At 42.7% G+C, this 141,719-nt stretch overlaps 22 non-coding genes and 48 pseudogenes across 22 annotated transcripts; 1 reads left to right on the top strand and 69 right to left on the bottom strand.

Moving 5' to 3' along the window:
- Positions 1–59,939: 59,939 nt before the first annotated feature.
- LOC136746017 (uncharacterized) lies at positions 59,940–60,058 on the bottom strand (annotated as a pseudogene).
- Positions 60,059–60,271: 213 nt separating this feature from the next.
- On the bottom strand, positions 60,272–60,390 carry LOC136746029 (uncharacterized; annotated as a pseudogene).
- Positions 60,391–60,606: 216 nt separating this feature from the next.
- Positions 60,607–60,724, bottom strand: LOC136746000 (uncharacterized; annotated as a pseudogene).
- A 216-nt stretch (positions 60,725–60,940) lies between these two features.
- On the bottom strand, positions 60,941–61,059 carry LOC136746067 (5S ribosomal RNA). Its single transcript, XR_010816293.1, has one exon. It is a non-coding gene; the product is annotated as a 5S ribosomal RNA (ribosomal RNA).
- A 211-nt stretch (positions 61,060–61,270) lies between these two features.
- Positions 61,271–61,389, bottom strand: LOC136746065 (5S ribosomal RNA). The gene has a single exon (XR_010816291.1). It is a non-coding gene; the product is annotated as a 5S ribosomal RNA (ribosomal RNA).
- Positions 61,390–61,613: 224 nt separating this feature from the next.
- Positions 61,614–61,732, bottom strand: LOC136745994 (uncharacterized; annotated as a pseudogene).
- A 209-nt stretch (positions 61,733–61,941) lies between these two features.
- LOC136746003 (uncharacterized) lies at positions 61,942–62,059 on the bottom strand (annotated as a pseudogene).
- A 220-nt stretch (positions 62,060–62,279) lies between these two features.
- On the bottom strand, positions 62,280–62,398 carry LOC136745989 (uncharacterized; annotated as a pseudogene).
- A 220-nt stretch (positions 62,399–62,618) lies between these two features.
- Positions 62,619–62,737, bottom strand: LOC136746078 (uncharacterized; annotated as a pseudogene).
- A 215-nt stretch (positions 62,738–62,952) lies between these two features.
- Positions 62,953–63,071, bottom strand: LOC136746024 (uncharacterized; annotated as a pseudogene).
- A 217-nt stretch (positions 63,072–63,288) lies between these two features.
- On the bottom strand, positions 63,289–63,407 carry LOC136746009 (uncharacterized; annotated as a pseudogene).
- Positions 63,408–63,625: 218 nt separating this feature from the next.
- On the bottom strand, positions 63,626–63,744 carry LOC136746093 (uncharacterized; annotated as a pseudogene).
- Positions 63,745–63,959: 215 nt separating this feature from the next.
- On the bottom strand, positions 63,960–64,078 carry LOC136746023 (uncharacterized; annotated as a pseudogene).
- Positions 64,079–64,295: 217 nt separating this feature from the next.
- Positions 64,296–64,414, bottom strand: LOC136746008 (uncharacterized; annotated as a pseudogene).
- A 218-nt stretch (positions 64,415–64,632) lies between these two features.
- On the bottom strand, positions 64,633–64,751 carry LOC136746092 (uncharacterized; annotated as a pseudogene).
- Positions 64,752–64,968: 217 nt separating this feature from the next.
- Positions 64,969–65,087, bottom strand: LOC136746048 (5S ribosomal RNA). The gene has a single exon (XR_010816275.1). It is a non-coding gene; the product is annotated as a 5S ribosomal RNA (ribosomal RNA).
- A 213-nt stretch (positions 65,088–65,300) lies between these two features.
- On the bottom strand, positions 65,301–65,419 carry LOC136746071 (uncharacterized; annotated as a pseudogene).
- Positions 65,420–65,643: 224 nt separating this feature from the next.
- Positions 65,644–65,762, bottom strand: LOC136746012 (uncharacterized; annotated as a pseudogene).
- Positions 65,763–65,979: 217 nt separating this feature from the next.
- Positions 65,980–66,098, bottom strand: LOC136746037 (5S ribosomal RNA). Its single transcript, XR_010816274.1, has one exon. It is a non-coding gene; the product is annotated as a 5S ribosomal RNA (ribosomal RNA).
- A 554-nt stretch (positions 66,099–66,652) lies between these two features.
- Positions 66,653–66,770, bottom strand: LOC136746061 (5S ribosomal RNA). The gene has a single exon (XR_010816287.1). It is a non-coding gene; the product is annotated as a 5S ribosomal RNA (ribosomal RNA).
- A 220-nt stretch (positions 66,771–66,990) lies between these two features.
- On the bottom strand, positions 66,991–67,109 carry LOC136746079 (5S ribosomal RNA). Its single transcript, XR_010816295.1, has one exon. It is a non-coding gene; the product is annotated as a 5S ribosomal RNA (ribosomal RNA).
- A 554-nt stretch (positions 67,110–67,663) lies between these two features.
- LOC136746060 (5S ribosomal RNA) lies at positions 67,664–67,781 on the bottom strand. The gene has a single exon (XR_010816286.1). It is a non-coding gene; the product is annotated as a 5S ribosomal RNA (ribosomal RNA).
- Positions 67,782–68,001: 220 nt separating this feature from the next.
- On the bottom strand, positions 68,002–68,120 carry LOC136746068 (5S ribosomal RNA). The gene has a single exon (XR_010816294.1). It is a non-coding gene; the product is annotated as a 5S ribosomal RNA (ribosomal RNA).
- A 221-nt stretch (positions 68,121–68,341) lies between these two features.
- LOC136746047 (uncharacterized) lies at positions 68,342–68,460 on the bottom strand (annotated as a pseudogene).
- Positions 68,461–68,675: 215 nt separating this feature from the next.
- On the bottom strand, positions 68,676–68,794 carry LOC136746014 (uncharacterized; annotated as a pseudogene).
- Positions 68,795–69,008: 214 nt separating this feature from the next.
- LOC136745999 (uncharacterized) lies at positions 69,009–69,127 on the bottom strand (annotated as a pseudogene).
- Positions 69,128–69,679: 552 nt separating this feature from the next.
- On the bottom strand, positions 69,680–69,798 carry LOC136746002 (uncharacterized; annotated as a pseudogene).
- Positions 69,799–70,016: 218 nt separating this feature from the next.
- On the bottom strand, positions 70,017–70,135 carry LOC136746077 (uncharacterized; annotated as a pseudogene).
- A 220-nt stretch (positions 70,136–70,355) lies between these two features.
- Positions 70,356–70,474, bottom strand: LOC136746043 (uncharacterized; annotated as a pseudogene).
- A 216-nt stretch (positions 70,475–70,690) lies between these two features.
- LOC136746025 (5S ribosomal RNA) lies at positions 70,691–70,809 on the bottom strand. Its single transcript, XR_010816273.1, has one exon. It is a non-coding gene; the product is annotated as a 5S ribosomal RNA (ribosomal RNA).
- A 224-nt stretch (positions 70,810–71,033) lies between these two features.
- LOC136746033 (uncharacterized) lies at positions 71,034–71,152 on the bottom strand (annotated as a pseudogene).
- A 209-nt stretch (positions 71,153–71,361) lies between these two features.
- On the bottom strand, positions 71,362–71,480 carry LOC136746081 (uncharacterized; annotated as a pseudogene).
- A 216-nt stretch (positions 71,481–71,696) lies between these two features.
- Positions 71,697–71,815, bottom strand: LOC136746038 (uncharacterized; annotated as a pseudogene).
- Positions 71,816–72,025: 210 nt separating this feature from the next.
- Positions 72,026–72,143, bottom strand: LOC136746055 (5S ribosomal RNA). Its single transcript, XR_010816281.1, has one exon. It is a non-coding gene; the product is annotated as a 5S ribosomal RNA (ribosomal RNA).
- A 219-nt stretch (positions 72,144–72,362) lies between these two features.
- LOC136746032 (uncharacterized) lies at positions 72,363–72,481 on the bottom strand (annotated as a pseudogene).
- A 221-nt stretch (positions 72,482–72,702) lies between these two features.
- On the bottom strand, positions 72,703–72,821 carry LOC136746044 (uncharacterized; annotated as a pseudogene).
- A 224-nt stretch (positions 72,822–73,045) lies between these two features.
- LOC136746013 (5S ribosomal RNA) lies at positions 73,046–73,164 on the bottom strand. The gene has a single exon (XR_010816272.1). It is a non-coding gene; the product is annotated as a 5S ribosomal RNA (ribosomal RNA).
- Positions 73,165–73,374: 210 nt separating this feature from the next.
- LOC136746062 (5S ribosomal RNA) lies at positions 73,375–73,493 on the bottom strand. Its single transcript, XR_010816288.1, has one exon. It is a non-coding gene; the product is annotated as a 5S ribosomal RNA (ribosomal RNA).
- A 221-nt stretch (positions 73,494–73,714) lies between these two features.
- On the bottom strand, positions 73,715–73,833 carry LOC136746005 (uncharacterized; annotated as a pseudogene).
- Positions 73,834–74,039: 206 nt separating this feature from the next.
- On the bottom strand, positions 74,040–74,158 carry LOC136746016 (uncharacterized; annotated as a pseudogene).
- A 219-nt stretch (positions 74,159–74,377) lies between these two features.
- Positions 74,378–74,496, bottom strand: LOC136746070 (uncharacterized; annotated as a pseudogene).
- A 224-nt stretch (positions 74,497–74,720) lies between these two features.
- On the bottom strand, positions 74,721–74,839 carry LOC136746015 (uncharacterized; annotated as a pseudogene).
- Positions 74,840–75,056: 217 nt separating this feature from the next.
- Positions 75,057–75,175, bottom strand: LOC136746066 (5S ribosomal RNA). The gene has a single exon (XR_010816292.1). It is a non-coding gene; the product is annotated as a 5S ribosomal RNA (ribosomal RNA).
- Positions 75,176–75,729: 554 nt separating this feature from the next.
- Positions 75,730–75,847, bottom strand: LOC136746059 (5S ribosomal RNA). Its single transcript, XR_010816285.1, has one exon. It is a non-coding gene; the product is annotated as a 5S ribosomal RNA (ribosomal RNA).
- Positions 75,848–76,067: 220 nt separating this feature from the next.
- Positions 76,068–76,186, bottom strand: LOC136746057 (5S ribosomal RNA). The gene has a single exon (XR_010816283.1). It is a non-coding gene; the product is annotated as a 5S ribosomal RNA (ribosomal RNA).
- A 221-nt stretch (positions 76,187–76,407) lies between these two features.
- On the bottom strand, positions 76,408–76,526 carry LOC136746034 (uncharacterized; annotated as a pseudogene).
- Positions 76,527–76,741: 215 nt separating this feature from the next.
- On the bottom strand, positions 76,742–76,860 carry LOC136746028 (uncharacterized; annotated as a pseudogene).
- A 220-nt stretch (positions 76,861–77,080) lies between these two features.
- On the bottom strand, positions 77,081–77,199 carry LOC136746001 (5S ribosomal RNA). The gene has a single exon (XR_010816271.1). It is a non-coding gene; the product is annotated as a 5S ribosomal RNA (ribosomal RNA).
- Positions 77,200–77,422: 223 nt separating this feature from the next.
- On the bottom strand, positions 77,423–77,541 carry LOC136746084 (uncharacterized; annotated as a pseudogene).
- Positions 77,542–77,766: 225 nt separating this feature from the next.
- Positions 77,767–77,885, bottom strand: LOC136746046 (uncharacterized; annotated as a pseudogene).
- A 215-nt stretch (positions 77,886–78,100) lies between these two features.
- LOC136746075 (uncharacterized) lies at positions 78,101–78,219 on the bottom strand (annotated as a pseudogene).
- A 215-nt stretch (positions 78,220–78,434) lies between these two features.
- LOC136746027 (uncharacterized) lies at positions 78,435–78,553 on the bottom strand (annotated as a pseudogene).
- A 220-nt stretch (positions 78,554–78,773) lies between these two features.
- LOC136746056 (5S ribosomal RNA) lies at positions 78,774–78,892 on the bottom strand. The gene has a single exon (XR_010816282.1). It is a non-coding gene; the product is annotated as a 5S ribosomal RNA (ribosomal RNA).
- Positions 78,893–79,116: 224 nt separating this feature from the next.
- On the bottom strand, positions 79,117–79,235 carry LOC136746083 (uncharacterized; annotated as a pseudogene).
- Positions 79,236–79,459: 224 nt separating this feature from the next.
- On the bottom strand, positions 79,460–79,578 carry LOC136745990 (5S ribosomal RNA). The gene has a single exon (XR_010816270.1). It is a non-coding gene; the product is annotated as a 5S ribosomal RNA (ribosomal RNA).
- Positions 79,579–79,801: 223 nt separating this feature from the next.
- Positions 79,802–79,920, bottom strand: LOC136745993 (uncharacterized; annotated as a pseudogene).
- Positions 79,921–80,478: 558 nt separating this feature from the next.
- Positions 80,479–80,596, bottom strand: LOC136746073 (uncharacterized; annotated as a pseudogene).
- Positions 80,597–80,816: 220 nt separating this feature from the next.
- Positions 80,817–80,935, bottom strand: LOC136745984 (5S ribosomal RNA). The gene has a single exon (XR_010816269.1). It is a non-coding gene; the product is annotated as a 5S ribosomal RNA (ribosomal RNA).
- Positions 80,936–81,156: 221 nt separating this feature from the next.
- Positions 81,157–81,275, bottom strand: LOC136746045 (uncharacterized; annotated as a pseudogene).
- A 215-nt stretch (positions 81,276–81,490) lies between these two features.
- LOC136746069 (uncharacterized) lies at positions 81,491–81,609 on the bottom strand (annotated as a pseudogene).
- A 216-nt stretch (positions 81,610–81,825) lies between these two features.
- On the bottom strand, positions 81,826–81,944 carry LOC136746063 (5S ribosomal RNA). Its single transcript, XR_010816289.1, has one exon. It is a non-coding gene; the product is annotated as a 5S ribosomal RNA (ribosomal RNA).
- A 224-nt stretch (positions 81,945–82,168) lies between these two features.
- LOC136746089 (uncharacterized) lies at positions 82,169–82,287 on the bottom strand (annotated as a pseudogene).
- A 224-nt stretch (positions 82,288–82,511) lies between these two features.
- LOC136746011 (uncharacterized) lies at positions 82,512–82,630 on the bottom strand (annotated as a pseudogene).
- Positions 82,631–82,840: 210 nt separating this feature from the next.
- LOC136746058 (5S ribosomal RNA) lies at positions 82,841–82,959 on the bottom strand. The gene has a single exon (XR_010816284.1). It is a non-coding gene; the product is annotated as a 5S ribosomal RNA (ribosomal RNA).
- A 215-nt stretch (positions 82,960–83,174) lies between these two features.
- Positions 83,175–83,293, bottom strand: LOC136745992 (uncharacterized; annotated as a pseudogene).
- Positions 83,294–83,512: 219 nt separating this feature from the next.
- Positions 83,513–83,631, bottom strand: LOC136746039 (uncharacterized; annotated as a pseudogene).
- Positions 83,632–83,843: 212 nt separating this feature from the next.
- Positions 83,844–83,962, bottom strand: LOC136746094 (uncharacterized; annotated as a pseudogene).
- A 217-nt stretch (positions 83,963–84,179) lies between these two features.
- LOC136745987 (uncharacterized) lies at positions 84,180–84,298 on the bottom strand (annotated as a pseudogene).
- Positions 84,299–84,513: 215 nt separating this feature from the next.
- LOC136746040 (uncharacterized) lies at positions 84,514–84,632 on the bottom strand (annotated as a pseudogene).
- A 43,911-nt stretch (positions 84,633–128,543) lies between these two features.
- On the top strand, positions 128,544–128,658 carry LOC136746050 (U5 spliceosomal RNA). The gene has a single exon (XR_010816277.1). It is a non-coding gene; the product is annotated as a U5 spliceosomal RNA (small nuclear RNA).
- Positions 128,659–141,719: the final 13,061 nt, after the last annotated feature.

Genomic DNA, 141,719 nt, shown 5'->3' with positions numbered 1-141,719 from the left:
CATAGAGCCAAACATTTTAACCTTTTGACTTGTCCATTATAACCTCAATTAAATCATTAATATCATATATAACTCTTTTAATAATCATTATTGTAATCATCGCTTCACTGCACCGGCTCTTTTCATGCTGTATTACAGCAGTGCTCTGTTCACACAATCTCTCTCTCTCTCTCTCAATTCAATTCAATTCAATTCAAGGGTGCTTTATTAGCATGACAAACAGTTTCGTAGTGTTGCCAAAGCAGTTAATATTATATACATAAATTGAAAAATAATAAAAGGTAAGAAAAATAATGTATAAATAAAATCTTAATAGACATGTACATTTACTTTATTTATACTTAACAAGTTTACAGCTGGTGCTCCTGTATGTTTTCACAGTGAGCCCCTCAGGCTGTGGCAGGCGGCTACATATTGGGCGGCCAGGGGGGCAGTGTGTCCCTCCCCCAGGAGGATAGCTATTTGTTTTTCATGTATCAATTCAGAAAATGATTTTACAATATTTATGAATTTATTAAAGAATGTGTCCCTTATTTTGGCATATTTATTGCAGTGGAGGAGGAAGTGCATCTCTGTCTGGACCTCTCCTGTCTCGCAGTGACCACAGCGCCGCTCCTCTCTGGGCAGCCAGCTCTGCCTGTGTCGGCCTGTCTCTATGGCCAGGCTGTGGTCACTGAGCCTGTACTTGGTCAGGATGCGTCTCTGCTTCGTATCTCTGACAGTGAAGAGATACTCTGTCAGGGTGTTTTCTCTGTTTAGGGCCCGATAGCAATCCAGTTTACTTTGGGAATTTGGTTTCATTGTTCCAATGTTCCAGATAGGAGGTTTTGATTATCTTTATGATTTGGTTGACTCTAATTGGGGGCAGGTAAGCAGTGCCGACCTGAAGCTGGTCTCTGTTCGCAGTATTAGCGGGGGTCAGTGCCGTGAGCTTCAGGGCCAGCTGACTCAGGGGACTCTTTTCAGGGCTGAACTCTTGGGTTTGGAGGACCTTGTACTGCAGTGAGTCTGACTCACTTTTCTTCAGGTGCACCAGAATTGCAGTGCTCTTTTCTTTATATTAATGAGAGTTGGGTAGCGGCCTTATTCTGCCCTGCATGCGTGGTTTGGTGTGTTCTTCTTCTGATTGTGTAGAAAGCTCTTCTTGTTTTGTCTTTGAGTGCCTTCACTGCCAGGTTAAAGTCAGGGGTGCTGAGGACCATGTTGAACAATTTAAGCTCAGCCTCCTGCAGTTGTGCGCTGCTGTGTTTGAGCATCTCAGTGCTGATGCTGTGCGGGATGCAGGCTTTTCTGGGTGGAAGTGCCTGGAGCTTTTTAGATATTTCCTGTAGGGTGATTGGAGCATCAGTTGGGTTTTGATTATTTTTAATTGATTGTTCGAGTAATTTCAGTTTTTCCCTGGGTTCAATTTGTTTGTGTGTCAGATCATTTTGTTGGATATCTTTATAAAGCTTTTCAAAGTATTTTTTCCAAATGGTTCCATTTTGTATTGCCAATTCTTGTTGTTTTGTTGAATTTAAATTGTTCCACATTTCCCAGAACTGGATGTTTTTGATTGGATAGGTGCCTTAAATTTGTTCGTATTGATTTACACTCATCATCAAACCATGTCTGTGTGTGTGTGTGATTCTGGTTTATCTTTTTCTTTGTCTTTTTAAGATTTGCCATTGTGGCTGCAATTTGAAATATTTGATTGATATCATTTATGGCCAGATTTAGTCCTGAGATGTCAGGCTGATACTGTGAGCTGAGGAAAGAGTTGATGATGTTGGTTATTTCTGTAGAACTGATTGCTTTGTTAAATTCCTCTGTGCTGTTTGGAGCCCATCTGTATGTTTAATTAAGGTTGTACAGTTTACCGGGCTGTGTCTGTGTGTTGCTGGCCTGACTTCTGCTTTTCAGAATCGATTTGCAATGGTCATTTTGACCAATTAAGCCCAAGAATTGAGTCAATTAAGTTGTCAAGGACTACCCAGTGAAGACGTGAACTCACGACTAGGTCATACTGTGAGCTCACCAGAGCAGACATTACACTGAGCTCACTGTGAGCTCACTTAGCGCTTTTCCAGCGACATGGTGCCGGTGCTGGAGCCGGAGCTGCTGCTCGGCCTGGGATCCAGCTGATCTTTTTTGAACCGGCCCGCTTTTCCACCGGTTTTGACGTCACTGGATGTGGGCGTTCCCAAGCATGGAGTAGAAGTGGAGAAACACAGCAATTGTAATCAGCACTGAGGCGACTGCGTCTTTAAACCCCATTTAACATCACAATCAAACTCATTCCGCGTCTATGGCAAATCGTAACCCTAATGTTACAAATGTTCCCTAAATATGTGTTTTGCAGAATACACAAGCAAACGTTATGGAATATCAGCATTTTATCGACACACATAATAGAACTTATTGTTCTTTAACATTGATGAGAATAATTAACATGAATAAACTTACTGCTGAAGATGTAACCCTTACCCAGTGGCTAACCCTAACTATGTTACAAATGTTCCCTAAACACTTATTTTGCAGGATCAATAAAAAATTGTTAGGATTTTTTAAACTTTTACTGACACACATAGTTAATAGCAATGTGTTATAACTTTACCGAAAATAATAATCTGTATATCTTTAATTGTTTAGACGTTATTAAGATATAATGCATCTTTCACATAGGGAACATTTGTAACATGTTAGGAAAAACAAACAAATGATTTGAAAATATTCATAATCATACAATTTGTCAGGCTTCATAAGAATGGTATTTATAACATACTCTGTAAAAATCAAGCAAATAGCATTTGTGGTTCACGAGAAAATATATATATATAATCAAAGCTATCAGACTATAGCAGCCGGTGTATGAAGACACATACGATTATACAGCATTATTTGGCAGCTTCGCAAGACCTAATTTGAAACGTTGTTGGTAAGTTAGATAATTAGTGGGGACCCTCTATTTGCAGTTCTTCCCCTCCATAATTGCTAAAATAAAGTTTTACTGACATTTTATTGACCCTACCACTGCATAGGGCACATCTGTAACATTAACGCTACTGAATGGCACATACATTGAAAACTACGGAGAACTGAGACAAATCCACTTTACACTTCGTAAATAATCTTAAAACGTTTCCAACCAAGGCAACACCCACTTGAAATACGTTCACTCTCATTTTTGGTAAACAAAAAGAGAGACTGTTACATATGTTCCCTATGATGCATCTACAGAGAGAGAGAGAGAGAGAGAGAGAGAGAGAGGTGCTAAGGCACATTTGTAACATAAATTAGGGAACATTTGAAACATGCTTAGGGAACATTCATAAGAACATAAGAACATAAGAACATAAGAAAGTTTACAAACGAGAGGAGGCCATTCGACCCATCATGCTCGTTTGGTGTCCATTAATATCTAAGTGATCCATGGATCCTATCCAGTCTATTTTGAAATGTTCCCAAACTTTCAGCTTCTACCACTTTCCATCTTGAATGCCTTGAAGCCCAATTTCCATTTGTGTCCCCTGGTTTGTGTGTCCCTGCTGATCTGGAAAAGCTCCTCTGGTTTGAGGAACCTTTCATGATTTTGAAGACTTGGATCAAGTCCCCACGTAATCTCCTCTGTTCCAGGGTGAAAAGGTTCAGTTCCCTCAGTCTCTCCGAGTAGGACTTTCCCTTCAGACCTGGAATAAGTCTGGTTGCTCTCCTCTGAACTGCCTCTAAAGCAGCAATATCCTTCTTGAAGTGTGGTGCCCAGAACTGTACACAGTATTCCAGATGAGGTCTAGCGCATTGTACAGTCTTAACATTACTTCCCTTGTTTTAAATTCTACACTTTTGACGATATACCCTAGCATTCTGTATGCCTTTTGTATTGCTTCCCCACATTGTTTGGATGGAGAAAGTGAATCCACATAGATTCCTAGGTCTTTCTCATGCATTACTTCATCTAGATCTGTACCTCCCATAGTGTAATTATAGTGGACATTTTTGTTTCCTGCATGTATTACCTTGCACTTGTCCACATTGAATTTCATTTGCCAGGTGTCAGCCCACAACTGAATTTATCTAAGTTCCTCTGAATAGCATGTGCTGCCAAGATTGTATCTGCTAAGCCACCTATTTTAGTATCATCTGCAAATTTGACAAGGTTGCTAAGTATCCCAGAGTCCAGATCATTAATATAGATTAGAAAAAGCAAAGGCCCTAGTACTGATCCCTGTGGAACTCCACTAACAACCTCACTCCAGTTAGAAGTGACTCCTCTAATCTGTTTCCTATACATCAACCAGTTCATAATCCATCTACTTACATGACCCTGAATGCCTACAGCTTCCAATTTGAGGATCAGTCTTTGGTGTGGAACCTTATCAAAAGCTTTTTGGAAATCTAAGTATATCATATCATATGCTTTCACGTGATCTACAGCTGCAGTTGCATGTTCAAAAAAATGTATTAAGTTAGTAAGACATGATCTGCCTCGTCTAAACCCATGTTGACTATCTCCAAGAATATGGTTTTCATTGAGATGCTCCTCTATTTTCTCCACTTTCTTGTGGATTGGTATGAAATTTGCTGTCTTCCAGTCAGTGGGAACATCCCCTGTTCTAAGTGTCATTTGGAATAATCGAGTTAGCGGCCTATACATAATTTCCCTCATTTCTTTAAGTACTGTTGGAAATATCCCATCTGGCCCAGGTGATTTGTTTGATTTTAATTCTGCTAGTCCCTTTAGTACCTCCTCCTTATTTATCCTCATCTCTCTTAGGGTTTGACTGGACTGATTGTCAACCTGTGGCATGTCATCTGTTTTTTCTTATGTAAAAACCTCTGTGAAATACTCATTTAGAATATTTGCCACATCTTGTTCGTTTTCCAAGATACCTCCATTTTTGCCCTTTATCTGTTTCACCTCCTCCTTAATTGACCGCTTGCTGTTGTAATTTTGAAAAAAGCTCATTGCATTGGTTGTAGCTCCAAGAGCTATGTTTCTTTCTATTTCCCTCTTTGCTTTCCTGATCCCTTTCTTAAGATCTCTTTGCAGCTCAACATATTCTATGTATTTTGTTTCATCACCATCCCTTTTGTATGTGCTATACAACATTTTCTTCCTCTTTATATTTTTTTGCATGCCTCTGGTTTGTATGTATGTATGTATGTATGTATGTATGTATGTGTGGAAGGAAAGTTAGAAATTCTTTTCTCACAACTGTTTTTCTTTCTTGTATACTTAAGAAAGATAAGGTCAAGCTAGAAGGTCAGGACAATGTCAAACAGAATGACCTATGTGCCTGTTCCCTAATACCATGTGTAGACCTATGAACTCTGTTCTATAATGATATATGTTCTGCTTAGTTAGCCTTTAAGATAACATAGTAATGACTTTCTAGCATGTATGTATGTATGTATATATATATATATATATATATATGTATGAATGTATGTATGTCCAATTGCTTTGACAATACAAATGAATTGAGAGGGAGAGAGAGAGAGAGAGAGACAGACAGACAGACTGACAAACAGAAAAACAGACACACACACAAACACACACACACACAGAGCCAGCCAGCCCGCCAGCCTGCCAGCCAGCCAGCTCAGCCATGACATCACGAGCCTCTCTCAGCTGACTGCTATGACATCACAGAGCACGTACATTCCGTTGCTTGCCGTCTGTCAACCACTCAGTCACTGCCAGCCAGACTGGCTGGCTGTCTGGATGGGGGGGCTGCTTGCTGCTGCTGCGTACCTTAGCTAGCTTATTTGCTTGACCGGCCTTCCTACTCCTCTGCCCACATGCCCACCTATGCCCGATCTGCTGTTCACCTGGATCACAGCTCCGCCCCAACAAGGCAGATCCTCCCAAAAATGGTACAAACTGATCCACGTTCCCCTCCACGGAAAACTTTAGCCCAAAATAAGGGACACATTCTGTAACAACATAATGGATGCCCACCCAACCTGTGACAAAACTGAGAAAAAAGAAAAACACTCAGTCCTCCTGGGGGAGGGACACACAGCCACCCTGGCTGCCCAATATGTCAGCGCCTACCACAGCCTGAGGGACACAGTGACACACGAGCACCGGCTGTAAATATAATGTAAATACTCGTTTGTAATGCATGTCGTTGTATTTCAAAAAAGGAATCTGGAAATAGTAAACCTATTTTCTTTATGTGTATGTATTAAAGATATTAAAGATTAAAGATTAAAGATCACATTTTATTACATTTTCTTTTTCTGTACTTGATTACATGATTCATAATTCTATTATTCATTTTCCGTGTATATGTATATATGTATGTATATGTGTGTATATATATGTATATGTATGTATGTCCAATTGCTTTGACAATACAAATGAATTGAATTGAGAGGGAGAGAGAGAAATAGAGAGAGAGAGAGAGGAATATGAGCTCCTAAAAACATTTGTTTTTATACATAAGCAGATTTAATTTGTCATTTACAAATGAATATATAGCACTATAAACATACACAGAAGACATGGAATAGAAATTCAGAAGAAAAAGTATTCAAAAAATAATAATTTTAAGAAAAACACAAAAAGAAGAAAGCAGAGAGACAGTTCTGGAAGAAAAGTGAGAAAAGAAAAGCTGAAGACAAGAATTGGAGGTAAGACCTTTCACCTATAGAGACAAATTATTAAACAAAACAATATATATTAATAAAATAAATAAGCATTCTCAGTAGTTGACTCAGCCAATGAAAATGCAGAGCTCCGATATAGAGTGACAGTAGGAGAGAGCCCAACTGCCACTGAGACTGATACAAATCTATCGAACAGCAGTCTGACTGCAGAGCTGCCTTTTGAAATCCGATACCCTGAAGACATTCGCTCTGCACAGGCTAAGAAGGACTACAAACAAGCTGTGATGAGAGCATCTCCTGAGACCCTCATCCTAGACTACACCGGTAATGGAGAAAACAGGGTCAAGAACAATCTACTGTTCTACACCGCCTTTCACAAAACCCTGTGCCAGACATACCCCAATAACAACAAGAGGGGCATTAGCAGAGGCAGGCAGATCTCAGTGCTGGTAGAGAAAGACACAGACAGTGTGATGCTCACTTTTAATGTATACCACAACGGGACCATCATGGTGCAGGGCAGCGAGAGTAGCCTGGACCAATTATCTCTCGGCTTCCACACCTCAAAGCAGCAGACTGAGGTAGAGAAACGTGCCAGAGCCAGCCACCCTGCAGTCTGCCCCCAGCCACACGGAGCCAGACAGTGCCCCATCTCCCACAGACTGCCCCCCTGTCTACCCAAACTCTCCAGCAACATTAAAACACTAAAGGAATGCCTATCAGTGCTGGAGCTGGAGTTTGCGGAGTTCAGGGAGCAGACCTTGAGCACCCTGGCCCAGACCTCCTTGTGCGATCAGCTCCGGGATGAGATGCACAGACTAAAGATGCAGCACAAGGCTGAGATCCATGAGCTGAGAGCAGCAGTGAGAGACCTGGAGGAGCAGAGCCAAACCCTGAGGACGGAGCTGCGCAGAGCGAGGGAGGAGCTGACCAGGACACCCCAGCACAGCCAGCTAAGGAGCCTGCAGAGCCAGCTGGAGGAGCTAAGAGAGAAGCTACACATCACTGGAGCACAGAGACTGCACTGCACTGACCCCACAACACCTCCAACCCCTGACACCTCCAACACTGATGCACCCACTGATCCACCCACACTCCCCACCACTCCTGACACCCCCACTATCACCAGACCTGCCACTAATACACAAACCCCTGAAACGCCACTCCCCCAAAACACACCCGCTGCCCCCACCACTCCCGACGCAAACCCGGAGTGGCAGGTCAACACAGAGGTGGTCATTCTGAGCGACTCCAATGGGAAGTTCCTGGATGAGAGGTGCCTCTTCCCTGGGTGAAAAGTGAAAAAGCTTTGGTGCCCGACAGCACAGAGAGCCCTGGAGCTGCTCTCCAAGAGGAGGCTGTGCCAGGTCAAACACATCCTCATCCACACCGGCACTAACGACCTGAGTGCCCGCAGGGGCGATGCGGCCTCAGCCCTGAGACAGGTGGCAACGAAAGCCACAGAGGAATTCCCAACTGCCAAAATCACCATCTCCACACTGCTGCCCCGCACAGACGTGCCCCTGCACATCATCCAGGCCATCAACGCAGAAGTGTCCCGAAGATGTGCCCTCCTCCCCAACGTCCACCTGGCACACCACTGAGACATCCAGCCACATCACCTGTATGACCACGTCCACCTCAACAAGACGGGTGTGAGGATCTTCGCAAAGGTCCTCAAGGACACAACCCTGGGCCGAAACCCCACACACCCCCACCCCATATCTTGTTCATTTTCCAAAATACTTCAATTTTTGCCCTCTATCTGTTTCACTTCATCCTTTATTGACCTCTTGCTGTTGTAGTATTGAAAAAAGCTCTTTGCATTCGTTATAGAGCTATGTTTCTTTCTATTTCCCTCTTTGCTTTCCTGATCCCTTTCTTAAGATCTATTTGCAGTTCACCATATTCTTTGTATTTTGTTTAGTCTCTATCCCTTTTGTATGCGCTATACCACATTTTCTCTCTCTTCAAATTTTTTTGCATACTTCCATTAAACCATTTTGGCCAATGTTTTTTGGTCCTCAATTTGCTAAGTTTTGGTATAAATTTCTCCTGAGCCTCAAGTAGTATATTCTTAAATATACCCATCCATTTTCAACTGAATCTGATCCAGTATGCTCCAGTCTACCTCTTCCAAGTGTCGCCTCATACCTTCAAGGTTTGCTTTTATAAAATTGTAGACCATTGCTTTAGACTTGGGCCTTGTTTCTAGAAAGAATGCCTCAAAGATGACCATATTGTGATCACAGTTTGCTATTGATTCTATAACTAATGTCCCTCTGACTCTATCTAACATCTCGGTTATTTGAAGGGAAATCTGTCAAGGTCACTGTTAAGGTACAACGCTTCAGTTGAAGCAGCCCTTCGGATCCCAGTGAATCGGGCAGTCAGGCCAGTCAGCGTTTCAGCTACAGGGGAGACTTTTCAGCAGGAGACGAGCGCTCGGGAAGAAAAATGCACAGACACAGAAGTAGTCCGTTCGTTTATCTTCAGTTTATTTAAAGTTTCACACAGCCTTTATACAGTCTAACAAACATCTTCAGTGATAGTTACGGGGCAGTCCCGATATGTAGTTACACACCATAATAGTACTGATTTTGCAGTGTTCCCACAAGCAGGTACACATGTCATGCCTCGTGGGAATGTTATTGTCCGAGGATGTGTGTAACCCATAATATATTTGTGTTTCGGGAAGGGGAAAATGTAGCACATACTGTACGAACAACATGTTTTGTGTCTGCCACAGCTGCTTGGATTACAAGCAGTTCTGCAAGCTATTTCAGCAGTGTGCATAAGACATAGATAATAAGTAAAGTTATGAATAACTCACAGTTCCTAACTAGTAACTTACTGGAAAGTTTCCTATATTTTCTAACAGTTATACAGTGGGTATATACAATACATAGGAGGCAATTTTACCCCAACAGTCACCGTTGACAATTGGAAACAGCTCCTCAGTGGAATATGCCAGTAATGAGGACATAAGTGTACAAACATAAAGAAAGTCCTGCTATTACAAACTGCCAGCAAATGCATGTAATGCATTACTCATCTATTCAAAATACCTAGTTTACTGCATTACTATGATTATTATTATCCAATATAGAAATATATTAACACATTAGTCTCAGTAACGTGCATTTTTCACCTTTAATTGTGTGTAATTTCCAGGAAAATAGTGTTGATACATTTTGAATAGTCAGTGAAACATATCAATTTTCAAAGACTTCATGTCCCTCTTAACAGCCCTAGCAAACAATGCATTTACAGCATATTAATAAATAAAGAATACTTTAAGGGGGATGGTGTAAAACATCCATAGGAACAGCAGAGAAACTGTAAGTTAAACATGAACCTGAGATATTTCCACAATGTTTCTGGGTTAAAAAATAGGATCACCAAATAAATAAGCAAGTAAATCTTAAAGTACAGCTATAGATAATTCATTTTTGTAAGGATATTATACATTATTGACAATGTTTTCTGTATCAGTTGTTAAAACCCCTAAAAAGAGCACATTATAAATGGTCAATGTGATATATTTCCAGCACACAATCCCCAAAGAAATGACAGGAATTTAGGACTGTGTTGTGGAAATACCATTTTAACTTGTATAAAAGGAAAGCTTTAAAGTTAATCTCTACTTTCTTTGGGTCTCAAATATTTAATTCTTAATTCCCTTAACTGGTCTTGGTTTGTATCGTTGAAATGCAATTTGATCACAGAATTTATCTATTTAACATGTCAAACAGTAGGTGGCAGAGTTTACATTACATTATTTGTCATTTAGCAGACGCTCTTATCCAGGGCGACTTACATTTATTATTATTATTATTATTATTATTATTATTATTATTATTATTATTATTATTATTATTATTAATATTTTTATTTCTTGGCAGACGCCCTTATCCAGGGTGACTTACAACATAACTGCAAAAATACAGTGAAGTACAATCAATCAATCAATCCATTTTTATTTGTATAGCGCCCTTCGCAGGGTAGCCACAGAGTGCTTTACAGACTGGTAAACATAAAACAAACGTACAGCAAAATAAAAAACATAAATACAATAAAATCAAATATAGACCTGTAAACATTTTACATGATCTAGAATAAAGTGAGTGAACATTTAAGTAAATAAAGCATTTAGGAACGGAGGAGAGAAAAACAAGAAAACCCCTAAGGATGGCATGTAGGAGAAAATGAATCTCTGGGGGTCCACGGCCTAGGGCCTAGGCCTAATGGTTGCCTCCCCTCCAGGCAGTATACTTATTACAGCAGCAAGGAGATGAGAAAGTTCTTTATCGGTGCTGCTGGCTGTGGTCTTCCCTGTGGAGGAGGCCTCTCGCTGGCCATCGGGGGTGGAGGGTTTGGACCATCAATAGGCTTTGGGTTGCGATGGCTCATCAAACCTTGGGTGTGGATGCCCCGTTGACCCTCCATTGTGAGGTGCTTCTGGGATGGGTTGTGCCTCATCAGACGGGTAGGGAGGTGCCAGTCCCTTTAGTGCTTTAAATGTTAATAAGAGCACTTTAAAGTCTATCCTGTAGTGCACGGGCAGCCAGTGAAGAGAAGCCAATACTGGAGTGATGTGTTCATGTTTTTATGTTTTTGTTAGGATTCTTGCAGCAGCATTTTGGACTGAAGTGCACAAATAGCTCTGTTTGTGCTGCCTGACAGAATGGCATTACAGTAGTCCAATCTAGATGTAACAAATGCGTGTATCAATTTCTCAGTGTCCTGTAACGAGAGGAATTGTCTTAGTCTAGCAATGTTTCTAAGCTGGAGGAAAGAAGATCTCGACACATTCTGAATGTGTGATTCAAAAGATAGATTATGATCACAGATGACACCCAGGTTTCATGCCATCCCCTTAGGGGAGAAATTAAAGTTATCATTACTCAGTTTTGTTAGTGAATGATGAACAGTTCGATTTTTGTCTCCTAAAATTATGACTTCTGTTTTGTCAGAATTAAGCATAAGAATTTTTTTTCTCATCCATGTTTTAATCTCAGACAGACAGCAGATTCGTTTTTCTAGGTCTATGGTGTTGTTAGGATTTACTGACAGATATAATTGTGTGTCGTCTGCATAACTGTGAAAGTTAATATTATGTCGTCGAATGATATCACCTAAAGGGAGCATGTACAATGAAAAAAGTATAGGTCCGAGGACTGAGCCCTGTGGGACTCCGTACTTAACCTCAGTTAAATTTGAGTGGTTCTCGTTAATCTGTGCATATTGGAGTCTGTTTGACAGATATGATTTAAACCATGAAAGCACATTGCGAGATAGGCCAATACGGTTTTCTAAGCGGTGTATCAAGATTTTGTGGTCGATTGTGTCAAAAGCCGCACTTAAGTCTAATAAAATAATAACACTGGTGTGCCCTACATTGGAGGACTGAAACACGTCATTCAATACTTTTAACAGGGCCGTTTCTGTACTAAGGCCGGAACGGAAGCCTGATTGAAATTCTTCATAAAGATGATTATCGGTTAAAAAAGCTTGCAGTTTTCTCTAGAACCTTAGAAAGGAAGGGAAGGTTTGAGATAGGTCGATAGTGTTTAAGTTGGTTAGGGTCGACACTGGGTTTCTTAAGAAGTGGTTTAATTACAGCTATTTTAAATGATTCAGGAACAGATCCTGAGAATAAAGAGACATTGATAATATTGTGTATTCTGTGAATAATTCATGGCAGAGATTGTTTTAGCAGTTTAGTGCGTATAGGGTCTAGTGCGCAGGTTGTTGTTTTCATTTTAGTAATTAAGGAGACCAATTCCTGGTGATTTACTACGTTAAACGAGTCCAAGGTAGGCAGGGGCTGTGAAGGACTGCATGTGTCAGCTATAGTATCTGTGTATGTTTCCTGTTCTATCTGTTTTCTAATGCTGTTAACTTTGCTATTGAAGTGATCCATGAAGTCACTACAGGTGAAATTGGGGGGGATGACCTCTGAAGGCTTTACCTTCTGGTTAGTAAGTGTCGCTATTGTATTAGAAAGAAAATGCGGGTTATTCTTATGCGTCTCTATTAAATTGGAGTAGTAGGCAGACCTAGCAGAGGACAGGGCCTGCTTGTATCTTATTATACTGTCATTCCATGCCATGTGAAGACCTCTAGTTTTGATTCTCTCCATTTACGCTCACATCTACGGCATTCTGTTTTAAGTGAGCGAGTGTGTTCGTCAAACCACGGTGAGTGTTTTGTTGGTTTTTATTTGTCGTGTCCTTAATGGGGCTACTAAAGCAGTGCTTAGTGTATTGTTGAAATTATTTAATAATTCATCTGCAGATCCTTCTTTTGATAAAGCTAGCATTTGGCAACAGGGTAGTGAATTTATGAATAGCAGTGGGATTTAGGCAGCGAGTTTCTATGTTCCTTTCCGTGTGTCTAATTCTACTCCTCCTACAAGGCAATCAATCATTACAAATTAAATTTAGCTAAAACAGCAATTCAAAATAATACATTTTACAATTTTCAATTTACAATTTACACAAGTACAGTTAGTGACATCCTACATCCTTGACAGTGAAAGCTAAGTGCTGTCAAGATGTAGGGTCACAGTCAAGGGCTACGGGAAAGGGAGCAAGGAGGAAAATAATCAAGAACGCGAGAAGCATAATACAACTGTGAAGTGCTATCTAGCAGGGATAGAGGACTAATATTACAAGTGCTGTCGGAAGAGATGCGTCTTGAGTAAGTGCCGGAATGAGGTCAAGGACTCTGCTGTTTTGACTTCGGTGGGCAGGTCGTTCCACCATTTAGGTGCCAGGGATGAGAAGGAGCGGTTCTGGAGGAGGCAGAGTTGGTCTATACAACTGGGTATTTTACTGGAGCAATCTAAGTGAAGTACCTTGCTCAAGGGTACAACAGCACTGCCCCACCTAAGATTTGAACCCAAAACCCACAATATGAGTCCAGAGCCCTAAGCACTACTCCACAGTGTTGCATTAATCACAGACTGTACCAAGGCTCCATGTGAGTCTTTATTGCACTTATACTGTTATTATTGTTTATTTGATTTAATTTTAATTATTCACTGATTGAGTCGTGTTCTCAAATTGTTTGTTTTCATTGATTGTATTCACTGATTGATTGACTTTAATTGATATTCACTATTATTGAACAGGCAGAAGCTTTGATCCCCGATGCGGCGCACCTGTATCACTGAGCAGCGGCCGCCTTCCCTCATGGCCACTACACCTGTGGACACTCAGCTGGAGATAAAGGCTGCCCTGCCAGAACAAAGGGGCACGGCGGAGCACCAGCAGGGACAGTGACTGCGGGACGGGTTACAGAGGAGAGGATATCGGCTGTGAGGGTGCCAGCCGGTAGGCACTAACTCCTCGCAGGGTCGGAGCGGGTCCCTGCAGATCGGGAGCTGCCTGGAGAAACATTAGCCGCTGGACGCAGTGACTCGACAGTGACAAGAGGATCTAAGGGACTATTACTGGCCAGAGACATTGACTTGGCTTCTACAAGACTGTATTCCTGGACTTGCCTTCTTGGCTCTGCGGTTTCCAGCTTCTCGGCGATAGACGGCACTTTGGGGCTCCGGACCAGCAGCCAGAGGGAGAAGCACATAGCGGACGGGTGAGAGGGACGCGCTCAATATCCCTGTGAGCTTGTGATCGCAGCACTTGCCAGTGAGCGAGCGTGTCCTCCTCCTGAGACTGCTCTTTGTCCTGGATTGGGGCTGCTTGTGCGGACGAGCTGCTCGTTTGTGAGGATCTCTAGCCTGGGACGGAACCGGAGGCCGAGCCGGGTTGGGACTGTGTAATTGAGACCATTCTCTCGCCATTCTCCATCGTTTCATACATACGTTTTTTGATTGTGAATATAGGGGGTATTGTCTGGGCTTAGTTTTATTTGGGAATTTAGTATAGTTTATTATATTTTCAGCTTTTGTATAGGTTTCTGTATTTTTATTTTTGCCCAGGTGATTAAAGGCAATTTTAATTGTAAAAAAACATTGAGAGAACGGTCAGATTTCGTGCCCTGCTAGTTGCCCCTGTTGTATTGTACATGGTGAATTTTATTTAATGGACTAGAATAAGACCTTTCTTATTTACTGGTGACGTCTGTCCTGGGACCTTACCTGCAGGGGGAAATAAGTGAGTGGGAGCGAGTCCCCACCTCGCGTAACTCAGTTGGGATGGCGTAGCGAGACTTCATGCGACCTAGTCAGAGGTGATTCTAGGGTATGTGGGGGCCCCAGGCAAAATAAATCCTGATGGTGAAGCCAGGGAGAGCATGGTGGGGTTTCCCATTTGCGACACCCCTGGACCCACTGTTCACTGCCACTCGTGACAATTTTCAGGTTTTTCTGAATGCTTAAACACTAACAGTGATTCTTGAAGTACTATCTCTGAAATAATTAACACTTTTAGGCAATGTATTTAACAAGTGAGCAATGGGTTCAATCAAATATGAGCTGTTATACTGTTGCAGGTATAATTGGGATATTTTGAGATGGAAACCGGTAAGTGCTGTAGTCTTACTGGTACAGTAATATGTACTGTACTTTCATAATGAGAAGGATCTCTCACTACAGTTTCTCAGTCGTTTATACACTGTGACCGAAAGCATGCACAGAGTGATCCGAGGTTCAAGCTAACATCCCAGAACCACTTCTGCAGGACTATGCACACCTTCACCTTGCTTCAACTCAATTGGTGAGTCCAGTTCACTCATGTTGCAAAACATTACTCGCAACTCTCAATGTGTTGGCACAATTGTCATTGAGAAAACACCTGTACCTTTTGTGCAATACATGAGTCATCAGACAAAACTCAAAGTGCTAATGTACTACAACACACTTCACGTCTGCAAACCCATCCATCCATTTTCAAAACACACAATTCCTGTGAGGGTCGCGGGGCAGCCAGAGCCGATCCCGGCAGTGATAGGGCACAAGGCAGGAATACAACCAGGACAGGATGCCAGGCCATCGCTGGGCAACATATACACAGCAATTTAACATAACCTAAACTGCATGTCTTTGGACAGTGGGAGGAAACTGCAGAGCCTGGAGAAAACCCACACGGCACATGGCAAATAATGCGATTAGACTCAGAGAAATCCAAACGTGTATAATAGAGGATAATGGGATGTTTCAGAACATAGACCATGTTTCAATATCCACTATTGATCGTTTGCTGAGAAGGCACAGGATGAGCATGAAGCAAATATATCGTGTACCATTTGAGAGGAACTCTGATCGTGTGAAAGAGATGTGCTACTTTTACATGCAAGTGAGTATGAAACTGTTTCCAGTACTATTGTGCACTTAGAAGAGACAGAGGTCCAGGAAGTGCAGTAATGCACCATGTTCTAATCACTGTTCCTACATGGTCAGAGAATACTCAAGCTTGATGCCAGCGATGACCACATTGAGTTCATCTATGTGGACGAGGTAGGATTCAAGAGGCGGTGCTGGGGAAGGAACATCATTGGCCAGCGAGCAGGTCCCTGGCCAAAGGGGTGGAAACATAACCATGTGGGCTGCTATCAGTCATTGCATTTTGTTGCTTGTTATATATAAATACATTGATAATTTTTGGGTAGGCAGGATCATCCATGCATCCATCCATTTTCAAAACCACTTAGGGTCGCAGGGAAGCTGGAGCTGATCCTAGCACGCATAGGGTGCAAGGCAGGAACACACCCAGGGCAGGATGCCAGGCCAGCACTGGGCAACACACACACACACATACAGGGCAATTTAGTATGGCCAATTAAGCTAACCCACATGTCGTTGGACGGTGGGAGGAAACCCACATGTACCCGGGGAAAACATGCAAACTCCATACAGACAGGCAACCCAAGCTGGGTCTTGAACCTGGGACCCCTAGAGCTGTAAGGCAACACACCACTGTGCCACGACTGGCCAGGATCAAACATTGTATAATATAAAGTTCTTTACTGTCTGTGTTGATGGATTCTTTTTGTTTTCCTACATGAATCTTCCATTTTGAGGAGAGAGTTTTATTTTTCTAAACACAGTGTATTCTTAATGCTCAGTGTGAGAAACAGATATGATGTATGTGTGTGTGATTCTGACCCAATTCTTTGATTTTGAGGGCTGTGTATATAGTTTTTAGGCCAGAATTTTCCCCTGTGTGTGTTTAGCAGATGTGACTTTTTATTATGGGCATTGTGTTAACAGTTTAGGAGTATTGTGGTATAATAGTGTGTATGCAATTGGGAAAAACTATAAAACCATTCAAATGTTTTTAGAGAACTGCAAGAAAACCAGTATCTGGTCGACTGTTCACCCCAGAGCAGGAAACGCACATTGTAAATATAAAATAACTGCATCACACTCAGAGAACTGCAGGACCACATAATGGCAGATAACACACATTCCACAACATCAACAGAGTGAGTCTCTCGGCACTCTCTCGTCTACTGAAACTTAATAGAATTGGGATGAAGCAGCTATACAGAGTTCCTTTCGAACAAAACTCAGACCGTGTAAAACAACTGAGATATGAATATCTGCACGTAAGCTATACTATCCTATCATTGGTACTGGATCTGGAAGTGCACGGTGCTACATCATATTGACTGATCCCTGTCTTTTCATACTGTGCTACATTGTTTTGTCATGGAGCTAGAAGCAGATTCAGTGCATCGTGAGCTAATATATGTGGACGAGGCAGGTTTCAATCTTGCAAAAACAAGCGGCCACGGCAGAAATATCATCGGACACCGTGCAATCATCAACATCCCAGGACAACGTGGTGGCAACGTAACAATGTGTGCGGTCCTTCACCATCATGCAATCCTTGGCCCATACAACACTGCACACATCATCATGAAATGCGTTTTTCTGGATTTTTGTGTTGTTATTCTGTCTCTCACTGTTAAAATACACCTACCATTAAAATTATAGACTGATCATTTTTTTGTCAGTGGGCAAACGTACAAAATCAGCAGGGGATCAAATACTTTTTTCCCCTCACTGTATGTTCGGGAATACACATTATTAGTATTATTTTTATTTCTTGGCAGACGCTCTTATCCAGGGCGACTTACAAAATAGAAGCGCAATACAAAGTGCAAGAATACAATTCAGTACAAGGCATCAAACATTACAAATTCAAATTTACATTATACAAGGCAATTCAAAACATAATACATTTTACAACTTCCAATTTACACAAGTAAATACAATAAGTAAAGTCATACATCCTGGAAAGTGAAAACTAAGTGCTGTCAAGATGTTAGGTCCCAGTCAAGGGCTACGGGAAAGGGAGCAAGGGGGAAATCAATAATACAAGTATTAGTAATACAAGGCAAGAAGCATGGTAAAATGTTGTGAAGTGCTACCTTACAGGAGAGTAAAGGGACTAATATTACAACTAATATATCCTTCCGGCGCTAACTCAAGACATCTTTTCAGACAGTACTTGTAATATTAGTCCCTTTAATCCCCGTTAGATAGCACTTCATAGCATTTTGTCATGCTTCTTGGATTATTGATTGATTTTCCTCCTTGCTCCCTTTCCTGTAACCCTTGACTGTACCTTACATCTTGACAGCACTTAGCTTTACTTTCCAGGATGTATGTCAGCACTTACTGCACTTAACTGTATAAATTGGAAGTTGTAAAATGTATTATATCTTGAATTGCTTTGTTTAATGTAAATTTGAATCTGTAATGTTTGATGCCTTGTATTTAACTGTATTCTTGCACTTTGTATTGCACTTATTTTATAAGTCGCCCTGGATAAGGGCGTCTGCCAAGAAATAAAAAAAATAATAATAATATTGTGTCGGTATCGGGAGCCAGTGGCGGGAGCGGAGCAGTGGAGTAGTGTGTGCGAGGGAAAGAGATTACCAGGCGAGCCGCAGAGTTCTGGATGAGCTGGAGCGGCGGGTAGTAATTGCAGGCAGGCCGGCCAGGAGGGAGTTGCAGTAGTCCAGGCGGGAGAGGACCAGTGACTGGACGAGCAGCTGAGTCAAGAAGTTGGTGCGGAAGGGACGGATTCGGCGTATGTTGCTCAGGAAGAATCTGCAGGTGCCTGTCAGTGTGGTGATGTGCTGGGTGTAGGAGAGCGCAGGATCAAGAATGACTCCTAGATTTTTAGCAGAAGAAGCAGGAGAAAGTGTGGTGGATTCCAAGGGGATTGAGATGGGGAGATCAGCAGAAGGTGAGGAAGAGTGGGGGAAAAAGAGGAGATCCGATTTAGAGAGGTTGAGCTTGAGGTGGTGTGACTGCATCCAGGCGGAGATAGCAGACAAACAGGAAGAGATGCGAGAAGGGATGAGAGGGTCAGAAGAGGGAAAAGACAGGAAGATCTGGGCATCATCTGCATAGAAGTGGTAGGAGAAACCATGGGATGCGATGAGGGGGCCCAGGGAGCGAGTGTAGAGAGAGAACAGGAGCGGGCCCAGGATGGAGCCTTGGGGTACGTCTATGAGGAGAGGTTGGGGGGTGGATGAGGAACCTTGCCATGTCACTTGGTAGGTCCAGTCGTTGAGGTAGGAGGAGATCCAGGTGAGAGCAGTTCCAGAGATACCGAGGTCAGCGAGGTAGGAGAGGAGGATGGAGTGATCGACAGTGTCAAATGCTGCAGAGAGATCAAGGAGGATGAGGACTGAGGAGAGGGAGGCCGCCCGAGCACACCGGGGGGAGTCAGTGACTGCCAGGAGAGCCGTCTCGGTGGTGATTCTGAGTCTGAGATGTCCAGGGGTGTCACGAAGAGTTGCGAAGGGGAACAGCCTCTAGACAAGATGAGGTCTAACTGGCAGCCTGCACTGTGAGTGGGTGGAGACGGAGAGAGAGAAGTTAAAGGAGTAAAAGAGAGGAAGAAATCCGGCAGAGTGGGAGGGTTTGGAGAGGATGGTAGGTGAGGACAGCGAGGGGAGGGAGGAGAGAAGAAAGTCGAGTTCATCCAGGAAGGTGGTGAGTGGACCAGGAGGACAGTAGAGAACTAGAAGAAAGAGGTGAGAGGGAATTCAAAGCTGTTGGAGGCGATAGAGGAGAGAGAGGGGGGTGGCACAGAGAATAGCAGAGAAGGGGAGAGCAGGAGCCCTATTCCCCCCCCACCCAGTAAGACAGGGGGAGTGGGACAGGACAAACACAGAGGATAAGGCAGCAGGGGTGGATGAGTTCTCCGGGGAGATCCATGTCTCAGTGAGAGCGAGGAAATCCAGAGAGTGGTGGGAGGCGAAGGCGGAGATGAAGTCGGCCTTGTTGGAAGCATACTTTACACATTTGGATGCCTGTGTGTATGTGTGTTTACTACATGTATGAATAAACTTTATTGCAAACTGCTATGCCCTGTACATGAAAAAGCAAAAGCCACAAGTGTTTTTCATTTATACTATCATTCATGCTTAGTTGGCGCTTTGTGTGCCTATTCAAATAATGGTTTGTGTGTACTGTATTGCATACGCAACCTATCGTTATCTTTCAAGTCGGAAGCACTGCCCAAGGGGGAGGGGTTGCTGTATAACAAAGCCGTCGCAGGGGCGGAGGCAGCGAGCTGATAAGGGAGCCTGCCACGAGGTGCACCGCAAGGGTGCCTAGGCAACACAACTCCAGACAGTTACCTCAGGGATCCCGTAGGGCCGCACCTGAGCCGTCCAGGAGCGAGGACCATAGTCACGCTCTACCGGGAGCTGTCTGCTATCAGCATATACAAAGCGGGGCTACAGAGGTTAACTCTTATGCCCTCCACTTACAAGAACAAGGCCGGCTGCTCTACTAGTGCAGCTAGGAGCGAGGCCGTAATCTACTTGCACAATGTCTGGTGTAGGCAATCAAGCACTTGTGCGGCCTCCGCGCAATATCATGGCAGTGGACCCCTGATCCAATAGGAGCGGGTCACAGACCCAATGAGAAAAATACAATATAATACATAGCTGGCTAATCAGAAAGAGTAGCCGAGCTGAACAATATACAATATAAACATATCGCATGACAGGAAGACAGGACAGGAAAACTTCGGAGGTTTCAGGAGAAGCATGCAATCTGCCTTAATGTTTCAAAATAGCCCTATTGTAAATATAAACCAAAGATATTAAATGTTGTAATTTCCAAAACAGGGCAGTTGCCATAATATCAGGTACTGTCAAATGTTCTCTAGCCGAAAACTGTTTTTTTCAGTTTGTTACGCCATGGCGTCCAACTCGTAACACCTTTTTTCACTATGTCACCATAGAGACATTTCAAGCCAGGCAGTTTATTAGGTTTACAAATAATAATAAATAATCTAACTGCTGTTTGACGTCTCCCATGTCAGCTTCTCCTTGTACTGCTTCGAGACAGGACAGAAGATTGCTTTAGTTTCTATGTCGCCACAGTTTCAATGAAGGCACTGTTCCTCGGAAGATGTCACAGAAAATATACAGTATCCTCTTGGACTGGGGCTGGTATTGCGAGACCATGACCGTGCAGGCCCCACACCCCCATCTCCACAGCCATACTTCGTCCCAGTCAGCCTCACTGCGGAGACAAAGGAGTCAAGGAAAAACATCCTTGGCAAGAATTCATGAGCTCGGCAGGATGACGCAAAAAAGGAAATACTACAGAGTAACGAAACAATCACCAATCTAGATGTACACGTAATGTCACTTAAGGAAATATTGAAAGTTTAAAGTTCTTAAATACTGATTATCCCCCAGTCCATTATACTGTGGGTGCAAATATTATATTTCCTCATAGTTTACATTTGCTTACTATAGTATGTTTTTCCAAGGTTTTGCATGTAAACAATACATTAGCTGGTCTTCTCTTATAATATTATTATTGTTATACTGTTTAAAGTTATTGGATCCTATAGGGTATAAAGTTAAAAGTCACACATAAAAGAAAACAACAACATGCCAAAAAATGCAACGAAGTATCCCATAACCACAATATGTAATCTTTACATGCAAAAGTTAATAGAAACAAGAATATCGAAGTTGCCATGGTAAGAATACATAATGTCTCCGTATAGAATAGTATTCAAAGTTATACAGTATATCTAACCTTTAATTAGTTATTTTAAATCAAACTTATGTGTAATGATTGTAGGCTATTCATATTGCAGATATTAAACAACTAAAAACATGATCCTAAGTCAAACTCACTAACAAGCCATTCAGCGGTGGTTCTAGCCCCTTTCATCTCGGGGGGCATGGCTGGGGCCAGTTGTAATCGTAGCGGGGCCATCATCGGGGGGGTGTATTGTCCATGATGTTAGTGGTGGGGAGGGGTGCTGACAGTGTTTTGTCCACGGTGCCAGTTAGGGGGGCCACAGGGGGTATGTGCCAAATTTGAGGTATGTGCCTATCCTGCGATTTCTTTTCTTTCTTATTTCTTTTTTTTTTACATACCAAAGTAAAGCTGTGACCTTATTTGGCAAAGTAGGGTTCAGGATTTAAATTCACAGTGGCTACCTGAACTAACAGTAATGGGGCACACAACAAGTAAACAGAGAAAATATCTACACTATTCCTACCCTCCCAAATCTTACAGGACAGGTGAGATGCCCCTACTCCAAGATACTTATACAATAGAAAAACTATGGTAATAATAATATAGCCCAAGACAAAAAATATTAATCTTTCTAGACTGTATTAAAGTTCAGCACTTCGGAAAAATAGAATTATTTTGTATTTCAATAAAACAAAAATAATTACTGGTATCCACACACCCAACCAATGTAAATGTCACGGACGGTGTTAATTAGCTCCTTAATCACCATTACTTATTATATTTATATTTCACTTCACTTTATGCAATATGGCTTGTGTATTTTGTTTGGTTCTATATTGCCATTATTTTGTGTGTTGATTATCTTTCACTTTATTGTTTAATTTGTTATTCACTTAGTATTATTTTGATTGTTTGCACGCGTGCCTTATTATTTGTGTTTCTTTGAGCCAATCACCACCGCACAACTCACCTGGGTCCACCTGCACTCTTCACACGCGTCCCCACTTAATCACCCTGCCCTGGGAGAGGAGAGGAGGGAGCGTCTGATACGAGCCGCAGAGACCTCCCACATTGGAAAGTGGACTTCAGCAGACAGGAGGGGAGGTGGCAGACCTGGGAGCAGGACCCAGATCAACACGGCGCACAGGGACAGAATAGTGATGTCGTTCGCGAATGTGCCGGGTCCCGTCTGAGAAAGGATGTCTGTTCTTATGTTTTTATTTCTTATAAATGAATACAAGACAGAATAAAAGTATGAATGTTGTGTTGATGTGCTGCGTATGATGACATTGTCCCGGTGCTCCCGTTTGGTGCAGCACACACACCTCAACACAACATTCAGTCAGTGCGAGTGGTGCGGCCGAGCAGTGTGGCGAAAAGTTCATCTTTAATTACGGGTCAGAAAACAAGATGAGTGACAGGCACAAACGAAGTAGCATTTGGATGCATTTTGATAATATAAACAACAAAGGCAAAATGTAAAAATTGTAAAGTATCATATCAAGCAGGGTCTACTAACAACCTTCACAGACACATTAGAATTATAAATCCATCAATGCAGTTGGAAGAAAACAGGCAAGCTAGCATGCCTGCTACTGAAAATGAAAATACCTGTGCGATTACTGGAACCATTGCTGCTGCAGTGCTCACAGCCACCCCTCAGGCATCAGGTACTGCGACCTATTGCAACCCATAGTTCTATAAGCCAATTTATGCCGAAGGCCATGACCCCAGCAAGACCAAACACAATTGATGAGGTATTGGCTAAAATTATTGCAAGGGAATTCCAACCATTCTCAGTCGTGGAGGACAAGGGATTTAGAAGCTACACCCATGCTCTCAATCCAATGTATGTTCTTCCAAGCAGGAAAACACTCTCCCAAACAACTATTCCAAGACTGTATGACAGACAATGTGCTTCACTGCAAGAAAGGGTTAAAAAGGCTACAGCAGTTTGCCTGACAACTGACTGCTGGACATCCAGAGCCACCACTTCCTTCATGTCTGCTACATGTCACTTCATTGAAAATTATAAAAAATGGTGTCCAATCTTCTGGACTGTTTTGAGTTTAGTGGCAGACACACTTCAGATAACTTGGCAGAGGGACTGCTAAGAGTGCAAAAAAAGGGTGGCAAGTAGAAAACAAAGTGGATTGCTGTGTTACTGACAACGCAGCTAACATCACCAAAGCTTTTTAACATCTTGAAATGGACCCACCACCCATGTCTCGTGCACACAATCAACCTGGTTGTAAGAGATGCCCTGAAGGTGATGAAGCCCACTGTGAACAAAGTGAAGGCGATGCGGGAATTCTTCCATAAGAGCACACGAGCCACAGAGAAGCTGAAGTCTTCTCAACGCCAGATGGGTATGCCTGAGCTGAGGTCCAAACAAGAAGGTGGAATTCAACATTTCATATGCTGAAACGGGTTCTGGAGTCCAAGGATGCAATCATCTCTACCTTGGCCATTATCAATGCACCTGTTGATGCTCTGAGCCAAGAAGAGTGGGAGGAAGTGCGAGAGACATGCACTGTTCAGGAACCCTTTGAGCAGTCACTGTGGAGATCAGTGCAGACAGGTACAATGGACAACTGTTTTTACATTAGTATTACATAATTGCATATTTGAGGTGCATATTAGAGGGGAATGGCAGTAATAATAGACAAGAATAAACTGAACAAAGTCCATATACCACATAATAAAACAAAGCATAATTCTGAGTTTTCTCTTTTTTTTTCAGCTACGTGACAGCCTCCAAAATGCTACTCCTGTGCAAGGGTCTGCAGAGAATAACAGCCCACCACCAGACAGGAGGAACAGTAACCAAAGGGAAAGAGAGAGAGTTGGTGACTGCTCTCTGTGCATCTATGGAAAGAAAGTTCCACAGAATGGAATACAATACTGTTCTCTCAGAAACCACCATAATGGACCCAAGGTTCAAACAGCTGTCCTTCAATGACAACAGAGCTGTTGATGAGGCACCTCAAAGAGTAACAGCAGCAGCAAGATGCAGCCCCAGCAGCCAGCAGGCTACACCACTAGGAGGCCAAGAGGGAGAAGAGGGAGCAGGGGCACTAGAAGTGGAGCCACAAACGTCTGCTGTTTGGAGGTTCTTTGATGAAAGAGCAACAGGAGACACTGCAAGAAGGAATCCCACAGCAGATGCTATACTGGAAGTAAGATCCTATCTTGAAGAGCCCCTTATCCAAAGAGCCACAGACCCGCTGAGCTGGTGGGAGACCGAGGCTTCAGTCTACCCACGACTGGTCAAGGTGATGGCAGGGAGACTCTGCATCGTAGCAACATCAGTCCCTTCAGAAAGAATCTTCTCCAAAACAGGGCAGATAATAACAGAAACCGGATCAGCCCCTGTAAGCTGAGGCACTTAGACTTTCTTAATGCCAGTCTGCACTAAAGACAAGGTCACTGGTAATATATACATCTAGAACTGTTGGATGCTGCCGTTATGCGCATTGTAATTCATTTTTTATTTGTTATATGGTTCCATTTTGAGTGTGGTTTGCTTGGAATGGTTTGTGTTTTGGATAGTTCAATATAAATAAAACGTTCAATACACGTGTAATAGTGTTTGATGTTTTCACATGATTTACGTTTTTTTTTTAATACAAAACATGTAAATTATGGTATTCTGGAAATTATAAGATTAAGTATAATTACATTGAATAAGTGATGTATGTGCACACATACCAATCATAGGTCCAAACATTGCTAAATTTGCCTGAATTATAAAAGCCAGAAGTGGTACTAAATGAAGAGCCATTTGGGAGCCGAAAGAGCCGGCTCTTATTGCTGAATTGAGCCAAATGGTCTGGCTCACTGAAACCAGCCGGAATTCCCATCACTAGGACAGAAGCAGAGAGAGATGGATTCCTCTGGAGGCTACAGTGAGTGCACCTTTGGTTTCGCTGATTTCCATGGAGTGTGGAAACGTAGAGAAGTTTAAGACGCCAAGCTGCGAGTGATTTCCTGCTGTGCCCACCCCTCTCCCCTCCTTGGATTATAAGCGATCGAGGAAAGACATTGAACATTACAGTGTCTGTTTACATACTGGACCTACTAACCTGGGCGCTGTGTTGCTTGGGTATTCCTCCATGCAGTGGGCAGGGCAGCTGGAAACCAGCAAACAGGGAAACCGGCAAACAGAGAAAGTGAGAAGAGGGTTAACATTAACGTTAACGAGGCTGACCCGGCAGTCCACTGTCCAGATTCCGCCCTGCAGTGAGATGGTGCTGTGGGCACAGGTGCCAGAGTTCCCCCACATAGCGGAATACTGTGTCCTGATCGAGGCTTGGGATGAGGAGCGAGAGCGGCAGGTGGCACGGACCATCACGTGGGTATGCCAGGGTAGGGTCCCGTTGCCAGTGTTAAATCTTTTCCCCTACCCTGTAGATGTGCCCCAGCGCTGCCCACTGGCTAGACTCTCCCGTATAGACCAGCAGGACATTATCACTGAGGATGAGGCGACATTCCAGTTCCGATATCCAGACATGGTAGAAGTGGGGGTCCGTCCGGTCCAGACACAGGGGGTGACAGGGACCGTGGACTGGACAGGGGGAGCCACCGACTTGTCCAGGGAGCAGTGAGGATGGTTAGGCCCTGTTGCAAAAGTGGTGTTGCGTCTAGTAATGTAACCATTCCTTATATCCCAGGACATTAGTTTATAGACACTGTTGCACCGTTTGTAGTAGAACACTTGCATTTACTCATAAGGCAGTTCCCTAATCTCAATCCCTTACACTGGTTTATTTATGGACTTCCTTCCTAATTGATAGGGTATTACTGTTTGTGAAAGAACTATTTCCATACAGTCAAAGTTTCATGACATTAGACTTTAAACTAACTCATATCTCATTCAATTATTTATTCATTTATTCTACATCAAGTTATATCTTCAGTAACGTCCGTATTTTCCCACGTTTCATTCAATCACCATCAGAAGCTCTCTGTGCTAAAAGTGGCAGCACATTTGTCTCACACACATCAAACTCGCCTTTTCCTGCTTCCCAAGCCTTATCAACTTACTCAGACCCTCGTCAACTTACTCAAACCCTCTTCAACTTTGGTCAACATTGCTCTGCATTCTAACAGCTATTCTTTCTCCTATTCTTAATTTCTTACAAGAAATGTATTCAGGTTTTTTTATCAATATGTTTTATTTATATTTATACAGATGTCACTCCATTATTCGTTTATTGAAGTCATATATGTACCTAACAAAATATTAGCCAATAGGCCATTGATCTCAATAATGATTCCCATAATCCTAGGACACCTTCTCTTTTACTCTTCCTTTCCATTCTTACTTTTCTCCTGTAAAGCATTTTATATTACTTGAGCTTACTTATTCTATAGTTGTAATCTTATACTTCTGCGGTATCTTACCCTTTTCCTACATCACTCATCTTAAAACCATGGTCTACTTTGACTTTCATTTCAGGTATTATATGCTAGGCACCAATAACCAAACATTTTCTGAAAGACTGTAACATGTCACCAGACTGTTTACATTCTCCTGCTTTCACAGGCTGTCAGGGCTGCACCAGGCTCTCTTCTAGCCTTTCGTTTCCTTGAATTTGACTTTTGACAGAGCTTGTCCATAACATGATGTTTAACAAACAAATTCTGGTTCTTCTTGTGGAGACACCATGACTATTTATGTATTACTATTATTATCCATCTGTTTATTCAATGTATATTTTGGATTACTTTTCTTATAATAGTCTTTCTTTCTGATTTCTGATGCTTGAGGCACTCTGTATAGAGCCAAAGATCCTCATGAATATGATAAATCTGTTGTTACATTTTTAAATATAATTCTAAAATGATTGCCAAAACATAGACATTTACCTTATATCACCTTCAAACTATACATATTCATAAACACACAAAGCACATACACATTGATATCTAAAGATAATTCAGATATCCGATCTGTGGCATGTTTTATTGACCCTGCAGTGTCTCAAACAGCCCTTATAACTTATTATTTAAGCTTATGATTATTTAGAATAAAATGTCAAATAATCCCACTCGATTATTTCATTATTTCACTATCTCAGTTTTCTTGATCCATTGTGAAAAAGTTCTGTTATTTCCTCCTCATCTGTAGAGGCTACATTAGCCCACTCCCCGGTCTGATATTCTCGTAGTAACTGTATCCAAATGTTGGGCGGACATTTAGCCTTCACGATGATGTGTACATCGTGCGGGTGAAGGAGGTGAATAACCATCTTTTCATCTAGAATATCCCAAAAAGTTGTGTTACCCTGGTTTGGTTTTAATTTTAGGAGGGACGCCCATATCATTTCTTTTTCTCCTGGGGAGAAGGGGACATGGGTTTTAGTCGTATAGACTATTGATTGACCTTCCTCTTTACTCTGTCTAGTTTTGACTTGCATGGGTGCAGCTGGGACCGTTTTCAGAGCGGTCAGATCTGGATACAATGTATTATTATAACCAAAATCAGTGATTGATTTATATTCCGGATTATATGGGGGAGGAGCGCTAGCAAAACCTCCTTTTTCATATTCCCATGCTTTGCGATCTAAATCATCCCAATCGGGCCTGTCGTCCTCGGAGTGATCTGTGTCGCGACGCGCTCCTAACACGGCAGCACATCGCGCACCTACACCTTCACCTTTTCTGACCACTTTTCTTGCCCTTCTAATTTGCCTTGTAGTTCTATTAATTCTATCGTATTTTTCACAACTTCTGCTCTCAATTCACATTACTGTTTATGATGATCTTCCATTTCTGTTATTTTCTTTTCTTGATTCTCACCAACCTGACACAATATCACAATTCCTTTCTCTGTCTTATCTGGTTGTTGTTGCTTCCACCAGTCCCGGTGCTCCTTCGAAGACCAGTCTTTCTCCCAACTTCCTTCCAACATTTTCTTCTCTACATTCTGTTTTTTTATTTCTCAAAAAACCAATAATGCTGGTGTCACTCATTGTGACGATTTATCTGAAATATTACATTATTATATATTATATATATATATATATTATAATAAAAACAAACACTCTAGTAAGGTACGGACACCCGTACATGACACTGGCTAAGGTAAGGGAACCCATAAACAACCATAAGCACCCCCGGACCTAGGACAGCCTGTAACTTGCTAACTTGCTGTTTTGTTTGCTTCTCATCGTTTGCTGCTAGTTGCATGCCAAACGAGTTCGTTCTGTCCAAAATATAAGCTTTTTTTCTTCTAATAAACTCAATACAAATACAGTGCACTAGCAACTATTTCCCTTTCAAAAGTTGTAGTCCCGTTTCAGTTAAAACAAAATGTGTGCTTCAAAGAAAGAAAATACTATTGCTGCTGACTTGTGTTTCTTTTCCCTCTTAACCTGCTCTTATCACAAAGCTTCTCAACACAATCTCAGGTGCAGGTGCACTCTGCGCTATCCTTTGCCCGAGCTTTGTCCAGGAAAACTCACTGTAGCCATCTTAGTTCAACACGGGCTCTCCTTACCTGCGAGTCACACGGGTCCAGTTCACTTTGCAAGTGAACAGTCTCTTCTCAGAAACAATAAGGAAACTTGGAAAGAAACACAATCCCAGGTCGGTGTTAAAAAAAAGTTCTTTGTTTTCATATTAAAAGAAAACATTTGTATTTTCTCTGCACACTTCACAGCTCCAATTAGCACACTCAACTAATCCCTGCCCCCCTCAGAACCGTCACTAAAGAAAGGTACTCACAGTCATTTTAAATATGACATCCTGTAGTGTTTCATTTCAAAATATGATCTTATTATCACTTGAACCAAATAAATCCTTTGACCCACTAATACCAAATTACAGTTAGGGGGGCCACAGGTGTGATTTGAAAATACGATCTTCCATGTCTTTCTGTTGTGTTTTGACCTGGGGATCTGTAATTGTCCAAGTGGCTACTGCACATGTACTTATTTAATATTAAATGTGTTATTTAATTAGGCTTGGTTCTGGTGAGCATGTACAAGACGTCAGCTTTTTAAATAACTGTGTGTATTGGATCATACACATTTTAGAAATACTAGGTAGAAAGGTAGAAAACAGCAATAGCATTGAAAAAGTGTGATTGTAGTTCTGCTCTTCTGCAATATATTTCTACAAGATCTTTAACATCTTCTTTAACATTGTTTTAAAGGCTGGGACCAATATGGTGGAATATCTCCAACACACGGACATTGAGAGACTCGACCCCTTTGTGCTGCTGCTCAGAGACCAACTCTCAGTTGTCTCTGAGTAGGCTATGGATCAACTTCCTTTCCTAATATGAAGGAGACAATGGATACAAAACCTATGAAAAACAGGCGATTATTGTTATTCTTCTCATTATAAACAAAATGTGTGCTTCAAAGAAAGAAAATACTATTGCTGCTGACTTGTGTTTCTTTTCCCTCTTTACCTGCTCTTATCACAAAGCTTCTCAACACAATCTCAGGTGCAGGTGCACTCTGCGCTATCCTTTGCCCGAGCTTTGTCCAGGAAAACTCACTGTAGCCATCTTAGTTCAACACGGGCTCTCCTTACCTGCGAGTCACACGGGTCCAGTTCACTTTGCAAGTGAACAGTCTCTTCTCAGAAACAATAAGGAAACTTGGAAAGAAACACAATCCCAGGTCGGTGTTAAAAAAAAGTTCTTTGTTTTCATATTAAAAGAAAACATTTGTATTTTCTCTGCACACTTCACAGCTCCAATTAGCACACTCAACTAATCCCTGCCCCCCTCAGAACCGTCACTAAAGAAAGGTACTCACAGTCATTTTAAATATGACATCCTGTAGTGTTTCATTTCAAAATATGATCTTATTATCACTTGAACCAAATAAATCCTTTGACCCACTAATACCAAATTACAGTTAGGGGGGCCACAGGTGTGATTTGAAAATACGATCTTCCATGTCTTTCTGTTGTGTTTTGACCTGGGGATCTGTAATTGTCCAAGTGGCTACTGCACATGTACTTATTTAATATTAAATGTGTTATTTAATTAGGCTTGGTTCTGGTGAGCATGTACAAGACGTCAGCTTTTTAAATAACTGTGTGTATTGGATCATACACATTTTAGAAATACTAGGTAGAAAGGTAGAAAACAGCAATAGCATTGAAAAAGTGTGATTGTAGTTCTGCTCTTCTGCAATATATTTCTACAAGATCTTTAACATCTTCTTTAACATTGTTTTAAAGGCTGGGACCAATATGGTGGAATATCTCCAACACACGGACATTGAGAGACTCGACCCCTTTGTGCTGCTGCTCAGAGACCAACTCTCAGTTGTCTCTGAGTAGGCTATGGATCAACTTCCTTTCCTAATATGAAGGAGACAATGGATACAAAACCTATGAAAAACAGGCGATTATTGTTATTCTTCTCATTATAAACAAAATGTGTGCTTCAAAGAAAGAAAATACTATTGCTGCTGACTTGTGTTTCTTTTCCCTCTTTACCTGCTCTTATCACAAAGCTTCTCAACACAATCTCAGGTGCAGGTGCACTCTGCGCTATCCTTTGCCCGAGCTTTGTCCAGGAAAACTCACTGTAGCCATCTTAGTTCAACACGGGCTCTCCTTACCTGCGAGTCACACGGGTCCAGTTCACTTTGCAAGTGAACAGTCTCTTCTCAGAAACAATAAGGAAACTTGGAAAGAAACACAATCCCAGGTCGGTGTTAAAAAAAAGTTCTTTGTTTTCATATTAAAAGAAAACATTTGTATTTTCTCTGCACACTTCACAGCTCCAATTAGCACACTCAACTAATCCCTGCCCCCCTCAGAACCGTCACTAAAGAAAGGTACTCACAGTCATTTTAAATATGACATCCTGTAGTGTTTCATTTCAAAATATGATCTTATTATCACTTGAACCAAATAAATCCTTTGACCCACTAATACCAAATTACAGTTAGGGGGGCCACAGGTGTGATTTGAAAATACGATCTTCCATGTCTTTCTGTTGTGTTTTGACCTGGGGATCTGTAATTGTCCAAGTGGCTACTGCACATGTACTTATTTAATATTAAATGTGTTATTTAATTAGGCTTGGTTCTGGTGAGCATGTACAAGACGTCAGCTTTTTAAATAACTGTGTGTATTGGATCATACACATTTTAGAAATACTAGGTAGAAAGGTAGAAAACAGCAATAGCATTGAAAAAGTGTGATTGTAGTTCTGCTCTTCTGCAATATATTTCTACAAGATCTTTAACATCTTCTTTAACATTGTTTTAAAGGCTGGGACCAATATGGTGGAATATCTCCAACACACGGACATTGAGAGACTCGACCCCTTTGTGCTGCTGCTCAGAGACCAACTCTCAGTTGTCTCTGAGTAGGCTATGGATCAACTTCCTTTCCTAATATGAAGGAGACAATGGATACAAAACCTATGAAAAACAGGCGATTATTGTTATTCTTCTCATTATAAACTACTTAATACATCTCTCGCATAAAGTACAACAGGATAGTGGTGACGTCATTCAGGATTGGATTGCCATTGGTCAAAAGCCCTCTGAGAGAAATTGTGTGGCGACACTCCACACTCTTAGAAGAAATTGTTCTGCACAGAACCATAAAGGGTTCCTCGAGTAATCGCTCTGGTGGATCCCTTTATGGTTCTATGTAGAACCCCTTCAAAGGGGTTACATGAAGAACCCCCAAACATAGCGTTCTACACAGAACCATTCGTTTTAAAATGTTATATATAGAACCCATTCAAAAGGGGGACACGTGCTATACCTGAATTTGTTTTCCAAATACAATCTTTAAAAAATGTATGAGTTCATATATACAAACACACATACACAACGTAGAAATCACACTACTAGTGAAGTAACTTCATTTACATTATATGCCACAACTCCTCAATTTGGAAAGCAAAAACAAGACATCTGATGTAAAAGTGTAAACTAATTACGAACAGCACTTTTGATTTTTATCTTCAATTCAGGGGCTACTTATTCGCACAGTAAACTGTATTCTCTCTTCAGAGTGACTGGAATGTTTTTGCCTACATTCAACTTAAATATGAAAGTTTCCAAAAACGACATAGTTTTCTTTAAGGCTATTCAATGCCAAACACAAAATTCTCTCTGCTTTCAGTGCTTGTCCTTCAGCACAATTACACAGGTTCATGATGTTCTCATTTCAATACATTGTTTTCTTATTTAAACTATTTGACTTTGAGCTTACATTGAGAATAAAATCACTTTTGCAAGTAAAACCTGGCCAAGAAAGGAAGCAGCACTACAATAAAACAATACACAGAATACAAAGCAGTTCCTTCAAAAGTGAAAGTGATAAAGAGTGATGTCTGTCAGTAAATTACGTTGAGATACATATTGGTTATTTTGAATTAGGAGTCCAACTTCAATAACTTCTATTAACAAGCCAAAATACAGATCAGAATTACGGGTAATTGAAAAGAATATGTAGCGCCTAGGTAAGCTTGGATGTGTTCAGAGAAACACTAAAAACGGATTGGCTTTATTTGTGGAATGCAATCCTGAAGAGTATTTGATATTTTGGGTAATAAGCTGACCGAAAATATTAGGAGAGCCATATGCACAAAATAGTATAGTCTCCTAGTGCACGTCACCGCCCTCTATTGCATAATCTACAACACCTTATACATCAAACCCAATTTACTAATATTATTGTTATGCATTCATTTGTCACATCTGCCTTTGCTGGTAAGGATAACAGTACAGGATCATCAATATGTACTGAAACGAAACCTGTCCTAGTAAGGTCGTGTCCTAACTGGATTTGACAGAGGAGCGTGTAGCTGCCACCACCTTTGGTTTACCGGACGGTCCGGTCGAATAACCCTGGAAGCTAAAATTAGTGATGTTAAAGGGAGAGTGAAAAGCCAAGAGGAAGTATATAACCAAGTCTTTTTAATAACCAATTTAATACGCTGGGTACACAATGTGCAATTTAGGCAAATAGAATAACAATCACAGTATCACTAAACAATCCATAAAAAGTAAATATCCATTAAACAGTTAAGTTAATTTCTCCCTCAAATACATACGACCAATTAATATAATAAAAACGCAATTGACCTTCATTAAAGAAATACTAAAATAAACCATACAATAAACACCAATGTAAGTGAAAAGAAACCACAATATAAACATCAGATAAACCATACAATAAACACACCAATATAAGTTACCACAATTACAACAGCAATTTCAACTATAAAAGCAAAATACAAACTCTTCAATGTAAAGCCAAAAAAAAACAAAAAACGGGTTAATTGTTGTTTTAGATCAATTGATTGGAATATAGCTAATAGGATCAGCACAATCCAATCAATCAATCACTCACTTGGCCCTGTTACACAGACTGATTAATAGCAGTATGTTTAAGTCTAACCATAAATTCATAAATTAGAGCAAAGAAACTGTTACTATGTTTAAACTTGGTTTTATACAAGTCCTTGCCCAATGAAAACATGTAATCAAATACACATAATCCCACAAACAAACACATATAGATTTAAAATAGAGTCAGAGAGCTCCCGTCAACTGAACAGCTCCCCAGCATTTGGCGCACACTGCACACTGCACACTGCACACTGCACACTGCACACTGCACACTGCACACTGCACACTGCACACTGCACACTGCACACTGCACACTGCACATGTAAAAACAAGCAGCCCCCTATTATCTGCACACAAACCAACACAAGCAATGCTAGCCGTAGAAAGAGTCTCTCTTGTGTCTTCTGAGCACTGCTTATATCCCCATCTGCTCCCGGTATGACATCCCGTGATTGGTCGCAATGCTCAGTCCAATTAGGGTTAATAAGAGCCAATTCAATCAGTGACAGAGCCGACTGGCTCATCACAGTACTACTATATTTACAGCATGACATAACAGCGCGGCGCTGGAGCGGGAAAGTGCGCTTCTTTTTGCACATCGTCTACATGCGCGAAAAGCCTGGACACTTGGGCTAAAAAAAAGACAAACATAGAAAGTGTGAAATATGAACGTTAACATTGTAGCGCAAACATTGGGCTTCGAGCCACGTGTAACAGACAGTGCGATTCAGAACAAAGTCAAAAATAGCTTCTGCACAACAATACAACTCTTAGCTAGTAAATTCATGTGGAAAATGGACGCCCCGTCTACAGGGCTGCGGCAAGTCGTGGCCTATTTGTTGGGGAAGGATGTTGAGCTCGGTTTTCCAAACGAGCCGCTGCATATTGACCTATGTCTATTGTCTAAATGTCTATTTATTTATTGATGTATTCATTTATTTATTTCAACATGTATTGATTCATTGATGATTTTCTCTGTGTATTCATTTTTAATTCTGGCATGGATTATCCTGCATACAAAAGCAAAGGCCCGGGACAGTGCGAGCATGACTTATACAGCGCAGTGCAATCATGGTCGCTGCTTGACATCGTCCTGCAAATAAAAAAACATTGGCTGGATGTCAAGTCACACATTGCCGGGCCAGACCTCGAACCCGGATCCTCCGGATCGTCACCCTGCTGCTCTCCAGCTGAGCTACTCCGGCAACGGAGCATCGGCGCGGAAGGGCGCTATTAAGTGTGCGCTGTTTCTGCCGTCACTCATCTCCTGCAATGCCGTGTTTATGTGAGAGCTGTGACGCGCTGTAGCAGCAACTACATGTTTACTACATCTCATCTCCTCTGGGGTTTCAGTGTTTGTGAGACGGTGACACTAAACGCTGAAGTATAATGTCGGCCAATAAGCGCACTGGACACCGCCCACTGGCTGTGATTGACACAGCGGGCTTGTATGACGTCATTCACTGCTACAATGATCGAGCGCAGAAATACACCGTGGTCGTGCAAAAATGCTTTTTCTACTCTTGCGGTTTTTATTTTACACTACAGGAATAAATAACTAAACCAATATTAAATACATAGATACATGTCCCTGCCGATTCATTGAACATGTAGCACTATTTGCACATGCATGTATTTATTGTCTCACATTAGAGATGAGATGTAGAAAACATGTAGTTGCTGCTACAGCGCGTCACAGCTCTCACATAAACACGGCATTGCACATGCCTGTAGCCAAAGTCCGTTTTTTTGTCTTCATTAAAATGATCCTTTACAGGAGTATTACATGCGAAGCCAAGGCCGGCCCTATCGGAATAGGCAAATGCTAGGGGCGCCCGAAAGAGTGAACATTTGTACGGAGGTTTGTTGCACTCAGTGCTTGTTATTGTGTGGAACCAAGTCACAGCAATTCCTGGTTATTAGCCAATAGGATGTGAGTGTTAATATGGGATGTCCTGTATAGAGCTGCTGTTAGGGAGTCAGTCAGTGAGTTGACTGCGCGCAGATTCCCTGCTCTCTCTGCACTGGGCAACAGCGGCACTTTGTACTGTCAAAAACAACACAAACACAGCTATTGGGTTTTGCTGATTTCTATACATAAGCAGCTAAAATTGGACATTGTCAACCTCGCCTCTAAAATATAAAAGTGCGCACACGACCGGGGGTCACGGTGCCATAGCTTGTGTTCACCTAGAAACTCGTCCGGCAGCGGCGGACGCAGCGGATTTCAGTGCAGACGCGTTTCAGCAGCGACACGTTTCCATCACACCCACCGGCACCGCGTCCAGTTTGCATATATAATGTTGCTTGATATGGGATTTTCCGCTGCTGATGTGTGGTTGTGAAGCAAAGATATGTTTGAGTCCAAATCTGCCTGATTTCATGGAGATTTTGAGCTGTTTTTTGACTTGTCTCCAGTTGTTAACATCTTCCCCAGAACCCGCACCCTGAATTACTCAATCGTCTTCGCCCTCATTTTTCAACACTAATTTTGTGCAGTGCACAGTGGGACAAAGGGAAATGGTACAGACTTGAATCTAATAAGACACAAAATGCTTGAAAGTTTCTATTATGTTTATCTATATGACTACAATAATCTTTAACAAATTAAAATGTAAGTGGTCTGAAACCGTTTTAATACAAATATATACATTTATTTAACCAGTTGATTTTTGTACTTTGTGAAATGAATGTACTAAATATAAGCAACGGGGTAAATGACTAATTCACAGATTTAGTCCATGTCTGGACCTTGACTATACCTTGACCAAGAAATGTGGACCCTGACACAACATAATTGACTACCCCTGCTGTAGAACATTGCTACATTATGCATGTTGCACTAAGGTGTCTGTAATATCGTTTTTTCGTGCAATACTTTTTTAATACTGTATTTATAATTCATTTTATGTCACTTGTTTCTTTAATACTGTTTTTATACTGTTTGTGTGGGGGTTTTGTTTCTAAAATAAAGAAGATCTCAAAGACATAAAGCTATGCAGTCTGTGAGTGTATGAACACAATGACCCTGCGATGCAGGGGGCACCACTTAAAATCTTGCCTAGGGCACCAAATTGGCCCTGTGCGCAGCAACTGACGTTATGCAAACGACATCAAGCTGGATAGTGAGTATGGGGTGAAAAGAGCAGGAGAGACGGGAGAGAAAGCAGGCAGCAGCGTCATTGTCGCAGAATATTGAACATATGTTCAAAAACACTGCCAAACAGGGTAAGGTTGTTATATTTACTACCTAATCTAACAGTTGAGATAGATAACGCTAACTACGTGCTAGCAAACAGTCGTCAACTCCACGCAGAAGGTAGCTAATGTTTTTACTCGTGTGTGTCTGTGTCTGTCAGATTACACAAAAACTACAAGACCGATTTTCACGAAACTCAGTGGAGGGGTGTAGCATGGGTCAAGGAAGAACACAGTAAATTCTGACCATTATCCATCCAGTGGGACTAGCTAGCTACAGTGACCGATTCAGAAGATTTTTACCCTGAATATGTGTGATGTGTCGGCGCTCCATTCACGTGTGTGTGTGTGTGTGCGCATGTGTCTGTGTGTCTGCGTGCGTGCATGCGTGTGTTTGGACTGAAAAAGGTGGTACATGATCTTGGTAAGCAATTTGACAACATTGTAGTAAATATTTTCGGTGCATCAAAAAGCGTCCTCGTTAAGATACCAGCAGACAAGCTAATCCAGCACAAATTAGTGCATAAAAAGTAACCAAAATGAAGTATTTAAACCTCATAATTGAATACAAAATGAGGGGAAAAACTGCAAAAAGGTCCACTTTTTGAAAAAAAGAACCCCCCTTCCACTAGGCTGGCTACGGGCCTGTTGCAGGAGATGAGTGACAGCAGAAACAGCGCACAGTTAATAGCGCTCTTCCGGGTCTTTCCGGAGTTGCCCGAGTAGCTCAGTCGGGAGCGCGTCAGACTGAAGGTATGAAGCCCCAGGTCCGATCCTTGGCTCTGGCAATGAGCTACACTGTTTCCACTTCCACACTTTTACTCTGCACAACAATCTGACGCAGAGCAACCATGATTTTACAGCAAAGTGAAATCATGGTCACTCTGCTTCAGATTGTTCTGCAAAGTAAAAGCTTTCATTTCATGTTGTGTAAAAAAAGTGCAAAAGTCCAAAAGTGTCTTGACAAGTGTTGAAATTAAAGCTAGACCCACGCTAACGCGATTCTTTAAATCCCAGACGATATTTAAAATGGTGGGCTGCTCACATTTAACGACAGGCAGGATTTCACGGAATTTAGGTCTTTTGCATCATGATGCCCCAAAACAACTATTGTTATTTGAGGTATTTGAATCAATACTTATGAAAGTCAAAATCAAAAACTCAAAATAATGTAACTTGTTTTCGTGGATGTGCTCGACTCTCATTGGCTGCTGCCGGTCTCGGACCCGAGTCGCATCTTTAATATGAATCGTGTTGGATCTGCTCGCCTGCCTGGCGAGCTGCAGGTTTGAGCAGAGGGCAGCGGCTCATCGGTTAGGCCCCGACCTGCTGCTTTCTGTTCAACCGGACACTCAATGACTCCATTGAATGAACAACCGGCTTAGATTGTACTTTTCAAATTGTGTAAAAAATAGTTGGTTCTTTAATATGTTATTCATACAATTCTATGCTTAACTTAAACCCTCTACAGTTAAAAATAATGAAAATGCTCTGATTAAGGTTCAATTAAGCAATCGAGAGCTCTGTTGGAACAGATACCACAGGCAGTGCCCATCTTGCCCATCTTGCCAAAGACTATCAACATCAATATTATTAGCATTAGTAATGTAACTATTCTCAATTTCCCAGCTGAGCTCACAGACACTTTCACTGACCCCCCCTCCTTCCTGGGGGGTGAATCCCTTCCTAATTGATAGGGTATTTCTGTTAGTGAAAGGACTATTTCCATACAATATCATGCCTTTAGACTTTAAACTATATCTCATTCAATGATTTATTTATTTTACATTAAGTTATACCTTCAGTAACTTCCTTATTTTCCCTCATATTCCATTCAACCACCTTCACAACTCTCATGCTGAAAGTGGCAGCACATGTCTTTCACACATATCAAACTCCCTTTTTCCAGCTTCCCAAGCCTTATCAACTCTTAAACCCCTCGTCAACTTCCTCAAACCTTCCTCAACATCGCTCAGACCCACTAAATTGCTCTGTATCCTAAAAGCTGTTCTTTCTCCTTTTCCTAATTTCTTACAAGAAAATTCAAGTTATATTTATTGACATGTATTATTACTATTTATACACACATTTCACTCCATTATTTTAACTAAAATATTTACTTAACAAAATATCTTTTAGAAAATAAGCCTTTTAATTGATTTCAATAATGATTCCCAGGTACCTCAGGAAAACAAAGTTTCAAAAAATGTGTCCAGTCAATGATTTCCCCAATGAAGAGTTTGCGTGGGCACTAAGACTGTCCACCTGCGCGGCTCATATGTCCTTATTGTGTCAACTTCCTCCTATTGAAGTCCAATCTACACCGGTACATGTTCAGAAGAACTGTTCCCGAAACTAGGTTGAACTGATCAATAGTTAATTTCTTACCTACACATTGTATTTAGGGATCTTATATCTGGGAATTTCAAAAACTCTTCATTGTGGAACTCACAGCTACAAAACGACCCTTTAATTTCCTGGAGTATCTGGTTATCTATTGAAGACTCTGTATAGGAAGTTGAAGAAAGTGTTTTGTGATAATTATATAATGTTTTATATTAATACTAGCATTAGAAGTAGTTTGTATACAGACTGAGCAGATTAGATTTAGCAGCACAAGTAAAGGGTCAACAAGGTTGATTTGTTAGAAACTCCTGTCAGAAATGAAAGATCACCCAGTGCCGAAATAGCCTACAGATGTCTGCTGAGAATTTGTTTATGACTTAATCGTTTCTCCAGATAGGCAGGAATTGTTTCTGTTAACGAGCGATTGACACTAGGTAAATGACGACCGTGGGATCGCATCTTCCTAGTGCACATCAAAGACGGACATCTGCTTTGGATCCATCACCTCTTCACGGGAGGACAGATCATAAAACGGACCCGGACCTGTATCTTCTGATTGGATGAACGGCCATAAGATGTTACGTCATTTTCCTATAAAGCTGCACTCATGTTGGTAAACATTAAGTCTCACTGAAGGAATTATTCCTGACGTGGGGCTTCCGAGCGGCTTGATTAAAGTTCTATTTGCTTTATCTCCACGATTTCTCCACTGATTTCCGAGACGGTTCTACATCTATGTATTCATATCTTCACCATATTTTACTGTTTCCTCAGATTCCCATTTCAGAAATTAGCTCAAATTCAATTTTCAACATTTTATTTTGTATTTCTGGGTTGTAAAATAGTATTTTATTTTTATTTTCTCCTTTAAATGGTTCAATGTTAATTTAGCTCACTTCTTCAATGCTTGTCATTTTATATTTCTATAGTATCCTTCAAATTCGTACCCTTTGACTACTTCACTCATCTTAAATCCAAGGTCTAATTTATTTCAGGTATTTTATGCTGGCCCCAAACATTTTCTGAAAATAAGACTATAATATATCACTATTCTGTTTACATTCTCCTGCCTGGATTTTACATCAGGCTGTCAGGGCTGCACCAGAGTGCTGCTCCTGTGGATGTCAGCCTTTCATTTCCCTTTAATTTGACTTTATAGAATTTGTCCATAATATGATTTTTAACAAACAAATCCTTGTCCTTCTGGGTCTTAGACGACACCATTACTATTTATTTACTTTATTATTACTTTATTTTTATTATTTAGTGTATATTGTGTATTACTTTAACATTATTCTCATAATAGAATATATAATTTATTTATAATTTGTGATGCCTTATGCACTCTATATGCACTCTATATACAGTTAAATGTTTAGATCCAGCCTGGAGCTGAACCTCTGGAGCCACTGGGGAGCTGTTCAGTTGACGGGAGCTCTCTGACTCTATTTTAAATCTATATGTGTTTGTTTGTGGGATTATGTGTATTTGATTACATGTTTTCATTGTTTAAACTTGGTTTTATACAAGTCCTTGCCAATAGTAACAATGTCTTTGCTTTAATTTATGAATTTATGGTTAGACTTAAACATACTGCTATTAATCAGTCTGTGTAACAGGGCCAAGTGAGTGATTGATTGATTGGATTTTGCTGATCCTATTAGCTATATTCCAATCAATTGATCTAAAACAGCAATTAACCCGTTTTTTTTTTTTTTTTTTTGGCTTGTTGTGAATTTTGGCTTTACATTGAAGAGTTTGTATTGTGTTCTTTTTTTAGTTGAAATTGCTGTTGGAAGATCGTATTTTTTTTTCGCCACACTGCTCGGCCGCACCACTCACACTGACTGAATGTTGTGTTGAGGTGTGTGTGCTGCACCAAACGGGAGCACCGGGACAATGTCATCATACGCAGCACATCAACACAACATTCATACTTTTATTCTGTCTTTTTTTTTTTTTTGGCTTGTTGTGAATTTTGGCTTTACATTGAAGAGTTTGTATTGTGTCCTTTTTTAGTTGAAATTGCTGTTGTAATTGTGGTAACTTATATTGGTGTGTTTATTGTATGGTTTATCTGATGTTTATATTGTGGTTTCTTTTCACTTACATTGGTGTTTATTGTATGGTTTATTTTAGTATTTCTTTAATGAAGGTCAATTGCGGTTTTATTATAATAATTGGTCGTATGTATTTGAGGGAGAAATTAACTTAACTGTTTAATGGATATTGACTTTTTATGGATTGTTTAGTGATACTGTGATTGTTATTCTATTTGCCTAAATTGCACATTGTGTACCCAGCGTATTAAATTGGTTATTAAAAAGACTTGGTTATATACTTCCTCTTGGCTTTTCACTCTCCCTTTACATCACTAATTTTAGCTTCAAGGGTTATTCGACCGGACCGTCCGGTAAACCAAAGGTGGTGGCAGCTACACGCTCCTCTGTCAAATCCAGTTAGGACACGACCTTACTAGGACAGGTTTCGTTTCAGTACATATTGATGATCCTGTACTGTTATCCTAACCAACAAAGGCAGATGTGACAAATTAATGCATAACAATAATATTAGTAAATTGGGTTTGATGTATAAGGTGTTGTAGATTATGCAATAGATCTCAACGTAATTTACTGACAGACATCACTCTTTATCACTTTCACTTTTGAAGGAACTGCTTTGTATTCTGTGTATTGTTTTATTGTAGTGCTGCTTCCTTTCTTGGCCAGGTTTTACTTGCAAACGTGATTTTATTCTCAATGTAAGCTCAAAGTCAAATAGTTTAAATAAGAAAACAATGTATTGAAATGAGAACATCATGAACCTGTGTAATTGTGCTGAAGGACAAGCACTGAAAGCAGAGAGAATTTTGTGTTTGGCATTGAATAGCCTTAAAGAAAACTATGCCGTTTTTGGAAACTTTCATATTTAAGTTGAATGTAGGCAAAAACATTCCAGTCACTCTGAAGAGAGAATACAGTTTACTGTTCGAATAAGTAGCCCCTGAATTGAAGATAAAAATCAAAAGTGCTGTTCGTAATTAGTTTACACTTTTACATCAGATGTCTTGTTTTTGCGTTCCAAATTGAGGAGTTGTGGCATATAATGTAAATGAAGTTACTTCACTAGTAGTGCGATTTCTACGTTGTGTATGTGTGTTTGTATATATGAACTCATACATTTTTTAAAGATTGTATTTGGAAAACAAATTCAGGTATAGCACGTGTCCCCCTTTTGAATGGGTTCTATATATAACATTTTAAAACGAATGGTTCTGTATAGAACGCTATGTTTGGGGGTTCTTCATGTAACCCCTTTGAAGGGGTTCTACATAGAACCATAAAGGGATCCACCAGAGCGATTACTCGAGGAACCCTTTATGGTTCTGTGCAGAACAATATCTTCTAAGAGTGTGGAGTGTCGCCACACAATTTCTCTCAGAGGGCTTTTGACCAATGGCAATCCAATCCTGAATGACATCACCACTATCCTGTTGTACTTTATGCGAGAGATGTATTAAGTAGTTTATAATGAGAAGAATAACAATAATCACCTGTTTTTCATAGTTGCCTATAGGTTTTGTATCCATTGTCTCCTTCATATTAGGAAAGGAAGTTGATCCATAGCCTACTCAGAGACAACTGAGAGTTGGTCTCTGAGCAGCAGCACAAAGGGGTCGAGTCTCTCAATGTCCGTGTGTTGGAGATATTCCACCATATTGGTCCCAGCCTTTAAAACAATGTTAATGAAAGGTACTCACAGTCATTTTAAATATTACATCCTGTAGTGTTTCCTTTCAAAATATAATCTTATTATGACTTGAACTAAATAAATCCTTTGACCCACTAATACCAAATTACAGTTAGGGGGGCCACAGGTGTGATTTGAAAATACGATCTTCCATGTCTTTCTGTTGTGTTTTGACCTGGGGATCTGTAATTGTCCAAGTGGCTACTGCACATGTACTTATTTAATATTAAATGTGTTATTTAATTAGGCTTGGTTCTGGTGAGCATGTACAAGACGTCAGCTTTTTAAATAACTGTGTGTATTGGATCATACACATTTTAGAAATACTCTCTCAAACTTCCCGCATTGGTACCTCACCAGGGAGGTAGAAAAAAGCAATAGCATTGAAAAAGTGTGATTGTAGTTCTGCTCTTCTGCAATATATTTCTACAAGATCAAGAACGGGCTCTGAAAACACTGAGGGTACAGGACGAGGACAGCGAAGCAATGAGCAACACTTGATACAGGATAAGAGCAACGGATACTTAGAATTTATAGGTGTAGGCCCCGTAGTAAAATATTCCCATCCGTTTTCATGGTACAATACTTTGATAATGACCCCCAATAGTCTTTCAAATGCCTGAATATCTGAAAAACATTTTTTTTTTCTGAATTGAAAACCCTAGCTGGCTATGCATTCGTTTGGCACCATCTAACATTTCGGAATCTGTGCATTCTTTACCCTTCCACAGGCGGTACACACTGGCAGCAAAACATAAATTGTTACCTTGGTTTATGTCTATTATTTTACAAAATAAAATACCTTTTAAGCGCCTCCGCGCACCACCACCACCTTGCATATTTCTAATCACAGTGACCGTTATTCGCAAACTCAAATGTGATAGAATTTTGTTGTGACTTTGTAGTAAATTAGCTATGCTCTCTAAGAAATCCGCAGCGTCCAGCTCCCCCACATTTCGACTCCTCGATTAGAAAGGATTATGTAATGACCCCGAGCTCGGTCTCAGCTGTACAAAATCATTAGGACCCACATTGTGTGATATTTCATTTAGCAATCCTTGCACAGCTCCATGCACAATACGGACAGCATTCATATAAGATTGTACCAGATCCAGGTTCACAAACCTGAATTCTTCATAAAACTCCATACCCCGAAACCTATTAATTTCTCGGTCATAGCGACGAATAATCTCCAAAAACCCCCGAGGAGGGTCCCCGCCAACGCCACCCTCAGCCATTTGTTCATCATTTTCATTATTCATCTCTAACATTGCAGCATCACCACCCCCGATCTGATTATCATTGTTATTAGCTACCGATGCTAGTTCCTTAGATACATCCTGATCTATATATTCCTGAATTTCCAAGTTTACCGGATGGCCTCCCGTCTGGAGAGTGTGCAACAGTGTCTGTGACCGTGCTAATTGTGACACATTTGTTCTAAATTTAAGCCTACGCAGCATTCTTTTCGCAGCATTAATTTTATTTCGCATTACCCCCCTAATTACACAAGCAGACTGACAGATTTTGTGCTTCTCCTTTTTCATTGTTTGTCAATTGTTGTTTTCAGAATTGGTTGTTTTTTGTAACAACCCTTCTCGATCTTGCAGAGACTGATTGATTCACAGTGTGAATTACAGATTCATCAAACTCTCATCAGAAACGGGGCAATTCCCTATTTGTTTTAACAAATTTGTCAAAACATGTATTATGCACTGAGCGGTGTTTAACGCCTCCACAAGCTGACTGCATATCTTGCTAAACACCAGGGCCCTACAATCACCAGGGGTCTGTATGTCAACACAGGGTGATTGATCACATTTCATCTCAGTATCCCCACTAGTGGTGGCTTTAACCGTGCTTTTACCCCGTTTACCTCTTTTTACAGTAGCGGAGCTCGGTCGGTTCACTTTCACACATTGCACCCCCACATCGGTGGTGTCGTGTGCCACCCGGTTTGTCTTACTCAGGGCTTTTCTGGGCGCTGTGTTTCCCCTTTGTGTGACTGGTGGCTGTCTCCCCCGCTGTAGAACGGACCTCCCTTTATCAGCACGATCGGATCTCTTCACCTGTTTTCCACTTGACAAGCCTCTCAAGCAGGGCAATGCAGGCTGTGCCGCATTTTTAGCTATAATAAAACAAACATGTCAATTACACTTTATACAGTGACTTTTCACTACATTTCGAACAAATACAAAATATAATATTATTATTATTATTATTATTATTATTATTAATAACATTGGTAAAAACGGTGAATGTTACACACCTCCATTCAAAGTTTGCTCTGTGACTTGGGGTGGGTGGGGGAGTGCTTAGTTATGTGGGTTAAACAACTGTCAAATCAAAAAACAAACATTGGTCCCATAAATGTACACAATATAATGTTTTAGAAGATGTAATTAATTTATAATATGTAACAACTTGTTCTATGGCATACCATGAAATCTGAATAAAACTGGCCATTAAACACATTGCTTTGGCCCACCTTCAGAACACGTGTCTCCTGCGGTTTGGAAGGCGCTGTTCGGGACGTAGGCATTGGGGGTTGCGAGTTCCACTCTCCGTGGTCCCCTGCGGGGTGCTCGGCCCGACAGTCTCGGCTCTGTTATTCTGTGCTGTAATATCTCGGTTCTCTCTCACCTTAAATTATACAAACCATGAACTATGCATGATATACTAACACTTTTAAACCAAACTCTATTACTATAAAAAACATTCTTACCATCAATACATGATAACGCATTTACTAGCTCTTCCTCATCAAATGGACCCCAGTCAGATGCCATTATGAAGAGTGTGTCCCTTCATATATTATATTGGATGTGTAAAATTAACTGCTTGGAGCGGCTTATTTATGGGGGGGCAAAATGGTATTTCATAATTTTTCTAAGAATCACACAAAATTGTATTCCACATAACATACCAGGAAACCGCCAAAAATGTTGTTCTTATTACAGAATTCAGTTGGGGCGGTATGTTGGGGTGTCTATTTCACTCCGATAAAGTTGATCTCCAACAGACATCTGTATCTATGCGTGCTATGGTCATGGTCTCACGTTCAAAACAACGTGTACACACTGGGTGAGGTGACCATTTGGAGAGATAAATTGTTATCACATATTTGTTATGGACACGAGCCTAATGGGTACAAATGACTGTACCCACGTGGCACCCATACACGCACCCAACTCCGCCCACACTCCTCCTCCTCTGTAGAGCCACTGCCCCCCATTTACCCACGTGTCCCCACACACGCCCCCAACCCCACCCACACCACGCCTCCTCTGTAGAGCCGCCGGCCACCATTTACAGTATAAAGAGCATGCTGGTAAACACAGAAAACATGTCACCCGTTCGGGACAGAACAGGTCTGCGGTAACTGGTGGAAACCCCCATAGCGCACTATGGCTACACCAGCTAAGAAGACACCCCCTAGCGACCACGCTGCTGATGAAGATGCGGGGGCACCTAACACAAAATTAAGATGGTCGGAAGACAGGGACCCAAAAGAGGTAACACTTTATTTTACTTTAAAAACGTGTTTAGAATATTATTATTAATTTTAAACGTATGCCGGTGTTTACATGCTGTTAGGCCGTATGTGTGTATATATAAATTTCAATGCAAAGTGAATTTAAATGCATGTTTTCTTCTTTGTATGTTTATCAAAAGAATAGTGTCAGCACTCCTCCTCCGAGCCCCAGGGATGCTCTCCCAATGTCTGATGAAGACGAAGGTGTCAACACTGGTGATGAGTCTGAAGATGATGACAAGGACCATGAACATGGCAGGGAGGATAAAACCTCAGACACTGATGATGGAGTTGGACCATCAATGGAAAGAGAGGTAAATATAGAGGTCCTACAACTGTGTATAGTTGTGTACTTCTTTACTGACCGACACACATTACAGTTTTAAGTGTTATTTTCTTTTCTCTTCATTAGAATAGTGGAGTACCAGACACCAGTGATATGGATTCCTCTGTCAACTCTTTAAGACCCCGAACAAGATTGAACATTGCATGCTTCTGTTCTTGCCTTGCTAGAACCCACAAGAGTTTTGATTCAGACAGGGAAGTTCCGAGATATAATTGTAAAAACTATGATGATCATGTAACACTAGTGATGACACACACCATAAAGGGCATTATTGCGCTAGTGTTACAACATTGTATTGGCCGTGAATTAGTTGATAAGTGTGAGGCCTGTCTGATAGGTGACCCCAGCCAAGCACAGCATCTCTGTCTAACTTTAGATCACGAGCAAGGGAGTGTCTGGAGTAGTGTCGCTCTTATATGTAACAAAATAAGTGTCACCCACTTTCTAAATGTTGTGTTATGTGTTGCACGTGCCCTATGTGGGCTATGCATCACCAGACAGACTGAGAAAGAAGTGAAATCTCTTTTGCATAGCTTAGAAACATGCACTCTACCTTCGAGATGGTTAAGTGACTTGTTGGAAAGTGTAGATGAGTAAGTGATACAATTAATTGAGAAGGTTATAAATAACAAGCCTTATAAGATGTTTTACAAATTTGTTTTGCAATAAGACATTATATATATTTTTTCCAGAGAAAGAAAACTCCTGCTGCCGTGGGTTTATGTATACGTATGTTTGAGGAATCTCTGCTTGAAGATGCCATCCTCACTCTAATAGCTCACAAGTTTGGTGATTTGTATGACACTAGTAATTCTAATGTGACATTGCTGGTTGAGGATATTGTGAAAACAGTGGATGCCCTCCCCAACATGCTCAAGAGAATGCTGTATAAAGATCCACGTCCTGGTGTACCTGCTTTTACAGCTGTTCAAAAAGTTCTCCAGAGTTCTTTTGGAAACACCATCCCTATCATGACCAAGTCCAATATATATGTGTGTATTTAAAACTTGTATTTTTTAATTTACTAAAACAGTATCATAAGACAATATAACCTTAAAAACACAGTTTATGCTATAAAACATTACACCTCCACACAAGCAGGGTGAGGTACACTCGGACCCTCACCATGATGGATGTCACCCTAGCAAAATGGCTACCATCTTACCAAATGACCTATGACCTTACAAATGGTAACAAAATGGCTCCCATCTTACCAGATGACCTATGACCTTACAAATGGCTGACATCCAATATGGCCGATATCATCCAAGATGGCTGACAAGGGAGGGTAAAAGGGTAACCCTGGGGGTGATGGGAAGGAGAGAGAAGTTCCGGTTCAAAGGTGGGGGTAACCGGAAGGTGAGGTGGGCCTTCCGGTCTATGGTACGTAGGGAGGGCGGGACTTCCGGCTGTCAAAATTGTAAGTGATGCTGCCATCATACCGTTTGACATTGTCTCCAAGGTTCTCATCGTGAATAACAAACAAAATTCAAACTACCTTCTGGCCTGACCTTCTAGCTTGACCTAATCTTTCTTAAGTATACAAGAGAGAAAAACAGGTGTGAGAAAAGAATTTCTAACTTTCCTTCCATACATACATACATACATACATACATACATACATACATACATACATACGGAAAATAAATAATAGAATTTTGAATCACAATAAGATGTTATCAAGTACAGAAAAAGAAAATGTAATAAAATGTGATCTTAAATACATACAAATAAAGAAAATTGGTTTACTATTTCCAGATTCCTTTTTTGAAATACAATGACATGCATTACAAATGAGTATTTACATTATATTTACAGCCGGTGCTCGTGTGTCACTGTGTCCCTCAGGCTGTGGTAGGCGCTGACATATTGGGCAGCCAGGGTGGCTGTGTGTCCCTCCCCCAGGAGGACTGACCGTTTTTCTTTTTTCTAAGTTTTGTCACAGGTTGGGTGGGCATCCATTATGTTGTTACAGAATGTGTCCCTTATTTTGGGCTAAAGCTTTCCGTGGAGGGGAACGTGGATCAGTTTGTACCATTTTTGGGAAGATCTGCCTTGTTGGGGCGGAGCTGTGATCCAGGTGAACAGCAGATCGGGCATAGGTGGGCATGTGGGCAGAGGAGTAGGAAGGCCGGTCAAGCAAATAAGCTTGCTAAGGTACGCAGCAGCAGCAAGCAGCCCCCCCATCCAGCCAGCCAGCCAGTCTGGCTAGCAGTGACTGAGTGGTTGACAGACGGCAAGCAACGGAATGTACGTGCTCTGTGATGTCATAGCAGTCAGCTGAGAGAGGCTCGTGATGTCATCGCTGAGCTGTCTGTCTGTCTGTCTGTCTCTCTCTCTCTCTCTCTCTCTCTCTCTCTTCCTCTCAATTCAATTCATTTGTATTGTCAAAGCAATTGGACATACATACATACATACATACATACATATATATATATATATATATATATACATACATACAAACATCCATACATGCTAGAAAGTCATTACTATGTTATCTTAAAGGCTAACTAAGCAGAACATATATCATTATAGAACAGAGTTCATAGGTCAACACATGGTTTTAGGGAACAGGCTCGTAGGTCATACCGTTTGACATTGTCTCCAAGGTTCTCATCGTAAATAACAAACAGAAATCAAACTATCTTCTGGGCTGATCTTCTAGTTTGACCGTATCTTTCTTAAGTATACAAGAGAGAAAAACAGGTGTAAGAAAATAATTTCTAATTTTCCTTCTACACATATATACATACATACATACATATGTAGCGTTATGTTGGGTGTATTTGGATAAGAGCATTTGGGCTCTGAGCTGAAGCACGGATCTAAAGAAGACCTCTCCCCCCCCCAAAGTTATCAGATTTCCTTAGCTCATCAGCTTGGAACTGGTTTGCATCAACGTGACAGTTTTGGGGAGGATGGCACCGAGAAGAGGCCAAATAGTTTGGAATTCTGCTATGAGATGTCTGGAGAAAGGGGCCTGTAGGTGATAAAAACTCTTTGAAGTGGACGAGAGCCGAAATCCCGACATAGAGCTACGAACCCGGGCCAACCGGCATTTCCAAAAGATGGCATGGATTGACATCAGTCATAAATCAAGCCCCCCTCCAATAGGACACTGGGGGCTGAAACCGAAATCCAATCTCAAGAACTCAGGGACCAATCACCTACTGATCTGACAGACTTTAAGGAACAGCGGACAGTCTTTCTCTCTCTCTTTCTCTCACCTGAACCAGAAACTCGCTGCCACAGCTCAACCTGTAGCTCTGTTGCCAGAACCGGAATCAGAAACCAACCAAGTCTTTGCCGGCAACAGAAGAGTTAAACTGGGAGAAGGAGATTGAGCCGTACGAAGAATTCTTTTAAAGGACTTTATTAAATAAATAACTTTACAGACCCACCTGATCAGTGGAGTTTTACAGCTGGACAATTGACTAAGTCGACTGAATACGAAAGTGTCAGTCACTTAAATAGCTATTTGAGTCTTAAGAAACTTGACCCTTGGAATAAACAGGGCCCTGCTTTCCTCAAAGACTTTGTCTTCAAGTAACTACGGTGGAACCCTGCTTACAAAGAAGATTTTGTGCACAACCTTGGAGCATTCAAACCAGTGGAAAATCTGTTTGGAAAAGACTCTACATTCCCGAAACCCCAACTTACAGGTGCATCGACTGAGTGGAAGTTCTTGGACAAAGCCGAACCGGACTGCCTTTGTTCCAAACCACACGGACCTCGTGCCGAGTGCTGTTATCTGAGCCCGAAGGCAGAGAGGCCTCTCTGCGACGAAGTTCACATAAGTTTAACAGTTTGGAGTTTGTGATTCATGACATTTGAGAAATCAATTAGAAATGTTAATCTGTGATTCATAACTCTAGAATGTGTAATATCATTTAGTTTTCTTAAATATAAATGTGTGTTGCATTAAACTGTTTTGTTGATAATTTTAGAAATAAAATCTGTCAACCCCGAGAAATATCTTCTCATTCCTGTTTAACTGTTTAGTCTGAAATTGACACAAGTTAATAGACATTAGATTATTGGTGGCCCTGCCTATCCTTAATCATTGAATAATAATCAGTTAAGGGAAATTGTGGTAACAAATAGGATCTTTCTCGGCACCTAAACGTAAATGAGACTGATATATATATAACGAGAAGTTACCCGACATAAAAACGAACCTGCGTAGTTATTTAATGTCTGACTAATAATACTAACGAGAGACTCACCTTCGTCTTACTAACCGGTATTGTAGTCAATGTGTTTATAACCTTTTTTGTTTAACGATTTGTTAAACGGAATGTACGTGCTCTGTGCTGTCATAGCAGTAAGCTGAGAGAGGCTCGTCATGTCATCGCTGAGCTGGCTGGCTGGCTGGCTCTCTGTGTGTGTGTGTGTGTGTGTGTGTGTGTATGTGTGTCTCTCTGTCTGTCTGTCTGTCTGTCTCTCTCTCTCTCTCTCTCCCTCTCAATTCAATTCATTTGTATTGTCAAAGCAATTGGACATGCATACATACATACATACATATATATGGAAAATAAACAATATGTGTACATCTCTTTCGGCATTAGTGGTGCCCTCACAGATGTGCAAGTTACATGACAGACAGACAGACAGACACACACACACTTTCACACACAGACAGACAGACAGACAGACAGACACACGCATATTATGGGTCTTTGTTGGGTAGTGAAATGGGTAGCATCAGTCGCATTGTGGGTAATGTCAGGGAGCCAATCATAGTCCCCGTTATTTGCATATCGTGGCGCAAAGCATTCTGGGAAAAGCAACTAAACACGTTTAGTCATGTATTTGTCCATAGTTTACACATGAGATGAAAGAGACAGTATGACGTATTGAGCACCTAGGATTCCTTATGTGTATGTGAGGGGCAGAGGAACCGGATCCCAAGTGTGCGTCCCAGGTGCTATAGGTTTCAAAGCATGCAGGGGAATAGGCACCCCACCCTGACACCTACAGAAGACTGGATAGGGAGATATAAATAGCAATGGGGAGACTCTTGTACTTGGTGTGGCTCTATCCATATAGTGGGGCCAGCAGGTGCAGCAATAGAAGCTCAGCCTGGGGAGACTGGATTTAGCATTTCCTCTCCATTTTGATAACTATCCATAATCATTTCTGCAAAATACTTCTATGATACCTATGTATGTTTTTTACTTGTACTATATTATACTATCAAGTATCAGTGTACACATACAATGTGACCTGTTACATTAATACAGAGGCCACGGAAGGCCAGATCACTAATAGCCACTGTCCCCTGATATTACACTTTTTCACAATCACTTTGGCACTCATTTCAGAACCTTGATGTCATTTTTCAAAACTCTAGACACTAAACTCACACCCGATGATCAAAATGCACATTTTTCAAAACTCTAACACTTTTTTACAATTGCTTGGATACAATACACATCAACCTCAGATCATTTGTTCATTGAACTAAAATGACACAACTTACATCAAAGTATTACCATTTCAAAATGCAATTCACACATTACATCTGAGATCACTGTCTATTCATTTCATTACAGAGATCTAACTATCAATTGATACAGCTGCTCAAAATGATAAGTGACTGTTGCATTACTCTTAATGCATAGTTTTATGGAAACTGACAAACAGTATTCCATGTTTCGATCATGAAAGTTTCAGGATAATGAGATCCATTGACACCAATAACCGAGGAGCATGGTTTCTTAGGGTTACCATAGACTTGACTGTGTCTTCTTGTTTGTGAAGGAACAGGACTGTGTTTTCCTGTCTGGGTTCCCGCAGGCTTAAGTGGGTTTGACCTACTATTAGAAAAAAAAAAAAAAAAAGGAGCGCTAATTAATTGTTCAATATCTGATACGCCGGTAATAATATAAAATAACGTGTTTATAGTTTATAGAAGTTTATAGTGTTTATGGTAAATGAAGAAAAGTCATTAAGTTATATACAAGTTCTATAAATGCAAACATTGAAAAGCATGTTTGTTGTTATTCCTATATAGGATTTAGTATTATTTGTGTTTTCTTGTTTTTTGCTATGTTTTCTCCCCTGTCGTTTATTGTTATTTTGCGGGCTTGCACGCCTTGGTTGTTGTGTACAAAACGATACATAGAAAATGGGAAAACGTGTTACTGTGTGGGAACAGCTCTAGTAAGACGGGCGACCCGCCACTTAAAGGTACACATGTAAGGTACATGTATGATAACTATGGAGTGAAGCGGTGCGTTTGACTGGACAATAGGTGACAGAAAATTAAGGTTTCCAAAAGATGGGACTTTTGATTCAGATAGACTTGAGCACCTAAAAACGGTTTTGCAAAATAGGAATACAAAGCATTAAGAAATGAGAAACCAAAGCTAGCTATCTTAAAACATTTGTTAGAGAAAAGAAAGAAAAGACAACAGGCATAATTCAATCTGAATGCCCCGAAGACAAATTAAAAATATATATATATATATGTTTTTCAGTATAAATGACAGTCCTCAAGATACTGAAGGAAAATTACTAGATAAGTAATAAATAAGGGTAGTTTGAGACACTGCAGGTCAATATAACATGCCAACCAAAACCATGGTATCTGAATTTACTATGGATATAAATTAATATGTGTCTCTTTGTATGTTTGTACGTTTTCAGTTTGCGCAAGGTAAATGTCCATATTTTGACTTTTTCATGTACTGTATAGTCCAGAATATGACTAAGAGAGTCATAAGTCACAAATAGTTACAGAATGATAGCTAAAAAACGCCAGTTAAATATGTTGTAATAACAGACCTACAAGAAAGTCAGCATTTAACTGTACACAGAATGCTATTGCAAACAGAAATAATAATACAAAATTAAGTTATTTAAATAGGTCTTACGAATACAGAAGTTAAAAGTAACATGTTAGAAATGGAATTAGAGCCAAATTTAGAAATAGGAATCCGAGGCAACCACAAACATTCGGTGAAGGTTTCTTACATATTGATAAATAGATAACCAGATACTCCAGGAAATTAACGATGTGCTCATTTGGAAGCTATGAGTTCCACAATGAAGAGTTTTTAAATCCCTAGTAATAGATCCCTAAATACAATGTGTAGGTAAGAAATTAACTATTGATCAGTTCAATCTGGATTCGGGAACAGTTCTTCTGAACCTGTACTGGTGTAGATTGGACTTCAATAGGAGGAAGTGACACAATAAAGACATGAGCCGCGCAGGAGGACAGTCTTAGTGCCCACGCAGGTTCTTAGTTGGGGAAATCATTGACTGGACACATTTTTTGAAAATGTGCTTTCCTGAAGTACCTGGACATCATTATTGAGATCAATGAAAAGGCTTATTTTCCAAAGATTAAATACATTCATTAACTACAATAATGTAGTGAAATGTATATAAATAGTAATAATACAAATCGATCAAATATAACTTGCATTTTCTTGTAAGAAATTAGGAATAGGAGAAAGAACAGCTGTTGGGATGCAGTGCGATGTTATCCAAAATTGAAAGCGGTTGAGAAAGGAGAGTTTGTTCTGTGTGAGACAAATGTACTGCCACGAGAGACTCTGATGGTGATTGACTGGAATATGAGGGAAAATAATGAAGTTACTACAGGTATAACTAAAGGTGTAACATAACTAATTTAATGAAACATAGTCATGGCAAGTTATAAAACTGTTTGGAAATAGTCCTTTCACAAACAGAAATACCCTATCAATTAGGAAGAGGGGGGCAGGGGGCAAGGGCCGTATGTGCTCCTCTGCTCCCCCTGTTCGCCTGAGCAGACAAGCAGCCTGAGATGAGAGAGAGAGAGAGAGAGAGAGAGAGAGAGAGAGAGAGAGAGAGAAGTCAGAGACAAGGCAGAGACTGTAAGTACGTGTAAGGGTTCATAACTTATTACAAACAGAGCAAGAGTGTAATGAATGGTAATTTACACTGCTTGTATTAATAATGATAATAATATTGATGTTGATACAGACGAATACATCACATACTAGATGACAACCGCATAAAACTAATAATAATGAAAATAGGAATAATAGGAGTATGGAAATAATTTCAAATTATGGTTTATTGGTAAAAAATGAATTGAGAAACAAAGATTAATAACTGCCATCATTTACCCAACTACTATTAACTATGGTGTTGAAGGAGCTGCTGTAATAGTTATTGTAATGTTCTCAGGTATTTAAGTTAGATAAAAGGACAAAGATAAGCACATTGTTTTGAAACTTTGACAACTCCACACAAAAAGAGTATCTACACTAGGAAGTAAAGCTGATTCAATAAACACAGGAGATATGATGCTGCTGACAACAGCTGAGTGCTGTACTGAAATAATTTGATAAATGAGATAAATTGGAATCAAGATTATTATTATTTTGAATTGTCCCTTTACTAGAAACCTTATAGATTGTGCGAATGTCAACTAATGTGATAGAGATGCCTTTTATAAGGACGATCTCTGATGTTGTGTGAACCACACATTGTGTCTTCAGACTGATTTATTCCACATGGCAGATATGCATATTATGAATCGTGTCCTGAAGGAACCGATGTCTGACCCATATGGAGAAGATGCTGGTGTTCTTGTTGAGACACAGTAGGCCGAGGGCGCGGCTTTAAAGACAGCCTCACAGCAACTTGAACAGACCAATGCTGAGGTCCACTACGCTGAAGTGATGCTTGACTCAGTGGAGAAATAAGTTAAAATACTATAATTAAAGGTTTTCCAGATTATAGGAATCTACAATATATTGTGAAACTGCTCAGATGACGTCCGCAGTAGCACATATTCTTCTATTGATAGTTTAATTTATAATGTACTATTAGTGGAGATGTCACATTATTCAAATGAATAGAATGACAGCCATGAAGTCAGAATCAGTCCATTGCCCTTCACTTAAGATTTGTACAATGTATAATGTTTATAAATCAAAACGCAACAAATATATGTACAATACAGTTTACAAACTGAATTTGTAAAAAAGAATGTTTTGCTGACTTTTGTATTCTCTTTGAAGCAACAAAATGTATGTGTTATGTATGTCGTAACTAGGGTTTGACTTTTATGACCTGGGGCTGGATGAAATTTAATTTGAGATGCACTGTAAAAGCTCCAGGAAATTGCAACTGGCCACTGCACCTTCCATAAGAGAGCTCAAACATTTGCTAATGCATTGGTTGCCTCACAGGCACTCTTTCCCTGGTTTGCCCATGTGGCGCATGGTGTTGGCCACACGGGCAAAGGGGGGATGTGTGCATCAGTCTTTTAAATTGGTTTGCCCCAGGTTTTATAGTAACAGCTTAGCAATATTGTAGAACTTGCCACATTTGTCAAGCTCATAATCCTGCAATATGCAAATAGATTGTGTTCAAAAGCTTAAATGTTGTGGATATGAATATATACTTGTAATAATATATAGGTGTTCTAAATGGGTTGAAGCCTATCCCGTAGGAAGGCTGAAGTAGTAAAAGTAGCAAAAATACAGTTAAGGGATGTTATATGTAGATTTCGCATTCCAGGGAAATTTCCAGTGATAGGAACACTCACTTCACTGGGACAATAGTGCAGGAACTATGCAAAGCCCTGCGAGGTAAACAACATTTTCACTGCCCCATCAGGCTCAGTCAGCTGGAGCAGTGGAGAAACAAAATGGGATATTAAAGAATAAGCTGTCTAATATATGCAAACAAACAGGACTCAAACGTCCAGATCCCCTTCCTATAGTCCTAATGACAATGAAATCGTCAGCAAATTGAGAAAAACAGGTCTTTCTCCGTGTGAGATTATTATGGGATGACTTATGAGACTCTCCATCACTCCTCCATTGTCTGTAAGGGAAATGGACATCCACTTGATGGATGATGCTATGTTGTCTTTTTGTATGGGACTAACACGTGCTTTCGAAGCTGTCCATTCACAGATGAAAGCCGCCCAGACTGAACCATCCCAGCAGGTTTACCACCCCTTCCAGCAAGATGACTGTGTATATCAAAGCACACAAGAGAAAGTCCTCCCAACAGCCCAGGTGGACAGGGCCCTACCAGGTGCTCCTGACCACCCACACAGCTGTGAAGTGCCTAGGAACGACGACATGGATCCACTCCTCACACTGCAAACTTGCCAATCGAGGCGATCAGCACAACCCTGGTGGAGAACAGAGGGATAAAGGAATTGTTCTTCCACATCAGATTTGACATTACTGTATGTATGCAGGCCCTTGTAATTGCTTTTCCAATACTGCCAACTGGTTATTGATGATTGATTTCACATTGTGGTACGAGTATCGAGTGAAATGCGTGCTATCCACCTCAACAACACAGCGATAACATGGAGCCGGCAGGTGATCCAGGTCACAATAGAGGTCAAGCAGTGGGAGGAGGAAGACGTGGTGGTCAAAGGTGTAGCGTAAGGTACACTTATAAAATTCAATTAAAGAAGTGAATTTATAGTATCACCTTATCACGAATCCTGGAATCTTGTAGAACTCATTTTCTGTAATAATTGGATGCAGACACCAATTCCAAAGATATAAATTGTCAAATTTATTCAAAAACAAAGACTAAATGTAGCACTACACTAATTATACAAAAGGGAAAAACTAATTAAAATTCAACTCTAGATCAACAAATCAAAGACAAATCACTTCCGTGACCAAATCAAAGACCATGGGATCGCATATGATAACACACAAATCATTAAACAAAAAAGGTTATAAACACATTGACTACAATACCGGTTAGTAAGACGAAGGTGAGTCTCTCATTAGTATTGTTAGTCAGACATTCAATAACTACGCAGGTTAGTATTTATGTCAGGTAACTTCTCGTTATATATATATCAGTCTCATTAACGTTTAGGTGGAGAGAAAGATCCTATCATTACTTGTTACCACAATTTCCCTTAACTGATTATTATTCAATGATTAAGGATAGGCAGGGCCACCTATAATCTGGTGTCTATTAACTTGTGTCAATTTCAGACTAAACAGTTAAACAGGAATGAGAAGATATTTCTCGGCGTTGTCAGATTTTATTTCTAAAATTATCAACAAAACAGTTGAATGCAACACACATTTATATTTAAGAAAACTAAATGATATTACACATTCTAGAGTTATGAATCACAGATTAACATTTCTAATTGATTTCTCAAATGTCATGAATCATGAACTCCAAACTGTTAAACTTATGTGAATTTCGTCGCAGAGAGGCCTCTCTGGCTTCGGGCTCAGATAACAGCACACGGCACGAGGTCCGTGTGGTTTGGAACAAAGGCAGTCCGGTTCGGCTTTGTCCAAGAACTTCCACTCAGTCGATGCACCTGGAAGTTGGGGTTTCGCGAATGTAGAGTCTTTTCCAAACAGATTTTCCACTGGTTTGAAGGCTCCAAGGTAGTGCACAAAATCTTCTTTGTAAGCAGGGTTCCACCGTAGTTACTTGAAGACAAAGTCTTTGAGGAAAGCAGGGCCCTGTTTATTCCAAGGGTCAAGTTTCTTAAGACTCAAATAGCTATTTAAGTGACTGACACTTTCGTATTCAGTCGACTTAGTCAATTGTCCAGCTGTAAAACTCCACTGATCAGGTGGGTCTGTGAAGTTATTTATTTAATAAAGTCCTTTAAAATAATTCTTCGCTCAATCTCCTTCTCCCAGTTTAACTCTTCTGTTGCCGGCAAAGACTTGGTTGGTTTCTGATTCCGGTTCTGGCAACAGAGCTACAGGTTGAGCTGTGGCAGCGAGATTCTGGTTCAGGTGAGAGAGAGAGAGAGAGAAAGACTGTCCGCTGTTCCTTATAGTCTGTCAGATCAGTAGGTGATTGGTCCCTGAGTTCTTGAGATTCGATTTCGGTTTCAGCCCCAAGTGTCCTATTGGAGGGAGGCTTTATTTATGACTGATGTCAATCCATGCCATCTTTTGGAAATGCCGGTTGGCCTGGGTTCGTAGCTCTATGTCGGGATTTCGGCTCTCATCCACTTCAAAGAGTTTTTATCACCTACAGGCCCCTTTCTCCAGACATCTCATAGCAGAATTCCAAAGTATTTGGCCTCTTCTCGGTGCCATCCTCCCCAAAACTGTCACTTTGATGCAAACCAGTTCCAAGCTGATGAGCTAAGGAAATCTGATAACTTTGGGGGGGGAGAGGTCTTCTTTAGATCAGTGCTTCAGCTCAGAGCCCAAATGCTCTTATCAAAATACACCCAACATAACGCTACATATGTATGTATGTATGTATATATGTGTAGAAGGAAAATTAGAAATTATTTTCTTACACCTGTTTTTCTCTCTTGTATACTTAAGAAAGATACGGTCAAGCTAGAAGGTCAGCCCAGAAGATAGTTTGATTTCTGTTTGTTATTTACGATGAGAACCTTGGAGACATTGTCAAACGGTATGACCTACGTGCCTGTTCCCTAAAACCATGTGTTGACCTATGAACTCTGTTCTATAATGATATATGTTCTGCTTAGTTAGCCTTTAAGATAACATTGTAATGACTTTCTAGCATGTATAGATGTATATATGTATGTATATATATATATATATATATATATATGTATGTATGTATGTCCAATTGCTTTGACAATACAAATGAATTGAATTGAGAGGAAGAGAGAGAGAGAGAGAGAGAGAAAGAGAGAGAGAGAGACAGACAGACAGACAGACAGACAGCTCAGCGATGACATCACGAGCCTCTCTCAGCTGACTGCTATGACATCACAGAGCACGTACATTCCGATGCTTGTCGTCTGTCAACCACTCAGTCACTGCTAGCCAGACTGTCCCTAAGACAAAGTGTACAATACTTCAATTATATCTCCTCCAGACTGAAAGAGAGTATTACGAGCTACGATGAAGTTACCCAAGAGACGTATAAAGCTTGCAGCACCTGGTATTTCCAGGAGGTCACCCATCCAAGTACTGACCAGGACCTGCCCCGTTCAGCTTACGCGATCTGACGAGATCGAGCGCGTTCAGGACGGTGTGGACACAAGCCGAGAGGCCTGGCTGCATGATGTCTCTTAATGGTTGGCGGGTATTGACGGAACTTCCAGCAAAAAAAAAAAAAAAGAAAAACGGAGGGAAAAATATCAGTGCAGCAAAGGATGTTGAAAGTAGCCAGGTACGTGTACAATACTTCAATTATATCTCCTCCAGACAGAAAGAGAGTATTAAGAGCTACGATATAGTTACCCAGGAGACGTAAAAAGCTTGCAGCACCAGGTTTTTCTAGGAGGTCTCACATTCAAGTACTGACCAGGTCCTGCCCCGTTTAGCTTCCGAGATCTGATGAGATCGGGCGCATTCAGGACAATGTGTCCGCATGCCAAGAGGCCTGGCTACATGATGTCTCTTAAAGGCTGGAGGATATTGACGGAACTTCCAGCAAAATAATGAAGAAAAAAGAAAAATGGAGGGAAAAATATCAGTGCAGCAAAGGGTGTTGAAAGTAGCCGGGTACGTGTACAATTCTTCAATTATATCTCCTCCAGACAGAAAAAGAGAATTAAGAGCTACGATGCAGTTACCCAGGAGACGTAAAAAGCTTGCAGCACCTGGTTTTCCAGGAGGTCACACATCCATGTACTGACCAGGCCCTGCCCCGTTTAGCTTCCGAAATCTGATATGATCGGGCGCATTCAGGACGGTGTGACTACAAGCCAAGAGGCCTGGCTGCATGATGTCTCTTAAAGGCTGGCGGATATTGACGGAACTTCCAGCAAAAAAATAAAATAAAATGAAAAATGGAGGGAAAAATATCAGTGCAGCAAAGGGTGTTGAAAGTAGCCTAGTACGTGTACAATTCTTCAATTATATCTCCTGGAGACAGAAAGAGAGTATTAAGAGCTACGATGAAGTTACCCAGGAGACGTAAAAGGCTTGCAGCACCTGGTATTTCTAGGAGGTCTCCCATCCAAGTACTGACCAGGCCCTGCCCCGTTTAGCTTCCGAGATCTGACGAGATTGGGCGCATTCAGGACGGTGTGGCCACAAGCCGAAAGACCTGGCTGCATGATGTCTCTTAAAGGTTGGCGGGTATTGACGGAACTTCCAGCAAGAAAAAAAAAAAGAAAAATGGATGGAAAAATATCAGTGCAGCAAAGGGTGTTGACAGTAGCTGGGTACGTGTACAATTCTTCAATTAAATCTCCTGCAGACAGAAAGAGAGAGTTAAGAGCTACGATAAAGTTACCCAGGACACGTAAAAGCTTACAGCACCTGGTATTTCTAGGAGGTCTACCATCCAAGTACTAACCAGGCCCTGCCCCGTTTAGCTTCCGAGATCTGACGAGATCGGGCGCATTCAGGACGGTGTGGCCACAAGCCGAAAGGCCTGGCTGCATGATGTCTCTTAAAGGTTGGCGGGTATTGACGGAACTTCCAGCAAAAAATAAAAAGAAAAAAAGAAAAAAGAAAAATGGATGGAAAAATATCAGTGCAGCAAAGGGTGTTGAAAGTAGCCGGGTACGTGTACAATACTTCAATTATATCTCCTCCAGACAGAGAGAGAGTATTAAGAGCTACAATAAAGTTACCCAGGAGACGTAAAAGCTTGCAGCACTAGGTATTTCCAGGAGGTCTCACATTCATGTACTGACCAGGTCCTGCCCCGTTTAGCTTCCGAGATCTGACGAGATCGGGCGCGTTCAGGATGGTGTGGCCGCAAGCCGAGATGCCTGGCTACATGATGTCTCTTAAAGGCTGGCGGGTATTGACGGAACTGCCAGCAAAAAAAAAAAGAAAAATACAGGGAAATATACCAGTGCAGCAAAGGGTGTTGAAAGTAGCCGGGTACGTGTACAATTCTTCAATTATATCTCCTGGAGACAGAAAGAGAGTATTAAGAGCTACGATGAAGTTACCCAGGAGACGTAAAAAGCTTGCAGCACTGGTATTTCTAGGAGGTCTCCCATCCAAGTACTGACCAGACCCTGCCCCGTTCAGCTTCCGAGATCTGACGAGATCGGGCGCATTCAGGACGGTGTGACCACAAGCCGAAAGGCCTGGCTGCATGATGTCTCTTAAAGGTTGGCGGGTATTGACGGAACTTCCTGCAAAAGAAAAAAAAAAAAAAAATAGAAAAATGGAGGGAAAAATATCAGTGCAGGAAAGGGTGTTGAAAGTAGCCGGGTACGTGTACAATTCTTCAATTATATCTCCTCCAGACAGATAGAGAGTATTAAGAGCTACGATAAAGTTACCCAGGAGACGTAAAAGCTTGCAGCACCAGGTATTTCCTGGAGGTCTCACATTCAAGTACTGACCAGGTCCTGCCCCGTTTAGCTTCCAAGATCTGACGAGATCGGGCGCGTTCAGGACGGTGTGGCCACAAGCCGAGATGTCTGGCTGCATGATGTCTCTTAAAGGCTGGCGGGTATTGACGGAATTTCCAGCAAAAAAAAAAAAAAAAAAAATAGAAAAATGGAGGGAAAAATATCAGTGCAGGAAAGGGTGTTGAAAGTAGCCGGGTACGTGTACAATTCTTCAATTATATCTCCTGGAGACAGAAAGAGAGTATTAAGAGCTACAATGAAGTTACCCAGGAGACGTAAAAGGCTTGCAGCACCTGGTATTTCTAGGAGGTCTCCCATCCAAGTACTGACCAGGCCCTGCCCCGTTTAGCTTCCGAAATCTGACGAGATTGGGCGCATTCAGGACGGTGTGGCCGCAAGCCAAGAGGCCTGGCTGCATGATGTCTCTTAAAGGTTGGCGGGTATTGACGGAACTTCCAGCAAAAAAAAAAAAAAAAAAGAAAAATGGATGGAAAAATATCAGTGCAGCAATGGGTGTTTACAGTAGCTGGGTACGTGTACAATACTTCAATTATATCTCCTCCAGACAGATAGAGAGTATTAAGAGCTACGATGAAGTTACCCAGGAGACGTAAAAGCTTGCAGCACCAGGTATTTCCAGGAGGTCTCACATTCATGTACTGACCAGGTCCTGCCCCGTTTAGCTTCCAAGATCTGACAAGATCGGGCGAGTTCAGGATGGTGTGGCCGCAAGCCGAGATGCCTGGCTGCATGATGTCTCTTAAAGGTTGGCGGGTATTGACGGAACTTCCAGCAAAAAAAATATATAAAAAAAGAAAAATGGATGGAAAAATATCAGTGCAGCAAAGGGTGTTGACAGTAACTGGATACGTATACAATACTTCAATTATATCTCCTCCAGATAGAGAGAGAGTATTAAGAGCTACGATAAAGTTACCCAGGAGACGTAAAAGCTTGCAGCACTAGGTATTTCCAGGAGGTCTCACATTCATGTACTGACCAGGTCCTGCCCCGTTTAGCTTCCGAGATCTCACGAGATCGGGCGCGTTCAGGATGGTGTGGCCGCAAGCCGAGATGCCTGGCTGCATGATGTCTCTTTAAGGCTGGCGGGTATTGACGGAACTTCCAGCAAAAAAAAAATATAAAAAAAGAAAAATAGAGGGAAATATACCAGTGCAGCAAAGGGTGTTGAAAGTAGTCGGGTACGTGTACAATTCTTCAATTATATCTCCTGGAGACAGAATGAGAGTATTAAGAGCTACGATGAAGTTACCCAGGAGACGTAAAAAGCTTGCAGCACCTGGTATTTCTAGGAGGTCTCCCATCCAAGTACAGACCAGGCCCTGTCTCGTTTAGCTTGCGAGATCTGACGAGATCGGGCGCATTCAGGACGGTGTGGCCACAAGCCGAAAGGCCTGGCTGCATGATGTCCCTTAAAGGTTGGCGGGTATTGACGGAACTTCCAGCAAAAAAAAAAAAAAAAAAGAAAAATGGATGGAAAAATATCAGTGCAGCAAAGGGTGTTTACAGTAGCTGGGTACGTGTACAATACTTCAATTATATCTCCTCCAGACAGATAGAGAGTATTAAGAGCTACGATGAAGTTACCCAGGAGACGTAAAAGCTTGCAGCACCAGGTATTTCCAGGAGGTCTCACATTCATGTACTGACCAGGTCCTGCCCCGTTTAGCTTCCAAGATCTGACAAGATCGGGCGAGTTCAGGATGGTGTGGCCGCAAGCCGAGATGCCTGGCTGCATGATGTCTCTTAAAGGTTGGCGGGTATTGACGGAACTTCCAGCAAAAAAAATATATAAAAAAAGAAAAATGGATGGAAAAATATCAGTGCAGCAAAGGGTGTTGACAGTAACTGGATACGTATACAATACTTCAATTATATCTCCTCCAGATAGAGAGAGAGTATTAAGAGCTACGATAAAGTTACCCAGGAGACGTAAAAGCTTGCAGCACTAGGTATTTCCAGGAGGTCTCACATTCATGTACTGACCAGGTCCTGCCCCGTTTAGCTTCCGAGATCTCACGAGATCGGGCGCGTTCAGGATGGTGTGGCCGCAAGCCGAGATGCCTGGCTGCATGATGTCTCTTTAAGGCTGGCGGGTATTGACGGAACTTCCAGCAAAAAAAAAATATAAAAAAAGAAAAATAGAGGGAAATATACCAGTGCAGCAAAGGGTGTTGAAAGTAGCCGGGTACGTGTACAATTCTTCAATTATATCTCCTGGAGACAGAATGAGAGTATTAAGAGCTACGATGAAGTTACCCAGGAGACGTAAAAAGCTTGCAGCACCTGGTATTTCTAGGAGGTCTCCCATCCAAGTACAGACCAGGCCCTGTCTCGTTTAGCTTGCGAGATCTGACGAGATCGGGCGCATTCAGGACGGTGTGGCCACAAGCCGAAAGGCCTGGCTGCATGATGTCCCTTAAAGGCTGGCGGGTATTGACGGAACTGCCAGCAAAAAAAAAAAAAAAAAAAGAAAAATGGATGGAAAAATATCAGTGCAGCAAATAGTGTTGACAGTAGCTGGGTACGTGTACAATACTTCAATTATATCTCCTCCAGACAGATAGAGAGTATTAAGAGCTACGATGAAGTTACCCAGGAGACGTAAAAAGCTTGCAGCACCTGGTATTTCTAGGAGGTCTCCCATCCAAGTACTGACCAGGCCCTGCCCCGTTTAGCTTCCGAGATCTGACGAGATCGGGCGCATTCAGGACGGTGTGGCCACAAGCCGAAAGGCCTGGCTGCATGATGTCTCTTAAAGGTTGGCGGGTATTGACGGAACTTCCAGCAAAAAAAAAAAAAAAGAAAAATGGAGGGAAAAATATCAGTGCAGGAAAGGGTGTTGAAAGTAGCCGAGTACGTGTACAATTCTTCAATTATATCTCCTGGAGACAGAAAGAGAGTATTAAGAGCTACGATGAAGTTACCCAGGAGACGTAAAAAGCTTGCAGGACCTGGTATTTCCAGGAGGTCTCCCATCAAAGTACTGACCAGGCCCTGCCCCGTTTAGCTTCCGAGATCTGATGAGATCGGGCGCGTTCAGGACGGAGTGGCCACAAGCCGAAAGGCCTGGCTGCATGATGTCTCTTAAAGGTTGGCGGGTATTGACGGAACTTCCAGCAAAAAAAAAAATTAAAAAAAGAAAAAAGAAAAATAAATGGAAAAATATCAGTGCAGCAAAGGGTGTTGACAGTAGCTGGATACGTGTACAATACTTCAATTATATCTCCTCCAGACAGAGAGAGAGTATTAAGAGCTACGATAAAGTTACCCAGGAGACGTAAAAGCTTGCAGCACTAGGTATTTCCAGGAGGTCTCACTTTCATGTACTGACCAGGTCCTGCCCCGTTTAGCTTCCGAGATCTGACGAGATCGGGCGCGTTCAGGATGGTGTGGCCGCAAGCTGAGATGCCTGGCTGCATGATGTCTCTTAAAGGCTGGCGGGTATTGACGGAACTGCCAGCAAAAAAAAAAAAAAAAAAAGAAAAATGGATGGAAAAATATCAGTGCAGCAAATAGTGTTGACAGTAGCTGGGTACGTGTACAATACTTCAATTATATCTCCTCCAGACAGATAGAGAGTATTAAGAGCTACGATGAAGTTACCCAGGAGACGTAAAAAGCTTGCAGCACCTGGTATTTCTAGGAGGTCTCCCATCCAAGTACTGACCAGGCCCTGCCCCGTTTAGCTTCCGAGATCTGACGAGATCGGGCGCATTCAGGACGGTGTGGCCACAAGCCGAAAGGCCTGGCTGCATGATGTCTCTTAAAGGTTGGCGGGTATTGACGGAACTTCCAGCAAAAAAAAAAAAAAAAAAAAATAGAAAAATGGAGGGAAAAATATCAGTGCAGGAAAGGGTGTTGAAAGTAGCCGGGTACGTGTACAATTCTTCAATTATATCTCCTGCAGACTGAAAGAGAGTATTAAGAGCTACGATAAAGTTACCCAGGAGACGTAAAAGCTTGCAGCACCTGGTATTTCCAGGAGGTCTCACATTCAAGTACTGACCAGGTCCTGCCCGTTTAGCTTCCGAGATCTGACAATATCATGCGCGTTCAGGACGGTGTGGCCGAAAGCCAAGAGGCCCGGCTGCATGATGTCTCTTTAAGGCTGGCGGGTATTGACGGAACTTCAAGCAAAAAAAAAAAGAAAAAAGAAAAATGGAGGGAAAAATATCAGTGCAGCAAAGGGTTTTGAAAGTAGCCGGGTACGTGTACAATTCTTCAATAATATCTCCTACAGACTGATAGAGAGTATTAAGAGCTATGATGAAGTTACCCAGGAGACGTAAAAAGCTTGCAGCACCTGGTATTTCCAGGAGGTCACCCATCCAAGTACTGACCAGGCCCTGCCCCGTTAGCTTCCGAGATCTGACGAGATCGGGCGCGTTCAGGACGGTGTGGCCGCAAGCCAAGAGGCCTGGCTGCATGATGTCTCTTAAAGGCTGGCGGGTATTGATGGAACTTCCAGCAAAAAAAAAAAAAAAAAAAAATGGAAAATGGAGGGAAAAATATCAGTGCAGCAAAGGCTGTTGAAAGTAGCCGGGTACGTGTACAATACTTCAATTATATCTCCTGCAGACAGAAAGAGAGTATTAAGAGCTACGATGAAGTTTCCCAGGAGACGTAAAAAGCTTGCAGCACCAGGTATTTCCAGGAGGTCTCCCATCCAAGTACTGACCAGGCCCTGCCCCGCTTAGCTTCCGAGATCTGATGAGATCGGGCGTGTTCAGGACGGTGTGGCCGCAAGCCAAGAGGCCTGGCTGCATGATGTCTCTTAAAGGTTGGCGGGTATTGACGGAACTTCCAGCAAAAAAAAAAAAAAAAAAAAATAGAAAAATGGAGGGAAAAATATCAGTGCAGGAAAGGGTGTTGAAAGTAGCCGGGTACGTGTACAATTCTTCAATTATATCTCCTGCAGACTGAAAGAGAGTATTAAGAGCTACGATAAAGTTACCCAGGAGACGTAAAAGCTTGCAGCACCTGGTATTTCCAGGAGGTCTCACATTCAAGTACTGACCAGGTCCTGCCCGTTTAGCTTCCGAGATCTGACAATATCATGCGCGTTCAGGACGGTGTGGCCGAAAGCCAAGAGGCCCGGCTGCATGATGTCTCTTTAAGGCTGGCGGGTATTGACGGAACTTCAAGCAAAAAAAAAAAGAAAAAAGAAAAATGGAGGGAAAAATATCAGTGCAGCAAAGGGTTTTGAAAGTAGCCGGGTACGTGTACAATTCTTCAATAATATCTCCTACAGACTGAAAGAGAGTATTAAGAGCTATGATGAAGTTACCCAGGAGACGTAAAAAGCTTGCAGCACCTGGTATTTCCAGGAGGTCACCCATCCAAGTACTGACCAGGCCCTGCCCCGTTAGCTTCCGAGATCTGACGAGATCGGGCGCGTTCAGGACGGTGTGGCCGCAAGCCAAGAGGCCTGGCTGCATGATGTCTCTTAAAGGCTGGCGGGTATTGATGGAACTTCCAGCAAAAAAAAAAAAAAAAAAAAATGGAAAATGGAGGGAAAAATATCAGTGCAGCAAAGGCTGTTGAAAGTAGCCGGGTACGTGTACAATACTTCAATTATATCTCCTCCAGACAGATAGAGAGTATTAAGAGCTACGATGAAGTTTCCCAGGAGACGTAAAAAGCTTGCAGCACCAGGTATTTCCAGGAGGTCTCCCATCCAAGTACTGACCAGGCCCTGCCCCGCTTAGCTTCCGAGATCTGATGAGATCGGGCGTGTTCAGGACGGTGTGGCCGCAAGCCAAGAGGCCTGGCTGCATGATGTCTCTTAAAGGCTGGAGGGTATTGACGGAACTTCCAGCAAAAAATAAAAAATAAATAAATAGAAAAATGGAGGGAAAAATATCAGTGCAGGACAGGGTGTTGAAAGTAGCCGGGTACATGTACAATTCTTCAATTATATCTCCTCCAGACTGAATGAGAGTATTAAGAGCTACGCTGAAGTTACCCAGGAGATGTAAAAAGCTTTCAGCACCTGGTATTTCCAGGAGGTCAACCATCCAATTACTGACCAGGCCCTGCCCAGTTTTTCTTCCGAGATCTGACGAGATCTTGCGTCTTCAGGACGGTGTGGCCTCAAGCCAAGAGGCCTGGCTGCATGATGTCTCTTAAAGGCTGGAGGGTATTGATGGAACTTCCAGCAAGAAACAAAAGAAAAAAGAAAAATGGAGGGAAAAATATCAGTGCAGCAAAGCGTGTTGAAGGTAGCCGGGTACGTGTACAATTCTTCAATTATATCTCCTCCAGACAGATAGAGAGTATTAAGAGCTACGATAAAGTTACCCAGGAGACGTAAAAGCTTGCAGCACCAGGTATTTCCAGGAGGTCTCAAATTCAAGTACTGACCAGGTCCTGCCCCGTTTAGCTTCCGAGAACTGACGAGATCGGGCGCGTTCAGGACGGTGTGGCCACAAGCCGAGAGGCCTGGCTGCATGATGTCTCTTAAAGGTTGGCGGGTATTGACGGAACTTCCTGCAAAAAAAAAAAAAAAAAGAAAAATGGATGGAAAAATATCAGTGCAGCAAATGGTGTTGACAGTAGCTGGGTACGTGTACAATACTTCAATTATATCTCCTCCAGACAGATAGAGAGTATTAAGAGCTACGATAAAGTTACCCAGGAGACGTAAAAGCTTGCAGCACCAGGTATTTCCAGGAGGTCTCACATTCATGTACTGACCAGGTCCTGCCCCGTTTAGCTTCCGAGATCTGACTTGATCGGGCGCGTTCAGGATGGTGTGGCCGCAAGCCAAGATGCCTGGCTGCATGATGTCTCTTAAAGGCTGGCGGGTATTGACGGAATTTCCAGAAAAAAAAAAAAAAAATTGAAAAATGGCGAGAAAAATATCAGTGCAGGAAAGGGTGTTGAAAGTAGCCGGGTACGTGTACAATTCTTCAATTATATCTCCTGGAGACAGAAAGAGAGTATTAAGAGCTACGATGAAGTTACCCAGGAGATGTAAAAAGCTTGCAGCACCTGGTATTTCTAGGAAGTCTCCCATCCAAGTACCGACCAGGCCGTGCCCCGTTTAGCTTCCGAGATCTGACGATATCATGCGCGTTCAGGACGGTGTGGCCGAAAGCCGAGAGGCCCGGCTGCATGATGTCTCTTAAAGGTTGGCGGGTATTGACGGAACTTCCAGCAAAAAAAAAAAAAAAAAAAAAGAAAAATGGATGGAAAAATATCAGTGCAGCAAAGGGTGTTGACAGTAGCTGGGTACGTGTACAATTCTTCAATTATATCTCCTCCAGACAGAAAGAGAGAACTAAGAGCTACGATAAAGTTACCCAGGAGACGTAAAATCTTGCAGCACCAGGTATTTCCTGGAGGTCTCCCATCCAAGTACTGACCAGGTCCTGCCCCGTTTAGCTTCCGAGATCTTCCGAGATCGGGCACGTTCAGGACGATGTGGCCGCAAGCCGAGAGGCCTGGCTGCATGATGTCTCTTAAAGGTTGGCGGGTATTGACGGAACTTCCAGCAAAAAAAAAAAAAAAAAAAAGAAAAATGGATGGAAAAATATCAGTGCAGCAAAGGGTGTTGACAGTAGCTGGGTACGTGTACAATTCTTCAATTATATCTCCTCCAGACAGAAAGAGAGAACTAAGAGCTACGATGAAGTTACCCAGGAGACGTAAAAAGCTTGCAGCACCTGGTATTTCTAGGAGGTCTCCCAACCAAGTACTGACCAGGCCCTGCCCCGTTTAGCTTCCGAGATCTTACGAGATCGGGCGCATTCAGGACGGTGTGGCCACAAGTCGTAAGGCCTGGCTGCATGATGTCTCTTAAAGGTTGGCGGGTATTGACGGAACTTCCAGCAAAAAGAAAAAAAAAAAAAAATAGAAAAATGGAAGGAAAAATATCAGTGCAGGAAAGGGTGTTGAAAGTAGCCGGGTACGTGTACAATTCTTCAATTATATCTCCTGCAGACTGAAAGAGAGTATTAAGAGCTACGATAAAGTTACCCAGGAGACGTAAAAGCTTGCAGCACCTGGTATTTCCAGGAGGTCTCACATTCAAGTACTGACCAGGTCCTGCCCCGTTTAGCTTCCGAGATCTGACGATATCATGCGCATTCAGGACGGTGTGGCCGAAAGCCAAGAGGCCCAGCTGCATGATGTCTCTTTAAGGCTGGCGGGTATTGACGGAACTTCCAGCAAAAAAAAAAAGAAAAAAGAAAAATGGAGGGAAAAATATCAGTGCAGCAAAAGGTTTTGAAAGTAGCCGGGTACGTGTACAATTCTTCAATAATATCTCCTACAGACTGAAAGAGAGTATTAAGAGCTATGATGAAGTTACCCAGGAGACGTAAAAAGCTTGCAGCACCTGGTATTTCTAGGAGGTCTCCCATCCAAGTACTGACCAGGCCCTGCCCCGTTTAGCTTCCGAGATCTGACGAGATCGGGCGCATTCAGGACGGTGTGGCCACAAGCCGAAAGGCCTGGCTGCATGATGTCTCTTAAAGGTTGGCGGGTATTGACGGAACTTCCAGCAAAAAAAAAAAAGAAAAAAAGAAAAAAGAAAAATGGATGGAAAAATATCAGTGCAGCAAAGGGTGTTGACAGTAGCTGGATACGTGTACAATACTTCAATTATATCTCCTCCAGACAGAGAGAGAGTATTAAGAGCTACGATAAAGTTACCCAGGAGACGTAAAAGCTTGCAGCACTAGGTATTTCCAGGAGGTCTCACTTTCATGTACTGACCAGGTCCTGCCGCGTTTAGCTTCCGAGATCTGACGAGATCGGGCGCGTTCAGGATGGTGTGGCCGCAAGCCGAGATGCCTGGCTGCACGATGTCTCTTAAAGGCTGGCGGGTATTGACGGAACTGCCAGCAAAAAAAAAAAGAAAAATAGAGGGAAATATACCAGTGCAGCAAAGGGTGTTGAAAGTAGCCGGGTACGTGTACAATTCTTCAATTATATCTCCTGGAGACAGAAAGAGAGTATTAAGAGCTACGATGAAGTTACCCAGGAGACGTAAAAAGCTTGCAGCACCTGGTATTTCCAGGAGGTCTCCCATCCAAGTACTGACCAGGCCCTGCCCCGTTTAGCTTCCGAGATGTAACGAGATCGGGCGCATTCAGGACGGTGTGGCCACAAGCCGAAAGGCCTGGCTGCATGATGTCTCTTAAAGGTTGGCGGGTATTGACGGAACTTCCAGCAAAAAAAAAAAAAAAAAAAGAAAAATGGATGGAAAAATATCAGTGCAGCAAATGGTGTTGACAGTAGCTGGGTACGTGTACAATACTTCAATTATATCTCCTACAGACAGAGAGAGAGTATTAAGAGCTACGATAAAGTTACCCAGGAGACGTAAAAGCTTGCAGAACTAGGTATTTCCAGGAGGTCTCACTTTCATGTACTGACCAGGTCCTGCCCCGTTTAGCTTCCGAGATCTGACGAGATCGGGCGCGTTCAAGATGGTGTGGCCGCAAGCCGAGATGCCTGGCTGCATGATGTCTCTTAAAGGCTGCCGGGTATTGACGGAACTGCCAGCAAAAAAAAAAAAGAAAAATAGAGGAAAATATACCAGTGCAGCAAAGGGTGTTGAAAGTAGCCGGGTACGTGTACAATTCTTCAATTATATCTCCTGGAGACAGAAAGAGAGTATTAAGAGCTACGATGAAGTTACCCAGGAGACGTAAAAAGCTTGCAGCACCTGGTATTTCCAGGAGGTCACCCATCCAAGTACTGACCAGGCCCTGCCCCGTTAGCTTCCGAGATCTGATGAGATCGGGCGCGTTCAGGACGGTGTGGCCGCAAGCCAAGAGGCCTGGCTGCATGATGTCTCTTAAAGGCTGGCGGGTATTGACGAACTTCCAGCAAAAAAAAAAAAAAAAAAAAATGGAAAATGGAGGGAAAAATATCAGTGCAGCAAAGGCTGTTGAAAGTAGCCGGGTACGTGTACAATTCTTCAATTATATCTTCTCCAGACAGAAAGAGAGTATTAAGAGCTACGATGAAGTTTCCCAGGAGACGTAAAAAGCTTGCAGTACCAGGTATTTCCAGGAGGTCTCCCATCCAAGTACTGACGAGTCCCTGCCCCGTTTAGCTTCCGAGATCTGACGAAATCGGGCATGTTCAGGACGGTGTTGCCACAAGCCAAAAAGCCGGGCTGCATGATGTCTCTTAAAGGCTGGCGGGTATTGACAGAACTTCCAGCAAAAAATAAAAAATAAATAAATAGAAAAATGGAGAGAAAAATATCAGTGCAGGACAGGGTGTTGAAAGTAGCCGGGTACATGTACAATTCTTCAATTATATCTCCTCCAGACTGAATGAGAGTATTAAGAGCTACGCTGAAGTTACCCAGGAGATGTAAAAAGCTTTCAGCACCTGGTATTTCCAGGAGGTCACCGATCCAATTACTGACCAGGCCCTGCCCAGTTTTTCTTCCGAGATCTGACGAGATCTTGCGTCTTCAGGACGGTGTGGCCGCAAGCCGAGATGCCTGGCTGCATGATGTCTCTTAAAGGTTGGCGGGTATTGACGGAACTTCCAGCAAAAAAAAAATATAAAAAAAGAAAAAAGAAAAATGGATGGAAAAATATCAGTGCAGCAAAGGGTGTTGACAGTAGCTGGATACGTGTACAATACTTCAATTATATCTCCTCCAGACAGAGAGAGAGTATTAAGAGCTACGATGAAGTTACCCAGGGACGTAAAAAGCTTGCAGCACCTGGTATTTCTAGGAGGTCTCCCATCCAAGTACTGACCAGGCCCTGCCCCGTTTAGCTTCCGAGATCTGACGAGATCGGGCGCATTCAGGACGGTGTGGCCACAAGCCGAAAGGCCTGGCTGCATGATGTCTCTTAAAGGTTGGCGGGTATTGACGGAACTGCCAGCCAAAAAAAAAAAGAAAAATAGAGGGATATATACCAGTGCAGCAAAGGGTGTTGAAAGTAGCCGGGTACGTGTACAATTCTTCAATTATATCTCCTGGAGACAGAAAGAGAGTATTAAGAGCTACGATGAAGTTACCCAGGAGACGTAAAAAGCTTGCAGCACCTAGTATTTCTAGGAGGTCTCCCATCCAAGTACTGACCAGGCCCTGCCCCGTTTAGCTTCCGAGATCTGACGAGATCGGGCGCATTCAGGACGGTGTGGCCACAAGCCGAAAGGCCTGGCTGCATGATGTCTCTTAAAGGTTGGCGGGTATTGACGGAACTTCCAGCAAGAAGAAAAAAAAAAAAAAATAGAAAAATGGAGGGAAAAATATCAGTGCAGGAAAGGGTGTTGAAAGTAGCCGGGTACGTGTACAATTCTTCAATTATATCTCCTGCAGACTGAAAGAGAGTATTAAGAGCTATGATGAAGTTACCCAGGAGACGTAAAAAGCTTGCAGCACCTGGTATTTCCAGGAGGTCACACATCCAAGTACTGACCAGGCCCTGCCCCGTTAAGCTTCCGAAATCTGATATGATCGGGCGCGTTCAGGACGGTGTGACTACAAGCCAAGAGGCCTGGCTGCATGATGTCTCTTAAAGGCTGGCGGATATTGACGGAACTTTCAGCAAAAAAAAAAAAAAATGGATGGAAAAATATCAGTGCAACAAAGGGTGTTGACAGTAGCTGGGTACGTGTACAATACTTCAATTATATCTCCTCCAGACAGATAGAGAGCATTAAGAGCTACGATAAAGTTACCCAGGAGACGTAAAAGCTTGCAGCACGAGGTATTTCCAGGAGGTCTCACATTCATGTACTGACCAGGTCCTGCCCTGTTTAGCTTCCGAGATCTGACAAGATCGGGCGCGTTCAGGACGGTGTGGCCGCAAGCCGAGATGTCTGGCTGCATGATGTCTCTTAAAGGCTGGCGGGTATTGACGGAATTTCCAGCAAAAAAAAAAAAAAAAAAAAAGAAAAATGGAGGGAAAAATATCAGTGCAGGAAAGGGTGTTGAAAGTAGCCGGGTACGTGTACAATTCTTCAATTATATCTCCTGGAGACAGAAAGAGAGTATTAAGAGCTACGATGAAGTTACCCAGGAGACGTAAAAAGCTTGCAGGACCTGGTATTTCCAGGAGGTCTCCCATCAAAGTACTGACCAGGCCCTGCCCCGTTTAGCTTCCGAGATCTGATGAGATCGGGCGCGTTCAGGACGGAGTGGCCACAAGCCGAAAGGCCTGGCTGCATGATGTCTCTTAAAGGTTGGCGGGTATTGACGGAACTTCCAGCAAAAAAAAAAATTAAAAAAAGAAAAAAGAAAAATAAATGGAAAAATATCAGTGCAGCAAAGGGTGTTGACAGTAGCTGGATACGTGTACAATACTTCAATTATATCTCCTCCAGACAGAGAGAGAGTATTAAGAGCTACGATAAAGTTACCCAGGAGACGTAAAAGCTTGCAGCACGAGGTATTTCCAGGAGGTCTCACTTTCATGTACTGACCAGGTCCTGCCCCGTTTAGCTTCCGAGATCTGACGAGATCGGGCGCGTTCAGGATGGTGTGGCCGCAAGCTGAGATGCCTGGCTGCATGATGTCTCTTAAAGGCTGGCGGGTATTGACGGAACTGCCAGAAAAAAAAAAAAAAAAAAAAGAAAAATGGATGGAAAAATATCAGTGCAGCAAATAGTGTTGACAGTAGCTGGGTACGTGTACAATACTTCAATTATATCTCCTCCAGACAGATAGAGAGTATTAAGAGCTACGATGAAGTTACCCAGGAGACGTAAAAAGCTTGCAGCACCTGGTATTTCTAGGAGGTCTCCCATCCAAGTACTGACCAGGCCCTGCCCCGTTTAGCTTCAGAGATCTGACGAGATCGGGCGCATTCAGGACGGTGTGGCCACAAGCCGAAAGGCCTGGCTGCATGATGTCTCTTAAAGGTTGGCGGGTATTGACGGAACTTCCAGCAAAAAAAAAAAAAAAAAAAAATAGAAAAATGGAGGGAAAAATATCAGTGCAGGAAAGGGTGTTGAAAGTAGCCGGGTACGTGTACAATTCTTCAATTATATCTCCTGCAGACTGAAAGAGAGTATTAAGAGCTACGATAAAGTTACCCAGGAGACGTAAAAGCTTGCAGCACCTGGTATTTCCAGGAGGTCTCACATTCAAGTACTGACCAGGTCCTGCCCGTTTAGCTTCCGCGATCTGACAATATCATGCGCGTTCAGGACGGTGTGGCCGAAAGCCAAGAGGCCCGGCTGCATGATGTCTCTTTAAGGCTGGCGGGTATTGACGGAACTTCAAGCAAAAAAAAAAAGAAAAAAGAAAAATGGAGGGAAAAATATCAGTGCAGCAAAGGGTTTTGAAAGTAGCCGGGTACGTGTACAATTCTTCAATAATATCTCCTACAGACTGAAAGAGAGTATTAAGAGCTATGATGAAGTTACCCAGGAGACGTAAAAAGCTTGCAGCACCTGGTATTTCCAGGAGGTCACCCATCCAAGTACTGACCAGGCCCTGCCCCGTTAGCTTCCGAGATCTGACGAGATCGGGCGCGTTCAGGACGGTGTGGCCGCAAGCCAAGAGGCCTGGCTGCATGATGTCTCTTAAAGGCTGGCGGGTATTGATGGAACTTCCAGCAAAAAAAAAAAAAAAAAAAAATGGAAAATGGAGGGAAAAATATCAGTGCAGCAAAGGCTGTTGAAAGTAGCCGGGTACGTATACAATACTTCAATTATATCTCCTCCAGACAGATAGAGAGTATTAAGAGCTACGATGAAGTTTCCCAGGAGACGTAAAAAGCTTGCAGCACCAGGTATTTCCAGGAGGTCTCCCATCCAAGTACTGACCAGGCCCTGCCCCGCTTAGCTTCCGAGATCTGATGAGATCGGGCGTGTTCAGGACGGTGTGGCCGCAAGCCAAGAGGCCTGGCTGCATGATGTCTCTTAAAGGCTGGCGGGTATTGACGGAACTTCCAGCAAAAAATAAAAAATAAATAAATAGAAAAATGGAGGGAAAAATATCAGTGCAGGACAGGGTGTTGAAAGTAGCCGGGTACATGTACAATTCTTCAATTATATCTCCTCCAGACTGAATGAGAGTATTAAGAGCTACGCTGAAGTTACCCAGGAGATGTAAAAAGCTTTCAGCACCTGGTATTTCCAGGAGGTCAACCATCCAATTACTGACCAGGCCCTGCCCAGTTTTTCTTCCGAGATCTGACGAGATCTTGCGTCTTCAGGACGGTGTGGCCGCAAGCCAAGAGGCCTGGCTGCATGATGTCTCTTAAAGGCTGGAGGGTATTGATGGAACTTCCAGCAAGAAACAAAAGAAAAAAGAAAAATGGAGGGAAAAATATCAGTGCAGGAAAGGGTGTTGAAAGTAGCCGGGTACGTGTACAATTCTTCAAATATATCTCCTCCAGACAGATAGAGAGTATTAAGAGCTACGATAAAGTTACCCAGGAGACGTAAAAGCTTGCAGCACCAGGTATTTCCAGGAGGTCTCACATTCATGTACTGACCAGGTCCTGCCCCTTTTAGCTTCCAAGATCTGACGAGATCGGGCGAGTTCAGGATGGTGTGGCCGCAAGCCGAGATGCCTGGCTGCATGATGTCTCTTAAAGGCTGGCGGGTATTGACGGAATTTCCAGCAAAAAAAAAAAAAAAAAAAATAGAAAACTGGAGGGAAAAATATCAGTGCAGGAAAGGGTGTTGAAAGTAGCCGGGTACGTGTACAATTCTTCAATTATATCTCCTGGAGACAGAAAGAGAGTATTAAGAGCTACGATGAAGTTACCCAGGAGACGTAAAAAGCTTGCAGCACCTGGTATTTCTAGGAGGTCTCCCATCCAAGTACTGACCAGGCCCTGCCCCGTTTAGCTTCCGAGATCTGACGAGATCGGGCGCATTCAGGACGGTGTGGCCACAAGCCGAAAGGCCTGGCTGCATGATGTCTCTTAAAGGTTGGCGGGTATTGACAGAACTTCCAGCAAAAAAAAAAAAAAAAAAAAAAAAAAGAAAAATGGATGGAAAAATATCAGTGCAGCAAAGGGTGTTGACAGTAGATGGGTACGTGTACAATTCTTCAATTATATCTCCTCCAGACAGAAAGAAAGAACTAAGAGCTACGATAAAGTTACCCAGGAGACGTAAAATCTTGCAGCACCAGGTATTTCCAGGAGGTCTCCCATTCAAGTACTGACCAGGTCCTGCCCCGTTTAGCTTCCGAGATCTTACGAGATCGGGCGCATTCAGGACGGTGTGGCCACAAGCCGAAAGGCCTGGCTGCATGATGTCTCTTAAAGGTTGGCGGGTATTGACGGAACTTCCAGCAAAAAAAAAAAAGAAAAAAAGAAAAAAGAAAAATGGATGGAAAAATATCAGTGCAGCAAAGGGTGTTGACAGTAGCTGGATACGTGTACAATACTTCAATTATATCTCCTCCAGACTGAATGAGAGTATTAAGAGCTACGCTGAAGTTACCCAGGAGATGTAAAAAGCTTTCAGCACCTGGTATTTCCAGGAGGTCAACCATCCAATTACTGACCAGGCCCTGCCCAGTTTTTCTTCCGAGATCTGACGAGATCTTGCGTCTTCAGGACGGTGTGGCCTCAAGCCAAGAGGCCTGGCTGCATGATGTCTCTTAAAGGCTGGAGGGTATTGATGGAACTTCCAGCAAGAAACAAAAGAAAAAAGAAAAATGGAGGGAAAAATATCAGTGCAGCAAAGCGTGTTGAAGGTAGCCGGGTACGTGTACAATTCTTCAATTATATCTCCTCCAGACAGATAGAGAGTATTAAGAGCTACGATAAAGTTACCCAGGAGACGTAAAAGCTTGCAGCACCAGGTATTTCCAGGAGGTCTCACATTCAAGTACTGACCAGGTCCTGCCCCGTTTAGCTTCCGAGATCTGACGAGATCGGGCGCGTTCAGGACGGTGTGGCCGCAAGCCGAGATGTCTGGCTGCATGATGTCTCTTAAAGGCTGGCGTGTATTGACGGAATTTCCAGCAAAAAAAAAAAAAAAAAAGAAAAATGGATGGAAAAATATCAGTGCAGGAAAGGGTGTTGAAAGTAGCCGGGTACGTGTACAATTCTTCAAATATATCTCCTCCAGACAGATAGAGAGTATTAAGAGCTACGATAAAGTTACCCAGGAGACGTAAAAGCTTGCAGCACCAGGTATTTCCAGGAGGTCTCACATTCATGTACTGACCAGGTCCTGCCCCTTTTAGCTTCCAAGATCTGACGAGATCGGGCGAGTTCAGGATGGTGTGGCCGCAAGCCGAGATGCCTGGCTGCATGATGTCTCTTAAAGGCTGGCGGGTATTGACGGAATTTCCAGCAAAAAAAAAAAAAAAAAAAATAGAAAACTGGAGGGAAAAATATCAGTGCAGGAAAGGGTGTTGAAAGTAGCCGGGTACGTGTACAATTCTTCAATTATATCTCCTGGAGACAGAAAGAGAGTATTAAGAGCTACGATGAAGTTACCCAGGAGACGTAAAAAGCTTGCAGCACCTGGTATTTCTAGAAGGTCTCCCATCCAAGTACTGACCAGGCCCTGCCCCGTTTAGCTTCCGAGATCTGACGAGATCGGGCGCATTCAGGACGGTGTGGCCACAAGCCGAAAGGCCTGGCTGCATGATGTCTCTTAAAGGTTGGCGGGTATTGACAGAACTTCCAGCAAAAAAAAAAAAAAAAAAAAAAAAAAAGAAAAATGGATGGAAAAATATCAGTGCAGCAAAGGGTGTTGACAGTAGCTGGGTACGTGTACAATTCTTCAATTATATCTCCTCCAGACAGAAAGAAAGAACTAAGAGCTACGATAAAGTTACCCAGGAGACGTAAAATCTTGCAGCACCAGGTATTTCCAGGAGGTCTCCCATTCAAGTACTGACCAGGTCCTGCCCCGTTTAGCTTCCGAGATCTTACGAGATCGGGCGCATTCAGGACGGTGTGGCCACAAGCCGAAAGGCCTGGCTGCATGATGTCTCTTAAAGGTTGGCGGGTATTGACGGAACTTCCAGCAAAAAAAAAAAAGAAAAAAAGAAAAAAGAAAAATGGATGGAAAAATATCAGTGCAGCAAAGGGTGTTGACAGTAGCTGGATACGTGTACAATACTTCAATTATATCTCCTCCAGACAGAGAGAGAGTATTGAGAGCTACGATAAAGTTACCCAGGAGACGTAAAAGCTTGCAGCACCTGGTATTTCTAGGAGGTCTCCCATCCAAGTACTGACCAGGCCCTGCCCCGTTTAGCTTCCGAGATCTGACGAGATCGGGCGCATTCAGGACGGTGTGGCCACAAGCCGAAAGGCCTGGCTGCATGATGTCTCTTAAAGGTTGGCGGGTATTGACAGAACTTCCAGCAAAAAAAAAAAAAAAAAAAAAAAAAAGAAAAATGGATGGAAAAATATCAGTGCAGCAAAGGGTGTTGACAGTAGCTGGGTACGTGTACAATTCTTCAATTATATCTCCTCCAGACAGAAAGAAAGAACTAAGAGCTACGATAAAGTTACCCAGGAGACGTAAAATCTTGCAGCACCAGGTATTTCCAGGAGGTCTCCCATCCAAGTACTGACCAGGTCCTGCCCCGTTTAGCTGCCAAAATCTTATGAGATCGGGCGCAATCAGGACGGTGTGGCCACAAGCCGAAAGGCCTGGCTGCATGATGTCTCTTAAAGGTTGGCGGGTATTGACGGAACTTCCAGCAAAAAAAAAAAAGAAAAAAAGAAAAAAGAAAAATGGATGGAAAAATATCAGTGCAGCAAAGGGTGTTGACAGTAGCTGGATACGTGTACAATACTTCAATTATATCTCCTCCAGACAGAGAGAGAGTATTGAGAGCTACGATAAAGTTACCCAGGAGACGTAAAAGCTTGCAGCACTAGGTATTTCCAGGAGGTCTCACATTCAAGTACTGACCAGGTCCTGCCCGTTTAGCTTCCGAGATCTGACAATATCATGCGCGTTCAGGACGGTGTGGCCGAAAGCCAAGAGGCCCGGCTGCATGATGTCTCTTTAAGGCTGGCGGGTATTGACGGAACTTCAAGCAAAAAAAAAAAGAAAAAAGAAAAATGGAGGGAAAAATATCAGTGCAGCAAAGGGTTTTGAAAGTAGCCGGGTACGTGTACAATTCTTCAATAATATCTCCTACAGACTGAAAGAGAGTATTAAGAGCTATGATGAAGTTACCCAGGAGACGTAAAAAGCTTGCAGCACCTGGTATTTCCAGGAGGTCACCCATCCAAGTACTGACCAGGCCCTGCCCCGTTAGCTTCCGAGATCTGACGAGATCGGGCGCGTTCAGGACGGTGTGGTCGCAAGCCAAGAGGCCTGGCTGCATGATGTCTCTTAAAGGCTGGCGGGTATTGATGGAACTTCCAGCAAAAAAAAAAAAAAAAAAAAATGGAAAATGGAGGGAAAAATATCAGTGCAGCAAAGGCTGTTGAAAGTAGCCGGGTACGTGTACAATACTTCAATTATATCTCCTCCAGACAGATAGAGAGTATTAAGAGCTACGATGAAGTTTCCCAGGAGACGTAAAAAGCTTGCAGCACCAGGTATTTCCAGGAGGTCTCCCATCCAAGTACTGACCAGGCCCTGCCCCGCTTAGCTTCCGAGATCTGATGAGATCGGGCGTGTTCAGGACGGTGTGGCCGCAAGCCAAGAGGGCTGGCTGCATGATGTCTCTTAAAGGCTGGCGGGTATTGACGGAACTTCCAGCAAAAAATAAAAAATAAATAAATAGAAAAATGGAGGGAAAAATATCAGTGCAGGACAGGGTGTTGAAAGTAGCCGGGTACATGTACAATTCTTCAATTATATCTCCTCCAGACTGAATGAGAGTATTAAGAGCTACGCTGAAGTTACCCAGGAGATGTAAAAAGCTTTCAGCACCTGGTATTTCCAGGAGGTCAACCATCCAATTACTGACCAGGCCCTGCCCAGTTTTTCTTCCGAGATCTGACGAGATCTTGCGTCTTCAGGACGGTGTGGCCTCAAGCCAAGAGGCCTGGCTGCATGATGTCTCTTAAAGGCTGGAGGGTATTGATGGAACTTCCAGCAAGAAACAAAAGAAAAAAGAAAAATGGAGGGAAAAATATCAGTGCAGCAAAGCGTGTTGAAGGTAGCCGGGTACGTGTACAATTCTTCAATTATATCTCCTCCAGACAGATAGAGAGTATTAAGAGCTACGATAAAGTTACCCAGGAGACGTAAAAGCTTGCAGCACCAGGTATTTCCAGGAGGTCTCACATTCAAGTACTGACCAGGTCCTGCCCCGTTTAGCTTCCGAGATCTGATGAGATCGGGCGCGTTCAGGACGGTGTGGCCGCAAGCCGAGATGTCTGGCTGCATGATGTCTCTTAAAGGCTGGCGTGTATTGACGGAATTTCCAGCAAAAAAAAAAAAAAAAAAGAAAAATGGATGGAAAAATATCAGTGCAGGAAAGGGTGTTGAAAGTAGCCGGGTACGTGTACAATTCTTCAATTATATCTCCTGGAGACAGAAAGAGAGTATTAAGAGCTACGATGAAGTTACCCAGGAGACGTAAAAAGCTTGCAGCACCTGGTATTTCTAGGAGGTCTCCCATCCAAGTACTGACCAGGCCCTGCTCCGTTTAGCTTCCGAGATCTGACGAGATCGGGCGCATTCAGGACGGTGTGGCCACAAGCCGAAAGGCCTGGCTGCATGATGTCTCTTAAACGTTGGCGGGTATTGACAGAACTTCCAGCAAAAAAAAAAAAAAAAAAAAAAAAAAAGAAAAATGGATGGAAAAATATCAGTGCAGCAAAGGGTGTTGACAGTAGCTGGGTACGTGTACAATTCTTCAATTATATCTCCTCCAGACAGAAAGAAAGAACTAAGAGCTACGATAAAGTTACCCAGGAGACGTAAAATCTTGCAGCACCTGGTATTTCTAGGAGGTCTCCCATCCAAGTACTGACAAGGCCCTGCCCCGTTTAGCTTCCGAGATCTGACGAGATCGGGCGCATTCAGGACGGTGTGGCCACAAGCCGAAAGGCCTGGCTGCATGATGTCTCTTAAAGGTTGGCGGGTATTGACGGAACTTCCAGCAAAAAAAAAAAAGAAAAAAAGAAAAAAGAAAAATGGATGGAAAAATATCAGTGCAGGAAAGGGTGTTGACAGTAGCTGGATACGTGTACAATACTTCAATTATATCTCCTCCAGACAGAGAGAGAGTATTAAGAGCTACGATAAAGTTACCCAGGAGACGTAAAAGCTTGCAGCACTAGGTATTTCCAGGAGGTCTCACTTTCATGTACTGACCAGGTCCTGCCCCGTTTAGCTTCCGAGATCTGACGAGATCGGGCGCGTTCAGGATGGTGTGGCCGCAAGCCGAGATGCCTGGCTGCATGATGTCTCTTAAAGGCTGGCGGGTATTGACGGAACTGCCACCAAAAAAAAAAAAGAAAAATAGAGGGAAATATACCAGTGCAGCAAAGGGTGTTGAAAGTAGCCGGGTACGTGTACAATTCTTCAATTATATCTCCTGGAGACAGAAAGAGAGTATTAAGAGCTACGATGAAGTTACCCAGGAGACGTAAAAAGCTTGCAGCACCTGGTATTTCTAGGAGGTCTCCCATCCAAGTACTGACCAGGCCCTGCCCCATTTAGCTTCCGAGATCTGACGAGATCGGGCGCATTCAGGACGGTGTGGCCGCAAGCCAAGAGGCCTGGCTGCATGATGTCTCTTAAAGGTTGGCGGGTATTGACGGAACTTCCAGCAAAAAAAAAAAAAAAAAAGAAAAATGGATGGAAAAATATCAGTGCAGCAAATGGTGTTGACAGTAGCTGGGTACGTGTACAATACTTCAATTATATCTCCTCCAGACAGATAGAGAGTATTAAGAGCTACGATAAAGTTACCCAGGAGACGTAAAAGCTTGCAGCACCAGGTATTTCCAGGAGGTCTCACATTCATGTACTGACCAGGTCCTGCCACGTTTAGCTTCCGAGATCTGACGAGATCGGGCGCGTTCAGGATGGTGTGGCCGCAAGCCGAGATGCCTGGCTGCATGATGTCTCTTAAAGGCTGGCGGGTATTGACGGAATTTCCAGCAAAAAAAAAAAAAAATATATAGAAAAATGGAGGGAAAAATATCAGTGCAGGAAAGGGTGTTGAAAGTAGCCGGGTACGTGTACAATTCTTCAATTATGTCTTCTCCAGACAGAAAGAGAGTATTAAGAGCTACGATGAAGTTCCCCAGGAGACGTAAAAAGCTGGCAGCACCTGGTATTTCCAGGAGATCTCCCATCGAAGTACTGACCAGGCCCTGCCCCGTTTAGTTTCCGAGATCTGACGAGATCGGGCGCGTTCAGGACTTTGTGTCCGCAAGCCGAGAGGCCTGGCTGCATGATGTCTCTTAAAGGTTGGCGGGTATTGACGGAACTTCCAGCAAAAAAAAAAAAAAGAAAAATGGAGGGAAAAATATCAGTGCAGCAAAGCGTGTTGAAGGTAGCCGGGTACGTGTACAATTCTTCAATTATATCTCCTGGAGACATAAAGAGAGTATTAAGAGCTACGATGAAGTTACCCAGGAGACGTAAAAAGCTTGCAGCACCTGGTATTTCTCGGAGGTCTCCCATCCAAGTACTGACCAGGCCCTGCCCCGTTTAACTTCCGAGATCTGACGAGATCTGGCGCATTCAGGACGGTGTGGCCGGAAGCCGAGAGGCCTGGCTGCATGATGTCTCTTAAAGGTTGGTGGGTATTGACGGAACTTCCAGCAAAAAAAAAAAGAAAAAAAAGAAAAATGGATGGAAAAATATCAGTGCAGCAAAGGGTGTTGAAAGTAGCCGGGTACGTGTACAATACTTCAATTATATCTCCTCCAGACAGAAAGAGAGTATTAAGAGCTACGATGAAGTTACCCAGGAGACAAAAAAGCTAGCAGCACCTGGTATTTCCAGGAGGTCACCCATCCAAGTACTGACCAGGACCTGCCCCGTTTTGCTTCCGAGATCTGACGAGATCGGGCGCGTTCAGGCCGGTGTGGCCTCAAGCCAAGAGGCCTGGCTGCATGATGTCTCTTAAAGGCTGGAGGTTATTGACGGAACTTCCAGCAAAATAAAAAAGAAAAAAGAAAAATGGAGGGAAAAATATCAGTGCAGCAAAGGGTGTTGAAAGTAGCCGGGTATGTGTACAATTCTTCAATTATATCTCCTCCAGACAGAAAGAGAGTATTTAGAGCTACGATAAAGTTACCCAGGAGACGAAATAACTTGCAGCACCTGATATCTCCAGGAGGTCACCCATCCAAGTACTGACGAACCCTTGCCCCGTTTAGCTTCCGAGATCTGATGAGATTGGGCGCGTTCAGGACGGTGTGGCCGCAAGCCAAGAGGCCTGGCTGCATGATGTCTCTTAAAGGCTGACGGGTATTGACGGAACTTCCAGCAAAAAAAAAATGGATAAAGAAAAATGGAGGGAAAAATATCAGTGCAGCAATGGGTGTTGAAAGTAGCCGGGTACGTGTACAATACTTCAATTATATCTCCTCCAGACAGAAAGAGAGTATTAAGAGCTACGATGAACTCACCTAAAGGATTATTAGGAACACCATACTAATACTGTGTTTGACCCTCTTTCGCCTTCAGAACTGCTTTAATTCTACATGGCATTGATTCAACAAGGTGCTGAAAGCATTCTTTAGAAATGTTGGCCCATATTGATAGGATAGCATCTTGCAGTTGATGGAGATTTGTGGGATGCACATCCAGGGCACGAAGCTCCCGTTCCACCACATCCCAAAGATGCTCTATTGGGTTGAGATCTGGTGACTGTGGGGGCCAGTTTAGTACAGTGAACTCATTGTCATGTTCAAGAAACCAATTTGAAATGATTCGACCTTTGTGACATGGTGCATTATCCTGCTGGAAGTAGCCATCAGAGGATGGGTACATGGTGGTCAAAAAGGGATGGACATGGTCAGAAACAATGCTCAGGTAGGCCGTAGCATTTAAACGATGCCCAATTGGCACTAAGGGGCCTAAAGTGTGCCAAGAAGACATCCCCCACACCATTACACCACCACCACCAGCCTGCACAGTGGTAACAAGACATGATGGATCCATGTTCTCATTCTGTTTACGCCAAATTCTGACTCTACCATCTGAATGTCTCACCTCTTTTTCCTATTTGTAGTGGAGATGAGTGGTACCCGGTGGGGTCTTCTGCTGTTGTAGCCCATCCGCCTCAAGGTTGTACGTGTTGTGGCTTCACAAATGCTTTGCTGCATACCTCGGTTGTAGCGAGTGGTTATTTCAGTCAAAGTTGCTCTTCTATCAGCTTGAATCAGTCGGCCCATTCTCCTCTGACCTCTAGCATCAACAAGGCATTTTCGCCCACAGGACTGCCGCATACTGGATGTTTTTCCCTTTTCACACCATTCTTTGTAAACCCTAGAAATGGTTGTGCGTGAAAATCCCAGTAACTGAGCAGATTGTGAAATACTCAGACCGGCCCGTCTGGCACCAACAACCATGCCACGCTCAAAATTGCTTAAATCACCTTTCATTCCCATTCAGACATTCAGTTTGGAGTTCAGGAGATTGTCTTGACCAGGACCACACCCCTAAATGCATTGAAGCAACTGCCATGTGATTGGTTGATTAGATAATTGCATTAATGAGAAATTGAACAGGTGTTCCTAATAATCCTTTAGGTGAGTGTATATGTATGTATGTTTATGTATGTCCAATTGCTTTGACAATACAAATGAAATGAATTGAGAGAGAGAGAGAGAGAGAGAGAGAGGAATATGAGCTCCTAAAAAACATTTGTTTTTATACATAAGCGGATTTAATTTGTGATTTACAAATGAATATATAGCACTATAAACATACACAGAAGACATGGAATAGAAATTCAGAAGAAAAAGTATTCAAAAAATAATAATTTTAAGAGAAACACAAAAAGAAGAAAGCAGAGAGACAGTTCAGGAAGAAAAGTCAGAAAAGAAAAGCTGAAGACAAGAATTGGAGGTAAGAGACAAATAATTAAACAAAAAAATATGTATTAATAAAATAAATAAGCATTCTCAGTAGTTGACTCAGCCAATGAAAATGCAGAGCTCCGATTTGAATAGAGTGACAGTAGGAGAGAGCCCAACTGCCACTGAGACTGATAGAAATCTATCGAACAGCAGTCTGACTGCAGAGCTGCCTTTTGAAATCCGATACCCTGAAGACATTCGCTCTGCACAGGCTAAGAAGGACTACAAACAAGCTGTGATGAGAGCATCTCCTGAGACCCTCATCCTAGACTACACCGGTAATGGAGAAAACAGGGTCAAGAACAATCTACTGTTCTACACCGCCTTTCACAAAACCCTGTGCCAGACATACCCCAATAACAACAAGAGGGGCATTAGCAGAGGCAGGCAGATCTCAGTGCTGGTAGAGAAAGACACAGACAGTGTGATGCTCACTTTTAATGTATACCACAACGGGACCATCATGGTGCAGGGCAGCGAGAGCAGCCTGGACCAATTAGCTCTCGGCTTCCACACCTCAAAGCAGCAGACTGAGGTAGAGAAACAAGAGCCAGAGCCGGCCACCCTGCAGTCTGCCCCCAGCCACACGGAGCCAGACAGTGCCCCATCTCCCACAGACTGCCCCCCTGTCTCCCCAAAACTCTCCAGCAACATTAAAACACTAAAGGAATGCCTATCAGTGCTGGAGCTGGAGTTTGCGGAGTTCAGGGAGCAGACCTTGAGCACCCTGGCCCAGACCTCCTTGTGCGATCAGCTCCGGGATGAGATGCACAGACTAAAGATGCAGCACAAGGCTGAGATCCATGAGCTGAGAGCAGCAGTGAGAGACCTGGAGGAGCAGAGCCAAACCCTGAGGACGGAGCTGCGCAGAGCGAGGGAGGAGCTGACCAGGACACCCCAGCACAGCCAGCTAAGGAGCCTGCAGAGCCAGCTGGAGGAGCTAAGAGAGGAGCTACACATCACTGGAGCACAGAGACTGCACTGCACTGACCCCACAACACCTCCAACCCCTGACGCACCCACTGATCCACCCACACTCCCCACCACTCCTGACACACCCACTATCACCAGACCTGCCACTAATACACAACCCCCTGAAACGCCACTCCCCCAAAACACACCCGCTGCCCCCACCACTCCCGACGCAAACCCGGAGTGGCAGGTCAACGCAGAGGTGGTCATTCTGAGCGAATCCAATGGGAAGTTCCTGGTTGAGAGGCGCCTCTTCCCTGGGCGAAAAGTGAAAAAGCTTTGGTGCTCCACAGCACAGAGAGCCCTGGAGCTGCTCTCCAAGAGGAGGCTTTGCCAAGTCAAACACATCCTCATCCACACCGGCACTAACGACCTGAGTGCCCGCAGGGGCGATGTGGCCTCAGCCCTGAGACAGGTAGCAACGAAAGCCACAGAGGAATTCCCAACTGCCAAAATTTCCATCTCCACACTGCTGCCCCGCACAGACGTGCCCCTGCACATCATCCAGGCCATCAACGCAGAAGTGTCCCGAAGATGTGCCCTCCTCCCCAACGTCCACCTGGCACACCACTGAGACATCCAGCCACATCACCTGTATGACCACGTCCACCTCAACAAGACGGGTGTGAGGATCATCTCAAAGGTCCTCAAGGACACAACCCTGGGCCGAAACCCCACACACCCCCACCTCGAGACCAGGAGCAACCCCCCCAGCCCCCGGCCACATCCCCAGCCACCGGCTCCACCCCAGCCCCAGCCCCTGAGACCCCGCGGCCCCATTCCCCACCCCCCCATCCCCAGAGGGCCCGTCCAGCACAGCAGAGCGGACAGCCGGGGACCAGCACAGCCACACAGCCACGCAGCAGCGGCTTCCAGAGCCTGGAGGCCCGATGCTGCCCAGCTGGCCCAGATAAGGCAACTCCTCAGTGTCATCTGTACCACACTGCTGAGTTAACTGAGCCTCAACACACATATATATGGTTGTGGAGATGGAGAGTAAGAAAAAATGTGATTTAATTATTCTGATATTTTGATGCAAAGATAAAATCTTTGTGTGATTATTATGTATATCCATATATAATTATTAATAGTAATATAATATCAGTTGTAGACCACAAATTAAACTTTCTTATGTAGAAGAGACAAGTATAATAAAATATATTAACATGTCCTTTAAAATAAGCAGTTGGAATATGCAGGGTTTACGCTCCTCAACTTTTGGAATGAAGAGCACAGGCCCTGAACTGATCAACACTGTAAATAGTTCAGATGTTTTCATTCTTGTAGAGACTTGGTGCTGTGCAGATATGTCTATACACTGGATGGATACAATGGATACAGGGAGCTGATTGTGCCCTCCTATAAAAAACCCAAAGTCAGGTGTGGCAGGGCCTCGTGGGGGATTATCGTGTGGTACAGGGAGGAGCTCCGAGCAGCCCTATGCCCAGTACAGAGAGGAGACACACACCTGTGGATGAAAATCAGAAAAGACACCCTACAAAATAACACAGATATATACCTATGTGCAATTTATATGCCACCCGCAGACTCCCCCTACTATAATGAGGAAGGCTTTCATGAGCTTCAAAACGAAATCTGCCACTTCCAGACCCTGGGCTCTGTACTGCTGTGTGGCGATCTCAATGCCAGGACTGGCAGAGAGATGGACTACATCAATACAGAGGGGAACACACACCTGTTCGGAGACTCCCCGCTGTGCCACACACACACCTCCACACTGACACAGCCACGACAGCGTGGTAAACAAGAGCAGGAAGCAGGTAGTGCGCCTATGTAAAAGCCTGGGTCTATATATCATCAATGGCAGGACCAGGGGGTACTCTCTGGGGAGATTCACATACTGCTCGGCTCTGGGCAGCAGTGTGGTGGACTACGCCATAACTGACCTGGACCCACAAGCCAACAATGCGTTTGTAGTCAGACAACAATCTCCACTATCAGACCACAGCCAAATAACACTTTACCTAAAAAGATCAGCGCAGCCACAAGTCAGAGCCAAACTTCCCACAAAACTGGTCTCCCTGCCACCCAGTTAGAGATGGTCAGAGCCCAGCACAGAGAACTACACAAGAGCCCTGAATAGTGATGAGATTGAAAACATGTTAGACAGATATCAATCCTCACACTATCAAATAAACCAAAACGGAATAAACTCAGCCACCAAAACACTGAATGAAATATTTGAGAGACTGGCTTTAAAATCAAACATTAAAACAATTAAAAACCAAAATATGAAATCGTCTAAAAGAAAAAAAGAACAGTGGTGTGACCAGGAGTGTGAAACTTCTAGGAAACACCTGAGACATCTCTCCAACACTAAACACAGAGAGCCCGACAACCAGGAGGCTCGCCTCAGCTACTGCCAGGCCCTGCGGCACTACAAGCAACTCCTCAGTAAGAAAAAAGACCACTATATGGGCAGAATAAATACCCCAAAAACAAAAAATGAAATACCAATTCAAAATGGAGAAATCTGGAAAACACACTTTGAAAAACTTTACCAAAATGTTGAAAACAATCCAAAGCCAGAACAGGTTAAAATATTAAAAAACCTAAATAAATTGGAAGAAATCATTAAGAATAACCAAAATCCCTTAGATAACCCATTTACAATACAGGAACTAAAACATCAACTCAAAATCCTCAAACCCAGGAAAGTCAGCGGCCCCGACAGCATCAGCCCTGAGATGCTGAAGCACAGCAGCCCGCAGCTGCAGGAGGCTCTGCTCAAACTCTTTAACCTGGTGCTGAGAGCCGGGTGTTTCCCTGAGGTCGGGAATCAAGGATTGATCACCCCGATTTTTAAAAGTGGAGACAAATTAGACCCCAATAACTACTGGGGCAGCTGTGTGAGCAGTAACCTGGGGAAGGTGTTCTGCAGTATCATCAACGCCCAGATACTGGCCTTCCTTACCAAGCACAGTGTCCTGAATAAGAGTCAGATTGGCTTCCTACCAAAACACCGCACAACCGATCATATTTACACTCTACACACCCTCATAAATAAATATACCCAAAACAATAAAGGAAAAATATTTGCCTGTTTTGTAGACTTTAGAAAGGCATTTGACTCAATCTGGCACAAGGGATTATTTTATAAACTTCTACAGAGTGGTGTAGGGGGTAAAGTTTATGACATCATTAAATCAATGTATTCTAAAAACAAATGCGGAGTTCAAATTGGCAACTCAAGAACAGAGTTCCTCACTCAGGGGCGGGGAGTGAGACAGGGCTGCAGTCTGAGTCCAACACTGTTCAACATCTACATCATCGAGTTGGCCACAGTGTTGGAGCAGTCTGACGCCCGCAGCCTAACTCTCCATGACACAGAGATCAAGTTCCTGCTCTACGCAGACGACCTGGTGCTGCTGTCGCCCACAGAGCAGGGGCTTCAGCAGAACCTGGCGCTGCTAGAGCAGTACTGTCAGAAATGGGCCCTGGCAGTCAATCTGGACAAGACCAGAGTTATGGTTTTCCAGAAAAAAGCCCCATCTCAGGGAAACAGGTACCGCTTCACTCTGGGCAGCACTGGATTAGAGCACTGCACCAGATACAACTACCTTGGCCTGACCATCAGTGCGTCAGGGAGCTTCAGCCTGGCTATAAACGCATTAAAAGACAAGGCACGCCGGGCATTTTATGCCATAAAGACACAATTTGGGAAAACAACAATACCAATAACTATTTGGATTAAAATATTAAACTCCATCATCCAACCAATCCTGCTATATGGGAGCGAAGTGTGGGGTCCCCTCATGAACCTCAATAACAGCAATTGGGACAAAAGCCCCATGGAAATATTCCACCTAGAATTTAATAAAAACATCTTACACGTACACAGAAACGCCCCCACGGCTCTGAGGCTCACAGAGCCCGAACACACAATGACCAAAACAACTACAATTGGGAAAATTTACATGTACCTGAAAAGCAAATACACAAAAGATTAGAGACACGAATTAGAATTACAAAACAAATTGGAATGCTACCGGGCCCTGAATAGAAACATTACATTGGCTGAATACTTAAAAATCCAAAATATAAAAGAGAGACAAAATCTAACTAAATACAGGCTCAGTGACCACAGCCTCGCCATTGAAAAAGGCCGCTACAGAAAATTCTGGGTTGCCAGAGAAGAGCGGCTGTGCAGCCAGTGTGACCTAGGGGAGGTCGAAACACAGGCGCATTTCCTGCTGTCCTGCCCTAAATACACAAAAATCAGGGAGACATACTTTAAAATATTAAAAATGCATATCCCTGAGTTCAGCATGATCCCCGATTGCTGCAAACTCCCCGTCCTGCTGGGAGAGGAGGAGCGCACTGCCTTCTTAGCAGCGCAATATGTATCCACCTGCCACAGCCTGCGAGACAGTGTGTAGACACCAGCCTGTGGCACTCCATTTGCAAAACAAAATAAAAACAGTGATTTTTCTGATGTCATGACACAAATTTTGATACAAACAACAAATATGGTTTATATCCTACTTAATTTTATTTCAATGTGTACTATATTTGTTCCACTGAATCTTGTATTGCAATGTTTTGTCTTGATTGATAGAACATTTGTATCTGCTTTGGCAATATTGTGATAGATCATGCCAATAAAGCACCTTTGAATTGAATTGAAATGAATTGACAGACAGACAGACACACGCACACACACACACACACACACACACACACACACACACACACACAGAGCCAGCCAGCCAGACAGCCAGCCAGCTCAGCCATGACATCACGAGCCTCTCTCAGCTGACTGCTATGACATCACAGAGCACGTACATTCCGTTGCTTGCCGTCTGTCAACCACTCAGTCACTGCCAGCCAGACTGGCTGGCTGGCTGGATGGGGGGGCTGCTTGCTGCTGCTGCGTATCTTAGCAAGCTAATTTGCCTGACCGGCCTTCCTACTCCTATGCCCAAATGCCCACCTAAGCCTCGTTTGTAATGCATGTCATTGTATTTCAAAAAGGAATCTGGAAATAGTAAACCTATTTTCTTTATTTGAATGTATTAAAGATCACATTTTATTACATTTTCTTTTTCTGTACTTCATTACATTATATTGAGATTCATAATTCTATTATTTATTTTCCGTATGTATGTATGTATGTATTATTGTATGGAAGGAAAGTTAGAAATGATTTTCTCAAACCTGTTTTTCTCTCTTGTATACTTAAGAAAGATAAGGTCAAGCTAGAAGGTCAGGAGGCCATAAGGTAGTTTGATTTCTGTTTGTTATTTACGATGAGAACCTTGGAGACAATGTCAAACGGTATGACCTACGTGCCTGTTCCTTAAAACCATGTGTAGATCTATGAACTCTGTTCTATAATGAAATATGTTCTGCTTAGTTAGCCTTTAAGATAACATAGTAATGATTTTCTAGCATGTATGTATGTATGTATGTATGTCCAATTGCTTTGACAATACAAATGAATTGAATTGAGAGGGAGAGAGAGAGAGAGAGAGAGAGAGAGAGAGAGACAGAGAGAGAGACAGACAGACAGACAGACTGACAAACACAAACAGACACACACACACACACACACAGACACACACACAGCCAGCCAGCCAGCCAGCCAGCCAGCTCAGCGATGACATCACAAGCCTCTCTCAGCTGACTGCTATGACATCACAGAGCATGAACATTCCGTTGCTTGCCGTCTGTCAACCACTCAGTCACTGCTAGCCAGACTGGCTGGCTGGCTGGATGTGGGGGCTGCTTGCTGCTGCTGTGTACCTTAGCAAGCTTATTTGCTTGACCGGCCTTCCTACTCCTCTGCCCACATGCCCACCTATGCCCGATCTGCTGTTCACCTGGATCACAGCTCTGCCCCAACAAGGCAGATCCTCCCAAAAATGGTACAAAATGATCCACGTTCCCCTCCACAGAAAGCTTTAGCCCAAAATAAGGGACACATTCTGCCCAATATGTCAGCGCCAACCACAGCCTGAGGGACACAGTGACACACGAGCACCGGCTGTAAATATAATGTAAATACTCGTTTGTAATGCATGTCATTGTATTTCAAAAAAGGAATCTGGAAATGGTATACCTATTTTCTTTATTTGTATGTATTAAAGATCACATTTTATTACATTTTCTTTTTCTGTACTTCATTACATCTTATTGTGATTCATAATTCTATTATTTATTTTCCGTGTATATGTATGTATGTATGTATTGTGACAAACCAAGGGGCAGGGTCATACATGGCAGATATGTCAGGCCAGGTCTGCTGCAAGGTGTGTACTCTAGGGTAGAATACCGACCCTAGGCAACTACACTCCCCAGAAACCCTCAGGCAGCCATTCTAGCACCTAATGTGGTCACTTGGTGTTACTTCCTCAATTATTCACCAGGTATATAAGGCGGGCCTGAGAGAGAGAGAAGTGAGAGACAATAGGGTGAGTTATCTGGAAAACAGAGGTAGCTCATAAGGAGAAAGCCAAGACTTATTTATTCCAGACTTTGTTTAAAATACAATGATTATGTAAGATTAGTTACAACTCCAGTGTGAGTTAGGTTTTGTTTTCAGATTTGTTTTGTTTGAAGTAAACATACAGGCACAGCCCTGTATTTGCAACCTCCTCCCTGGGTCATGACTGGTTTTTACTCCTAAGAAGATCACAGAGAAGACCCGCACATGTGTACAGCCAAGGCGTTTTGTCACATTTGGTGTAGAATGCGGGCAGCACCTCATGAAACCCAGACTGGCTGAGTGAATTTTTTTATCCAAAAAAAAAAAAACTACAGGCTGTAATAGCCCAACAGGAAGCGACCAGGGTGCAGCAGGTGGCTCACCAGGATGCTATGCGGATGCATCAGGAAGCACTGCAGGTCCAGCATGATACAAATAAAATGTTTAGAGAAGAGCAGGAAAAGGTGACTAAAGAGCTGAAAGAGAGTGTTGAAGCACTTGCAACCAGGATTGGGCCACAGGGGGCTGCAACCCATTCCACTCCCCGCACCAATCACTTTCTGCAGAAAATGACAAAACAGGACGATGTTGAGGCCTTCCTTATGACCTTTGAGAGGACAGCAGAGAGAGGGATGGCCAAAAGATTCCTGGGCAGGGCTTGTGGCACCTTATCTGGCAGGGGATGCACAGAAAGCGTACTTTGATCTGGAGCTGAAGGACGCCCAGGACTATGATAAATTGAAAGCGGAGATAATGACCCGATTGGGCGTGACCACCGCAGTGAGGGCACATCGGTTTCAGCAGTGGGCCTACCAACCAGGACAACCAATCCGAACGCAGATGTTTGATCTGATCCATCTGGCCAGGAAATGGCTACAGCCAGAGGTCCATTCATCAGCCGAGGTGGTGGAGGCCATAGTCCTTGACAACTACCAACGCTGTTTGCCCAAGGACGTTCGACGCTGGGTTGGCCAGAATGAGGTGCTGTCCGCTGACACCTTGGTGGCCATTGTAGAGCGGTTCTATACAGCCGGAGCAGCAGAGCATGTACCGGAGGTTAAAAACTCGTTCCCCAGGCCATGACGAACCAGCGGACCGGGTAAGATGGTTCCAAAGTACTCTGGGAAACATGACGCGCTGGACTGGAAGAAAAGAGCAAGACTGGGGGGGGCAAAGGTGGGGCCTAAAGCCGAGACTAAGGGTTATAGGGGGTCACCATCACAACCAATTGTCTGCTACAATTGTGACAAAGTAGGACATATTGCGGCCCACTGCCCAGGTAGAGAGGAACCAATGCAATGTAATGTGTGTGATATGGGGAAAGAGAAACCGGTATTTTATGCCTGCCCTGTTGGGACGGATGTTTTCATAGGCGGAGTACCTAATCCAAAACACATGTGTACAGTGATAGTCGATGAGAAAGAAGTGGCTGCTCTACTCGACTCTGGCAGTATGGTTACACTGGTCACAGAAAAATTAGTAGCGACCAACAAGCTGGATAGACATCAGGAGCTCAGTATCACATGCACACATGGTGACACACGCCCCTATCCCACAGCCCTTGTAAACATACAGACAGAGGCCGGGAAACTAGATTACGAAGTCGGTGTGGTACCCAACATGCCATATGATGTGATACTGGGACGATATTTTCCTAATTTTGGAAAACTAGATAGAAAACATAGTAAATTGGAAATGCACACTGAAAACTGTAAGCCAGAAGTTGCCTCGATCCCACAACTAGAGCTAAAAGTAGACCTGGTTCCAGTTGAGTCGACAGTGAAGGTTTTGGTTGGGGAAAATTAACTGAAAACATAGGGGTGGAATGTAGTGACGTAGATGACCCTATGGAGGGTGAGGAACCCAGCACTAGCAGGGTGGGTGAGAATCCATTCATAGAGACCCCTGAAGCTGACAATGTAGAAGTGTCAGTGTTAGAGGGACTCCCCACTGATTTTGGCAGCGCACAGGTGCGAGATCTCACTCTACACTATGCTAAAGAAAATGTGAAGGTAGTAAATGGGACCCCTATGACTACTGCAGACCCGCCAACAGCTTATCCTTATTTTATGGTAAAAAATGACCTATTGTACCGTGTAAATAAGATAGGGGTGGACATTGTGGAGCAATTGCTAGTTCCCACCCCATTCAGACGAACAGTTCTCAGTCTGGCACATGGGCATATCCTGGGGGGACATCTGGGGATGGACAAAACCAAGGATAGACTCCTGAGGAGGTTTTACTGGCCAGGCGTACATGCAGACGTGACAGAACATTGTAGCTCATGTCCTGAATGTCAACTACATGCTCCTAAACCAGCCTTCAGAAGCCCACTGGTCCCTTTGCCCATCATAGAGACCCCCTTTGCTAGGATAGCTATGGATGTGGTGGGACCTCTCCCAAAATCAGCCAGAGGGCATCAGTATATACTGGTTATTTTGGATTATGCCACCAGGTACCCAGAAGCCATTCCACTGCGGACCATGGCTTCAAAAGGTATTGCAAAAGAGCTAATGTTGATGTGTAGTAGGGTGGGGATACCGAGGGAGATATTAACAGATCAGGGCACACCCTTTATGTCTAAGGTTATGACCGATCTGTGTAAATTGTTGCAGGTTAAGCAGTTGAGAACATCAGTCTACCACCCACAAACAGATGGGTTGGTTGAGAGATTTAATAGGACCCTGAAGTCCATGCTAAGAAAGGTAATCGATAAGGATGGGAAAAATTGGGAATTCATGCTGCCCTACTTGATGTCTGCCATTAGGGAAGTCCCACAGGCTTCCCTGGGCTTTTCGCCTTTTGAACTGTTATATGGGAGGCACCTCAGGGGGATATTAGACATAGCCCGTGAAACGTGGGAACACGAGTCCACTCCTTTCCGGAGTGTAGTCGAGCACATCAATGCTATGCAAGAGAGAATAGCCACAGTCACTCCCATTGTGAGAGAGCACCTAAGGCAGGCACAGGAACACCAACAATTCGCCTATAATCGTCAGGCTACACTGAGGGTGTTCCAGCCTGGTGATAGGGTGTTGGTGTTGGTTCCCACTGTAGAATGTAAATTTCTGGCTACGTGGATGGGACCTTATGAGATTATAGAGCGAATACGGGAAGTGAACTATAAGGTTCAGCAACCCGGCCGCCGACCCCCAGAACAAATATATCATGTCAACTTAATAAAAGCCTGGAAGGACAGGGAAGTGTTGATGTTGACTTACCCCCCTCAGCCACTAGGGACACCGAAGGTGAATATTGCAGCTGCCTTGTCACCTGACCAGTTGAAGGAGGTGAACGACTTGATAATACGTAATAGGGAAGTTTTCTCAGGCATACCGGGGCGTACCCATTTAGTCTCTCACAACATTGTGTCTCTCCCAGGAAAGAAGGTAAATATGAGGCCTTACAGGGTACCAGAAGCTCGCAGGAACACTATTAGAAATGAGGTTAAGGAAATGCTGGAGGCAGGGGTTATTGAAGAATCCCACAGTGAGTGGTCCAGCCCTATAGTCATGGTTTCCAAACCTGATGGCTCCTGGAGATTCTGTAATGATTTTAGAAAGGTTAATGAAATTTCAAAGTTTGATGCATACCCAATGCCCCGAGTAGATGAATTGTTAGAGAATATTGGGAATGCTCGCTATATTTCAACTATTGACTTAGCCAAGGGCTACTGGCAGATTCCCTTGACCCCGGGTGCCAAAGAAAAAACAGCCTTTGCAACCCCAGATGGTCTGTTTCACTACACAGTGATGCCCTTTGGCCTGCATGGTGCTCCTGCCACCTTTCAAAGGTTGATGGACCACATACTTAGACCACACAGGACGTATGCGGCAGCATATTTAGATGATGTGGTCATTCACAGTCCAGATTGGGAATCACATTTGTCTCAGCTCCAAGCGGTATTGGATTCAATACATGCAGCAGGCCTGATGGCTAATCCAACCAAATGCAATTTGGGGTTGGAAGAGGCCAAATACTTGGGCTATACAGTAGGGAGGGGTATGGTGAAACCCCAAATATCCAAGGTTGAAGCCATAAACTCTTGGCCTAGGCCTGTCAATAAAAAGCAGGTTAGGGCATTTTTAGGGTTAACTGGGTATTACCGGAGGTTTATTCCCAACTATGCTACCTTAGCGGCCCCTCTGACTGATATGACTAAGGCTACAGAACCCAATATGGTTAGATGGGGTGATACAGCAAACCGGGCTTTCCGGAGCCTACAGGAGGCGCTCTGCCGCAACCCCGTTTTAATGGTACCTGACTTTCAGAAAGAATTTATAGTCCAGACGGACGCCTCTGAGGTGGGGATCGGAGTGGTTTTGTCCCAAAGAATGGGTGATCACGAACACCCGGTGTTGTTCCTTAGCAGAAAGTTGGAATCCAATTAAATAAATTATTTGGTAGTTGAAGAAGAATGTTTGGCAGTGAAGTGGGCTTTGGACAGTCTTCGATACTATTTGTTGGGCAGGCACTTCACCCTGATCACTGACCATGCCCCCCTCACTTGGATGCATCGTTCGAAAGACAGGAATGCCCGTGTGATGAGGTGGTTTTTGAGTCTCCAACATTTTCATTTCACCCTGCAGCACAGGCCAGGGAAGGCCATGGGGAATGTTGATGGGCTGTCCCGGGTGCATGCTTTTTTGCGGCTGTCGCTCGACCTATGGGGTCGCAGCTGGGGGGGAGGATGTGGGACAAACCAAGGGGCAGGGTCATACATGGCAGACATGTCAGGCCAGGTCTGCTGCAAGGTCTGCACTCTAGGGAAGAAAACCGACCCTAGACAACTACACTCCCCAGAAACCCTCAGGCAGCCTAATGTGGTCACTTGGTGCTACTTCCTCAATTATTCACCAAGTATATAAGGCGGAAAGATAGAGTCAAGCTAGAAGGTCAGGCCAGAAGCTAGTTTGATTTCTGTTTGTTATTTACGATGAGAACCTTGGAAACAATGTCAAACGGTATGACCTACGTGCCTGTTCCCTAAAACCATGTGTAGACCTATGGACTCTGTTCTATAATGATATATGTTCTGCTTAGTTAGCCTTTAAGACAACATAGTAATGACTTTCTAGCATGTATGCATGTATGTATGTATATATATATATATATATATATATATATATATATGTATGTATGAATGTATGTATGTCCAATTGCTTTGACAATACAAATGAATTGAATTGAGAGGGAGAGAGAGAGAGAGAGAGAGAGAGAGAGAGAGAGAGAGAGAGAGACAGACAGACTGAAAAACAGACAAACAGACACACACACACACACACAGACATACACACACACACACAGAGCCAGCCAGCCAGCCAGCTCAGCGATGACATCACGAGCCTCTCTCAGCTGACTGCTATGACATCACAGAGCACGTACATTCCGTTGCTTGCCGTCTGACAACCACTCAGTCACTGCCAGCCAGACTGGCTGGCTGGCTGGATGTGGGGGATGCTTGCTGCTGCTGCGTACCTTAGCAAGCTTATTTGCTTGACCGGCCTTCCAACTCCTCTGCCCACATGCCCACCTATGCCCGATCTGCTGTTCACCTGGTCACAGCTCCGCCCCAACAAGGCAGATTCTCCCAAAAATGGTACAAACTGATCCACGTTCCCCTCCACGGAAAGCTTTAGCCCAAAATAAGGGACAAATTCTGTAACAACATAATGGATGCCCACCCAACCTGTGACAAAACTGAGAAAAAAGAAAAACACCAGTCCTCCTGGGGGAGGGACACACAGCCACCCTGGCTGCCCAATATGTCAGCGCCTACCACAGCCTGAGGGACACAGTGACACACGAGCACCGGCTGTAAATATAATGTAAATACTTGTTTGTTATGCATGTCATTGTATTTCAAAAAAGGAATCTGGAAATAGTAAACCTATTTTCTTTATTTGTATGTATTAAAGATCACATTTTTTTACATTTTAATTTTCTGTACTTCATTACATCTTATTGTGATTCATAATTCTATTATTTATTTTCCGTGTAGATGTATGTATGTATGTATGTATGTATGTATGTATGTATATGTATGTATGTCCAATTGCTTTGACAATACAAATGAATTGAATTGAGAGGGAGAGAGAGAAAGAGAGAGAGAGAGAGAGAGAGAGAGAGAGGAATATGAGCTCCTAAAAAACATTTGTTTTTATACATAAGCGGATTTAATTTGTGATTTACAAATGAATATATAGCACTATAAACATACACAGAAGACATGGAATAGAAATTCAGAAGAAAAAGTATTCAAAAAATAATAATTTTAAGAGAAACACAAAAAGAAGAAAGCAGAGAGACAGTTCAGGAAGAAAAGTCAGAAAAGAAAAGCTGAAGACAAGAATTGGAGGTAAGAGACAAATAATTAAACAAAAAAATATGTATTAATAAAATAAATAAGCATTCTCAGTAGTTGACTCAGCCAATGAAAATGCAGAGCTCCGATTTGAATAGAGTGACAGTAGGAGAGAGCCCAACTGCCACTGAGACTGATAGAAATCTATCGAACAGCAGTCTGACTGCAGAGCTGCCTTTTGAAATCCGATACCCTGAAGACATTCGCTCTGCACAGGCTAAGAAGGACTACAAACAAGCTGTGATGAGAGCATCTCCTGAGACCCTCATCCTAGACTACACCGGTAATGGAGAAAACAGGGTCAAGAACAATCTACTGTTCTACACCGCCTTTCACAAAACCCTGTGCCAGACATACCCCAATAACAACAAGAGGGGCATTAGCAGAGGCAGGCAGATCTCAGTGCTGGTAGAGAAAGACACAGACAGTGTGATGCTCACTTTTAATGTATACCACAACGGGACCATCATGGTGCAGGGCAGCGAGAGCAGCCTGGACCAATTAGCTCTCGGCTTCCACACCTCAAAGCAGCAGACTGAGGTAGAGAAACAAGAGCCAGAGCCGGCCACCCTGCAGTCTGCCCCCAGCCACACGGAGCCAGACAGTGCCCCATCTCCCACAGACTGCCCCCCTGTCTCCCCAAAACTCTCCAGCAACATTAAAACACTAAAGGAATGCCTATCAGTGCTGGAGCTGGAGTTTGCGGAGTTCAGGGAGCAGACCTTGAGCACCCTGGCCCAGACCTCCTTGTGCGATCAGCTCCGGGATGAGATGCACAGACTAAAGATGCAGCACAAGGCTGAGATCCATGAGCTGAGAGCAGCAGTGAGAGACCTGGAGGAGCAGAGCCAAACCCTGAGGACGGAGCTGCGCAGAGCGAGGGAGGAGCTGACCAGGACACCCCAGCACAGCCAGCTAAGGAGCCTGCAGAGCCAGCTGGAGGAGCTAAGAGAGGAGCTACACATCACTGGAGCACAGAGACTGCACTGCACTGACCCCACAACACCTCCAACCCCTGACGCACCCACTGATCCACCCACACTCCCCACCACTCCTGACACACCCACTATCACCAGACCTGCCACTAATACACAACCCCCTGAAACGCCACTCCCCCAAAACACACCCGCTGCCCCCACCACTCCCGACGCAAACCCGGAGTGGCAGGTCAACGCAGAGGTGGTCATTCTGAGCGAATCCAATGGGAAGTTCCTGGTTGAGAGGCGCCTCTTCCCTGGGCGAAAAGTGAAAAAGCTTTGGTGCTCCACAGCACAGAGAGCCCTGGAGCTGCTCTCCAAGAGGAGGCTTTGCCAAGTCAAACACATCCTCATCCACACCGGCACTAACGACCTGAGTGCCCGCAGGGGCGATGTGGCCTCAGCCCTGAGACAGGTAGCAACGAAAGCCACAGAGGAATTCCCAACTGCCAAAATTTCCATCTCCACACTGCTGCCCCGCACAGACGTGCCCCTGCACATCATCCAGGCCATCAACGCAGAAGTGTCCCGAAGATGTGCCCTCCTCCCCAACGTCCACCTGGCACACCACTGAGACATCCAGCCACATCACCTGTATGACCACGTCCACCTCAACAAGACGGGTGTGAGGATCATCTCAAAGGTCCTCAAGGACACAACCCTGGGCCGAAACCCCACACACCCCCACCTCGAGACCAGGAGCAAACCCCCCAGCCCCCGGCCACATCCCCAGCCACCGGCTCCACCCCAGCCCCAGCCCCTGAGACCCCGCGGCCCCATTCCCCACCCCCCCATCCCCAGAGGGCCCGTCCAGCACAGCAGAGCGGACAGCCGGGGACCAGCACAGCCACACAGCCACGCAGCAGCGGCTTCCAGAGCCTGGAGGCCCGATGCTGCCCAGCTGGCCCAGATAAGGCAACTCCTCAGTGTCATCTGTACCACACTGCTGAGTTAACTGAGCCTCAACACACATATATATGGTTGTGGAGATGGAGAGTAAGAAAAAATGTGATTTAATTATTCTGATATTTTGATGCAAAGATAAAATCTTTGAGTGATTATTATGTATATCCATATATAATTATTAATAGTAATATAATATCAGTTGTAGACCACAAATTAAACTTTCTTATGTAGAAGAGACAAGTATAATAAAATATATTAACATGTCCTTTAAAATAAGCAGTTGGAATATGCAGGGTTTACACTCCTCAACTTTTGGAATGAAGAGCACAGGCCCTGAACTGATCAACACTGTAAATAGTTCAGATGTTTTCATTCTTGTAGAGACTTGGTGCTGTGCAGATATGTCTATACACTGGATGGATACAATGGATACAGGGAGCTGATTGTGCCCTCCTATAAAAAACCCAAAGTCAGGTGTGGCAGGGCCTCGTGGGGGATTATCGTGTGGTACAGGGAGGAGCTCCGAGCAGCCCTATGCCCAGTACAGAGAGGAGACACACACCTGTGGATGAAAATCAGAAAAGACACCCTACAAAATAACACAGATATATACCTATGTGCAATTTATATGCCACCCGCAGACTCCCCCTACTATAATGAGGAAGGCTTTCATGAGCTTCAAAACGAAATCTGCCACTTCCAGACCCTGGGCTCTGTACTGCTGTGTGGCGATCTCAATGCCAGGACTGGCAGAGAGATGGACTACATCAATACAGAGGGGAACACACACCTGTTCGGAGACTCCCCGCTGTGCCACACACACACCTCCACACTGACACAGCCACGACAGCGTGGTAAACAAGAGCAGGAAGCAGGTAGTGCGCCTATGTAAAAGCCTGGGTCTATATATCATCAATGGCAGGACCAGGGGGTACTCTCTGGGGAGATTCACATACTGCTCGGCTCTGGGCAGCAGTGTGGTGGACTACGCCATAACTGACCTGGACCCACAAGCCAACAATGCGTTTATAGTCAGACAACAATCTCCACTATCAGACCACAGCCAAATAACACTTTACCTAAAAAGATCAGCGCAGCCACAAGTCAGAGCCAAACTTCCCACAAAACTGGTCTCCCTGCCACCCAGTTAGAGATGGTCAGAGCCCAGCACAGAGAACTACACAAGAGCCCTGAATAGTGATGAGATTGAAAACATGTTAGACAGATATCAATCCTCACACTATCAAATAAACCAAAACGGAATAAACTCAGCCACCAAAACACTGAATGAAATATTTGAGAGACTGGCTTTAAAATCAAACATTAAAACAATTAAAAACCAAAATATGAAATCGTCTAAAAGAAAAAAAGAACAGTGGTGTGACCAGGAGTGTGAAACTTCTAGGAAACACCTGAGACATCTCTCCAACACTAAACACAGAGAGCCCGACAACCAGGAGGCTCGCCTCAGCTACTGCCAGGCCCTGCGGCACTACAAGCAACTCCTCAGTAAGAAAAAAGACCACTATATGGGCAGAATAAATACCCCAAAAACAAAAAATGAAATACCAATTCAAAATGGAGAAATCTGGAAAACACACTTTGAAAAACTTTACCAAAATGTTGAAAACAATCCAAAGCCAGAACAGGTTAAAATATTAAAAAACCTAAATAAATTGGAAGAAATCATTAAGAATAACCAAAATCCCTTAGATAACCCATTTACAATACAGGAACTAAAACATCAACTCAAAATCCTCAAACCCAGGAAAGCCAGCGGCCCCGACAGCATCAGCCCTGAGATGCTGAAGCACAGCAGCCCGCAGCTGCAGGAGGCTCTGCTCAAACTCTTTAACCTGGTGCTGAGAGCCGGGTGTTTCCCTGAGGTCGGGAATCAAGGATTGATCACCCCGATTTTTAAAAGTGGAGACAAATTAGACCCCAATAACTACTGGGGCAGCTGTGTGAGCAGTAACCTGGGGAAGGTGTTCTGCAGTATCATCAACGCCCAGATACTGGCCTTCCTTACCAAGCACAGTGTCCTGAATAAGAGTCAGATTGGCTTCCTACCAAAACACCGCACAACCGATCATATTTACACTCTACACACCCTCATAAATAAATATACCCAAAACAATAAAGGAAAAATATTTGCCTGTTTTGTAGACTTTAGAAAGGCATTTGACTCAATCTGGCACAAGGGATTATTTTATAAACTTCTACAGAGTGGTGTAGGGGGTAAAGTTTATGACATCATTAAATCAATGTATTCTGAAAACAAATGCGGAGTTCAAATTGGCAACTCAAGAACAGAGTTCTTCACTCAGGGGCGGGGAGTGAGACAGGGCTGCAGTCTGAGTCCAACACTGTTCAACATCTACATCATCGAGTTGGCCACAGTGTTGGAGCAGTCTGACGCCCGCAGCCTAACTCTCCATGACACAGAGATCAAGTTCCTGCTCTATGCAGACGACCTGGTGCTGCTGTCGCCCACAGAGCAGGGGCTTCAGCAGAACCTGGCGCTGCTAGAGCAGTACTGTCAGAAATGGGCCCTGGCAGTCAATCTGGACAAGACCAGAGTTATGGTTTTCCAGAAAAAAGCCCCATCTCAGGGAAACAGGTACCGCTTCACTCTGGGCAGCACTGGATTAGAGCACTGCACCAGATACAACTACCTTGGCCTGACCATCAGTGTGTCAGGGAGCTTCAGCCTGGCTATAAACGCATTAAAAGACAAGGCACGCCGGGCATTTTATGCCATAAAGACACAATTTGGGAAAACAACAATACCAATAACTATTTGGATTAAAATATTAAACTCCATCATCCAACCAATCCTGCTATATGGGAGCGAAGTGTGGGGTCCCCTCATGAACCTCAATAACAGCAATTGGGACAAAAGCCCCATGGAAATATTCCACCTAGAATTTAATAAAAACATCTTACACGTACACAGAAACGCCCCCACGGCTCTGAGGCTCACAGAGCCCGAACACACAATGACCAAAACAACTACAATTGGGAAAATTGACATGTACCTGAAAAGCAAATACACAAAAGATTAGAGACACGAATTAGAATTACAAAACAAATTGGAATGCTACCGGGCCCTGAATAGAAACATTACATTGGCTGAATACTTAAAAATCCAAAATATAAAAGAGAGACAAAATCTAACTAAATACAGGCTCAGTGACCACAGCCTCGCCATTGAAAAAGGCCGCTACAGAAAATTCTGGGTTGCCAGAGAAGAGCGGCTGTGCAGCCAGTGTGACCTAGGGGAGGTCGAAACACAGGCGCATTTCCTGCTGTCCTGCCCTAAATACACAAAAATCAGGGAGACATACTTTAAAATATTAAAAATGCATATCCCTGAGTTCAGCATGATCCCCGATTGCTGCAAACTCCCCGTCCTGCTGGGAGAGGAGGAGCGCACTGCCTTCTTAGCAGCGCAATATGTATCCACCTGCCACAGCCTGCGAGACAGTGTGTAGACACCAGCCTGTGGCACTCCATTTGCAAAACAAAATAAAAACAGTGATTTTTCTGATGTCATGACACAAATTTTGATACAAACAACAAATATGGTTTATATCCTACTTAATTTTATTTCAATGTGTACTATATTTGTTCCACTGAATCTTGTATTGCAATGTTTTGTCTTGATTGATAGAACATTTGTATCTGCTTTGGCAATATTGTGATAGATCATGCCAATAAAGCACCTTTGAATTGAATTGAAATGAATTGACAGACAGACAGACACACGCACACACACACACACACACACACACACACACACACACACACACAGAGCCAGCCAGCCAGACAGCCAGCCAGCTCAGCCATGACATCACGAGCCTCTCTCAGCTGACTGCTATGACATCACAGAGCACGTACATTCCGTTGCTTGCCGTCTGTCAACCACTCAGTCACTGCCAGCCAGACTGGCTGGCTGGCTGGATGGGGGGGCTGCTTGCTGCTGCTGCGTATCTTAGCAAGCTAATTTGCCTGACCGGCCTTCCTACTCCTATGCCCAAATGCCCACCTAAGCCTCGTTTGTAATGCATGTCATTGTATTTCAAAAAGGAATCTGGAAATAGTAAACCTATTTTCTTTATTTGAATGTATTAAAGATCACATTTTATTACATTTTCTTTTTCTGTACTTCATTACATTATATTGAGATTCATAATTCTATTATTTATTTTCCGTATGTATGTATGTATGTATTATTGTATGGAAGGAAAGTTAGAAATGATTTTCTCAAACCTGTTTTTCTCTCTTGTATACTTAAGAAAGATAAGGTCAAGCTAGAAGGTCAGGAGGCCATAAGGTAGTTTGATTTCTGTTTGTTATTTACGATGAGAACCTTGGAGACAATGTCAAACGGTATGACCTACGTGCCTGTTCCTTAAAACCATGTGTAGATCTATGAACTCTGTTCTATAATGAAATATGTTCTGCTTAGTTAGCCTTTAAGATAACATAGTAATGATTTTCTAGCATGTATGTATGTATGTATGTATGTCCAATTGCTTTGACAATACAAATGAATTGAATTGAGAGGGAGAGAGAGAGAGAGAGAGAGAGAGAGAGAGAGACAGAGAGAGAGACAGACAGACAGACAGACTGACAAACACAAACAGACACACACACACACACACACACACACACACACACACACACAGACACACACACAGCCAGCCAGCCAGCCAGCCAGCCAGCTCAGCGATGACATCACAAGCCTCTCTCAGCTGACTGCTATGACATCACAGAGCATGAACATTCCGTTGCTTGCCGTCTGTCAACCACTCAGTCACTGCTAGCCAGACTGGCTGGCTGGCTGGATGGGGGGGCTGCTTGCTGCTGCTGCGTACCTTAGCAAGCTTATTTGCTTGACCGGCCTTCCTACTCCTCTGCCCACATGCCCACCTATGCCCGATCTGCTGTTCACCTGGATCACAGCTCCGCCCCAACAAGGCAGATCCTCCCAAAAATGGTACAAACTGATCCACGTTCCCCTCCACAGAAAGCTTTAGCCCAAAATAAGGGACACATTCTGCCCAATATGTCAGCGCCAACCACAGCCTGAGGGACACAGTGACACACGAGCACCGGCTGTAAATATAATGTAAATACTCGTTTGTAATGCATGTCATTGTATTTCAAAAAAGGAATCTGGAAATGGTATACCTATTTTCTTTATTTGTATGTATTAAAGATCACATTTTATTACATTTTCTTTTTCTGTACTTCATTACATCTTATTGTGATTCATAATTCTATTATTTATTTTCCGTGTATATGTATGTATGTATGTATTGTGACAAACCAAGGGGCAGGGTCATACATGGCAGATATGTCAGGCCAGGTCTGCTGCAAGGTGTGTACTCTAGGGTAGAATACCGACCCTAGGCAACTACACTCCCCAGAAACCCTCAGGCAGCCATTCTAGCACCTAATGTGGTCACTTGGTGTTACTTCCTCAATTATTCACCAGGTATATAAGGCGGGCCTGAGAGAGAGAGAAGTGAGAGACAATAGGGTGAGTTATCTGGAAAACAGAGGTAGCTCATAAGGAGAAAGCCAAGACTTATTTATTCCAGACTTTGTTTAAAATAGAATGATTATGTAAGATTAGTTACAACTCCAGTGTGAGTTAGGTTTTGTTTTCAGATTTGTTTTGTTTGAAGTAAACATACAGGCACAGCCCTGTATTTGCAACCTCCTCCCTGGGTCATTACTGTTTTTTACTCCTAAGAAGATCACAGAGAAGACCCGCACATGTGTACAGCCAAGGCGTTTTGTCACATTTGGTGTAGAATGCGGGCAGCACCTCATGAAACCCAGACTGGCTGAGTGAATTTTTTTATCCAAAAAAAAAAAAACTACAGGCTGTAATAGCCCAACAGGAAGCGACCAGGGTGCAGCAGGTGGCTCACCAGGATGCTATGCGGATGCATCAGGAAGCACTGCAGGTCCAGCATGATACAAATAAAATGTTTAGAGAAGAGCAGGAAAAGGTGACTAAAGAGCTGAAAGAGAGTGTTGAAGCACTTGCAACCAGGATTGGGCCACAGGGGGCTGCAACCCATTCCACTCCCCGCACCAATCACTTTCTGCAGAAAATGACAAAACAGGACGATGTTGAGGCCTTCCTTATGACCTTTGAGAGGACAGCAGAGAGAGGGATGGCCAAAAGATTCCTGGGCAGGGCTTGTGGCACCTTATCTGGCAGGGGATGCACAGAAAGCGTACTTTGATCTGGAGCTGAAGGACGCCCAGGACTATGATAAATTGAAAGCGGAGATAATGACCCGATTGGGCGTGACCACCGCAGTGAGGGCACATCGGTTTCAGCAGTGGGCCTACCAACCAGGACAACCAATCCGAACGCAGATGTTTGATCTGATCCATCTGGCCAGGAAATGGCTACAGCCAGAGGTCCATTCATCAGCCGAGGTGGTGGAGGCCATAGTCCTTGACAACTACCAACGCTGTTTGCCTAAGGACGTTCGACGCTGGGTTGGCCAGAATGAGGTGCTGTCCGCTGACACCTTGGTGGCCATTGTAGAGCGGTTCTATACAGCCGGAGCAGCAGAGCATGTACCGGAGGTTAAAAACTCGTTCCCCAGGCCATGACGAACCAGCGGACTGGGTAAGATGGTTCCAAAGTACTCTGGGAAACATGACGCGCTGGATTGGAAGAAAAGAGCAAGACTGGGGGGGGCAAAGGTGGGGCCTAAAGCCGAGACTAAGGGTTATAGGGGGTCACCATCACAACCAATTGTCTGCTACAATTGTGACAAAGTAGGACATATTCCGGCCCACTGCCCAGGTAGAGAGGAACCAATGCAATGTAATGTGTGTGATATGGGGAAAGAGAAACCGGTATTTTATGCCTGCCCTGTTGGGACGGATGTTTTCATAGGCGGAGTACCTAATCCAAAACACATGTGTACAGTGATAGTCGATGAGAAAGAAGTGGCTGCTCTACTCGACTCTGGCAGTATGGTTACACTGGTCACAGAAAAATTAGTAGCGACCAACAAGCTGGATAGACATCAGGAGCTCAGTATCACATGCACACATGGTGACACACGCCCCTATCCCACAGCCCTTGTAAACATACAGACAGAGGCCGGGAAACTAGATTACGAAGTCGGTGTGGTACCCAACATGCCATATGATGTGATACTGGGACGATATTTTCCTAATTTTGGAAAACTAGATAGAAAACATAGTAAATTGGAAATGCACACTGAAAACTGTAAGCCAGAAGTTGCCTCGATCCCACAACTAGAGCTAAAAGTAGACCTGGTTCCAGTTGAGTCGACAGTGAAGGTTTTGGTTGGGGAAAATTAAACTGAAAACATAAGGGTGGAATGTAGTGACGTAGATGACCCTATGGAGGGTGAGGAACCCAGCACTAGCAGGGTGGGTGAGAATCCATTCATAGAGACCCCTGAAGCTGACAATGTAGAAGTGTCAGTGTTAGAGGGACTCCCCACTGATTTTGGCAGCGCACAGGTGCGAGATCTCACTCTACACTATGCTAAAGAAAATGTGAAGGTAGTAAATGGGACCCCTATGACTACTGCAGACCCGCCAACAGCTTATCCTTATTTTATGGTAAAAAATGACCTATTGTACCGTGTAAATAAGATAGGGGTGGACATTGTGGAGCAATTGCTAGTTCCCACCCCATTCAGACGAACAGTTCTCAATCTGGCACATGGGCATATCCTCGGGGGACATCTGGGGATGGACAAAACCAAGGATAGACTCCTGAGGAGGTTTTACTGGCCAGGCGTACATGCAGACGTGACAGAACATTGTAGCTCATGTCCTGAATGTCAACTACATGCTCCTAAACCAGCCTTCAGAAGCCCACTGGTCCCTTTGCCCATCATAGAGACCCCCTTTGCTAGGATAGCTATGGATGTGGTGGGACCTCTCCCAAAATCAGCCAGAGGGCATCAGTATATACTGGTTATTTTGGATTATGCCACCAGGTACCCAGAAGCCATTCCACTGCGGACCATGGCTTCAAAAGGTATTGCAAAAGAGCTAATGTTGATGTGTAGTAGGGTGGGGATACCGAGGGAGATATTAACAGATCAGGGCACACCCTTTATGTCTAAGGTTATGACCGATCTGTGTAAATTGTTGCAGGTTAAGCAGTTGAGAACATCAGTCTACCACCCACAAACAGATGGGTTGGTTGAGAGATTTAATAGGACCCTGAAGTCCATGCTAAGAAAGGTAATCGATAAGGATGGGAAAAATTGGGAATTCATGCTGCCCTACTTGATGTCTGCCATTAGGGAAGTCCCACAGGCTTCCCTGGGCTTTTCGCCTTTTGAACTGTTATATGGGAGGCACCCCAGGGGGATATTAGACATAGCCCGTGAAACGTGGGAACACGAGTCCACTCCTTTCCGGAGTGTAGTCGAGCACATCAATGCTATGCAAGAGAGAATAGCCACAGTCACTCCCATTGTGAGAGAGCACCTAAGGCAGGCACAGGAACACCAACAATTCGCCTATAATCGTCAGGCTACACTGAGGGTGTTCCAGCCTGGTGATAGGGTGTTGGTGTTGGTTCCCACTGTAGAATGTAAATTTCTGGCTACGTGGATGGGACCTTATGAGATTATAGAGCGAATACGGGAAGTGAACTATAAGGTTCAGCAACCCGGCCGCCGACCCCCAGAACAAATATATCATGTCAACTTAATAAAAGCCTGGAAGGACAGGGAAGTGTTGATGTTGACTTACCCCCCTCAGCCACTAGGGACACCGAAGGTGAATATTGCAGCTGCCTTGTCACCTGACCAGTTGAAGGAGGTGAACGACTTGATAATACGTAATAGGGAAGTTTTCTCAGGCATACCGGGGCGTACCCATTTAGTCTCTCACAACATTGTGTCTCTCCCAGGAAAGAAGGTAAATATGAGGCCTTACAGGGTACCAGAAGCTCGCAGGAACACTATTAGAAATGAGGTTAAGGAAATGCTGGAGGCAGGGGTTATTGAAGAATCCCACAGTGAGTGGTCCAGCCCTATAGTCATGGTTTCCAAACCTGATGGCTCCTGGAGATTCTGTAATGATTTTAGAAAGGTTAATGAAATTTCAAAGTTTGATGCATACCCAATGCCCCGAGTAGATGAATTGTTAGAGAATATTGGGAATGCTCGCTATATTTCAACTATTGACTTAGCCAAGGGCTACTGGCAGATTCCCTTGACCCCGGGTGCCAAAGAAAAAACAGCCTTTGCAACCCCAGATGGTCTGTTTCACTACACAGTGATGCCCTTTGGCCTGCATGGTGCTCCTGCCACCTTTCAAAGGTTGATGGACCACATACTTAGACCACACAGGACGTATGCGGCAGCATATTTAGATGATGTGGTCATTCACAGTCCAGATTGGGAATTACATTTGTCTCAGCTCCAAGCGGTATTGGATTCAATACATGCAGCAGGCCTGATGGCTAATCCAACCAAATGCAATTTGGGGTTGGAAGAGGCCAAATACTTGGGCTATACAGTAGGGAGGGGTATGGTGAAACCCCAAATATCCAAGGTTGAAGCCATAAACTCTTGGCCTAGGCCTGTCAATAAAAAGCAGGTTAGGGCATTTTTAGGGTTAACTGGGTATTACCGGAGGTTTATTCCCAACTATGCTACCTTAGCGGCCCCTCTGACTGATATGACTAAGGCTACAGAACCCAATATGGTTAGATGGGGTGATACAGCAAACCGGGCTTTCCGGAGCCTACAGGAGGCGCTCTGCCGCAACCCCGTTTTAATGGTACCTGACTTTCAGAAAGAATTTATAGTCCAGACGGACGCCTCTGAGGTGGGGATCGGAGTGGTTTTGTCCCAAAGAATGGGTGATCACGAACACCCGGTGTTGTTCCTTAGCAGAAAGTTGGAATCCAATGAAATAAATTATTTGGTAGTTGAAGAAGAATGTTTGGCAGTGAAGTGGGCTTTGGACAGTCTTCGATACTATTTGTTGGGCAGGCACTTCACCCTGATCACTGACCATGCCCCCCTCACTTGGATGCATCGTTCGAAAGACAGGAATGCCCGTGTGATGAGGTGGTTTTTGAGTCTCCAACATTTTCATTTCACCCTGCAGCACAGGCCAGGGAAGGCCATGGGGAATGTTGATGGGCTGTCCCGGGTGCATGCTTTTTTGCGGCTGTCGCTCGACCTATGGGGTCGCAGCTGGGGGGGAGGATGTGGGACAAACCAAGGGGCAGGGTCATACATGGCAGACATGTCAGGCCAGGTCTGCTGCAAGGTCTGCACTCTAGGGAAGAAAACCGACCCTAGACAACTACACTCCCCAGAAACCCTCAGGCAGCCTAATGTGGTCACTTGGTGCTACTTCCTCAATTATTCACCAAGTATATAAGGCGGAAAGATAGAGTCAAGCTAGAAGGTCAGGCCAGAAGCTAGTTTGATTTCTGTTTGTTATTTACGATGAGAACCTTGGAAACAATGTCAAACGGTATGACCTACGTGCCTGTTCCCTAAAACCATGTGTAGACCTATGGACTCTGTTCTATAATGATATATGTTCTGCTTAGTTAGCCTTTAAGATAACATAGTAATGACTTTCTAGCATGTATGCATGTATGTATGTCCAATTGCTTTGACAATACAAATGAATTGAATTGAGAGGGAGAGAGAGAGAGAGAGAGAGAGAGAGAGAGAGAGACAGACAGACTGAAAAACAGACAAACAGACACACACACACACACACAGACATACACACACACACACAGAGCCAGCCAGCCAGCCAGCTCAGCGATGACATCACGAGCCTCTCTCAGCTGACTGCTATGACATCACAGAGCACGTACATTCCGTTGCTTGCCGTCTGACAACCACTCAGTCACTGCCAGCCAGACTGGCTGGCTGGCTGGATGTGGGGGATGCTTGCTGCTGCTGCGTACCTTAGCAAGCTTATTTGCTTGACCGGCCTTCCAACTCCTCTGCCCACATGCCCACCTATGCCCGATCTGCTGTTCACCTGGTCACAGCTCCGCCCCAACAAGGCAGATTCTCCCAAAAATGGTACAAACTGATCCACGTTCCCCTCCACGGAAAGCTTTAGCCCAAAATAAGGGACAAATTCTGTAACAACATAATGGATGCCCACCCAACCTGTGACAAAACTGAGAAAAAAGAAAAACGCCAGTCCTCCTGGGGGAGGGACACACAGCCACCCTGGCTGCCCAATATGTCAGCGCCTACCACAGCCTGAGGGACACAGTGACACACGAGCACCGGCTGTAAATATAATGTAAATACTTGTTTGTTATGCATGTCATTGTATTTCAAAAAAGGAATCAGGAAATTTTTTTACATTTTCATTTTCTGTACTTCATTACATCTTATTGTGATTCATAATTCTATTATTTATTTTCCGTGTAGATGTATGTATGTATGTATGTATGTATGTATGTATGTATGTATATGTATGTATGTCCAATTGCTTTGACAATACAAATGAATTGAATTGAGAGGGAGAGAGAGAAAGAGAGAGAGAGAGAGAGAGAGAGAGAGAGAGAGGAATATGAGCTCCTAAAAAACATTTGTTTTTATACATAAGCAGATTTAATTTGTCATTTACAAATGAATATATAGCACTATAAACATACACAGAAGACATGGAATAGAAATTCAGAAGGAAAAGTATTCAAAAAATAATAATTTTAAGAGAAACACAAAAAGAAGAAAGCAGAGAGACAGTTCAGGAAGAAAAGTCAGAAAAGAAAAGCTGAAGACAAGAATTGGAGGTAAGACCTTTCACCTATAGAGACAAATAATTAAACAAAAAAATATGTATTAATAAAATAAATAAGCATTCTCAGTAGTTGACTCAGCCAATGAAAATGCAGAGCTCCGATTTGAATAGAGTGACAGTAGGAGAGAGCCCAACTGCCACTGAGACTGATAGAAATCTATCAAACAGCAGTCTGACTGCAGAGCTGCCTTTTGAAATCCGATACCCTGAAGACATTCGCTCTGCACAGGCTAAGAAGGAATACAAACAAGCTGTGATGAGAGCATCTCCTGAGACCCTCATCCTAGACTACACCGGTAAAGGAGAAAACAGGGTCAAGAACAATCTACTGTTCTACACTCAGTACCCCACCGCCTTTCACAAAACCCTGTGCCAGACATACCCCAATAACAACAAGAGGGGCATTAGCAGAGGCAGGCAGATCTCAGTGCTGGTAGAGAAAGACACAGACAGTGTGATGCTCACTTTTAATGTATACCACAACGGGACCATCATGGTGCAGGACAGCGAGAGCAGCCTGGACCAATTATCTCTCGGCTTCCACACCTCAAAGCAGCAGACTGAGGTAGAGAAACACAAGCCAGAGCCAGCCACCCTGCAGTCTGCCCCCAGCCACACGGAGCCAGACAGTGCCCCATCTCCCACAGACTGCCCCCCTGTCTACCCAAACTCTCCAGCAACATTAAAACACTAAAGGAATGCCTATCAGTACTGGAGCTGAAGTTTGCGGAGTTCAGGGACTAAAGATGCACCACAAGGCTGAGATCCATAAGCTGAGAGCAGCAGTGAGAGACCAGGAGGAGCAGAGCCAAACCCTGAGGACGGAGCTGCACAGAGCGAGGGAGGAGCTGACCAGGACACCCCAGCACAGCCAGCTGAGGAGCCTGCAGAGCCAGCTGGAGAAGCTAAGAGAGGAGCACAGAGACTGCACTGCACTGACCCCACAACACCTACAACCCCTGACGCACCCACTGACGCACCCACTGATCCACCCACACTCCCCACCACTCCTGACACCCCCACTATCACCAGACCTGCCACTAATACACAAACCCCTGAAACGCCACTCCCCTAAAACACACCCGCTGCCCCCACCACTCCCGACGCAAAACCCGGAGTGGCAGGTCAACACAGAGGTGGTCATTCTGAGCGACTCCAATGGGAAGTTCCTGGATGAGAGGCGCCTCTTCCCTGGGCGAAAAGTGAAAAAGCTTTGGTGCCCGACAGCACAGAGAGCCCTGGAGCTGCTCTCCAAGAGGAGGCTGTGCCAGGTCAAACACATCCTCATCCACACCGGCACTAACGACCTGAGTGCCCGCAGGGGCGATGCGGCCTCAGCCCTGAGACAGGTGGCAACGAAAGCCACAGAGGAATTCCCAACTGCCAAAATCACCATCTCCACACTGCTGCCCCGCACAGACGTGCCCCTGCACATCATCCAGGCCATCAACGCAGAAGTGTCCCGAAGATGTGCCCTCCTCCCCAACGTCCACCTGGCACACCACTGAGACATCCAGCCACATCACCTGTATGACCACGTCCACCTCAACAAGACGGGTGTGAGGAAGGTCCGTTTTTAGTGTTTCTCTGAACACATCCAAGCTTACCTAGGCGCTACATATTATTTTCAATTACCCGTAATTCTGATCTGTATTTTGGCTTGTTAATAGAAGTTATTGAAGTTGGACTCCTAATTCAAAATAACCAATATGTATCTCAACGTAATTTACTGACAGACATCACTCTTTATCACTTTCACTTTTGAAGGAACTGCTTTGTATTCTGTGTATTGTTTTATTGTAGTGCTGCTTCCTTTCTTGGCCAGGTTTTACTTGCAAAAGTGATTTTATTCTCAATGTAAGCTCAAAGTCAAATAGTTTAAATAAGAAAACAATGTATTGAAATGAGAACATCATGAACCTGTGTAATTGTGCTGAAGGACAAGCACTGAAAGCAGAGAGAATTTTGTGTTTGGCATTGAATAGCCTTAAAGAAAACTATGCCGTTTTTGGAAACTTTCATATTTAAGTTGAATGTAGGCAAAAACATTCCAGTCACTCTGAAGAGAGAATACAGTTTACTGTTCGAATAAGTAGCCCCTGAATTGAAGATAAAAATCAAAAGTGCTGTTCGTAATTAGTTTACACTTTTACATCAGATGTCTTGTTTTTGCGTTCCAAATTGAGGAGTTGTGGCATATAATGTAAATGAAGTTACTTCACTAGTAGTGCGATTTCTACGTTGTGTATGTGTGTTTGTATATATGAACTCATACATTTTTTAAAGATTGTATTTGGAAAACAAATTCAGGTATAGCACGTGTCCCCCTTTTGAATGGGTTCTATATATAACATTTTAAAACGAATGGTTCTGTGTAGAACGCTATGTTTGGGGGTTCTTCATGTAACCCCTTTGAAGGGGTTCTACATAGAACCATAAAGGGATCCACCAGAGCGATTACTCGAGGAACCCTTTATGGTTCTGTGCAGAACAATTTCTTCTAAGAGTGTGGAGTGTCGCCACACAATTTCTCTCAGAGGGCTTTTGACCAATGGCAATCCAATCCTGAATGACGTCACCACTATCCTGTTGTACTTTATGGGAGAGATGTATTAAGTAGTTTATAATGAGAAGAATAACAATAATCACCTGTTTTTCATAGGTTTTGTATCCATGGTCTCCTTCATATTAGGAAAGGAAGTTGATCCATAGCCTACTCAGAGACAACTGAGAGTTGGTCTCTGAGCAGCAGCACAATGGGGTCGAGTCTCTCAATGTCCGTGTGTTGGAGATATTCCACCATATTGGTCCCAGCCTTTAAAACAATGTTAAAGAAGATGTTAAAGATATTGTAGAAATATATTGCAGAAGAGCAGAACTACAATCACACTTTTTCAATGCTATTGCTGTTTTCTACCTCCCTGGTGAGGTACCAGTGCGGGAAGTTTGAGAGAGTATTTCTAAAATGTGTATGATCCAATACACACAGTTATTTAAAAAGCTGACGTCTTGTACATGCTCACCAGAACCAAGCCTAATTAAATAACACATTTAATATTAAATAAGTACATGTGCAGTAGCCACTTGGACAATTACAGATCCCCAGGTCAAAACACAACAGAAAGACATGGAAGATCGTATTTTCAAATCACACCTGTGGCCCCCATAACTGTAATTTGGTATTAGTGGGTCAAAGGATTTATTTGGTTCAAGTGATAATAAGATCATATTTTGAAAACAAACACTACAGGATGTCATTTTTAAAATGACTGTGAGTACCTTTCTTTAGTGACGGTTCTGAAAGGGGCAGGGATTAGTTGAGTGTGCTAATTGGAGCTGTGAAGTGTGCAGAGAAAATACAAATGTTTTCTTTTAATATGAAAACAAAGAACTTTTTTTTAACACCGACCTGGGATTGTGTTTCTTTCCAAGTTTCCTTATTGTTTCTGAGAAGAGACTGTTCACTTGCAAAGTGAACTGGACCCGTGTGACTCGCAGGTAAGGAGAGCCCGTGTTGAACTAAGATGGCTACAGTGAGTTTTCCTGGACAAAGCTCGGGCAAAGGATAGCGCAGAGTGCACCTGCACCTGAGATTGTGTTGAGAAGCTTTGTGATAAGAGCAGGTAAAGAGGGAAAAGAAACACAAGTATTTTCTTTGTTTGAAGAACACATTTTGTTTTAACTGAAACGGGACTACAACTTTTGAAAGGGAAATAGTTGCTAGTGCACTGTATTTTTATTGAGTTTATTAGAAGAAAAAAGCTTATATTTTGGACAGAACGAACTCATTTGGCATGCAACTAGCAGCAAACGATGTGAAGCAAACAAAACAGTTAGCAAGTTAGCAAGTTACAGTCTGTCCTAGGTCCTAGGTGCTTATGGTTGTTTATGGGTTCCCTTACCTTAGCCAGTGTCATGTACGGGTGTCCGTACCTTACTGGAGTGTTTGTTTTTATTATAATATATATACATAATATAATATATAATAATGTAATATTTCAGATAAATCGTCACAGTGAGTGACACCAGCATTATTGGTTTTTTGAGAAATAAAAAAACAGAATGTAGAGAAGAAAATGTTGGAAGGAAGTTGGGAGAAAGACTGGTCTCCGAAGGAGCACCGGGACTGGTGGAAGCAACAACAACCAGATAAGACAGAGAAAGGAATTGTGATATTGTGTCAGGTTGGTGAGAATCAAGAAAAGAAAATAACAGAAATGGAAGATCATCATAAACAGTAATGTGAATTGAGAGAAGAAGTTGTGAAAAATACGATAGAATTAATAGAACTACAAGGCAAATTAGAAGGGCAAGAAAAGTGGTCAGAAAAGGTGAAGGTGTAGGTGCGCGATGTGCTGCCGTGTTAGGAGCGCGTCGCGACACAGATCACTCCGAGGACGACAGGCCCGATTGGGATGATTTAGATCGCAAAGCATGGGAATATGAAAAAGGAGGTTTTGCTAGCGCTCCTCCCCCATATAATCCGGAATATAAATCAATCACTGATTTTGGTTATAATAATACATTGTATCCAGATCTGACCGCTCTGAAAACGGTCCCAGCTGCACCCATGCAAGTCAAAACTAGACAGAGTAAAGAGGAAGGTCAATCAATAGTCTATACGACTAAAACCCATGTCCCCTTCTCCCCAGGAGAAAAAGAAATGATATGGGCGTCCCTCCCAAAATTAAAACCAAACCAGGGTAACACAACTTTTTGGGATATTCTAGATGAAAAGATGGTTATTCACCTCCTTCACCCGCACGATGTACACATCATCGTGAAGGCTAAATGTCCGCCCAACATTTGGATACAGTTACTACGAGAATATCAGACCGGGGAGTGGGCTAATGTAGCCTCTACAGATGAGGAGGAAATAACAGAACTTTTTCACAATGGATCAAGAAAACTGAGATAGTGAAATAATGAAATAATCGAGTGGGATTATTTGACATTTTATTCTAAATAATCATAAGCTTAAATAATAAGTTATAAGGGCTGTTTGAGACACTGCAGGGTCAATAAAACATGCCACAGATCGGATATCTGAATTATCTTTAGATATCAATGTGTATGTGCTTTGTGTGTTTATGAATATGTATAGTTTGAAGGTGATATAAGGTAAATGTCTATGTTTTGGCAATCATTTTAGAATTATATTTAAAAATGTAACAACAGATTTATCATATTCATGAGGATCTTTGGCTCTATACAGAGTGCCTCAAGCATCAGAAATCAGAAAGAAAGACTATTATAAGAAAAGTAATCCAAAATATACATTGAATAAACAGATGGATAATAATAGTAATACATAAATAGTCATGGTGTCTCCACAAGAAGAACCAGAATTTGTTTGTTAAACATCATGTTATGGACAAGCTCTGTCAAAAGTCAAATTCAAGGAAACGAAAGGCTAGAAGAGAGCCTGGTGCAGCCCTGACAGCCTGTGAAAGCAGGAGAATGTAAACAGTCTGGTGACATGTTACAGTCTTTCAGAAAATGTTTGGTTATTGGTGCCTAGCATATAATACCTGAAATGAAAGTCAAAGTAGACCATGGTTTTAAGATGAGTGATGTAGGAAAAGGGTAAGATACCGCAGAAGTATAAGATTACAACTATAGAATAAGTAAGCTCAAGTAATATAAAATGCTTTACAGGAGAAAAGTAAGAATGGAAAGGGAGAGTAAAAGAGAAGGTGTCCTAGGATTATGGGAATCATTATTGAGATCAATGGCCTATTGGCTAATATTTTGTTAGGTACATATATGACTTCAATAAACGAATAATGGAGTGACATCTGTATAAATATAAATAAAACATATTGATAAAAAAACCTGAATACATTTCTTGTAAGAAATTAAGAATAGGAGAAAGAATAGCTGTTAGAATGCAGAGCAATGTTAACCAAAGTTGAAGAGGGTTTGAGTAAGTTGACGAGGGTCTGAGTAAGTTGATAAGGCTTGGGAAGCAGGAAAAGGTGAGTTTGATGTGTGTGAGACAAATGTGCTGCCACTTTTAGCACAGAGAGCTTCTGATGGTGATTGAATGAAACGTGGGAAAATAAATAAACTTGATGTAGGATAAATGAATAAATAATTGAATGAGATATGAGCCGCAGAGACCTCCCACATTGGAAAGTGGACTACAGCAGATAATCCTCTCCTCTCCCAGGGCAGGGTGATTAAGTGGGGACGCGTGTGAAGAGTGCAGGTGGACCCAGGTGAGTTGTGAAAGAAAGAAGAAACAAAAATAATAAGGCACGCGTGCAAACAATCAAAATAATACTAAGTGAATAACAAATTAAACAATAAAGTGAAAGATAATCAACACACAAAATAATGGCAATATAGAACCAAACAAAATACACAAGCCATATTGCATAAAGTGAAGTGAAATATAAATATAATAAGTAATGGTGATTAAGGAGCTAATTAACACCGTCCGTGACATTTACATTGGTTGGGTGTGTGTTTTATTGAAATACAAAATAATTCTATTTTTCCGAAGTGCTGAACTTTAATACAGTCTAGAAAGATTAATATTTTTTGTCTTGGGCTATATTATTATTACCATAGTTTTTCTATTGTATAAGTATCTTGGAGTAGAGGCATAGGTGGGCATGTGGGCAGAGGAGTAGGAAGGCCGGTCAAGCAAATAAGCTTGCTAAGGTACGCAGCAGCAGCAAGCAGCCCCCACATCCAGCCAGCCAGCCAGTCTGGCTGGCAGTGACTGAGTGGTTGACAGACGGCAAGCAACGGAATGTACGTGCTCTGTGATGTCATAGCAGTCAGCTGAGAGAGGCTCGTGATGTCATCGCTGAGCTGGCTGGCTGGCTGGCGGGCTGGCTGGCTCTGTGTGTGTGTGTGTTTGTGTGTGTGTCTGTTTTTCTGTTTGTCAGTCTGTCTGTCTGTCTCTCTCTCCCTCTCAATTCATTTGTATTGTCAAAAGCAATTGGACATACATACATTCATACATATATATATATATATATATATATATATATACATACATACATACATGCTAGAAAGTCATTACTATGTTATCTTAAAGGCTAACTAAGCAGAACATATATCATTATCGAACAGAGTTCATAGGTCTATACATGGTATTAGGGAACAGGCACGTAGGTCATTCTGTTTGACATTGTCTCCAAGGTTCTCATTGTAAATAACAAAGAGAAATCAAACTACCTTATGGCCTCCTGACCTTCTAGCTTGACCTTATCTTTCTTAAGTATACAAGAGAGAAAAACAGTTGTGAGAAAAGAATTTCTAACTTTCCTTCCACACATACATACATACATACATACATACATACATACAAACCAGAGGCATGCAAAAAAATATAAAGAGGAAGAAAATGTTGTATAGCACATACAAAAGGGATGGTGATGAAACAAAATACATAGAATATGTTGAGCTGCAAAGAGATCTTAAGAGAGGGATCAGGAAAGCAAAGAGGGAAATAGAAAGAAACATAGCTCTTGGAGCTACAACCAATGCAATGAGCTTTTTTCAAAATTACAACAGCAAGCGGTCAATTAAGGAGGAGGTGAAACAGATAAAGGGCAAAAATGGAGGTATCTTGGAAAACGAACAAGATGTGGCAAATATTCTAAATGAGTATTTCACAGAGGTTTGTACAAAAGAAAAAACAGATGACATGCCACAGGTTGACAATCAATCCAGTCAAACCCTAAGAGAGATCAGGATAAATGAGGAGGAGGTACTAAAGGGACTAGCAGAATTAAAATCAAACAAATCACCTGGGCCAGATGGGATATTTCCAACAGTACTTAAAGAAATGAGGGAAATTATGTATAGGCCGTTAACTCGATTATTTCAAATGACACTTAGAACAGGGGATGTTCCCACTGACTGGAAGACAGCAAATTTCATACCAATCCACAAGAAAGGGGACAAAACTGAGCCAGGAAATTACAGACCAATCAGTCTCACCTGCATCACCTGTAAAATGTTGGAAAAAATGATTAGACAGAAAATAGAGGAGCATCTCAATGAAAACCATATTCTTGGAGATAGTCAACATGGGTTTAGACGAGGCAGATCATGTCTTACTAACTTAATACATTTTTTTGAACATGGAACTGCAGCTGTAGATCACGTGAAAGCATATGATATGATATACTTAGATTTCCAAAAAGCTTTTGATAAGGTTCCACACCAAAGACTGATCCTCAAATTGGAAGCTGTAGGCATTCAGGGTCATGTAAGTAGATGGATTATGAACTGGTTGATGTATAGGAAACAGATTAGAGGAGTCACTTCTAACTGGAGTGAGGTTGTTAGTGGAGTTCCACAGGGATCAGTACTAGGGCCTTTGCTTTTTCTAATCTATATTAATGATCTGGACTCTGGGATACTTAGCAACCTTGTCAAATTTGCAGATGATACTAAAATAGGTGGCTTAGCAGATACAATCTTGGCAGCACATGCTATTCAGAGGAACTTAGATAAATTCAGTTGTGGGCTGACACCTGGCAAATGAAATTCAATGTGGACAAGTGCAAGGTAATACATGCAGTAAAACAAAAATGTCCACTATAATTACACTATGGGAGGTACAGATCTAGATGAAGTAATGCATGAGAAAGACCTAGGAATCTATGTGGATTCACTTTCTCCATCCAAACAATGTGAGGAAGCAATACAAAAGGCATACAGAATGCTAGGGTATATCGTCAAAAGTGTAGAATTTAAAACAAGGGAAGTAATGTTAAGACTGTACAATGCGCTAGACCTCATCTGGAATACTGTGTACAGTTCTGGGCACCACACTTCAAGAAGGATATTGCTGCTTTAGAGACAGTTCAGAGGAGAGCAACCAGACTTATTCCAGGTCTGAAGGGAAAGTCCTACTCGGAGAGACTGAGGGAACTGAACCTTTTCACCCTGGAACAGAGGAGATTACGTGGGGACTTGATCCAAGTCTTCAAAATCATGAAAGGTTCCTCAAACCAGAGGAGCTTTTCCAGATCAGCAGGGACACACGCACCAGGGGACAACAAATGGAAATTGGGCTTCAAGGCATTCAAGATGGAAAGTGGTAGAAGCTGAAAGTTTGGGAACATTTAAAAATAGACTGGATAGGATCCATGGATCACTTAGATATTAATGGACACCAAACGAGCATGATGGGTCGAATGGCCTCCTCTCGTTTGTAAACTTTCTTATGTTCTTATGTTCTTATGTTCTTATGAATGTTCCCTAAGCATGTTTCAAATGTTCCCTAATTTATGTTACAAATGTGCCTTAGCACCTCTCTCTCTCTCTCTCTCTCTCTCTCAATTCAGTGCATTTGTATTGTCAAAGCAATTGGACATGCATACATACATACATACATATATATGGAAAATAAACAATATGTGTACATCTCTGCATTAATGGTGCCCTAACAGATGTGCAAGTTACATGACAGACAGACAGACAGACACTCACACACACTTTCACACACACACACACACACACACTTTCACAGACAGACAGACAGACACACACACACACACACACACACACACACACACTTGTATACCTGACACGTATAGAAGACTGGATAGGGAGATATAAATAGCAATGGGGAGACTCTTGTACTTGGTGTGGCTCTATCCATATAGTGGGGCCAGCAGCCACTTAGCAGGTGTAGCAATAGAAGCTCAGCCTGGGGAGACTGGATTTAGCATTTCCTCTCCATTTTGATAAGTATCCATAATCATTTCTGCAAAATACTTCTATGATACCTATGTATGTTTTTTACTTGTACTATATTATACTATCAAGTATCAGTGTACACATACAATGTGACCTGTTACATTAATACAGAGGCCACGGAAGGCCAGATCAGTAATAGCCACTGTCCCCTGATATTACACTTTTTTACAATCACTTTGGCACTCATTTCAGAACCTTGATGTCATTTTTCAAAACTCTAGACACAAAACTCACACCCGATGATCAAAATGCACATTTTTCAATTGCTTGGATACAATACACATCAACCTCAGATCATTTGTTCATTGAACTAAAATGATACAACTTAACGTCAAAGTATTACCATTTCAAAATGCAATTCACACATTACATCTGAGATCACTGTCTATTCATTTCATTACAAAGATCTAACTATCAATTGATACAGCTGCTCAAAATGATAAGTGACTGTTGCATTACTCTTAATTCATAGTTTTATGGAAACTGACGAACAGTATTCCATGTTTCGATCATGAAAGTTTCAGGATAATGAGATCCATTGACACCAATAACCGAGGAGCATGAACCAGTTGGACTACATTATCTATGGATGTAATATTTCATCATCATTCATCATCATGTAGCACTTTTCCACACCATGTTTTCAGTGTGGAAGGAAAGTTAGAAATTCTTTCTCTAATACCTGTTTTTCTCTCTTGTATACTTAAGAAAGATAAGGTCAAGCTAGAAGGTCAGGCCAGAAGGTAGTTTGATTTCTGCTTGTTATTTACGATGAGAATCTTGGAGACAATGTCAAACAGTATGATTGAAGTGCCTGCTCCCTAATCCATGTGTTGATCTATGAACTCTGTCCTATAATGATATAAATTCTGCTTAGCTAACTTTTAAGATAACATAGTAATGACTTTCTGATTATAACCAGCTCTTTGATTTTTGTGTATAAAAGCTCTGACTGTTAAAATGAAGGCAGAGCGACTTTGGGATCTTCTTGAGTCACTGTTCCTCTCCACGCTGCGTGTATTAAAGGCATTGCAACTAACGCTCCAACCTGGTTGAAGATGATTGTTCTTCCACATCAGATTTGACATTACTGTATGTATGCAGGCCCTTGTAATTGCTTTTCCAATACTGCCAACTGGTTATTGATGATTGATTTCACATTGTGGTACGAGTATCGAGTGAAATGAGTGCTATCCACCCGAGCAACACAGTGATAACATGGAGCCGGCAGGTCATCCAGGTCACAATAGAGGTCAAGCAGTGGGAGGAGGAAGACGTGGTGGTCAAAGGAATGGAAGGGGACATGCACCCCTTCTGAGAGGTGGTCGTGGGCCTCGTCATAGAGGAGGGCTTAGGCCTCACCAGAGAGGCAGCCATGGGCCTCATTTGAGAGGTGTTGGGGGAACGTGGTAGAGGACAAGGCCACGGACCAGACAGCGGCAGCAACAGCAAATAGTGTCCAGTGAAATCCGAGAAATAGTTGTAGAGCATGTTGTAAATCATGGCATGACCATGACTGAGGCAGCTACAATGATTCAATCAAACCTCAGAATCAACTCAGGATCAACTGTGGCCTCAATCATCAGAAATGTCCGTACTGAGAAGCGGCAAGTCTTCAGCATGCACTAAACATTAGGCTACTCTCAATTGTCAAATGACTGTATACTGCATACCAATGTGTAGCACAGAGTATAGTGTGCCTTTTGAAAGAAATGCAGACAGAGTGAAGCAGCTGATGACTGAGTATGTTCAGGTATGTTCAGTTTCAAGATGCCTCTTGTGAAAAATGGTTGTGAGAACCTGAACCTGAACACAGGGCTGATGGAAATTTAGAAGTACAGTAATCAATCCTTTGTTTTGCTTTTTACACTAAGCCAGGTGAGGAACACTGCAGTTGACATTTTACTGTAGTTTTGTTCGTTTTTGTAGCTAATTATTTTTGCATGGATTCAAAGAAACCTATGGTGTGATTTGATTGTATTGCATCAATACATTTCAGATTTTGTTCAATGATTCCACTGTGTCTGTAGTATTCTCTCTACTAGTCCTTTTACAGTGATGTATTTATGTGTAGTACCATAATGAAACATGTATCACATATTTTGTACTACAATATTTAATGATTGTACGAACAACTACACAGTGAAACTATCGGTATCTTCTGTGTTACTATGTTACTATGGTATTTCATGATAAATGAGTTATTTGAACCAACAAGTCTGCAAGTGCTAGGTTTCTTTAAAGATATGAATGCACAATGCAATGTTTTGAACATTGGACAGCCTGTGTTACAAGTGATGACCGTTTTGAGTTTTGTGTCTAGAGTTTTGAAAAATGACATCAAGGTTCTGAAATTAGTGACAAAGTGATTGTAAAAAACTGTATATTCATCCTATTTAATGTGCTCTTTTAAAATGTACTTTTCTTTTTTATGTTGCCATTTCTGTTCTACCAATGTTTCAGTTGTTAGCCAAAGATTGACAGAGTACATCTCATACACACAGGCCAGACAGCAAAGATTTCTTTTTGAAATTCAATTACAAATGCTGCATGAACTCATCAATACGATTAGAGCTCCTGAAAGCAATATAACTAACTCACTCTACAGCATCTCATTAGCAGTGAAAAGAAACCAAGAAAGTTGGGACAGTCGACTGTTTACCACTATGTAACATCACCTTTTCTTTTAATAACACTTATTAAGCACTTGGGCACTGAAGACACCTCTTGGTTAAGTTTAGCAAGCGGGATTTTCCCCCATTCATCCATTATGCATTTCCTCAGCTGCGCAACTGCACAGGGCCTTCGTTGTCTTAATTTGCACTTCATAGTGCGCCACACATTCTCAATTCGGAGACAGGTCAGGACTGCAAGCAGGCCATGCTAGCACCCGCACTCTCTGCCTATGCAACCATGCGCTTGAAATCTGGGCAGAATGTGGTTTGGCGTTATCCTGCTGAAAAATGCAGGTACGTCCCTGGAAAAGACGATGTCTGGATGGCAGCATATGTTGCTCCAAAATGTGTACATCTCTTTCTGCAAAAATGGTGCCCTCACAGATGTGCGAGTTACATGACAGACACTCATACACACTGTCACACCCATACACACACAAACACACACTTTCACAGACAGACACACGCACACACACACACACACACACTTTCACAGACAGACAGACAGACACACACACTTTCACACACAATCACTTTCACAGACAGACACACACACACACTTTCACACAGAGACAGACACACACACACTTACATACATACATACATACATACATACAGTGAGGGAAAAAAGTATTTGATCCCCTGCTGATTTTGTACGTTTGCCCACTGACAAAGAAATGATCAGTCTATAATTTTAATGGTAGGTGTATTTTAGCAGTGAGAGACAGAATAACAACAAGAAAATCCAGAAAAACGCATTTCAAAAAAGTTATAAATTGATTTGCATGTTAATGAGGGAAATAAGTATTTGATCCCCTATCAATCAGCAAGATTTCTGGCTCCCAGGTGTCTTTCATACAGGTAACGAGCTGAGATTAGGAGCACTCTCTTAAAGGGAGTGCTCCTAATCTCAGCTCGTTACCTGTATAAAAGACACTTGTCCACAGAAGCAATCAATCAATCAGATTCCAAACTCTCCACCATGGCCAAAGAGCTGTCCAAGGATGTCAGGGACAAGATTGTAGACCTACACAAGGCTGGAATGGGCTACAAGACCATCACCAAGCAGCTTGGTGAGAAGGTGACAACAGTTGGTGCGATTATTCGCAAATGGAAGAAACACAAAATAACTGTCAGTCTCCCTCAGTCTGGGGCTCCATGCAAGATCTCACCTCGTGGAGTTTCAATGATCATGAGAACGGTGAGGAATCAGCCCAGAACTACATGGGAGGATCTTGTTAATGATCTCAAGGTAGCTGGGACCATAGTCACCAAGAAAACAATTGGTAACACACTATGCCGTGAAGGACTGAAATCCTGCAGCGCCCGCAAGGTCCCCCTGCTCAAGAAAGCACATGTACAGACCCGTCTGAAGTTTGCCAATGAACATCTGAATGATTCAGAGGAGAACTGGGTGAAAGTGGTCTCAGATGAGACCAAAATCAAGCTCTTTGCCATCAACTCAACTCGCCGTGTTTGGAGGAGGAGGAATGACCCCAAGAACACCATTCCCACCATCAAACATGGAGGTGGAAACATTATGCTTTGGGGCTGTTTTTCTGCTAAGGGGACAGGACAACTGCACCGCATCAAAGGGACGATGGACGGGGCCATGTACTGTCAAATCATGGGTGAGAACCCTAAGCCAGGGCATTGAAAATGGGTCAAATACTTATTTCCCTCATTAACATGCAAATCAATTTATAACTTTTTTGAAATGCATTTTTCTGGATTTTCTTGTTGTTATTCTGTCTCTCACTGCTAAAATACACCTACCATTAAAATTATAGACTGATCATTTCTTTGTCAGTGGGCAAACGTACAAAATCAGCAGGGGATCAATTACTTTTTTCCCCCACTGTACATACATATATATGGAAAAGAAACATTACAAGTATAAATCACAATAAGATGTAATAAAGTACAGATAAACAAAGTGTAATAAAATGTGATCTGTTTGAAAATGCAGGGACGTCACTGGAAAAGATGATGTCTGGATGGCAGCATATGTTGCTCCAAAATGTGTACATCTCTTCTGCAAAAATGGTGCCCTCACAGATGTGCGAGTTACATGACAGACAGACAGACAGACACTCACACACACTGTCACACCCACACACACACTTTCACAGAGAGACATATACACACACACACACACACACACACACACACACTTTCACACAGAGACAGGCACACACACACACACACACACACACACACATACATACATACATATGGAAAAGAAACAATACTTTTATAAATCACAATAAGATGTAATAAAGTACAGAAAAACTAAATTTAAGAAAATGTGATCTTTAATACACACAAATATGTATGGCTGGTCGGATGCGTCTTGGACTCGGGTTCCTCTTCATTACGTATAACGCTTTTGCCTTTTGCTAAAGCTTTCCGTGGAGGGGAACGTGGATCAGTTTGTACCATTTTTGGGAGGATCTGCCTTGTTGGGGCGGAGCTGTGATCCAGGTGAACAGCAGATCGGGCATAGGTGGGCATGTGGGCAGAGGAGTAGGAAGGCCGGTCAAGCAAATAAGCTTGCTAAGGTACGCAGCAGCAGCAAGCAGCCCCCCCATCCAGCCAGCCAGCCAGTCTGGCTGGCAGTGACTGAGTGGTTGACAGACGGCAAGCAACGGAATGTACGTGCTCTGTGATGTCATAGCAGTCAGCTGAGAGAGGCTCGTGATGTCATCGCTGAGCTGGCTGGCTGGCTGGCTCTGTGTGTGTGTGTGTCTGTGTCTGTCTGTTTTTCTGTTTGTCAGTCTGTCTGTCTGTCTCTCTCTCTCTCTCTCTCTCTCTCTCTCTCTCTCTCCCTCTCAATTCAATTCATTTGTATTGTCAAAGCAATTGGACATACATACATACATACATACATATATGTAGCGTAAGGTACACTTATACATTTCAATTAAAGAAGTGAATTCATAGTATCACCTTATCACGAATCCTGGAGTCTTGTAGAACTCAATTTCTGTAATAATTGGACGCAGACACCAATTCCAAAGATATAAATTGTCAAATTTATTTAAAAACAAAGACTAAATGTAGCACTACACTAATTATACAAAAGGGAAAAACTAATTAAAATTCAACTCTAGATCAACAAATCAAAGACAAATCACTTCCGTGACCAAATCAAAGACCATGGGATCCCATAGGATAACACACAAATCGTTAAACAAAAAAGGTTATAAACACATTGACTACAATACCGGTTAGTAATTCTAGGAATCACTAAGAAACAGTTGAAAGTGCTAAATTGCAGTTTCAGAAGATGAAAAAAAACTGTAACTGATGGGATATGTAGTACTTTATACTCGAGTGGTCTATGCGATTACACCCTGTTGGTGTTATTAAGAACGCCAAGTACCAGAATGCAGAGCGGGACTGTTTTTTGTGCCGTGACTTGTCGGGGGAAAAAGGCGCAGAAAAAACGGACGAGAAGGTGAAGGTAGTATGGCGGTGATGCACGCGTTGGTGAAGTGGGAAAGCGGGGTCGACAAAGACTCTTACAGCGTGATTCCCACTGCTTGCTTTCGCAATTTTGATTTATTCAGCATTGCTGATGATGACGAAGAGACGACTCGAAACTTCAGAGCAGAGTGGAGAGACACGAACAAACCTCCAAAAGGTGGATGGCCTGTCCATGAAGCGCAGATCATTATGACTGGTAACAATGTTTATTTAAAAAAAAACATTAAAGTCTTTACATGCTATTTGATATATACAATCACAGTATATTTGAAATGAATGTTTAAGTTATTAATGTGTTGTACTTCTAACATACTCTTATAACATGGTAGGTGGTGGTGAGGGCGCTAAAAACTCGTCATACTTGACTGGCATTTGTAAGAACGATTTATTGTGTGTTGTGCTTTACAATAAAATCCCCCAAATCACAAAATAAATTAAACCAGATATAATTTAACTTCAGTTTTGATTCAGTGTTGGCTGTTCATCTTAATTTGTATGGTCAAAGCACAGTATTTTTATGACAAATAAATATAATCCCCAAATATCTGTGGACATAATGCAGGGTTTTATTTATTTTATTTTTATTTTAGGAAAAGAAGGCGAACTAAGAAGAAAATTTAATGACCTAACAAAAATGCCCTGTCCTAAAATGAAGAGAGTACCTAAACCAAACAAAAAACTTCAAATTTCAGATGATAGTGACCTTGATGAACCACAGTTACCGGTGAGATAATTACTGCAAATATTAAATAAATGTATTGCAGGATTGTTTTTTTTTAATCATATTCATATATATATATATATATTTTCATTTTAAACTCTCTTCCTCTCTGAATACAGCACAAAATAAGAAAGAAAACCGATGGAGCTTCAAGAATTAGATCCCGTCATATTCTACAGACATTTAAAGAGTCCAGTGAAGTTGAGCTACAGCAAAAAGTTAAGCAGCTCGAAAAGGAAAACACAAGACTTAAAAATGAAAACCAATGTCTTCGAAACCGTATGGTTGATGGTAAGTTTTTTTATTTATAGCAAATAATTCCTTACCTTGATAAATGTTATTCTTCAGTAATTTAGATTCCAGAGTAATGTATTATAGTTGATCATACTGAAGTAATCTAGAACCACAATACAGACTCTTAATGTGCACTGTCTAATAGTTTAATAATACTGATTATTAAATAAAGTTTTTCAACATAACTTCATAATCCTACATTAATGACTATATGCATTACATTAGACCTGGTAATTCTTGTATTTTATCTTTTTTATTTTTTTTGTAGCTAATGTTAATGACCCACAAAAAGGTCAGTTTGCCAATAACATAGAGCAAGTCTCTCAAGTATAATTGCAGGCATTGATGGTTTTGTTTTCACTTTGTATTAAATATATTACTAGAAATGATTATCATTTAATACTAAGGTTTTTTTCTCCAGAGATTCCAGACCTTTTGGACAATCTGAAAAAAATTGTAACAAAAGCCACATTTATCAGCAATGAAGACAAAAGTGTGTCACCATCAAGTGGTTCTGACAGCCCCACAGCAAATTGTTCTGAATCTGACAAAGAATCACCAAAACAGGTATAACACTCTTGGTCTACAATATTACAAAGACAAGGTAAAAATATATATATTGAAAACAAATATTGGTTGTAAACAATCTAATGATGCTACATTATCAGTTATATTCATAGTTATAGTTGATAATAAGAATGTAATTGAATTATGGGTGTCACAGATTCACTGACTTTATTATGTCTGTAAATTAATAAACTTAGAATTGAGACATACTGTGGTCTTTAATAACACATTTCTGTAACAAAATCACAGCCTTACTGATAATGTATTCCACTTAACATAATATAAGAATAGTTTGGGGATAAACTTGTTTTTTATTTACCATTGTCTTTTAGGTGGAAATATTCCCAGGCACTGGAGTTTACATTGACAAACTGTCCTGGATCCTTGCAGAGAGGTGCAGCACGAATACGTCATATGCAAGAACCCTGACGGTTGCTGTCTTTGACTTTCCAACATTATTAAAGAGCAATCTTCGTGGTGGTGGCAGCAAGAGAGATCCAACTTCGGAGAAAAAGACACCTCTGGATCGCTTAAAGGTGGAAGCCATATATGGTATGTAAATGCTGTTGTACAAAATTTCTAACTCTCCTTTTTAACTGTATAGAACACAAAGGGTTAGCATTTGAAATGTTCCTTTGGCCTTTGTTTTAGTTTCAGAGACTAGAGTTAATTTATTAATAAATAATAATACCTTACATGTAGCAGCTGGAAAGATCCCAAAGTGCTCTACAGACTCACTTCACCCACCACCCTCTGGGGTGCAGCCATTTTGTACCAGCAGATTACTACACAGCAGTAAAGGTGGAGTCATAACAAATTTGTTAGACCTGATTGAGGGAAGCCTGACTTAGAATTCAGCCACGTCACTCTTTCAACAACACCTTGTAAATCACCTTGGATTAATGCTTCAGACATATTAATACATAATAATAATGAATAGTGCCATGGGATCCTTGACAATATAAACTTTCATGTCTCATTTAAATTTGACTTTTGAGCAAATACTTCACATTTCAGTCCAGTTGTGCCACATCAATGTAATGCTTAAGCAAGGTATTAATGGAGAAAAGACTGCCTTTGCATAGCTGCTTCGCCAAGTACAGATTTTACTATGAACTAGTGTAAGACAAGTTTAAGAGCATACACCAAAACGTTTAAATACACCCACACACAAAAATGTTGATTTACTGTGGCAATATGTAACTAATGAACCCTTCTCAAAGATATGTGGTATGTTTATTAAAAGATTTTTATATATCTATGTGCAAGTCATTAAATCTATGTGATACATGTTTTTTTAGGGGCTACCTTGAAAAAATTGCCCAGTACCCCAAAGAGTGTAATTGGTGGTGCAATTAACAGCAAGATAAATGAACTACGACACAGAATGAAACCAGAGTGAAGATTTGAAGAACCAGATCTGTATTTTTTGTTTTGTTTTCAACAGGGTTGGGGTCAATTCCAATTCAATTTTTAATTCCCTTTTCAATTCAATTCCAATAAAGAATATTCTGTGAATGCAAAAAGTAATTGCAATTTTGAATTGATTTGTAGGAGGAATTGGAATTGAAAAACAGGAATTGACCCCAACCATGGTTTTCAGTGAGTGTTGTACAAATTGATAGGTCAGGGTTTCTGTAAAAACTTAATAGAGGCCAGCAGGCGTGCACGATCTGGGAAAAACTGCTCCACTACAACAGACCTCTTTCCCTTCGTTTTCTCTAAAAACCTCCTGATATCCTTCACTGCAGCTCTGACTCACCGAGGACGAGGAGGCGAGAGAGGAATCCGTGAAGCCGCCCTCACTGTCACTCCGAGCCCGAGGCGTCCCCGGTGGCTGCCGCGATGCTCCAGCGTGTAGCCGGACCTTTCCCCACCAAGCCGCTCGCTACCCCAGCTTCACTACTGTGCCACCACTTCTTTTACTGCCACTATTTACCAACACCGTCCGTGCTCCCTCCCAGCACCTTCTTAGTGCGTTTTTTCCACCCGGCGCCTCGGCTTGTACCGCCGAGCCTGGCCCTGCCTCCTCCTCGGCTACACCCTGTGTGTCTGTCCGCCCGTCTGCTGGCTGCTGAGGTTGTTCCTCGTCACTAACCAGCGCCCCGTGCACCGCCTCAACACCATCTCCCCCCGGCGTCTCGGTCGTCACTATCCCCCGCTGCCTCGACCCCGTCCCCCAGCTGTGCGTCATCGCCTCCGGGCAGCTCTTCCCCCGTCACGGCATCAGTGGTACCATCGGTCCGACCGGCGACTGTCTCCTCCGCCGGGGCTCGATCTCTGTCTGCCCGCTGCAGCTGTGGCTGCGGGCCGGTGTCTCTATTCCTCCCCGCGTCGCCCCGCTCCTCCTCCCGCTCCCTGTCCTGCTCGGGACAGTTCCTCACGACATGCCCCTCGCTCCCACACCTGAAACACTTCATGGACTCCGAAGTAGCGAACACGACGTAGTCGGTATTGTCGATCTTAAATTTAAAAATGACATTAAGATCCTCATTGATGTTATTGAGGATCATATACAGCTGCCTTCGGAAGGACATGACGTGTTTCAGTTGCGGGGCTTTGCAGCCCAGCGGGACCCTCTTAATGCCGGACATCAGCTGCCCGAGCCGGTGCGGATGAACGGAGGGACGTTAGACAGCGTTACCTTCCGGGCAGGAGCAGCGAGCGGCAACACCGGGGTGAAAGTGTCGTCTAACACTGTGCCATTAGCCACTAGCTGATTGACCAGATCAGTGGTTTTTAAGAAGATAACAATGGCAGCAGACTTGATATTTTCACACCCTGCTACCTCCCCAACCGCTAACACACACTGCTCTAGGGGGCAGAACTGCACCGGAGCGATCTTGACTCCATGGCGTCGGGTCAGTTTTTCAAAAGACGCATTCAGGGGGTCCGACCCCCCGACCCGGGAAGAACTACCGGTACTCCCCCCTCCCCTCCCCTGTTCCCCCACAATAAGAAAAGCACTGAAAACAGAAGACAAAATAAACAAACTGAAAAAAGTAAAGCAACAAAAAAACGCAGCCAAAAGGACAGAGCTCTCAGCAGCACTCCCGCTCACTGCAGACCCCTCCCACACACTCCCAGCTGAGAGAGAGAGAGAGAGAGCGAGAGAGAGTGTTAGTGTCTGTCTCTCTCTCTCTCTCTGTAGATGCATCATAGGGAACATATGTAACAATCTCTCTTTTTGTTTACCAAAAATGAGAATGAACGTATTTCAAGTGGGTGTTGCCTTGGTTGGAAACGTTTTAAGATTATTTATGAAGTGTAAAGTGGATTTGTCTCAGTTCTCCGTAGTTTTCAATGTATGTGCCATTCAGTAGCGTTCATGTTACAGATGTGCCCTATGCAGTGGTAGGGTCAATAAAATGTCAGTAAAACTTTATTTTAGCAATTATGGAGGGGAAGAACTGCAAATAGAGGGTCCCCACTAATTATCTAACTTACCAACAACGTTTCAAATTAGGTCTTGCGAAGCTGCCAAATAATGCTGTATAATCGTATGTGTCTTCATACACCGGCTGCTATAGTCTGATAGCTTTGATTATATATATATATTTTCTCGTGAACCACAAATGCTATTTGCTTGATTTTTACAGAGTATGTTATAAATACCATTCTTATGAAGCCTGACAAATTGTATGCTGTAATTATGAATATTTTCAAATCATTTGTTTGTTTTTCCTAACATGTTACAAATGTTCCCTATGTGAAAGATGCATTATATCTTAATAACGTCTAAACAATTAAAGATATACAGATTATTATTTTCGGTAAAGTTATAACACATTGCTATTAACTATGTGTGTCAGTAAAAGTTTAAAAAATCCTAACAATTTTTTATTGATCCTGCAAAATAAGTGTTTAGGGAACATTTGTAACATAGTTAGGGTTAGCCACTGGGTAAGGGTTACATCTTCAGCAGTAAGTTTATTCATGTTAATTATTCTCATCAATGTTAAAGAACAATAAGTTCTATCATGTGTGTCGATAAAATGCTGATATTCCATAACGTTTGCTTGTGTATTCTGCAAAACACATATTTAGGGAACATTTGTAACATTAGGGTTACGATTTGCCATAGACGCGGAATGAGTTTGATTGTGATGTTAAATGGGGTTTAAAGACGCAGTCGCCTCAGTGCTGATTACTATTGCTGTGTTTCTCCACTTCTACTCCATGCTTGGGAACGCCCACATCCAGTGACGTCAAAACCGGTGGAAAAGCGGGCCGGTTCAAAAAAGATCAGCTGGATCCCAGGCCGAGCAGCAGCTCCGGCTCCAGCACCGGCACCATGTCGCTGGAAAAGCGCTAAGTGAGCTCACAGTGAGCTCAGTGTAATGTCTGCTCTGGTGAGCTCACAGTGTGACCTAGTCGTGAGTTTACGTCTTCACTGGGTAGTCCTTGACAACTTAATTGACTCAATTCTTGGGCTTAATTGGTCAAAATGACCATTGGTTGAAGGTACTCAGGGACTGATGTGTAGAGAGACTTATTAAACCTGCAGGATTGTGGTTTTCCCAGAACAGAATTAACCAGTGTAGCGTTATGTTGGGTGTATTCTGATAAGAGCATTTTAGCTCTGAGCTGAAGCACTGATCTAAAGAAGACCTCTCCCCCCCAAATTTATCAGATTTCCTTAACTCATCAGCATGTGAACTGGTTTACATCAAAGTGACAGTCTTGGGAGGATGGCACCGAGAATGGGCCAAATAGCTTGGAATCCCTGCTGTGAGATGTCTGGGGAAGGGGGCCTGTAGGAAATAAAAACTCTTTGAAATGGACGAGAGCCGAAATCCCGACACAGAGCTACGAACCCGTGCCAACCGGCATTTCCAAAAGATGGCATGGATTGACATCAGTCATAAATCAAGCCCCCCTTAATCGTTTGACTTAATGACTTAAATGACTTAATCGTTTCTCCAGATAGGCAGGAATTGTTTCTGTTAACGAGCGATTGACACTAGGTAAATGACGACCGTGGGATCGCATCTTCCTAGTGCACATCAAAGACGGACATCTGCTTTGGATCCATCACCTCTTCACGGGAGGACAGATCATAAAACGGACCCGGACCTGTATCTTCTGATTGGATGAACGGCCATAAGATGTTACGTCATTTTCCTATAAAGCTGCACTCATGTTGGTAAACATTAAGTTCTCACTGAAGGAATTATTCCTGACGTGGGGCTTCCGAGCGGCTCGATTAAAGTTCTATTTGCTTTATCTCCATGATTTCTCCACTTATTTCCCACACGGTTCTACACCATATAATCACAGTTTAAACGATATTAAATCAAATCGCAGCCAATCAGCTTTTCTTCATTTTGAAATCATTTAATGAGAGCATTACATTTATTTTGGTAAGACTAAATTAGAATGCATATTTCCTGTAACCAACTAAACACATTTATACATTTTGCTACAAGTAAGACTAAAAATAGATCATGTAGTACTGTATACCCGCTGCTACAGCCATCACTGTGATTCTCTCTCCGTCACAAGAGGCACGTCATCAGGGGCCCAGTTGATAAGGACAGTACAGGAACCTAAAACATGCACTGCAGCAGTCACATGATTCACAGCAAAAAAAATGTTACAATACAGCTTCATGTGAAACCCTCAAAACCCAGCACAGAAGACTGGTGAATAATCATGTACTGGCACTAGGAAACACATGAAAACAAAAAACAATAAGCTCGTACCTTATCCATATTAAGATCTCTTTGTAGTGGCCTTACATAGATCATGGCAGAGCCAATGTGGATTTCTGGGTCCCTTCAATATTTCATGAGTACCCCTCATCAGGGCAAGGAATAACATCCAAGATCCTGAAATCTTCATGAGTTCAAATCCAGCCCCTCACTCAGTTTAGGATACGATTCCAAGAACTGATTTCTGAATCCTTCACAACTGCGCTCACATCCTGACATGAAATACAACTCAAATGTGAATCTAATGAACATCTTACTCACTAATAGACAACCTTGGATTCACAATAGGTTTCTATTCTTTTCATTTGTATAGCATGTGCACGTAGAACAAGCGAATGGATCACAAACGGGCAAATATTCCCGATCTGAATTCCACACATTTCATTAGGAGAGGCATCTGAAAGGATTTGGGGAGCTTTCAAATTGTAATAGTTGATGATATTTCAGTAGCACAGGACAGTGCTTTAATAAAACGTCTAAAATATCCAAGGTACATATAACATTACATGTCACTCATATAGCTGTCTTGTTTTCCCAATGTTTCTTGTGCTGTGCAGTATATGTACAACTAAATAACACTTTATAAGATCTGTCTTCTAGTTGTTTTACGGTGCTGCTCCGGTTGCGCTGCGGGTTAAACGCCCAGAGCATCAGAGCGGCGGCGTCGGAGCAGCACTGGGCCCCCAAACAGCGCGGCTCGAAACCTACATAGAGCCAAACATTTTAACCTTTTGACTTGTCCATTATAACCTCAATTAAATCATTAATATCATATATAACTCTTTTAATAATCATTATTGTAATCATCGCTTCACTGCACCGGCTCTTTTCATGCTGTATTACAGCAGTGCTCTGTTCACACAATCTCTCTCTCTCTCTCTCAATTCAATTCAATTCAATTCAAGGGTGCTTTATTAGCATGACAAACAGTTTCGTAGTGTTGCCAAAGCAGTTAATATTATATACATAAATTGAAAAATAATAAAAGGTAAGAAAAATAATGTATAAATAAAATCTTAATAGACATGTACATTTACTTTATTTATACTTAACAAGTTTACAGCTGGTGCTCCTGTATGTTTTCACAGTGAGCCCCTCAGGCTGTGGCAGGCGGCTACATATTGGGCGGCCAGGGGGGCAGTGTGTCCCTCCCCCAGGAGGATAGCTATTTGTTTTTCATGTATCAATTCAGAAAATGATTTTACAATATTTATGAATTTATTAAAGAATGTGTCCCTTATTTTGGCATATTTATTGCAGTGGAGGAGGAAGTGCATCTCTGTCTGGACCTCTCCTGTCTCGCAGTGACCACAGCGCCGCTCCTCTCTGGGCAGCCAGCTCTGCCTGTGTCGGCCTGTCTCTATGGCCAGGCTGTGGTCACTGAGCCTGTACTTGGTCAGGATGCGTCTCTGCTTCGTATCTCTGACAGTGAAGAGATACTCTGTCAGGGTGTTTTCTCTGTTTAGGGCCCGATAGCAATCCAGTTTACTTTGGGAATTTGGTTTCATTGTTCCAATGTTCCAGATAGGAGGTTTTGATTATCTTTATGATTTGGTTGACTCTAATTGGGGGCAGGTAAGCAGTGCCGACCTGAAGCTGGTCTCTGTTCGCAGTATTAGCGGGGGTCAGTGCCGTGAGCTTCAGGGCCAGCTGACTCAGGGGACTCTTTTCAGGGCTGAACTCTTGGGTTTGGAGGACCTTGTACTGCAGTGAGTCTGACTCACTTTTCTTCAGGTGCACCAGAATTGCAGTGCTCTTTTCTTTATATTAATGAGAGTTGGGTAGCGGCCTTATTCTGCCCTGCATGCGTGGTTTGGTGTGTTCTTCTTCTGATTGTGTAGAAAGCTCTTCTTGTTTTGTCTTTGAGTGCCTTCACTGCCAGGTTAAAGTCAGGGGTGCTGAGGACCATGTTGAACAATTTAAGCTCAGCCTCCTGCAGTTGTGCGCTGCTGTGTTTGAGCATCTCAGTGCTGATGCTGTCCGGGATGCAGGCTTTTCTGGGTGGAAGTGCCTGGAGCTTTTTAGATATTTCCTGTAGGGTGATTGGAGCATCAGTTGGGTTTTGATTATTTTTAATTGATTGTTCGAGTAATTTCAGTTTTTCCCTGGGTTCAATTTGTTTGTGTGTCAGATCATTTTGTTGGATATCTTTATAAAGCTTTTCAAAGTATTTTTTCCAAATGGTTCCATTTTGTATTGCCAATTCTTGTTGTTTTGTTGAATTTAAATTGTTCCACATTTCCCAGAACTGGATGTTTTTGATTGGATAGGTGCCTTAAATTTGTTCGTATTGATTTACACTCATCATCAAACCATGTCTGTGTGTGTGTGTGATTCTGGTTTATCTTTTTCTTTGTCTTTTTAAGATTTGCCATTGTGGCTGCAATTTGAAATATTTGATTGATATCATTTATGGCCAGATTTAGTCCTGAGATGTCAGGCTGATACTGTGAGCTGAGGAAAGAGTTGATGATGTTGGTTATTTCTGTAGAACTGATTGCTTTGTTAAATTCCTCTGTGCTGTTTGGAGCCCATCTGTATGTTTAATTAAGGTTGTACAGCTTACCGGGCTGTGTCTGTGTGTTGCTGGCCTGACTTCTGCTTTTCAGAATCGATTTGCAATGGTCATTTTGACCAATTAAGCCCAAGAATTGAGTCAATTAAGTTGTCAAGGACTACCCAGTGAAGACGTGAACTCACGACTAGGTCATACTGTGAGCTCACCAGAGCAGACATTACACTGAGCTCACTGTGAGCTCACTTAGCGCTTTTCCAGCGACATGGTGCCGGTGCTGGAGCCGGAGCTGCTGCTCGGCCTGGGATCCAGCTGATCTTTTTTGAACCGGCCCGCTTTTCCACCGGTTTTGACGTCACTGGATGTGGGCGTTCCCAAGCATGGAGTAGAAGTGGAGAAACACAGCAATAGTAATCAGCACTGAGGCGACTGCGTCTTTAAACCCCATTTAACATCACAATCAAACTCATTCCGCGTCTATGGCAAATCGTAACCCTAATGTTACAAATGTTCCCTAAATATGTGTTTTGCAGAATACACAAGCAAACGTTATGGAATATCAGCATTTTATCGACACACATAATAGAACTTATTGTTCTTTAACATTGATGAGAATAATTAACATGAATAAACTTACTGCTGAAGATGTAACCCTTACCCAGTGGCTAACCCTAACTATGTTACAAATGTTCCCTAAACACTTATTTTGCAGGATCAATAAAAAATTGTTAGGATTTTTTAAACTTTTACTGACACACATAGTTAATAGCAATGTGTTATAACTTTACCGAAAATAATAATCTGTATATCTTTAATTGTTTAGACGTTATTAAGATATAATGCATCTTTCACATAGGGAACATTTGTAACATGTTAGGAAAAACAAACAAATGATTTGAAAATATTCATAATCATACAATTTGTCAGGCTTCATAAGAATGGTATTTATAACATACTCTGTAAAAATCAAGCAAATAGCATTTGTGGTTCACGAGAAAATATATATATATAATCAAAGCTATCAGACTATAGCAGCCGGTGTATGAAGACACATACGATTATACAGCATTATTTGGCAGCTTCGCAAGACCTAATTTGAAACGTTGTTGGTAAGTTAGATAATTAGTGGGGACTCTCTATTTGCAGTTCTTCCCCTCCATAATTGCTAAAATAAAGTTTTACTGACATTTTATTGACCCTACCACTGCATAGGGCACATCTGTAACATGAACGCTACTGAATGGCACATACATTGAAAACTACGGAGAACTGAGACAAATCCACTTTACACTTCGTAAATAATCTTAAAACGTTTCCAACCAAGGCAACACCCACTTGAAATACGTTCACTCTCATTTTTGGTAAACAAAAAGAGAGACTGTTACATATGTTCCCTATGATGCATCTACAGAGAGAGAGAGAGAGAGTGAGAGAGAGAGAGAGAGGTGCTAAGGCACATTTGTAACATAAATTAGGGAACATTTGAAACATGCTTAGGGAACATTCATAAGAACATAAGAACATAAGAACATAAGAACATAAGAAAGTTTACAAACGAGAGGAGGCCATTCGACCCATCATGCTCGTTTGGTGTCCATTAATATCTAAGTGATCCATGGATCCTATCCAGTCTATTTTTAAATGTTCCCAAACTTTCAGCTTCTACCACTTTCCATCTTGAATGCCTTGAAGCCCAATTTCCATTTGTGTCCCCTGGTTTGTGTGTCCCTGCTGATCTGGAAAAGCTCCTCTGGTTTGAGGAACCTTTCATGATTTTGAAGACTTGGATCAAGTCCCCACGTAATCTCCTCTGTTCCAGGGTGAAAAGGTTCAGTTCCCTCAGTCTCTCCGAGTAGGACTTTCCCTTCAGACCTGGAATAAGTCTGGTTGCTCTCCTCTGAACTGCCTCTAAAGCAGCAATATCCTTCTTGAAGTGTGGTGCCCAGAACTGTACACAGTATTCCAGATGAGGTCTAGCGCATTGTACAGTCTTAACATTACTTCCCTTGTTTTAAATTCTACACTTTTGACGATATACCCTAGCATTCTGTATGCCTTTTGTATTGCTTCCCCACATTGTTTGGATGGAGAAAGTGAATCCACATAGATTCCTAGGTCTTTCTCATGCATTACTTCATCTAGATCTGTACCTCCCATAGTGTAATTATAGTGGACATTTTTGTTTCCTGCATGTATTACCTTGCACTTGTCCACATTGAATTTCATTTGCC

This window comes from Amia ocellicauda, unplaced genomic scaffold (assembly GCF_036373705.1).
Source record: "Amia ocellicauda isolate fAmiCal2 unplaced genomic scaffold, fAmiCal2.hap1 HAP1_SCAFFOLD_95, whole genome shotgun sequence".
NCBI lineage: Eukaryota > Metazoa > Chordata > Actinopteri > Amiiformes > Amiidae > Amia > Amia ocellicauda.
This window is presented reverse-complemented; position numbering and strand designations above follow the sequence as displayed.